The sequence below is a fragment of the Oncorhynchus gorbuscha genome, linkage group LG19, assembly GCF_021184085.1.
Source record: "Oncorhynchus gorbuscha isolate QuinsamMale2020 ecotype Even-year linkage group LG19, OgorEven_v1.0, whole genome shotgun sequence".
NCBI classification, from domain to species: Eukaryota; Metazoa; Chordata; class Actinopteri; order Salmoniformes; family Salmonidae; genus Oncorhynchus; species Oncorhynchus gorbuscha.
In genome coordinates this window covers 25,175,611-25,301,085 of record NC_060191.1, presented here as the reverse complement: position 1 = coordinate 25,301,085, position 125,475 = coordinate 25,175,611, and the positions used below count along the sequence as shown (strand labels likewise).

At 43.1% G+C, this 125,475-nt stretch overlaps 2 protein-coding genes and 1 long non-coding RNA gene across 3 annotated transcripts; all 3 read right to left on the bottom strand.

Annotated features, from left to right (window-relative positions):
- Positions 1–14,584: 14,584 nt before the first annotated feature.
- LOC124006164 (CD2-associated protein-like) lies at positions 14,585–37,442 on the bottom strand. The gene is made up of 16 exons (XM_046315985.1): positions 37,329–37,442; positions 36,059–36,216; positions 35,723–35,780; positions 35,068–35,177; positions 34,034–34,124; positions 33,876–33,937; positions 33,718–33,763; positions 32,478–32,572; positions 25,324–25,425; positions 24,556–24,607; positions 19,614–19,658; positions 19,281–19,404; positions 18,050–18,215; positions 16,666–16,874; positions 16,142–16,205; positions 14,585–15,825 (listed from the first exon to the last, which is right to left on the bottom strand). The coding sequence occupies exons 1-16, from the start codon at positions 37,330–37,332 to the stop codon at positions 15,790–15,792; spliced, it is 1,422 nt and encodes a 473-aa protein (XP_046171941.1). The 5' UTR covers positions 37,333–37,442; the 3' UTR covers positions 14,585–15,789.
- On the bottom strand, positions 19,670–20,501 carry LOC124006165. The gene is made up of 3 exons (XR_006833738.1): positions 20,437–20,501; positions 19,910–19,985; positions 19,670–19,804 (listed from the first exon to the last, which is right to left on the bottom strand). It is a non-coding gene; the product is annotated as an uncharacterized LOC124006165 (long non-coding RNA).
- Positions 37,443–45,809: 8,367 nt separating the features above from the next.
- On the bottom strand, positions 45,810–124,705 carry LOC124004866 (thyroid hormone receptor-associated protein 3-like). Its single transcript, XM_046313694.1, has 11 exons — positions 124,677–124,705; positions 66,091–66,252; positions 54,723–55,661; positions 53,236–53,880; positions 52,701–52,873; positions 52,061–52,172; positions 51,577–51,661; positions 47,465–47,646; positions 46,873–47,053; positions 46,434–46,583; positions 45,810–46,219 (listed from the first exon to the last, which is right to left on the bottom strand). The coding sequence occupies exons 1-11, from the start codon at positions 124,688–124,690 to the stop codon at positions 45,944–45,946; spliced, it is 2,919 nt and encodes a 972-aa protein (XP_046169650.1). The 5' UTR covers positions 124,691–124,705; the 3' UTR covers positions 45,810–45,943.
- Between the last annotated feature and the right edge of the window lie 770 nt (positions 124,706–125,475).

Genomic DNA, 125,475 nt, shown 5'->3' with positions numbered 1-125,475 from the left:
TGACCAACCGGGCACGATGGGCACGTCCCCAGGTGCCCTGACGTCCAGAGGGCCCACATTGTTTTTGTTAGTAACTCTCACTCAGATAACATATTAATGGCTGGATTCAATCAGTATCGCAGAAGTATCGCAGAAAATCGGCATTAAAATGTTAAGGTAATTTCCATCTGAGCTGACCAATTGAGCTCTCCACAACCGAGGGAACATTGTCTTTAATTGTCAATTGCGCTATAAAGCGGATCTTCAGCGCTACGGACTGAATAGAGCCCTAACATGGCATAAGTCATTAGTCCGGCTGATACCTAACTCTGGAAAGGCTCTTTTGATATTGTCAGCACGATGCGTCAATAATGAAGGGGGCTGTGCTTCTGTACTGATTGGTGCCCCTCTGTGTCTTTCTCACTCATACACCCACTTGGAATGCCACTGAGGGCCGCCCTCTTCTAATACAACTGTTGGGTTTTGAAATCCAAACAACGTGAGGTCTCAACTGAAACAACATATAAAGCTTAGCCAGAAATAAGTACAACTCTGTGTGAATACTGCATATACAACGGCCTTCTGTCCAGACCAGTGTCAGCTCTCCCTCGCTGACCACGCGAGTCGCGTCAGCCGGGCTAATAAATCATGGCAAAATGTGTAGAATTGCAGGAAATTAGCTTTAAAACTGGAATAATGTCTCCACACCCCACAGACCTCACTAAAACGCAGACCCTGGCTATGGCCCTGGGAAGGGACTGCAGAGATTTTGGAGATAAATGTTTTCTATCTTCCCTTGTTTCCAGATGAGAGGACAAGATTCTAAAGACAGGTAGGCCTAAATTGCATTTCAAATAGGTAAACTGCTTAGCCTAAATCGAATTTGAATTAGGTCTGTCTTCAATAAACTTTCCATTTAAATTTACAATAAATGTTTATTAAGATATTATGTTGATGATGATGATGATTATATAGCCATAATTTACATTGTGGGACAGCACTTCTAAATGATAACACTGACCTGGAGTCGGAGGAGTCTCTAATGTCCATTTGGGCATGCTGATTGGTTGAAATACCTTTTTTAGGATGATGATGATGATGAAGTTGTTGATGATGATAATGATGATGATGGTGGTGGGGGAGGTGGGGATGATTAAGATTATGGATTAAGAATGTGATGGTGATGTCGTGATGATGATTAGGACTATGCATTGCACTGTAAACAAAATATATGATTATTTTCAGTTACGTGGTGGGCTATTCCTCAGCGTTGTGATCGCATCCCTGTGATCACCACTCCTGCCGTGAGTGCATGGATTAGATCATAGACGATGGCTTCCGCGACATCGAGGGGCTTTGCTCAAGTCCCAGTCCACAGTGTAAATCAGTTATACTAAATGTGTAATCATGACTGCATATTTGTGCCTTTTTCTGAGTTTTTGTAACCTTTTCACTTCCAATTCCATTTTTTGGGAAAATCATTGTTGGATAGCTTACTGTGTAGTAGGCCTAGAGGTCACAATCAATAAAATTAATATATCTTAATATAACAACTCAGCTGAACTCCATTCAATACAAACAACTACTTCAGAATACTAACAAACAGGGCTTAAGCTATATGATGGACTGTCCCAAAGGTCAGTGTCAAAAGTAACAGTCAGTATCTGGTGTGGCCACCAGCTGCATTAAGTACTGCAGTGCATCTTCTCCTCATGGACTGCACCAGATTTGCCAGTTCTTGCTGGGAGATGTTACCCCACTGTTCCAACAAGGCACCTGCAAGTTCCCAGACATTTCTGGGGGGAATGGCCCTAGTCCTCACCGTCTGATCCAACAGGTCCCAGATGTGATCAATGGGATTGAGATCAGGGCTCTTTGCTGGCCATGGCAGAACACCGACATTCCTGTCTTGCAGGAAATCATGCACAGAACGAGCAGTATGGCTGGTGGCATTGTCATGCTGGAGGGTCATGTCAGGATGAGCCTGCAGGAAGGGTACCACATGAGGGGAAAGGACGCACAGCGTTGAGATTGCCAGCAATGACAACAAGCTCAGTCCGATGATGCTGTGACACACCGCCCCAGACCATGACGAACCCTCCACCTCCAAATCGATCCCTCTCCAGAGTACAGGCCTCGGTGTAATGCTAATTTCTTCGATGATATACGCAAATCCAATCCTCACCCCTTGTGAGACAAAACCACAACTCGTCAGTGAAGAGCACTTTTTGCCAGTCCTGTCTGGTCTAGCGATGTTGGGTTTGTACCCATAGGCGACATTGTTGCCGGTGATTTCTGGTGAGAACCTGCCTTACAACAGGCCTACAAGCCCTGTCCAGCCTCTCTCAGCCTATTGCGGACAGTCCGAGCACTGATGGAGGGATTGTGCAATCCTGGTGTAACTTGGGCAGTTGTTGTTGCCATCCTGTACCTGTCCCACAGGTGTGATGTTCGGATGTACCGATCCTGTGCAGGTGTTGTTACACATGATCTGCCACTGCAATGACAATCAGCTGTCCGTCCTGTCTCCCTGTAGCGCTGTCTTAGGCATCTCACAGTACGGACATTGCAATTTATTGCCCTGGCCACATCTGCTGTCCTCATGCCTCCTTGCAACATGCCTAAGTCACGTTCATGCAGATGAGCAGGGACCCTGGGGCATCTTTCTTTTGGTGTTTTTCAGAGTCAATAGAAAGGCCTCTTTAGTTTCCTAAGTTTTCATAAATGTGACCTTAATTGCTTACCATCTGTAAGCTGTTAGTGACTTAACGACCGTTCCACAGGTGCATGTTCATTAATTGTTTATGGTTCATTGAACAAGCATGGGAAACAGTTTAAACCCTTTACAATGAAGACCTGTGAAGTTATTTGGATTTTTATGAATTATCTTTGAAAGACAGAGTCCTGAATAGGGATGTTTCTTTTTTTGCTGAGTTTATATAGAGAAACAATCACAGACAAAATGGCCACCTTTCAACCTCTTTATTGGTGAAATTTCTGCATAATGTCAAGAGAAGGAGTTAGATGGACATGACACAGGTGAAACAGACAGAGGGGAATCCCCCCCCCCCCCTCTTCTATGGTCTGAATCCAAGCGAGGAGGATGTTATGTTAGCTTTACTGGGGGGGAGGAGAGCCTTGGCCTTGGAAGAGCTGCTCCATCTGGTCCTGGAAGTAATCGGCCAGAGGCTTGAACTGGGCCTGCATCTTGTTGACCAGGGCCATTAACTGGGCCTGCAGGTTGTCAGAACTGAACTGGGTCTGGATGTTGTCAGTCATGGGGTGGAAGTGGACCTGCTTCTCGATTTCACTGACGAAGGGCTTCTTCTGCTCATGGATCTTCTCAGCATGCTCCTGGATCTTGTCGGTCAGATGCTTGACCTGAGTCTTACCCTCCTCCATGTAACCCATATGGGGAGAGTGACACACTTAGTGAGCCATTTTCCAAACGCTGTAGGCCCATGGAGAAAGCTAGCTTTATAGTGGACTCTATGGTACTGATGTGAAAACTGACATGTTGATGAAAATGTAATATCCCTGACGAGTACAATGTTATGAATACATAAAATGAATAGCATTATAATTTGAATGTGTAATCTATTGAGAATGACTTGACATCTTAGTGTGGCTGATACCAGTAAACTGAAATTCCAATTCAATAATTGAAAAAGGGAATCTATTGTCAATGAGTTGACAAACTGAAAAGGATATGCTATTTATGTCAAATGTTTTTTTTGGCATTTTGGGATATTAAATTCTAATCACTTCTTGAATTCGTTGAGTTTAATTTGAATTGACCCCAACCCTGGTGTAAACCCTCTTCTAAAGAACTAGTGCTCTATGAGTCCGCAATAGAAAGGTAAAGGTAATTTTCGATTTAGCCAAAATATGCAGCGTTTATCATGAATGTAGTCTCTGGTAAAGCGGGAACATTGCCTCTAAATTTCAATTACGCTGTAAAGCTGAACTTCCGCAATGCGGATTGAATAGAGCCCCTAGTCTTTATTACACAGCCATTGAACACTCATTTCTTAGAAAAAGACTGATAGTAACACAATGAACAACGCCTTTTCTACTTTTCAGGCCGGACTTTAGAACGGTAAGGGAGAGTGGGGTAAGTTGAGCCAAAGGGGTAAGTTGAGCCAAAGGGGTAAGTTGAGCCAAAGCGGTAAGTTGAGCCAAAGGGGTAAGTTGAGCCAAAGGGGTAAGTTGAGCCAAAGGGGTAAGTTGAGCCAAAGGGGTAAGTTGAGCCAAAGGGGTAAGTTGAGCCAAAGGGGTAAGTTGAGCCAAAGGGGTAAGTTGAGCCACCTTTGTTTCTAGGAAACCATACACAAAATGTATAATTTGACCAAACATTTAGGAACAGGTCATCATTTCATGGAATCTGTGAAGGAAGAAACCACATGGAAAAAGTGGTAAGCAAGTTAGGTCCCATAAATGTATTTTTTACCAACTCAAATGAATTTATCGTGTTTGTCAGGCCGTGATCTGTTTCTCCTGTCCTTGTGCTTGTCTCCACCCTCCTCCAGGTGTAGCCCATCTTAACCATTATCCACTGGGTACTTATACCTGTGTTTTCTGTCTGTCTGTGAGTTTGTTTTGTTCCTCAAACCTACCACTGGGTTTCCCCTTGTGCATGCCATGTCTGTTTTCCCGGTTTTGTCCTTTCTGCTTGCCCGCCGACCTGTACCTTTGCCCTCTACTCTGGATTACTTACCTCTGCCTGACCCTGAGCCTGCCTGCCGTCCGGTACCTTTGCCCCACTACTCTGGATTACCGACCTCTGCCTGACCCTGAGCCTGCCTGCCACCCGGTACCTTTGCCCTCTACTCTGGATTACTTACCTCTGCCTGACCTTGAGCCTGCCTGCCGTCCGGTACCTTTGCCCCACTACTCTGGATTACCGACCTCTGCCTGACCCTGAGCCTGCCTGCCACCCGGTACCTTTGCCCCACTACTCTGGATTACCGACCTCTGCCTGACCTGACCTTGAGCCTGCCTGCCGTCCTGCACAGCTTGGACTATGATTGCTATAGACAACTCGTAAGTCTCAGAAGCCTCAACCTTTTACTGCAGTGGGCTAAATCAGGTACCGTGGTCTTAAACAAATCTACTTTGAAACAAAAGTATACACCTCACACACATGGTTATGGGCTTAAATCAAAAGAAGATATGTGTTCCATGTCAGATATAGCGTTGAAACATATTCAATTTTGAGTTTGCATCGCAATATTACAGTTTATATACATCACAGAAGACTGAAATATAACAAAACTGTTAACATAGAAACACTGGATTTTCAGGCGTTTAAAAACAATTCATGTTTAGTAATTATGAAATTGCAAACATATAACATTCCACCCATGAGGCCACGAGGTCATTTGACTGCAGGAACGGGCTACTTAATAGTCGCATAACGGTTATCTTAGAAGAAATGGGCATTGCATTGTTTTAAGGTTGTAGTGGTGATGACCTTTCAGGTGTCAGACATTGTTGTTGAATTTGCAATGTTTCTCAACATTTTTTTGTTCAATGATGTTGACTAGCGTTTACTGTAACTACAATTCAATGAGAGGGTATGTCAGTACATTAGAGAACATTCAATTAGATGAAATCGTATGGCAATTCATCTGGAAATATGTGAATGCTGTTCAGTACAGCGTTCACGGTCCAATGTCGATCATTGGTGACACGGAAGTATTTGTTTTCATTTAATAAGGCCTTAAATACTTCACAAATAATGTATAAACGAATGTCATACCATATAAGGGCTGGCAAAAAGGGTCATGCCACAATTCTCAAAGTACCAATTAGATCATCACCTTTATATATATATATATATATATATATATATATATATATATATTTGTTTGTAAATGCTTTGTGAAGCATCTACGTAGTGCTTATGAAAGCTTCTTTAAGCTGTATAGTGTGACTAAATGTGAGTAAATTGCGTTTGTTTTCCATCGGACATGTTATCAATCTCAGTAGTAGTAATTGAGTTGAGTTGAAAATAGAGGATCTTCACAGCAAATCTTCCCAGCTGACAATTTCCGGTTACCTTCTTATTACCAGAACATTAGCAGGGGAGTTTGAGAATGTTAAAATGGCAACTGTCACACCCTGACCTTAGTATTTTTGGATTTCCTTGTTATTTTGGTTAGGTCGGGGTGTGACATGGGTGATATATGTTTTTAGCTTGTCTAGGGGTTTTGTATGTTTATGGGGCTGTTTCCTGTCTAGGTATATTGTATGTCTATGGTTGCCTAGATTGGTTCTCAATTAGAGGCAGCTGTCTATCGTTGTCTCTGATTGGGAACCATATTTAAGGAGCCATATTCTTCAGAGGAAGAGGAGGAAATCAGCTGTGACAGCAACATTTGATAGAGGTTCCCAGGGATGTTCCATGACATAGCTATAACGTTTTCTCCATTAATGTACCTAACATTGTAGCAACGTTAACTGTTTGCTGGGTTTGACTAATACTGATTATTCCACTGGTGAAGAAAAACACATGAAAGAAAAAAAATCAATGAATGAGACAAAGATTAGTTTCAAAATGTTAAGATGAGGAAACTCCAATTAGGATGGGCCACACAGAGAACCACAACACTGAGTGGGAAAGGTGTCTGACTCGCCCACTGAAAGGATCTGAAAATTGTAGAATGGGTTAACTGTAATTTGTGGTTCAGTGACTGATTTGGGAAAACACCACTTCAAAAAGAATTAACGCGACAGCAGCACACACGCTCTATACCTCCCCAATGTAACTGGTTAACCCCTTCATGTTGTTCACCAACCCACATATGATTCTATAGACTAGCATAATAGGCACATTTGCAATTGAGAATCAAATCAAAATGTCACAAACCATACATCTCTGGAGTTCAATTGTTCAATCATTGGAAAAACAAACCATGGCCCTGTTTGAATCATTTTGGAATGCATCCTTCCTTCCTCATTTCCTGGAGGTAAGCACAGATTTATAAGTGATTGGATAGGTGGAAGCAAGGTTACCGCCCTATTAATTTCACCAATGCCACCAAGTCAGATCTGTGATTACTTCAAGGAAGATAGGACGGAAGTGTTGTAGCTTCCACCAATATAATTGTCTGCATCATTTCCTATCCCCCATATATAGTGTATAGAGCCCTTGACCTTTTTCACATTTTGTTGCGTTACAGCCTTATTCTAAAGAACCCTCAGCAATCTACACACAATACCCCATAATGACGAAGCAAAAACAAGTTGTTTTTTTTTGCAAATGTATTAAAAAAGAATATTTAAAAAACTTATTTACATAAGTATTCAGACCCTTTGCTATGAGACTCGAAATTGAGCTCAGGTGCATCCTGTTTCCATTGATCATCCTTGAGATGTTTCTACAATTTGATTGGAGTCCACCTGTGATAAATTAAATTGATTGAACATGATTTGGAAAGGCACACACCTGTCTATGGAAGGTCACACAGTTGACAGTGCATGTTAGAAAAAAACCAAGCAACGAGGTCGAAGGAATTGTCCGTAGAGCTCCGAGACAGGATTGTGTCGAGACACAGATCTGGGGAAGGGTACCAAAAATATCTGAAGCATTGAAGGTCCCCAAGAACATAATGGCCTCCATCATTGTTAAATGGAAGAAGTTAGGAACCACCAAGACTCTTCCTAGAGCTGGATGCCTGGCCAAACTGATCAATTGAGGGAGCAGGGCCATAGTTAGGGAGGTGAAAAAGAACCCGATGGTCACTCTGACAGGGCTCCAGAGTTCCTCTGTGGAGATGGGAAAAACTTCCAGAAGGACAACCATCTCTGCAGCACCCCAACAATCAGGTCTTTACGGTAGAGTGGCCAGAAGTGGTCTGATGAAACCAAGATTGAACTCTTTGACCTGAATACCAAGCATCACATCTGGAGGAAACCTGGCACCATCCCTACATGGTGGTGGCAGCATCATGCTGTGGGGATGTTTTTCAGCGGCAGGGACTAAGAGACTAGTCAGGGTCGAGGCAAAGAGCAAAGTACAGAGAGCTCCTTGATGACAATCTGCTCCAGAGTGCTCAGGACCTCAGAGTGGGGGCGAAGGCTCACCTTCCAACAGGACAATGATCCTAAGCACACAGCCAAGACAACACTTAAGGACAAGTCTCTGAATGTCCTTGAGTGGCCCAGCCAGAGCCTGGACTCCGATCGAACATCTCTGGAGAGACCTGAAAATAGCTGTGCAGCAACGCTCCCCATCCAACCAGACGGAGATGAGAGGATCTGCAGAGAAGAATGGGAGAAACTCCCCAAATATAGGTGTGCCAAGCTTGTAGCGCCATAGCGAAGAAGACTCAAGGCTGTAATTGCTGCCAAAAGGTGCTTCAACAAAGAACTGAGTAAAGGGTCTGAATACTTATATAAATGTGATATTTCTACTTTTTAATTAGCAAACATTTCTAAAAACCTGTTTTTGCTTTGCCATTATGGAGTGTTGAGTGTAGTTTGATGAGGGAAAAAATGTTTTAATAAAAAATGTAATACGTTTTAGAATAAAGCTGTAACCTAGAAAAATTTGGAAAAAGTCAAGGGATCTGAATACTGTACATACCCCACATATACATACAGTGCCATGCGAAAGTATTCAGCCCCCTTGAACTTTGCGACCGTTTGCCACATTTCAGGCTTCAAACATAAAGATATAAAACTGTATTTTTTTGTGAAGAATCAACAACAAGTGGGACACAATCATGAAGTGGAATGACATTTATTGGATATTTCAAACTTTTTTAACAAATCAAAAACTGAAAAATTGGGCGTGCAAAATTATTCAGCCCCTTTACTTTCAGTGCAGCAAACTCTCTCCAGAAGTTCAGTGAGGATCTCTGAATGATCCAATGTTGACCTAAATGACTAATGATGATAAATACAATCCACCTGTGTGTAATCAAGTCTCCGTATAAATGCACCTGCACTGTGACAGTCTCAGAGGTCCGTTAAAAGCGCAGAGAGCATCATGAAGAACAAGGATCACACCAGGCAGGTCCGAGATACTGTTGTGAAGAAGTTTAAAGCTGGATTTGGATACAAAAAAGATTTCCCAAGCTTTAAACATCCCAAGGAGCACTGTGCAAGCGATACTATTGAAATGGAAGGAGTATCAGACCACTGAAAATCTACCAAGACCTGGCCGTCCCTCTAGACTTTCAGCTCATACAAGGAAAAGACTGATCACAGATGCAGCCAAGAGGCCCATGATCACTCTGGATGAACTGCAGAGATCTACAGCTGAGGTGGGAGACTCTGTCCATAGGACAACAATCAGTCATATATTGCACAAATCTGGCCTTTATGGAAGAGTGGCAAGAAGAAAGCCATTTCTTAAAGATATCCATAAAAAGTGTCGTTTAAAGTTTGCCACAAGCCACCTGGGAGACACACCAAACATGTGGAAGAAGGTGCTCTGGTCAGATGAAACCAAATTTTAACTTTTTGTCAGCAATGCAAAACATTATGTTTGGCGTAAAAGCAACACAGCTCATCACACTGAACACACCATCCCCACTGTCAAACATGGTGATGGCAGCATCATGGTTTGCGCCTGCTTTTCTTCAGCAGGGACAGGGAAGATGGTTAAAATTGATGGGAAGATGGAGCCAAATACAGGACCATTCTGGAAGAAAACCTGATGGAGTCTGCAAAAGACCTGAGCCTGGGACGGAGATGTCTTCCAACAAGACAATGATCCAAAACATAAAGCAAAATATACAATGGAATGGTTCAAAAATAAACATATCCAGGTGTTAGAATGGCCAAGTCAAAGTCCAGACCTGAATCCAATCGAGAATCTGTGGAAAGAACTGAAAACTGCTGTTCACAATTGCTCTCCATCCAACCTCACTGAGCTCGAGCTGTTTTGCAAGGAGGAATGGGAAAAAATCTCTCGATGTGCAAAACTGATAGAGACATACCCCAAGCAACTTACAGATGTAATCACAGCAAAAGGTGGCGCTACAAAGTATTAACTTAAGGGGGCTGAATAATTTTGCACGCCCAATTTTTCAGTTTTTGTTTTGTTAAAAAAGTTTGAAATATCCAATAAATGTCGTTCCACTTCATGATTGTGTCCCACTTATTGTTGATTCTTTACAAAAAAATACAGTTTTATATCTTTATGTTTGAAGCCTGAAATGTGTCAAAAGGTCGCAAAGTTCAAGGGGGCCGAATACTTTCGCAAGGCACTGTATATATATATATATATTACTCTACACCCATCCAGCATCACTACTCTGGACGGTTCGGACTTAGAATATGTGGACAACTACAAATATCTAGGTGCCTGGCTAGACTGTAAACTCCCCTCCAGACTCACATTAAACATCTCCAATCCAAAATGAAATCTAGAATCTGCTTCCTATTTCACAACAAAGCATCCTTCACTCATGCTGCCAAACATACCCTCGTAAAACTGACCATCTTACCGATCCTCGACTTTGACGATGTCATTTACAAAATAGCCTCCAACACTCAACAAATTGGATGCAGTCTATCACAGTGCCATCCATTCTGTCACCAACTCCCCATATACTACCCACCACTGGGACCTGTACGCTTTCGTTGGCTGGCTCTCGCCTCATACTCGTCGCCAAACCCACTGGCTCCAGGTCATCTACAAGTCTCTGCTAGGTAAAACCCCGCCATATCTCAGCTCACTGGTCACCATAGCAGCACCCACCCGTATCACGCGCTCCAGCAGGTATATCTCACTGGTCACCCCAAGGCCAGTTCTTCCTTTGGCCGCCTCTCCTTCCAGTTCTCTGCTGCCAATGACTGGAACGAACTGCAAAAATCACTAAAGCTGGAGACTCTTACCTCCCTCACTAGCTTTAAGCACCAGCTGTCATATCAGCTCACAGATCACTGCACCTGTACATAGCTCATCTGTAAACTAGCCCATCCAATCTACCTCACCCCCATACTATATTTATTTATTTATCTTGCTCCTTTGCATCCCAGTATCTCTACCATTCCAGTGTTTAATTGCTATATTTAAATTACTTTGCCACCGTGGTCTATTTATTGCCTTACCTCTCTTATCCTACCTCATTTGCACATGCTGTATATAGATTTTTCTACTGTATTATTGATTGTATGTTTGTTTATTCCATGGATAACTCTGTTGTTGTATGTGTCGAACTGCTTTGCTTTATCTTGGCCAAGTCGCCAACCTACCAGCCTACCTGGTTAAATAAAGGTGAAATAAAAATAAATAAAATACTACCAGTTTGGGGTGTCAGGTAACCTAGTGGTTAGAGCATTGGGCCAGTAACCGAAAGGTTGCTAGATCAAATCCCCGATCTGACAAGGTAAAATCTGCCGTTCTGCCCCTGAACAAAGCAGTTAACCCACAATTTCTTATTAAATAAGAATTTGTTCTTAACTGACTTGCCTAGTTAAATAAAATAAAAAATTACATTTGGACACAGATACTCATTCAAGGGTCATCAAGGCAAAGGGTGCCTGCTTTGAAGAATCTGAAATATAAAATATATTTTGATTTGTTTAACACTATTTTGGTTACTTCATGATTCCATTTGTGTTATTTCATAGTTTTGATATCTTCACTATCATTCTACATGTAGGAAATTGTTTTTTTTTTAAAGAAATACCCTTGAATTAGTATGTCCAAACGTACATATATACTATATAGATACAGCATACACATATTTATAAAATGTATTTTCCTGTATTATTTTTTGCTAACCCTACCACCCTTCCCCTAATTGGAGTAAACTAATGGACAGCGACACTTAGGCTTCTACTTCCAGCTTATGCATACTACATACATTATACATACATTTTAGGACACAATCTATTTTACAATACTTATATTTTGTTTGTTTTTAGTCCTGTTCTACTTCAACCCTCAACCTCTCCCATCTATTTCTGATGTACATCCAGTTTGTTTTCTGTTTGACATACAGTTGAAGTCAGAAGTTTACATACACTTAGGTTGGAGTCATTAAAACTCGTTTTTCAACCACTCCACAAATTTATTGTTAACAAACTATAGTTTCGTCAAGTTGGTTAAGACATCTACTTCATAACCTGAAAGGCCGCTCAGCAAGAAAGAGGCCACTGCTCCAAAACCGCCATAAAAAAAAGCCAGACTACGGTTTGCAACTGCACCTGGGGACATAGATCATACTTTTTGGAGAAATGTCCTCTGGTCTGATGAAACAAAAATAGAACTGTTTGGCCATAATGACCATCATTATGTTTGGAGGAAAAAGGGGGGTGCTTGCAAGCCGAAGAACACCATCCCAACCGTGAAGCACGGGGGTGGCAGCATCATGTTGTGGGGGTGCTTTGCTGCAGGAGGGACTGGTGCACTTCACAAAATAGATGGCATCATGCGGATAGAGGAAAATTATGTGGATATATTGAAGCAACATCTCAAGACATCAGTCAGGAAGTTAAAGCTTGGTCGCAAGTGGGTCATTCCAAATGGACTTAAGGATGGCTTAAGGACAACAAAGTCAAGGTATTGGAGTGGACATCACAAAGCCCTGACCTCAAGCCTATAGAACATTTGTGGGCAGAACTGAAAAAGCATGTGCGTGCAAGGAGGCCTACAAACATGACTCAGTTACACCAGCTCTGTCAGGATGAATGGGCCAAAATTCACCCAACTTAATTTGTGAAGCTTGTGGAAGGCTACCTGAAATGTTTGACCCAAGTTAAACAACTCAAAGGCAATGCTACCAAATACTAATTGAGTGTATGTAAACTTCTGACCCACTGGGAATGTGATGAAAGAAATTAAAGCTGAAATAAATCATTCTCTCTACTATTATTCTGACATTTCACATTCTTAAAATAAAGTGGGGATCTTAACTGACCTAAGACAGGGAATTTTTACTAGGATTAAATGTCAGAAATTGTGAAAAACTGAGCTTAAATGTATTTGTCTAAGGAGTATGTAATCTTCCGACTTCAACTGTAAGCTTTTTGTGTGTTTGGAACATTTCAGGGATCTTTTATTTCTGATTATGAATCATGGGTCCAACACATTACATGTTGCTTTTATATTTTTGTTCAGTATAGATGTGACATGCTAATAACAATGTCTTTTTTTTCTTTTTTTTACAATGTATCATTCTATGAAATAATAACATCTTAGGTTATGTGTGTTCACATTTCCATCCACTATTGTAGATTTCAACTGTATATTTTTAACTGTGCTGTTTCACTAAAGCTTTGAACCTACAGTATATGAGGAAGGAATGATTGATAAAGGCATTCAAAATGGGCCCATGTCTTTTGAATGATATGTCAGTCACCAGTGACAACTGTACTGTTTGTGACTTGTGTCTCCTTATGAACACATTGACACATTTAAAAAATGGGCTTTGTTGTCATTTCCTGGAGGTTAACCCGCTTGAGCTCGTGCCCTCTACTCATCCATTATTTCCCTTTCACAGAAATGAGGTAAAACTGTTCTCTTTCTGTCCGTATCAGACTCTTTTTTTATTAAGGCTAATTTTAGTTTACCTTTGAATCTCCTCCGTATCTTATTTCTGGCTCCGTGCCTCTTGCAGATACCATTTCTCTTCTCTCAAATCCCTCCTCTTTTACAGCAACTGTTTCCCTCTAAAAAAAGATTGCTCTGGACTAATGAAAAGGCTGTCTATTGTCTCTTTGGTTGATTTATGGAGTTTCATGAAGTTGCAAAATTGATGTGTTTCATGGAAATGCCTGTGCTGTTAACAGTTATGATTAATGACCTATCAAATGTGTTTTATGAAGTACCGTTTTCAGTTGTCTTTGCAGGTTCATACGGGTGAAGGATCACTTTCAATAGGCCTTATGTGAAATACATTATGAAAATACTGCCGTACCAACAAACCCTATTTATTTACTATAGTTTATTTCACGTTACACTAGCCGTTTTAGCCCGTGAGGGAATATGCACTCCATCAGGCGTATTCAATGCCATTTTTAAAAATAGTTTGTTCCCATGGTAGTTTCAGAAGCCCACTCTCTGTAATGTGTTCCAGATGCTCTCCAGATGTGCTTTCCAGCTCACAGACTTCCCGGGCCATGCCAGAAGCATGTCGCCAATGCTGAGTTGGAAACAGATCTATAGGGCTCCTAAAGCTCTAAACAACAAATACTGATCATCAAATATCATCAAATATCCGACAGTAAATCTCTCGTTGTTTTTCTTCCTTCATCCTCTATTTTTTTGTTAATTGTGATAAGTCAACTTGTTTTCACTTTCAGTGTGCTGTAAGTTAATGTTCTGGTGTGACTGACGCAGCCACTTTTATCCAGCTGCAAAAGTATAATACCGACATGCTTCACTGCGGATCACTTCATTTCAGTGTGTTTGTATTTTCAAGGTTTTAATTGGATTCACTTTTGCACCTATTCTCAAAGACATATCCAAAAATGAGAAAAGGGTTCATTTATACAGAATTAACAAATATAGTTTTGTTTTTGTGGACTGAAAGTCAACTACAATGCAGCACTGAATTAACAACAGTAATACAAAAGTGCCTCCCAATGGACTCATGCATTATTGCAGAATAGTTGCAAAATATTGCTGGCTAAATTACTGGAGTATTTTGGACAAGTAATATTTAATATAAAAAAGGCATAAAATAGTTACACTTATATACAATGGCAGTTCGCATAAAAGATACAAGTAGTTTGTTCAGTTGACTCATGTTCCCCAAACACTATGCTTCAAAATATTCCCAAACATACCCCAAAAAATAAGAAATATGCTTTCAGAGAAAAATAAGCACTGAGAAACATAGCCCGCATTCAATGTATAAAACCAGTCCTCTGTATTGTTGGGTGATGTTGTTCTTTCAATGAAATGTACAATATCATCAATATAAAATAAAACACATTTTCTACCCAAAGGACGGGATTCAATGCAAGGCATGTTAAAGCACGCCGCACTATAACATATTTTTAAAAGTGATTTAGGCTTGGTCCAACATCTGCAGCATTTACCATGTAAACGTTGGGGAAAAGTCCCTTAAAAGAGACATTGTCCGTTGTATTGTGCACTACGCTATAACCCACCTTGAGTTGAATCCTGTATTTTGGTCGACGTATACAAAGCATTTTGGTCGATTCACTTGGTCCCTTGCCAATCAAGTCCAGAATGCCCTCAAACAAAATGGCTGACCACAATCTAGGGCTGGATTCAATCGTTATCGCAAAAGTATCGCGGAAGGTCTGTGTTAAAATGTGAAGTTAAACTTCGTGATTTTGACAATGAAGACCTTTGTGTATTTCCCCAGAGTCAGATAAACTCAAGGATAGAGGTAGTTTTTGTGAGCCAATGCAAACTATGCTAACTAGCAATGGCTGGAAGTCTATGGTGTCTACTAGCATGGTAGTAGATACTTCAGGTCATTGCACCAATGCTAGTTAGAAAAATCCTTCTGACTGCACGCAGGGACATGAAAATGGTATCCACGAGTTCATCTGAATCCGGGGAAGTAGACTTTCCAAAATCCCAAAGTATCCCTTTGAAGGTAATTTCCAATGCAGTGTTTACCGTAAATGCAAATGCGGGAACATTGCCTTCAAATGTTTTTATCAAGCTATAAAGGGGATCTTCCACGATACTTCAGGGATACGGATTGATTCCAGGTCTTAATGTGGCCTCAGCTGGTATGTCTGCAGATATGCATCCTTTCCATCCCCTCTTGCACTCCAACGTCAGGAACATTTGAATTCCCTTTCAAGTTTGTGTTCAAGGGAATGACATAGCAGAGCCTTACTGAGATGTACTGCCCGGTCATGGTGTCAGTTAGGATTAGTCCTAAGACCATGTACTTCCTCCTGCACAGGGGAAACATTGTGTTAATATTCAGCTAAATCAAAAGCTTGTGTTTATGCTCCAAACATTGTATGTTCCACTGCATGCTCAAAACAAGACATGCTAGCCTCTCACTGTTTATTTCAATAACAGGGGAGGTTAGCATGTTCTGGGGGTATACTATTTGTGAGATATTTGTGCAATATTTGACAGTTTGCATTTTAACCTCATAGTCATGGTATTGTTTCAAATTTAAATTGCTGGAGTACAGAGCCAAAACAACTAAAAATGTGTCACTGTCCCAATACTTTTGGAGCTCACTGTAAATATTCCACGTACCTGCAGAGCCACACGTTTGTTTCTCTCGTCTCTCAGTCCCTCTTTCAGTTCCTGTATGTCTTGTCTAGAAGGAAAGAACATATATATATATATATATATATATATATATATATATATATATATATATATATATATATATATATATATATCAATAGATGCACTAAGAGGTCAAAGAAGAGTCAGAAAATGAAGGAATGGTTTACATTTTTGGCAGGAGAAATGTAGCCTGGTTAACACATACTGAAGTGTTTCAACAATGGTGAGTCCAGCATTCAGTCTGGTTTAACCAAGCTAGGAGAGATCTGACTGGATGTGTGCAGGGACTTTTTCCTGTCTTTCTAGTTTTACATTTAGCCTCCAGCACCTTCACTAATCGTTTTTGAGTGTGCGGTAGATTCTGCCTTTTATCAAAATAGTTGAAAATAGCTTGGTGGATCAACTGAACAAATGGGTTAATGTACCTGATTCCTCTAGTTTTTCTCCTGGTTATCTAGAAGTCTGAATCAATGGGTAATACTACTTACTTGTGTCTGTTTTGCAGCAGCTCCAGAGCAATCTTCAGTGCCCTGACCTCAGCTTGTAGGCTGTCAAGACAAAGCTTCTCCTCCTGGGCTGCCCTAGCCTCCACTATAGCCTTGGGCAGCGCTAGCCTGGAGATTACCGGATTACCGGAGACTACCGGATTCTTGGGAGTATGTTCAGGCTTGGGTGGTGGTGAATGACTTTCTGCAACCTGCAATGTTTAGGCAAGGTATCTCAATGTTTTATCAAGGATTGACAGGTCCAGGATTCAAACACTTTTGTATTAAATCTTTTCAAACTCAGTAATCTTATTTAAAGTCAGTTGTTACTTTGTGGCTAATTGATACTTTGAGAGAGATACATTGACGTTATGTTAATTTTGTGTTCTACGTACTTGCCAACAAGGCCTAACATGATGATAGAGTATTCATGAATATGGAATCAAAGTAAATTTTGCAAACCTTCAGCAGTTTAGGCAATTTTTCTGCATCTGTCTGGTCCCTGCCACTCAGAGACTAGGGTTAGAATAACCATGACCTTAATGACGATTCCTTTTTAAGAGTCATTCCTCACATCATGGCCTCACTAACCCTTCATGGCATGCAACTTGTCAAGCCACTTATGAACAGGCCATCTCTCTCTCTCTCTGGGCGGGTGAGTAAAGACTTAGTGGGCCAGATGGGCCACGTCACACGAACAAACAGTCTTCAGGGAAACTCTGGAGGAATGAAATCTAACAAGGGCCACTATTCTCCACTGATATGCCCCTATGACTGTGTTGACAGTGATTCCTCTAGGCAGATATGTACTTGTGGCGTGACATTAGAATATGACATCAGACTAACCCGAGAATGTATCATCATCTTTATGTTAACCTGGGGTTGTCGGTTCATAATGTCGCTGCATGATGAGTGTTGGGCCACACTGCCCCCCTGTGGTTTCAGAGGGGAGGTGGAGTACAACGTGCACCTTTGGGCAGATATAGACTGGTGGCGTCATGACACTAGACAATTCAGGATTGTATCATCATCGCTATGATAACCTAGGGGTTGTGGGTCTACTGTCATGTGATGTGTCATGTGTCATGTGTCATTGTCTCCCTGTGGTCTCAGAAGGAAACATAACTGTGTGGTTTGTCCACACATATGACAACGATACTAACTCAAAGTGACTCCATGGATGTGTGACTCTGTCCTAATATGCGATCTGTCCTAAATCAAATCAAATACAATTTTATTGGTCGCATACACATATTTAGTCAATATTATTGTGGGTTTAGCTAAACGCTTCTGTTCCTAGTATGTCATAATATGTACACTGTACAGAGGTGCATTCTGTACCATAATAATATTGATAATAATACAGTATGGTATATTGTTGCCATACCTGTGGACCGATGACGAGGGCAGATGGGGGTCGTCTCTGTGGGGGTTTGGCTCTGTTGGCTGTGGGGTGACTCAGTTTCTCAGGGGACACCTCCACTCCGTCAAACTGGTCCGAGTTGCTCTCCTCTGTACATTTTGGTGAAAGGGGAGGGAGATCGCCATTGGCTCTAATGGGAGAAAAAATCATTTCAGAGAAGTTAAACATTAATTCTTTCAGGCCTACACTGGTTGATTCATAAGGTTAACTTGACCCAAATTGCTCTGATGTAGAGAGAGAATTGAAAGAGATGCTTCATTTTCTACGGTTGAGATTATCAATGGATGACAATTGCTGTGGTAAAGTGTGGAAAAAGTGGTATCCTGTTTCCTCTTGCAAGGTCTTAGAGGCAGGTTGCTGATGCACTGCATATTGAAACCTCAGTGAGTTTATGTTTAGCCAAGCATTAAGACTTCTCCTTTCATCGTCCACACCCTCACTAGAACAAACCAAAAGACGTCCATAGCTTTTAATAAAATATACAAACTTGTTTGACCTTTGCAAGTATAATCTCAAATTAATTTGACAAATAAGCAATATGCTTTTAGACAAGGCCACACTGTCATCGCATTGCCTCCAACATGTGACAGTTTATTTAGAAAGAACAATCCCAAAGTCTTTTTATTTGTCAATTTCCCCTTGGTAAAGACGTCCCTTTTTGTTTTCCCAGTCGTGTGTGTTTGTTCAGGAAGAAGGAAATGGGCTGCTCTCGTCTGTTTAGGCCCACACGGACTCATCCCAGAGTTTCCAGTGCAACGTTCAAGGTTTGGGAAACCTGGCAATTCAGCGTCAAGACATGAAGACTATGTGCTATAGTAACCTAGGCACCAACCAAAACTCTCCTCCACACTCTCCTTCCTTGCCAGTTTAAAGAGAACAAACAGTTCCTGTCTTGACAGAGACCTTTTGCTTTCTTATCATTTGGCTTTTGAAAATATATAACTACTAAGGCTTCCATATGAGTGCCCTATTTGTCCATTCTGATCCGTAGAAAAGTCTGAAAGCGATGCTTCATGAAGAAATCCTTATTTTACAAGTCTCACTATTAACGTTCATACTTGATACTATGGAGTGATATTAGTGTCAACATTGGATTAAGATTGCATTTATGTTGGCACTAATATACCTCCGTACTCTACCCAAATGGTTGGTGTTGACTGAGACAAAAAAAAATGGATGTTCTAGAGTCACTCACTTGCTACAACCAAACTTCTGAGGCTTGTGCTTCACTGGAGGTGGTAGTGCAGGTCTACTTGGAGCAGGGAGCTTGACTTTGGTTGGAGGGTTGCATCGCAGGTCTTTAGTCTCTGGTTTCTCATCTGTATGCACATGTGCACATTTAAGCATTGCTGGTAGTAAGCAAACGGTACTCGTAAGTACTTATTAACAACACACACCTCTTTGCAATTGTGAAGCATCATCTCCTCTGTATTTTGAAGTATAATGTAATAAAACATCTGGTTAAATGAGACTGCAGATACAGTAAAACTGCACTTTAATTGAACAGTATCAACATGCTGTATCTTACCTTTTGCAAGGCTGCTCTTCTCCATCGCTGAACCCTCTGCCTTGACTAGAAGACCATAAGAGCACAGAATTCACACCATATTATACACGGCCAAAGCTATCTATCTTGCCACTGGTGTGTTGTTCTCTTTGCCATGAGAACGGTGAGTGTACAACAGCATCAAGACCCAGACCTCCGGGGTTAATCATTCTCTGCAAAAATGAATTTAACATAATTTAATTGAAATGCAAATTCATATTCATGTAGGGCAGAAACGTTGTTAATTGTCTTCCATTTGAGTTTGAAGAAATTCCAACCAGTATAGTGGCATGGGAAGCCAAGATGCTGCATGTCACAGGAGCAGGCTAGGTCACAGCTGTGTCCAATAGAATCCTACAGAATCCAAAATACTGTAGTTAATGTTCCCAAGAGTCTCCCTTGAGAAGGCCTTGGCTTGGGGGTGGAAATAACTTATTTATCATAAAGGAGATCCCTCAAGTGTGAACAGCTACAGTATGTATAATAGACTTATGGGATTGTCTTTTGACAAAGCACAATATTCTGCCTCTCAATTACCATTAAGAGTTAACCAAGCAATGATAGTGTTTAATAAAAACGAGAAATGATCAACTAGAGTGCAGTTAAGGGAACTGACCACAAAACAGCTAAGTCAATAACAACATGAATCTGCATTATAGCTTTTAGCACATCTCTCAAGATACAGAGGAAGAACATGCTGAGTGTCATGCTGACATGTAAGACAATAAACCACCAAAAGTGACTGGTGATGATGAATTCCACAGACTAAGAGTACCAATAGCAAATCAATGAGAATAGAGCCTACCTTCTTCAAAATACACGTAAAACTCCCTGACCAAGCCCTTCCACCAATGTGAGGCACTAGAGTTGTTGCAGAGTTGGCTGCTTGGGCCACTTGTGAAAAGCCACTGTGACAGACAGAGCTCTCTACGGTCCAACCAGTATAGTGGCCAGGTCATGTGACGTACTGTATTACACCCCCCTCTCCATCATGGTGTAGGACTTCCTGTGACATTTCTGCAACCCCCCAGTGACACTAGACGCCAATGGAGTAGTGGGAGCGATGGGGTGGGGTGCAGGGACTCAAGTGCAAAGGCTTGACTCTGGCGGAGATTGTTTTGAGTTGGGATGATATTATCTCCAAATGACTGTTAGGCCTCTTAATGTTTGAACACAAACTCATGCACACAAGATATGAACGTTTGTGAATGTTTAGCGAGAGTGAGCGCCTCAAAATGTCAAAGGGGCCATGTAAGCAATAACAAGCTTCCTTTGAGTATTTGTGCACTGATTGTATCATTAAAAATAAATGACGTGATTGAAATATTGCATCTTAATGTTGTGTGCCCTTCGTAATTCAATTAAAAAGGCTTCATTTATTTAAAGCTGGGAAGAAACATCCCGCCTAACAGCTAACTAACAGTTAGCGTCTTAAACACAATGTGCACCTTCAGCAGAAGTGTGTGTTTGAAACAAGATCTCGTGCCCTCAGATAAAACCAGCCTGTACACCACATCCTGCTATGTGTGGTACTGACAGTCTCAAGATTGGACTCTCACATCCTCTTTACTGTTTAAGGCAAAACATGTGTTACATGCTGTCTGTCCCTCCCCACTGGGAACTAACTGGTTGAATCAATGTTGTTTCAATCTCATTTGTCAGCGTATTGTGACATGGAATCTACATGGAAACGACATTGGATTTGAAAAAAGTCATCCTCGTAAACTGTTGTTTTGAGGGTGAAATTACAACCACAGGATTTTGTCATCACCAAATCTCAACATAAAATAAGTTGAATTTGTCACTTTAAAACAATGCCAGATCATCATTTTCTTTATTTGTACTATTTTCTACATTGTATAATAATACTGAAGACATCAAAACTATGAAATAACACATATGTAATCATGTAGTAACCAAAAAATATATTTTCGATTTTAGATTCTTCGAAGTAGCCACCCTTGATGACAGCTTTGCACACTCTTGGCATTCTCTCAAACAGCTTAATGAGGTATGCTTTTCTAACAGTCTTGAAGGAGTTCCCACATATTCTGAGCACTTGTTGACTGCTTTTCCTTCACTCTGCGGTCCAACTCATCCCAAACCATCTGAACTTGGTTGAGGTTGGGTGATTGTGGAGGCTAGGTCATCTGATGCAGCACTCCATCACTCTCCTTGGTTAAATAGTCCACACACAACCTGGAGGTGTGTGTTGGGTCACTGTCCCGTTGATAAACAAATGATAGCCCCACTAAGTGCAAACCAGATGGGATGGTGTATCGCTGCAGAATGTTGTGGTAGACATGCTGGTTAAGTGCACCTTGAATTCTAAATAAATCACAGACAGTGTCACCAGCAAAGCACCCCCACAGCATCACACTTCCTCCTCCATGCTTCACGGTGGGAACCACACATGCGGAGATCATCCGTTCACCTACTCTGCGTTTAACAAAGACACGGCGGTTGGAACCAAAAATCGCACATTTTGACTCATCAGACTAAAGGACAGATTTCCACCGGTCTAATTTCCATTGATCGTGTTTTTTGGCCCAAGCAAGTCTCTTCTTATTATTGGTGTCCTTTAGTAGTGGATTCTTTGCAGCAATTCAACCATGAAGGCCTGATTCACACCTTCTACTATGAACAGTTGATGTTGAGATGTTTCTGTTGCTTGAACTCTGTGAAGCATTTATTTGGGCTGCAATCTGAGGCTGGTAACTCTAATCAACATATCCTCTGCAGCAGAGGTAACTCTGGGTCTTCCTTTCCTGTGGCGGTCCTCGTGAGAGCCAGTTTCATCATAGCGCTTGATGGTTTTTTCGACTGCACTTGAAGAAATGTTCAAAGTTCTTGAAATGTTATGGATTGACTGACCTTCATGTCTTAAAGTAATGATGGACTGTCGTTTCTTTGTGCTTATTTGAGCAGTTCTTGCCATGATATGGACTTGGTCTTTTACCAAATAGGGCTATCTTCTGTATACCACCCCTACTTTATCACAACACAATTGATTGGCTCAAACACATTAAGAAGGAAAGAAATTCCACAAATGAACTTTTAACAAGTCACAGCTGTTAATGAAATGCATTCCAAGTGACTACCTCATGAAGCTAGTCACGCCAAGAGTGAGCAAAGCTGTTATCAAGGCAAAGGGTGGCTTCTTTGAAGAATCTCAAATATAAAATATATTTTGATTTGTTGAACACTTTTTGGGTTACTACATGATTCTATGTGTTATTTCATAGTTTTGATGTCTCCACTATTATTCTACAATGCAGTGGTGGAAAAAGTACTAAATTGTCATTCATGAGTAAAGGTACCTTAATAGAAAATGACTCAAGTAAAAGTGAAAGTCACCCAGTAAAATACTACTTGAGTAAAAGTCTAAAAGTATCTGGTTTTGAATGTAACTTTCAGTGGTGGAAAAAGTATTCAATTGTCATATTTGAGTAAAAGTACAAAATAAAAGTAAATGCTCGACATCAAATTCCTTATTTTAAGCAAACCAGACGGCACAATTCTCTCTTTATATCAACCAAGCACAATTCAATATTACCTTTTGTAATACAGTAAAAGTTAAGTCTATCTTACAAACTAATGTAACATTCATCCTTAAAACGATTAACACAACCATGGTTGGTCGCTGTGAGCTTACTGAAACTGTACATTTCTTCTTATGTTATAGATAGCATGCATGCATAGGTTGTCGCAGGTCTGTGGGGATCCTCACAATTGCTGTAATAATCTATTCCTAATTTTGAACGGCACTGACAACATATTATCCACATTGAAATGACGTGGTGTGCCCAGTGGGTCTATTCCTTCATTGAACAACATACAGTCATAAAAACTCAAAAGGGAACTGTGTCTTCGAGATACACCACATAGATAGCAGGTCAAGAGAGGTCAAATTGAAACAGCTTGAGAAACTTCAACAATGAACAATCATTTATGCAACCCAACTTCATTGTATGATGCATAGCTATAGATAATTGAGAGGCAATAAAAATGAGCATCTGAAATAGGGATGATTGGGAGCTTCCATTTACATCATACAAACTACAAACTACATCTAACCTGTTACCAGGGACAGCCGTTAATATAGCTGTGGTTGTGTGAATTTGACTGAGTATTCTGGGGCTTTCCTGTGTTATATTGCTCTTTAGGTAGATTTTCACTTACATAAGATTTGCCTATGTAGCCTGGACTGAGGAAATGTGAGTGTGTCTGTGGCCTGGTTTGCTAATAAAAACCTAATTGTAGTTCAGTTACAGACAGCCGACAGACAGACAGGCAGAGTGGATGTGACGTTGTCACTCAATTTTAAAAGCTAATTTGACCCTTAGGGTCGCCATACTCACTCATGCTGAGTATTACATTTATTTTGTGACTTGCCTATGTTAATGTCTGTTTTCCATCCACAAGAACAGTATCTGTAAAATGCAAAGACCTTGATTTTGAAATATTCAGGAAGCAATTTGGACCACACAAAATCTCATATTCAGCTGCTAAAGCAACAACCTCACACACCCTAAAACATGAACACCGTGCCAGACTGAACACGCACAACCGTATATGAAAACAGTAGCAACCGTAGCCATTTCCTCGTGTGAGAATTCTCTAATTCAGCTCTCATTCGCATCTCTAAATCACAAGACAATCTATGTTGTCATATCGGTGTGTCACAGATTGGTGTCACCATAGAATTAGGAATTAAAATACTAACACACTAATACTAATAGGATCTCTTTGGGTGTCACAGTATATTTTGTTGCACCTTATTATGTTACACCATAAGCTCCATCGTCAGCATCTAAATCACAAGACATTCTGTACTGTCATATTGGTGTCATGGACTAACTGGTGTAACAGTATATGCTGTGGCACTGGTCTCTCTGTTGAAACAGGAAGTTGCTGTATTTACCTGAGCGTCTTTCCGTGCCATGGCGCGCAGGTGGTTGGCTGGTGCTTCCAGACTGGAGGAAAAGGGACGGAAAACACAACAGGTTGGCTCAGTCTCTCTTTGCTGCCTATTTGCTGCAACACACACCCACTGATTAGAGCACCCATTGACGCGAGCGGCCATTCATATAGTCTTTTATTGTTTTATTTAAATATATATATATATAAAAGTAATACAACTCAAAATAAACTCACACTCTTTTTCCACAGACGGAAATGTGAAGTCAGTGACTCCTAAACTGCAGATGTTGAAGAGATCTTTGAGTCAGAAACCTTTATGAGTTAGTTAAGTAAAGGTTGACAAGTAGCCTAGTGGATAGAGCATTTGGCCAGTAACCGCAAGGTGGCTAGATGAATCCCTGAGCCGACAAGGTCAAAATCTGTTGTTCTGCCCCTGAACAAGGCAGTTAACCTGCTGTCATTGTAAATAAGAATTTGTTCTTAACTGACTTGTCTAGTTAAACAAAGGTTATATAAAAAAAATATAAGAAAAACTTGACTGAGAATGTATTTTTTTGTCAGCCAACTGTAGAAAAAGGGATTTGTTTTTATTGACCTGTTGCGGTCTAATAAATAGGTCATGTTCATTACTGGTTGGTGTCATAACTGCTTAGGTCAGTGTAATGTAATGGCTAAACCCCCCTGGAATGTGTGGGGGGAAATTCCCATTCAAAGGGCTACAGCGAGACTATCCCTGGGAATGTTTCCCTCATTCCCTGCTCTAACTCACTTGGAGACCGTCTATCGTGGGTATCACCATGACGAAATTGTCCGGGAAAAAACCTCTGCGTCCGTTCATCTCTCCCTCCCACCAGCCCTCGTCCTCTGTTTCCTTCAGAAGAAGAGATTGTGTAAAGAGCAACTCAAATAACTACACACAGATCATAAAACGACAAGCAATCTGAACATCTGAGAGATTAACAGAGGGTCAGGGGAAGCATGGTCATTGCCCACAGTAGACACTATTATTTGATCTTCAAAGTAATCATAAACATCCCTTTTCCACTTATAATTTAGCAAGCAGTGGAAAAAAGTACTCAAATATCATACTTGAGGAAAAGTAAAGATACCTTAATATAAAATGACTCAAGTAACAGTAAAGGTCACCCTACTTGAGTAAAATACTACTTGAGTAAAAGTATAAAAGTATTTGGTTTTGAATATACTTAAGTACAGTGGTGGAAGAAATATTAAATTGTCATATTTGAGTCAAAATAAAAATTAAAATTCCTTGTTTTAAGCCAACCAGACGGCACAATTCTCTCTTTTATATTATTATTATTATTATTATATTATTATATAAACAGTGCCAGTCAAAAGGTTGGACACACCTACTCATTCAATGATTTTTTTTTAAACTATTTTCTACAATGTAGAATAATAGTGATGACATCAAAACTATGAAATAACACATATGGACTCATGTAGGAACCAAAAAAGTGTAATGATGGACTGTCGTTTCTCCTTGCCGTAATATGTAGGCTATCTTCTGTTTACCACCCCTACCTTGTCACAACACAACTGATTGGCTCAAACACATTAAGAAGGAAAGATATTCCACAAATGAACTTTTAACAAGGCACACCTGTTAATTGAAATTCATTCCAGGTAACTACCTCATGAAGCTGGTTGAGAGAATGCCAAGAGTGTGCAAAGCTGTCATCAAGGCGAACTGTCATGTTTGTCATTTATTATCATGTCTTGTCCCTGTGCTCCCCATTCTATTCGTTTCCCTCTGCTGGTCTTATTTGGTTCTTTCCCTCCTTCTATCCCTCTCTCTCCCCCTCCCTCTCTCACTCTCTCGCTCTCTCTTCTCTCTATCGTTCCGTTCCTGCTCCCAGCTGTTCCTATTCCCCTAATCATCATTTAGTCTTCCCACACCTGTTCCCGATCCTTTCCCCTGATTGGAGTCCCTATTTATTCCTTTGTGTTCCGTTCCTGTCCCGTCGGTTCCTTGTTTTGTATTCACCATGCTGTGATTGTGTTTCGCCCTGTCCTGTCGTGTTTTTGCCTTCATCAGATGCTGCGTGTGAGCAGGTGTCTCTGTCTACTACGGCCTGCGCCTACCCGAAGCGACCTGCAGTCTGTGGCCGCTTCTCTTGTTATTCCCCTCTACAGACTAGAGGATTTCTGTTATTCCCTGTTTGGACTTGAATAAACTCTGTTTCTGTTAAGTCGCTTTTGGGTCCTCTATCACCTGCATGACAGAAGGAACCGACCAAGGAATGGACCCAGCGACTTCAGACGCTCGTTACACTGCCGTCGAGATCCAAGGAGCCATGCTCGGCAGACACGAGCAGGAATTGTCTGCTGCTCGCCATGCCGTGGAGAACCTGGCCGCTCAGGTTTCCGACCTCTCTGGACAGTTCCAGAGTCTACGTCTCGTGCCACCTGTTACTTCCTGGCCTGCCGAGCCTCCAGAACCTAGGGTTAATAACCCACCTTGCTACTCCGGGCAGCCCACTGAGTGCCGCTCCTTTCTCACGCAGTGTGAGATTGTGTTCTCTCTCCAACCCAACACATACTCTAGAGAGAGAGCTCGGGTTGCTTACGTCATTTCACTCCTTACTGGCCGGGCTCGAGAATGGGGCACAGCTATCTGGGAGGCAAGGGCTGATTGCTCTAACAAGTTCCAGAACTTTAAAGAGGAGATGATTCGGGTTTTTGACCGTTCAGTTTTTGGTAGGAGGCTTCTAGGGCCCTGGCTTCCTTATGCCAAGGTGAACGGTCCATAACGGATTATTCTATTGAGTTTCGCACTCTTGCTGCCTCTAGTGAGTGGAACGAGCCGGCGCTGCTCGCTCGTTTTCTGGAGGGACTCCACGCAGTGGTTAAGGATGAGATTCTCTCCCGGGAGGTTCCATCAGATGTGGACTCTTTGATTGCTCTCGCCATCCGCATAGAACGACGGGTAGATCTTCGTCACCGGGCTCGTGGAAGAGAGCTCGCATCAACGGTGTTTCCCTGCTCCGCATCGCAACCATCTCCCTCCTCTGGCTTTGAGACTGAGCCCATGCAGCTGGGAGGGATTCGCATCTCGACTAAGGAGAGGAACGGAGGATCACCAACCGCCTGTGCCTCTATTGCGGAGTTGCTGGACATTTTGTTAATTCATGTCCAGTAAGAGGCCAGAGCCCATCAGTAAGCGGAGGGCTACTGGTGAGCGCTACTACTCAGGTCCCTTCATCTAGATCTTGTACTACTATGTCGGTCCATCTACGCTGGACCGGTTCGGGTGCTACATGCAGTGCCTTGATTGACTCTGGGGCTGAGGGTTGTTTCATGGACGAAGCATGGGTTCGGAAACATAACATTCCTTTCAGACCGTTAGACAGGCCTACGCCCATGTTTGCCTTAGATGGTAGTCATCTTCCCAGTATCAAATTTGAGACACTACCTTTAACTCTCACAGTATCTGGTAACCACAGTGAGACTATTTCTTTTTGATTTTCCGTTCACCGTTTACACCTGTTGTTTTGGGTCATCCCTGGCTAGTATGTCATAATCCTTCTATTAATTGGTCTAGTAATTCTATCCTATCCTGGAACGTTTCTTGTCATGTGAAGTGTTTAATGTCTGCCATCCCTCCCGTTTCTTCTGTCCCTACTTCTCAGGAGGAACCTGGCGTTTTGACAGGAGTGCCGGAGGAATATCATGATCTGCGCACGGTCTTCAGTCGGTCCCGAGCCAACTCCCTTCCTCCTCACCGGTCGTATGATTGTAGTATTGATCTCCTTCCGGGGACCACTCCTCCTCGAGGTAGACTATACTCTCTGTCGGCTCCCGAACGTAAGGCTCTCGAGGATTATTTGTCTGTGTCTCTTGACGCCGGTACCATAGTGCCTTCTTCTTCTCCGGCCGGGCGGGGTTCTTTTTGTTAAGAAGAAGGACGGTACTCTGCGCCCCTGCGTGGATTATCGAGGCTGAATGACATAACGGTTAAGAATCGTTATCCGCTTCCCCTTATGTCATCAGCCTTCGAGATTCTGCAGGGAGCCAGGTGCTTTACTAAGTTGGACCTTCGTAACGCTTACCATCTCGTGCGCATCAGAGAGGGGGACGAGTGGAAAACGGCGTTTAACACTCCGTTAGGGCATTTTGAGTACCGGGTTCTGCCGTTCGGTCTCGCCAATGCGCCAGCTGTTTTTCAGGCATTAGTTAATGATGTTCTGAGAGACATGCTGAACATCTTTGTTTTTGTCTATCTTGACGATATCCTGATTTTTCTCCGTCACTCGAGATTCATGTTCAGCACGTTCGACGTGTTCTACAGCGCCTTTTAGAGAATTGTCTCTACGTAAAGGCTGAGAAGTGCTCTTTTCATGTCTCCTCCGTTACTTTTCTCGGTTCCGTTATTTCCGCTGAAGGCATTCAGATGGATTCCGCTAAGGTCCAAGCTGTCAGTGATTGGCCCGTTCCAAGGTCACGTGTCGAGTTGCAGCGCTTTTTAGGTTTCGCTAATTTCTATCGGCGTTTCATTCGTAATTTCGGTCAAGTTGCTGCCCCTCTCACAGCTCTTACTTCTGTCAAGACGTGTTTTAAGTGGTCCGGTTCCGCCCAGGGAGCTTTTGATCTTCTTAAAGAACGTTTTACGTCCGCTCCTATCCTCGTTACTCCTGACGTCACTAGACAATTCATTGTCGAGGTTGACGCTTCAGAGGTAGGCGTGGGAGCCATTCTATCCCAGCGCTTCCAGTCTGACGATAAGGTTCATCCTTGCGCTTATTTTCTCATCGCCTGTCGCCATCTGAGCGCAACTATGATGTGGGTAACCGTGAACTGCTCGCCATCCGCTTAGCCCTAGGCGAATGGCGACAGTGGTTGGAGGGGGCGACCGTTCCTTTTGTCGTTTGGACAGACCATAAGAACCTTGAGTACATCCGTTCTGCCAAACGACTTAATGCCCGTCAAGCTCGTTGGGCGTTGTTTTTCGCTCGTTTCGAGTTTGTGATTTCTTACCGTCCGGGTAGCAAGAACACCAAGCCTGATGCCTTATCCCGTCTGTTTAGTTCTTCTGTGGCTTCTACTGATCCCGAGGGGATTCTTCCTTATGGGCGTGTTGTCGGGTTAACAGTCTGGGGAATTGAAAGACAGGTTAAGCAAGCACTCACGCACACTGCGTCGCCGCGCGCTTGTCCTAGTAACCTCCTTTTCGTTCCTGTTTCCACTCGTCTGGCTGTTCTTCAGTGGGCTCACTCTGCCAAGTTAGCTGGTCATCCCGGTGTTCGAGGCACTCTTGCGTCTATTCGCCAGCGCTTTTGGTGGCCGACTCAGGAGCGTGACACGCGCCGTTTCGTGGCTGCTTGTTCGGACTGCGCGCAGACTAAGTCGGGTAACTCTCCTCCTGCCGGTCGTCTCAGACCGCTCCCCATTCCTTCTCGACCATGGTCTCACATTGCCTTAGACTTCATTACCGGTCTGCCTTTGTCTGCGGGGAAGACTGTGATTCTGACGGTTGTCGATAGGTTCTCTAAGGCGGCACATTTCATTCCCCTCGCTAAACTTCCTTCCGCTAAGGAGACGGCACAAATCATTATTGAGAATGTATTCAGAATTCATGGCCTCCCGTTAGACGCCGTTTCAGACAGAGGCCCGCAATTCACGTCACAGTTTTGGAGGGAGTTCTGTCGTTTGATTGGTGCGTCCGTCAGTCTCTCTTCCGGGTTTCATCCCCAGTCTAACGGTCAAGCAGAGAGGGCCAATCAGACGATTGGTCGCATACTACGCAGCCTTTCTTTCAGAAACCCTGCGTCTTGGGCAGAACAGCTCCCCTGGGCAGAATACGCTCACAATTCGCTTCCTTCGTCTGCTACCGGGTTATCTCCGTTTCAGAGTAGTCTGGGTTACCAGCCTCCTCTGTTCTCATCCCAGCTTGCCGAGTCCAGCGTTCCCTCCGCTCAAGCGTTTGTCCAACGTTGTGAGCGCACCTGGAGGAGGGTGAGGTCTGCACTTTGCCGTTACAGGGCACAGACGGTGAGAGCCGCCAATAAACGCAGGATTAAGAGTCCAAGGTATTGTTGCGGCCAGAGAGTGTGGCTTTCCACTCGCAACCTTCCTCTTACGACAGCTTCTCGTAAGTTGACTCCATGGTTCATTGGTCCGTTCCGTGTCTCCCAGGTCGTCAATCCTGTCGCTGTGCGACTGCTTCTTCCGCGACATCTTCGTCGCGTCCATCCTGTCTTCCATGTCTCCTGTGTTAAGCCCTTTCTTCGCACCCCGTTCGTCTTCCCTCCCCCTCCCGTCCTTGTCGAGAGCGCACCTATTTACAAGGTACATAAGATCATGGACATGCGTTCTCGGGGACGGGGTCACCAATACTTAGTGGATTGGGAGGGTTACGGTCCTGAGGAGAGGAGTTGGGTTCCGTCTCGGGACGTGCTGGACCGTTCACTCATCGATGATTTCCTCCGTTGCCGCCAGGATTCCTCCTCGAGTGCGCCAGGAGGCGCTCGGTGAGTGGGGGGTACTGTCATGTTTGTCATTTATTATCATGTCTTGTCCCTGTGCTCCCCATTCTATTCGTTTTCCTCTGCTGGTCTTATTTGGTTCTTTCCCTCCTTCTATCCCTCTCTCTCCCCCTCCCTCTCTCACTCTCTCGCTCTCTCTTCTCTCTATCGTTCCGTTCCTGCTCCCAGCTGTTCCTATTCCCTAATCATCATTTAGTCTTCCCACACCTGTTCCCGATCCTTTCCCTGATTGGAGTCCCTATTTATTCCTTTGTGTTCCGTTCCTGTCCCGTCGGTTCCTTGTTTTGTATTCACCATGCTGTGATTGTGTTTCGCCCTGTCCTGTCGTGTTTTTTGCCTTCATCAGATGCTGCGTGTGAGCAGGTGTCTCTGTCTACTACGGCCTGCGCCTACCCGAAGCGACCTGCAGTCTGTGGCCGCTTCTCTTGTTATTCCCCTCTACAGACTAGAGGATTTCTGTTATTCCCTGTTTGGACTTGAATAAACTCTGTTTCTGTTAAGTCGCTTTTGGGTCCTCTATCACCTGCATGACACGAACGGTGGCTACTTTGAATAATCTCAAATATAACATATATTTTAATTTGTCTAACACTTTTTTGGCTACTACATTATTCTATATGTGTTATTTCATAGTTTTGATGTCTTCACTACTATTCTACAATGTAGAAAATAGTAAAAAATAAAGAAAAACCCTTGAATGAGTATGCGTGTTCAAACTTTTGACTGGTACTGTGTATATATATAATTATTGTTTTTATAGAGCGCTAAATGGCACACTCCAACAGTCAGACATAATTAACAAGCAAAGTATTTTTTTTGTGTGAGTCCGCTACATCAGAGGCAGTAGATATGACAACACATTATATTGATACTGAAGATGCGTAAATTGGACTACATTGTTGTCCTACCTGAGCATTTGAAATGTAACAAGTACTTTTGGGTGTCAATGAAAATATATGGGTGTATAAAGTACATATTTTCTTTAGGAATGTAGTGGAGTAAAAGTAATAGTTGTTAAAAATATAAATAGTAAAGTAAAGTACAGATACCCCAAAGAAACACTTAAGTAGTACTTCAAATTATTTGTACTTAATGTAGTTACTTTACACCACTGTAATTTGGAATATAATTTATACCATCAGATTTTGGGATGGTTTCCCTACTTATGTAATTGTGCATGCTTTGTCATCTAGTGTAATGTGGCACATATTTTCACGGAATTACTCACAAGTCACATAACAGGCTTGTCTGGTTGAAGAGGAGAACAAAATATTGATGAAATTGTATAACCAGATTTATTCTAGTCCAAAACTGGAGCATTATATTCTTGATTTTGGCCCAAAGGGCATAAAGTCATGAAGGTACAGTATATTGTATTGGGGATCATGAATGACAACATTAGTACAAAGACCCAAACCTTGGTGATGATTGTAACAATGTCTCCTTTCTTTAGATTCAACTCGTCCTCGGTCAAGGCTGCGTAGTCGAACATGACTTGACAACATTCTTTCACTGAGTAGAAATAATAGAGAGGGGAGCGTTATAAAGAGAACCTAAGCAATGCTTGGCTGGAATAGGTTGGTTTTAAAATTATGTCGTAAAAGTATGTATACCTAAAAAAGAAAGTTACTCAAGTAAATGTGAAAGTCTCCAAGTAAAATACTACTTGAGTAAAAGTCTAAAAGTACTTGGTTCTAAATATACTTAAGTATCAAAAGTAAAAGTATAAATAATTTCAAATTCCTTATATAAAACAAACTCCACGGCACCATTGTCTTGTTTTTAAAATGTACCTCCGTTTTTAAAATAGCCAGGGTACACTCTAACAGACATCATTTACAAACAATGCATTTGTGTTTAGTGAGTTTGCCAGATCAGATGCAGTAGGGATGACCACTTGTTCTCTTGATAAGTGCGTGAATTGGACCATTTTCCTGTCCTACTGAGCATTCAACATATAGCGAGTACTTTTGGTTGTCAGGGAAAATGTATGGAGTAAAAATTACATTATTTTCTTTAGGAATGCAGTGAAGTAAAAGTTGTCAAAAATATAAATAGTAAAGTACAGATACCCCCAAAAACGACTTAAATAGTACTTTAAAGTATTTTTGCTGAAGTACTTTACACCACTGATCATGACTAACCAATCAAAGAAGAATATCAGTCCATACATCCATATATTTTTCTGAGAAGGATATGAACTGTGAAGCATTGACTTGAACCTATTTGAACCATTAATCTCTTTCCACGTTAAACGGTGACACCAAGCCAGTGTTACTGTCAGAGTTTCTGTGGGCCCACACCCACATAGCCTATTTAGTAAACTGCGGGAATTACTGACTGTCACATGCCAATGATGTGGCTGTCTGTTCTTTGTGGACACCTGCCTAAGTGGTAGTTTGGTCCAAAAATAGAACACTTGTCACAAGCAGAGGTCTCACTGTTGTTGTAGTACATCAGAACATTTCTATATTCAGTGGAGACATTGCTTTGCAGTTTCCTTCAATGTATCAAAAAGTATCTCCCACAAGGATGATGAATTTGATGAGTGGTACAAGGATGGGCCTTTTATTTGACAATTTAAAATGTATTTCAGAATGCAGTCCACTCATTTATACGACCTACATGAAGTAGGAATTAGAACTATAGAAACTTACCATTTTTTGGTTTGTTCCTCACACTCGTCCTCTGAGGTAGCTTTGTCTTAACAAAAAAGACAAATGTATTCAATTAATCAGTGGCATCTCACAACTAGTTTTTCGGGAGAGAAAAAGTCCCATATTTATTGTATTTTGATTTATATTGCATTCCATACCTCTTTACTGAACATTGTGTCTGAGAGTTTGGGTCTGGTTTTGCTCTCGTTATGCTTAACATCTGAAAAAGATTGAGAAGGAAGTTCTATAAGGACATATTGATTCAAGTCCACTCTCAGAACAAAAAAAGGCCATGTGAAAAATGTGCCCATCCCACCTTTTGGAGAGACAAATATCTCTTTGGTGAAGTTTGATGGAAACGCTCCCACTTTACCACTTTTCATTCCCATCCACCACCCATCTTCAATCTGTCAAGTGTTACAAGAGAGAGGTAAAAGAGAGAGAAGTCAAAAGAAAGAGAAACGGAAATGTAAGAATAGTACAGTGTAGCAGAGCATATTTCACCAATCATCCACATGCATAGGAATTCTCACAACAGGTTTGGTCAGCATAATGTCTACAGATGTAGAATCTTCAATTGATCATCCGGTTGCAGGAGAACTCAGAGTGTATTTGAGGTTTAAAAAGGTTTCAGAAGTTTGTAAATTCCCCTATGAAATGTCCATGAATAATAATCCACATCAGTGGAGGCTATATGAGGGGAGGATGGCTCATAATAATGTCTGGAACGGTGAAACCATTACCACGAGCCCGTGCTCCCCAATTAAGGTGCATTATGTGTGATCCACATAATATCTATCATTTCCTGTTACTGTTGCAGGATTATTTTCCTGCTGTAGCAAACTGGCTCAAATTAAGATCCCTCCTCTGTACACACCTCAAAGTGAAGTTGGAATGTGTGCGGGAAATGTGATTTCTCAGGATAACCTTGGGGAAACATCACAATGAATATGCATTGCTGAAATGTCTGTGCGACAATTTGGTTATCTGAGCTTTTGGAGGGGTGATATTTTAGTATCATATCTAGCTAGGCAAACAAGATAAATGATTTGTGGTTGCTCATGCATTTGCCATTAGAGATATGATACAAAGAAAGTAAATATGATATGACACTCCAATTATGAAGCAAAAACATAAACATATCTTTCGAAATAGAGCAGCTAATGTTCTCTCCAAGAACCTACAACTCATTTACACTGATACTCTATAGCAGGGGTCTCAAACTAATTTGGGTCTAGGGCCTTGTTAAATTGTCTTGTGGGATATTTGTTTGAGATTCCTTCTCTAGTATGTTTGCAAGTGTTTTCCCATCTATTGATAATGTCAGTAATGATGAAAGCAACACCGTACCTCTCTGAGGATCTCAATGGTCTCCCCGACAACCAGCTCCAGCTCATCCTCATTCAAGGGACTGTAGGCAAAGGCCACCTCACACTTCCTTGTTTGCTTAATCATCCTTGCTGCATGAGCAAAGCATTGTACCAGCCACATCATTAGTCAAGACTGCTCTTATTATTGTAAAATGATAGTTAAAACTAATGATGAATAGAAATTCAGTAGAGAAATTCAGAAGTAAACAAATACAGAAGTCTCAATATGATAACTTGTAGACTCCAGACTCAGAGCATGACTGGAATAATCAAAGCTTCTTTGTGTTGTAACTAATTGAATCCCTCAAAGGGACTGTGCTGTAACAGTAGACTGTGGTTTTGATCTGTTCCTTCCTTGTAGATTATATTTAAGCTTGGTGCTAGCAGGCGAGTCTGTATATCTACACAAGGCCTTTAATTACTTGTTTGAGCCTGTCGTGCTGACAAAGTGTGCGTGTATCTCGATGAGCACGAACCAAAACACTTCCACATTTCAGTACATAACAGGGTTCGTGTTTGACAGACTGGGAAACATATATGGATACAGTTTAAGCTACAGATCCAAGTTATGGGACACACAATAAGCAGAGCGTTATGGTAGTGGAGGTTTAAAGCCATTGGAGAGTGACACATACATTTCCGTAGGCTTCTTGGTTCCCTCTGGCTGTCACCTATCAAATACACTGGCACCTCCTGTGTGGGAAATAAAATATACAAACACACACAAGGAAAAAGCTAATGAGTCAAGTATTAGACAATGGATTGCACATGAGAAATGCACAAACAATAGGCTGGTCAGAGTCGGGGTCAAATTGATTTCAAATCAGTCAAGGAAGGATGTAAACTGAAATAATGGAATTTCAGTTCCTTGACAGAATATGATTTAATTTGACTTCCTTCGTTGACTGAATTGAGATGATATTCATCCTAATCCTGGGACTGAAGGCAAACTCTTGATGGACATACTGTACCTTGACGAAGTTAGCGGGGAAGATGCCCCTCTTGCCCCTCAGTTCTCCCTCCAGCCAGCCCTCCTCGCTGGGCTTGGTGACACTCGTCACCACGTCTCCCACCTGCACCGTCATCTCATCTCCCATCATGCCCTCAAAGTCCATCAGCACCAGCACCTCTGAGACACGCAAATGGAGGAGGAGGGAGAAGAGAATATGGTGTCGCAAGTTTCATTCTCTTTTCAAACAGACCTAACAATATCGCTTGAGGAACTGCAGTTATTTAGAGTCATTTAACACGTAATGTGGCTCAACATCTAGAAGGTTACCACCATAGTCTAGTAACTCAAAAACATTAGGAGGGGAAGAGAGATAACGTGTACACTTTTCATACTATTGTGCTGATCCAAACTGTACTGTGCTGGCATGGATATGGTCTTGCACATTGTTCTCTCTAGCATGTTTTATGGCAACTATGGTAAATAACTAGCTTGTTTGACTCGGCTTGGCTGCATAGTGTGAGAAGGGTAACATCAAGATTATTGTGTTTGAAACATGCAGTAAATCACAGGGGGGGGGGAGCTATTGGTATGTTGATTTCAGCTTGACTTTTTCTGAATAAACACCAAGGCCTTTGTAAGCCAAACCAGTCTCCTGTAGCATATTTGTGTTTGAACGACACATACGTAAAGCAAGGTTACAGTACAGCACCGGGGCAGCACAATGGATACCAAAAATTACAGTTTGGAATTTGCCCTGGCATAGTGAAAAGGTTTATGTTCAAGTAGTTTTTAGGCAAGGACTATACAAAACAAAATGTCAGTACCACACACACCCATTGCCTACAACCAACCTGCAAGTAAGAAAATAATGAAAAATGTACCTTAGCCACTGCTAGTACTAGTGCTAACGTGTTTACCTGGCTTTAGGCATTTATGTCAATGGTAGCTATGAAGAAACACTGCAACACCAAATACAAAAGTATCGTGGACACCCAGAGACTTACTACCTCTTTGCTTTCTGGATAATAAAGAAGCAAGATCATTATCTCTGTTATCTCTTTTCTGAAAAAGAGGGTATATAATCTACAAACATGAACAAGCCTACATATCTGGTATACTAAAATCCCCTCCAATAGCAATTAGTATTTGGGATTACAAAATTACCACACAGTTTTGAAGCTAGAGTTCCTGTCAATTGCACTGAATGTAACTAATTGACAGACATTGTAAACATTCCCCAAACCCTTCTAAACACTACTGAATGGACAACACAGTTGCAATGCACTTACCCATGACTTCTTAGGAAAGCTTTATTCTCTCTTCTAGACTTTTAGGTAATTCCTCCTCAGAGGACAGACAGACACCTCATATGCTACAGGAGGAGAACTGAAAGAAAGTGAGTGCATTGCCCAAGAAGCAAAGCTATATATGGCTAGCCAGGGCCCTCCTTCCCTCTAGTCAAACATTAACATCTACTTCAGGCTAGTCATGACAAGCCACCAGCCAGGAGGAGGACGGGTCAGAGAGAGCAAGCGAGAGAGTAAGAGAAGGAGAGAGAGAGAGAACAGGTGGGACAGGTTTCTAATTGAAGGAGAGAGATGATAGGCAAGGGTGAAAAAGAATATAACCACATATTGTCAGCTGTACAAGTAACTGTCACACATTGTATGGGGAAAAATACAAGACAGTCAAATACATCAGTGTGATGTAATTGTGTGTGTGTGTGTGTGTGTGTGTGTGTGTGTGTGTGTGTGTGTGTGTGTGTGTGTGTGTGTGTGTGTGTGTGTGTGTGTGTGTGTGTGTGTGTGTGTGTGTGTGTGTGTGTGTGTGTGTGTGTGTGTGTGTGTGTGTGTGTGTGTGTGTGTGTGTGTGTGTGTGTGTGTGTGTGTGTGTGTGTGTGTGTGTGTGCAATCCGCCCTGGCATGCTGTCAATTAACTTCTGGGCCACATCCTTACTGATGGCAGCCCATTCTAGCATAATCCATGCTTGAAGTTTGTCAGAATTGTGGGTTTTTGTTTGTCCACCCGCCTCTTGAGGATTGACCACAAGTTCTCAATGGGATTAAGGTCTGGGGAGTTTCCTGGCCATGGACCCAAAATATTGATGTTTTGTTCCCCAAGCCACTTATTATCACTTTTGCCTTATGGCAAGGTTCTTAGTTATGCTGGAAATGGCATCACCAAACTGTTCCTGGATGGTTGGGGGAAGATGCTCTCGGACGATGTGTTGGTACCATTCTTTATTCATGGCTGTGTTCTTAGGCAAAATTGTGAGTGAGTCCACTCTCTTGGCTGAGAAGCAACCCCACACATGACTGGTCTCAGGATGCTTTACTGTTGGCATGACACAGGATGGTAGCGCTCACCTTGTCTTCTCCAGACAAGCTTTTTTCCGGATGCCCCGAAGAATCTGAAAAAGGGGATTCGTCAGAGAAAATGACTTTACCCCAGTCCTCAGCAGTCCAATCCCTGTACTTTTTGCGGAATATCAGTCTGTCCCTGATGTTTTTCCTGGAGAGAAGTGGCTTCTTTGCTGCCCTTCTTGACACCAGGCCATCCTCCAAAAGTCTTCGCCTCACTGTGTGCGTGCAGATGCACTCACACCTGCCTGCTGCCATTCCTGCAAGCTGAATCAACTTTAGGAAACGTTCCTGGCGCTTGCTGGACTTTCTTGGGCGCCCTGAAGCCTTCTTCACAACAATTGAACCGCTTTCCCTGAAGTTCTTGATGATCCGATAAATGGTTGTTTTTAGGTGAAATTCTTACTGGCAGAAATATCCTTGCCTGTGAAGCCCTTTTTGTTCAAAGCAATGATGACGGCACGTGTTTCCTTGCAGGTAACCATGGTTGACAGAGGAAGAACGATGATTCCAAGCACCAGCCTCCTTTTGAAGCTTCCAGTCTGTTATTCGACTCAATAAGCATGACAGAGTGATCTTCAGTCCTCATCAACACTCACACCTGTGTTAACGAGAGAATCACTGACATGATGTCAGCTGGTCCAAGGCTGAAATGCAGTGGAAATGTTTTTGGGGGATTCAGATCATTTGCATGGCAAAGAGGGACTTTGCAATAAATTGCAATTCATCTGATCACCCCTCATGACAATCTGGAGTATATGCAAATTGCCATCATACAAACTGAGGCAGCAGACTTTGTGAAAATTAATATTTGTGTCATTCTCAAAACATTTGGCCACAACTGTACATAAATGTGCAACACTGTTAAAGACGTCCTAACAGCGATTTTGAACTTTTACAATTGAAGACTAGTCATTCAACTGAGACTGCTCTCCTCTGTATCACGGAGGCGCTCCGCACTACTAAGGCTAACTCTCTCTCCTCTGCTCTCATCCTTCTAGATCTATCGGCTGCCTTCGATACTGTGAACCATCAGATCCTCCTCTCCACCCTCTCCGAGTTGGGCATCTCCGGCGCAGCCCATGCTTGGATTGCGTCCTACCTGACAGGTCGCTCCTACCAGGTGGCGTGGCGAGAATCTGTCTCCTCACCATGCGCTCTCACCACTGGTGTCCCCCAGGGCTCTGTTCTAGGCCCTCTCCTATTCTCGCTATACACCAAGTCACTTGGCTCTGTCATAACCTCACATGGTCTCTCCTATCATTGCTATGCAGACGACACACAATTAATCTTCTCCTTTCCCCCTTCTGATGACCAGGTGGTGAATCGCATCTCTGCATGTCTGGCAGACATATCAGTGTGGATGACGGATCACCACCTCAAGCTGAACCTCGGCAAGACGGAGCTGCTCTTCCTCCCGGGGAAGGACTGCCCGTTCCATGATCTCGCCATCACGGTTGACAACTCCATTGTGTCCTCCTCCCAGAGCGCTAAGAACCTTGGCGTGATCCTGGACAACACCCTGTCGTTCTCAACCAACATCAAGGCGGTGGCCCGTTCCTGTAGGTTCATGCTCTACAACATCCGCAAAGTACGACCCTGCCTCACACAGGAAGCGGCTCAGGTCCTAATCCAGGCACTTGTCATTTCCCGTCTGGATTACTGCAACTCGCTGTTGGCTGGGCTCCCTGCCTGTGCCATTAAACCCCTTCAACTCATCCAGAACGCCACAGCCCGTCTGGTGTTCAACCTTCCCAAGTTCTCTCACGTCACCCCACTCCTCCGTTCTCTCCACTGGCTTCCAGTTGAAGCTCGCATCCGCTACAAGACCATGGTGCTTGCCTACGGAGCTGTGAGGGGAACGGCACCTCAGTACCTCCAGGCTCTGATCAGGCCCTACACCCAAACAAGGGCACTGCGTTCATCCACCTCTGGCCTGCTCGCCTCCCTACCACTGAGGAAGTACAGCTCCCGCTCAGCCCAGTCAAAACTGTTCGCTGCTCTGGCCCCCCAATGGTGGAACAAACTCCCTCACGACGCCAGGACAGCGGAGTCAATCACCACCTTCCGGAGACACCTGAAACCCCACCTCTTTAAGGAATACCTAGGATAGGATAAGTAATCCCTCTCACCCCCCCCTTTAAGATTTAGATGCACTATTGTAAAGTGACTGTTCCACTGGATGTCATAAGGTGAATGCACCAATTTGTAAGTCGCTCTGGATAAGAGCGTCCGCTAAATGACTTAAATGTAAATGTAAATGTAAGAGCGATATCCCAACAGCAAATACAGTGAAGTAGACACACTATAGGCTAAAAAATTATATATTTTTACACAACCGCAAACTTCAAGGAGAAGAGCATTCAATGAGTTGGTGTGATGTGAATCTGTGATGTCAACAGCCACCTGAGGAATAATAGAGGAGCAATAGAGAGCAAAAGGGGAAAGGCCCACAACCTCACTTGTGCCATGTCATGAAAATCAGGTGCTAAATGAGGTGAAAATGAAACTGGAGTGCCAACCGTGTTTTAGAGTGTAGTTTCAGTGAATTTATGTTAAAAAAATAAATTTCACATTTAACCAGGTAAGCGAGTTGAGAACAAGTTCTCATTTACAGCTGCGACCTGGCCAAGATAAGGTAAGGCAGTGCGACAAAAACAACAACACATTTTCACATGGGATAAACAAACGCAGTCAGTAACACAATAGAAAAATCTATGCACAGTGCGTGCAAATGTAGTGTGAAATGTAGAGGTGTAATAATTACAATATAGCATTAACACTGGAGTGATAGATGTGCAGATGATGATGTGCAAGTAGGGATATAGGGGTGCAAAAGAGCAAAAAATATATATAAATAAATAAATAACAATGTGGGGATGAGGTAGTTGGGTATAGGTACAGTGATCGGTAAGCTTCTCTGACAGCTGATGCATAAAGTTAGAGAGGAAGATTTAAGTCTCCAGCTTCAGTGATTTTTGCAATTTGTTCCATTCATTGGCGGCAGAGAACTGGAAGGAAAGGCGGCCAAAGGAGGTGTTGGCTTTGGGGATGACCAGAGAAATATACCTGCTGGAGAGCATGCTACTGATAGAGATAAGGCTCGGTTTTACCTAGCATAGACTCATAGATGACCTGGAGCCAGTGGGTTTGGCAACGAATATTTAGCGAGGGCCAGCCAACGAGAGCATACAGGTCGCAGTGGTGGGTAGAATATGGGGCTTTGGTGAGAAAACAGATGTCACACCCTGACCATAGTTTGCTTTGTATGTTTCTATGTTTTGTTTGGTCAGGGTGTGATCTGAGTGGGAATTCTATGTTGTGTGTCTAGTTTGTCTGTTTCTGTGTTTGGCCTGATATGGTTCTCAATCAGAGGCAGGTGTTAGTCATTGTGTCTGATTGGGAACCATATTTAGGTAGCCTGTTTGGTGTTGGGGTTTGTGGGTGATTGTTCCTGTCTTTGTGTTTGTTACACCAGATAGGGCTGTTTTGGTTTTTCACGGTTTCTTGTTTTTTGTTCTGTTTTCATCTTTATTAAAGATGTATCACAATAACCACGCTGCGTTTTGGTCCACCACTCATTCAACAGAAGAATCCCGTTACAACAGATGACACTGTGATAGACTACATCCAATTTGCTGAGTAGTGTTGGAGGCTATTTTGTAAATGACATCGCCGAAGTCAAGGATCGGTAGGATAGTCAGTTTTACGAGGGTATGTTTGGCAGCATGAGTGAAGGAGGCTTTGTTGCGAAATAGGAATACGATTCTAGATTTAATTTTGGATTGGAGATGCTTAATGTGAGTCTGGAAGGAGAGTTTACAGTCTATCCAGACACCTAGGTATTTGTAGTTGTCCACATATTCTAGAGGTGGATCAGAGAATCACCAGCAGCATGAGCGACATCATTGATATATACAGAGAAAAGAGTCGGCCCGAGAATTAAACACTGTGGCACCCCCATAGAGACTGCCAGAGGTCCTGACAACAGGCCCTCCAATTTGACACATTGAACTCTGAGAAGTAGTTGGTGAACCAGGCGAGGCAGTCATTTGAGAAACCATGGCTATGGAGTCTGCGACGGCTGCACAGTACTGTCTTTTATCGATGGCGGTTATGATATTGTTTAGGACCTTGAGCGTGGCTGAGGTGCACCCATGACCAGCTCGGGAAACCAGATTGCATAGTGGAGAAGTACGGTGGGATTCAAAATGGGCGGTGGTCTGTTAACTTGTCTTTCGAAGATTTTAGAAAGGCAGGTCAGGATGGATATAGGTCTATAACGGTTTAGGTCTAGATTGTCTCCCCCTTTGAAGAGGGCGATGACCGTGGCAGCTTTCCAATCTTTAGGGATCTCAGACGACACGAAAGAGAGGTTGAACAGGCTAGTAAATAGGGGTTTGCAACCATTTTGGCGGATAATTTTAGAACGAGAGTCTCCAGGTTGTCTAGCCCTGCTGCTTTGTATTGATCCAGATTTTGCAGCTCTTTCAGAACATCAGCTATCTGGATTTGTGTGAAGGAGAAGCGAGGGGGACTTGGGCAGGTTTCTGCGGGGGGTGCAGAGCTTTTTGCCCAGGGTAGGAGTAGCCAGGTGGAAAGCATGGCTAGCATGGCCATTTGACCGTGATGTGGGGTGGTTGTTTGAAGACCGCTAGCAGTGGCTTACTGCCTACTAGTTAGTTAACTGGCTAGCTGCTGATGGGGGTTCCGGTTCTAAAATATAAAATTAGCAGATCCGTACCACATTGGGTGAGGTGGGTTGCAGGAAAGTATATTCAGTCCTTAGATGGAAAGAATGATTAAAATATATATACAAAATATATATGGAAATAACGAGGAAGACAAAACACAAGACAAGAGAAAACACAATGCTACGCCATCTTGGAATAAGGATGAAGCTCATCTGCATTTCCTGTAGTGCAGTAAAATTCTCAACAAAAGAGTGATCCAATTAAGATCCTACATCTGTAAATCAAAGCATTCACCACTTCTCTTCCCTATACACAGAATACAGTACTGACAGTCAGTATAAGACTTATAAATCTCTGCTCTTTCGTTGTATAGTGCATGTACTGTGTGGTCTATGCTCTGGCTCTTACAACCTCACCTTTCCAGTACAGTATAGACAGGTGTCAATAATGTAAATGTTAGATTTTCAACTCCTTATTGAATAAAGATATGAAAAATAAGCAACACAGAAGTAAATTTAACAGATGTTAAATTAACCAAAGTTCTTTTTAATTTACATCTGAAAAACATTGGCTACAGGAACCATTTAAAAAAGTTATTGCCCCAACCACATAAAATTGAACATGAAAGTGTCAACCACAACATTTATCATGTACATTAAAGAGTAGTGCCTCCCACAGCAAGACATACAAATCCAAGTAGTGCAACAGTCTACTTTTTCTAGAATTTTTTATCAACTATATTTTATTGAACAGCACAAATAATTTGGGATCAAATTCAAATACCTTAGAAGTTATTTGATTTTATATTCAACCAAAGTTTACTGTGTTGCACCCCACACATACTACTCAGCAATCAACACTTAACAGACGTTGCACAAGGGGGAAAAGACCCCATTCAATGAGAAAACCACATCAAAGCATTGTGTGCCATGATCTAATCAATGCCGTGATAGAATCAATCACCATTTTTTTCTTCATATACAAAGGAAGCATTAATTGCTACAAATAATTATAAATTGAGCCATTAATAAGTAGTACACACACCCAACCCAAGACCAAGTTAACAGTTTTGAAATGTACAAGATATAACAATCCAATAGAGGATTCTCAACAAACTAGACAAGATAAACATCCAGGTAGCCCACTGTGACTTTGCAGACAGGGTATGCCATTTTATTTAACAGCCTCTGTTTCCCAGTGGTGTAAAGTACTTAAATACTTTAAAGTACCACCTGAGTAGTTTTTTGGGGGGAGTATCTGTACTTTACTTTAATGTTTATAATTTTGACTTCACTATATTCCTAAAGAAAATAATGTACTTTTCACTCCGCACATTTTCCCTGAAACTCAAAAGTACTCTTTACATTTTGAATGCTTAGCCCGGGGCAGTAAAATTCACGCACTTATCAAGAGAACGCCCCTGGTCAACCCTACTGCCTCTGATCTGGCGGACTCATAGAACACATGCTTTGTTTGTTAATTATATAATGTCTGAGTGTTGGAGTGTGCCCTTGGCTCTCCATACATTTAAAAAACTAAAAAAGGGTGCTGTCTGGTTTGATTAATATAAGGAATTTAAAATTATTTATCCTTTTACTTCTGACACTTAAGTATATATTTTTTTAAAGTAAATTTTGTTACTTAAGTATATTTAAAATCAAATAGTTTTAGACTTTTACTCAAGTAGAATTTTTCAACTTTTACTCGAGTCATTTTCTTTTAAGGGATGACGATTGGGTAATTTTCCCACCACTGCTGTTTGCTCTTCTAGGGGACTGTGAGCATCTTGTTTCACTCCACAGTGCAGGTCTGTAGAATATAACCTTTGACCCAATTTGGTCCCATTGTCAGAGGGGTCACTTGCAAGATGCTGGACTAGCAAGACCACTATAAACCATACGGTCTAAACCATATAGACCATTAGACACTGGCCCAGTTGTCATATAAAAAGGGGATTCGATTGCCTCTAGCTGTACTTTAGCCTGGTAGAATCCAGAAACATGCTGCAAAGTTGCATGTTACGTAGTTGAATGTTACGTATTTGAATCCGTAGGTTACGTATTTGAATCCTAAAACTTGCTAAAGTCAACAGCATACTGTATTTTCTGCAGTTGATGGCTAAACTGGTCTAAAAATATATCTACTGTGTAATAGTGTACGATTTATCACTACTGTATAATAAATAAATAAAATGTTTATCTTCTAGTATAGTATTAATCTGTTTGGCCTCAAATGTCATATAATTATTTAAATATGTGTCCGACATATTTTATTAAGTCTAAGGCACAAAAAGATCCTCTTGTCATGCTCTATAAAAATGTGACTTTTTTGCGTCAAGATATAAAAATGTTTTTAAAAAGTGTTATGCAATGTTGCATCAGCCCTGTACTAAGAGGCATAACACCCCACAATGCACTGTTCATCGCGCTAACCTATCAAGTGCAGAGGTTGGTTACGTAGATTTCCTATTCCAACACAGCAGTTCACTGTCTAACAGTGTTTCTACTATAAGCAGATAAAACACAAGTTAGCTATACCCTGACAAATGTATAACATAATGTTAAGTAAAGATAGCGAGTCCTGATTGATTCCTAATGTGTGTATTTGTGCATGGGCAAAGCTCTCCCATGTCCATCCATTGTGATGGATATAGGCTGTGAGCAGGGTCTTTTCTAATTGGACAAGTCCAGGTAGTTTTGTTATTGGACAGTGTTTGTTATTGGACAAGTCCAGGTAGTCCTTTCCTCCCGTTTCAGTCCGTTTTCATCCATTTCAACACGACCCAGATGACTTGAGACAGTAGAACATTTCCACTGTGCTGGTACAATGTTTCTCTCTCCCTGAGCTCCCTCACTGCTCAGCGTTTTCCATGTCTTCAGACTTCTCCTGGTCTTTGTGGTCCTGCTCTGTGTCCTCCTCCTGGGGCTTGCCCTCCTCCTTCCCCCCGTTGACCTGGAACTTGTCATGTGTCCACTTGGGGCTGCGGTTGTTGTTGGCATGGTTTTTGGGTAAGCCAACGCTGGCCTTCCGGATAATGAAATGGCCCCTGCTGCCACGCAGGAAGTTCCCCCGTCCTCCACGTCCTCGGTTGTCCACCCACTTCCTCTCACCCTCCCTGTCATCATGCTGAAGGAGAAATGGAAAGACAGGAAAAGAGAGAAACAGTTCATATCTTGAAGTGAGCTTGAAGGTAATACCATTGTTAGCAAGTTCAAAGGAGTTGCGAATTTGGTGAATTCACCGATTTGACTTGAGGAATTAATTAATTTGAGGATGGAATGTTATATATAGGCAAGAGGAAACAAATATATAATTTATAATGGCATGGGTACAAACCTACCAAGTAGTATTTTCGGCTCTTGGGGGTGTACTCTGGGTCCCAGTCCTCATTCTTGGGGTGAACTGGTATGCAAATGTTAGCGGTATTACTGTTGGAATTGTTTCCCTGGTCATTTTCCCTGTTCCAGCCCCTTCCTCTTATTCTAAATTGCTGCAATATGAGTCAGACACAGAGAACCCAGATCATAAAAACAAGAAGACAATTATTATTACACAAATTAAAATAACTATCCTTGAGTTTGATTTCCGGTAGAAATCTGTCCAATTGTAACGTCAAAGAAGAAAACAAACATGCCATCATGACATATTTTTCTATTTTAAATGTTTTGTTTCAGGTTAGTTGTGGTTGTACTTTGTCTTGTTCTCTTGACGCTTATATTCTTTATTAGACCCTTTACTTTCTAAAATGAATACGAGCGCACGTCCATGAGCAGACTTACAAAGCCTCCGCGTCCTCGTCCCCTCTCCGTGGGACCGCCATAGTCCCCCCGAGGCCCCAGCCTGGCCTTGTTAAATCCTTCGTCTTTGGGCTCAGGCTCCTCGTGGGGATAGTCTCCTCCCCTGTGAGATTCGGCAGAAGAAGAGGAAGAGGAGGAGCGAGATGGCTTCTTCTTGTTTTTCCTGGAGGAAGAGGTGAAGGTTGAGGGACCAAAACCCCCTTTAAAAGTCAGTTTATTGTTATTGACATTTGACTCCATTGCTTGTCTTGTACAACCCTGGCTAGTTTTAGATATGAACAGGACTTGTAAAGTAAACATAGTAAATAGAATGTAGTAAAGTAAAGTAATTGTGATGCTTGTGATAGAGCAGTGGTTCTAAAAAAAACTCTCATCAGAGACCCTCAGACCTTTCACAATTTTGTTGTAGCTCTGAACTGGCTCACCTGATTCACCTCGTCAAAGGCCTGATGATTAGTTGACAAGTTGAATCAGGTGTGCTAGCTATGCAATAAATCAAATACGTGGAACAGCTGGGGGCCCCGGGGAGAAGTTTGAGAACCACTGTTATAGAGTGCGAGTTGGTTGAACATACTTGGACTTCTTGTGGTGCTTGGAGGATTTCTCAGCGGACCTCTCCCTGCTAGCCTCTGGGGAGTCTCCTGAATCTCTCCCCCTATCCTGTTTATAATCACTCTCCCGGGTGGAATATTTTTTACGGAGCTCAATATCCAGACGAAGGTCCATTGAGTCACCCTTCATTTTTTTACCTTTGTCCTGTGCAGGTAAAAAGAAAAAGAACACAAGGATGTGGACATGATATGGGTTAGCGTGGAGAAGTGGTCAGTCTGCAGTCATTCTTGTTTGCACACTGCATGCGAGGGGCCGGGAGAACTGTTACAAGACCATAAATAACCAACAAATTCTGGGAACTGCCCGTTTAACGGCTGCTGTGTTACAGTTGACCGGCATAAGTGAAAACAGACCATTCTGGAACTACACTGAACAAAAATATAAACGCAAAATTTAAAGTGTTGGTCCCATGTTTCATGAGCCGAAATAAAATATCCCAGAAATATTGCATACGCACAAAAACGTATCTCTCAAATATTGTGCACGCATTTGTTTACATCCATGGTAGTGAGCATTTCTCCATTGCTGAGATACTCCATCCACCTCACAGGTGTGGCATATCAAGAAGCTGATGAAACAGCATGATCATTACACAGGTGCACCTTGTGTCTGTGCTGGGGACAATAAAAGGCCACTCTAAAATGTCACACAACACAATACCACAGATGTCTCAAGTTTTGAAGGAGCGTGCCATTAGCAGGCTATTGCCAGAGAGTTCATTTCTCTACCATAAGCCACAACTTCGTTTTAGAGAATTTGGCAGTACATCCGACCTGCCTCACAACCGCAGACCACGTGTAACCACGCCAGCACAGGACCTCCACATCCGGCTTCTTCACCTGCGAGACCAGTCACCTGGACAGCTGATGAAACTGTTGGTTTGCACAACCAAAGAATTTCTGTACAAACTGTCAGAAACCATCTCAGGGACGCTCATCTGCGTGCTCGTTGTCCTCACCAAGTACTTGACCTGACTGCAGTTCGGCGTCGTAACTGACTTCAGTGGGCAAATGCTCACCTTCGATGGCCACTGGCACGTTGGAGAATTGTGCTCTTCACGGAATAATCCCGGGTTTCTTCTCCACCGGGCAGATGGCAGAAGGCATGAATGGCGTCATGTGGACGAGTGGTTTGCTGATGTCAACGTTGTGAACAGAGTGCCCCATGGTGACGGTGGGGTTATAGTATGGGCAGGCATAAGCTATGGACAAAGAACACAACTGCATTTTATTGATGGCAATTTGAATGTACAGAGATACCTTGACGAGATCCTGAGGCCCATTGTCGTACAATTCATCCGCCACCATCACCTCATTTTTACCATATTAATGCACAGCCCCCTGTCGCAAGCATCTGTTCACAATTCCTGGAAGCTGAAAATGTCTTCCCTGGAAACCCATTCATGAAGCTCATGACAAAACAGTTATTGTGCTGACATTGCTTACAGAGGCAGTTTGGAACTCGGGAGTGAGTGTTGCAACTGAGGACGGACAGTTTTTACGGGCTGCTTCAGCACTCGGCGGTCCCGTTCTGTGAGCTTGTGTGGCCTACCACTTCGCAGCTGAGCCGTTGTTGCTAATAGATGTTTCCATTTCACAATAACAGTACTTACAGTTGACCGGGGCAGCTCTAGCAGGGCAGAAATTTGACAAACACTTTTTGGAAAGCTGTCATCCTAAGACGGTGCCATGTTGAAAGTCACTGAGCTCTACATTAAGGCCATTATATTGCCAATGTTTGTCTATGTTGATTGCATGGCTGTGTGCTTGATTTTATATACCGGTCAGCAACTGGTGTGGCTGAAATAGCAGAATCAGCTAATTTGAAGTGGTGTCCACATACTTTTGTATATACAGCACTGGACAAAAATTAAGATACCACTGGTTTTGACTATTTATAGGTATGTTTTTAGGAAAAATTTTCATTTTTGTTTTATTCTATTAACTACTGACAACATTTCTCTTAAATTCCAAATAAAAAATATTGTCATTTAGAGCATTTATTTGCAGTAAATGACAACTGGTCAAAATAACAAAAAAGATGCCGTGTTGTCAAACCTCAAATAATGCAAAGAAAACAAGTTCATATTCATTGTTAAACAACACAATACTAATGTTTTAACTTAGGAAGAGTTCAGAAATCTATATTTGGTGGAATATCTCAGATTTTTAATCACAGCTTTCATGCGTCTTGGCCTGCTCTCCACCAGTCTTTCACATTGATGTTGGGTGACTTTATGCCACTCCTGGCGCAAAAACTTCCTCTTGATCACATTCCAGAGGTTTTCAATGGGGTTCAGGTCTAGATATTGGGCTGGCCCTGACAGGGTCTTGACCTGGTGGTCCTCCATCCACACCTTGATTGACCTGGCTGTGTGGCATGGAGCATTGTCCTGCTGGAAAAACCAATCCTCAGAGTTGGGGAACATTGTCAGAGCAGAAGGAAGTTTTCCTCCAGGACAACCTTGTATGTGGCTTGATTCATATGTCCTTCACAAAGACACATCTGCCCGATTCCAGCCTAGCTGAAGCACCCGCAGATCATCACTAATCTTCCACCAAATTTCATAGTGGGTGCGAGACACTGTAGCTTGTAGGCCTCTCCAGGTCTCACACCCACTGTGAAATTTGGTGTAGGACCGGTGATGATCTGGGGGTGCTTCAGCAAGGCTGGAATCGGGCAGATGTGTCTTTGTGATGGACCCTGTCATGGCCAGTCCATTCTCCAGACCTGAACCCCATTGAAAACCTCTGGAAAGTGATCAAGAGGAAGATGGATGGTCACAAGCCATAAAACAAAGCTGAGCTGCTTGCATTTTTGTGCCAGGAGAGGCATAAAGTCACCCACATTCCAGAGGTTTTCAATGGGGTTCACGTCTGGAGATTGGGCTGGCGATGACAAATCTTGAGGACTACAAGCCACAGTGTCTCGCACCCACTGTGAAATTTGGTGGAGGATCGGTGATGATTTTCTGAACTCTTCCTAAGTTAAAACATTAGTATTGTGTTGTTTAAAAATGAATATGAACTTATTTTCTTTGCATTATTCAAGGTCTGACAACACTGCATCTTGTTGTCATTTTCTGCAAATAAATGCTCTAAATTACAATGTTTTTATTTGGAATTTGAGAGAAATGTTGTCAGTAGTTAGTGGAATAAAACAAAAATGTTAATTTTACCCAAACACATACCTATAAATAGTCAAACCTGAGAAACTGATAATATTGCAGTGGTCTTTAAAAATATATTTTTTTCCAGAGAAGTATAGTGTATCTGTGAACAACAGATGCATATCTGTATTCCCAGTCATGTGAAATTCATAGATTTTAGTCTCTAATACATCCATTTCAATTGACTTATTTCCTTATATGAACTGTAACTCAGTAAAATCTTCTAAATTGTTGCATGTTGCGTTCATATTTTTGTTCAGTGTACTTTCCCAGGTTTGCACAACACAATGTTGAACCTCTGCGATACAACCGGACATAATGAGGTTTCAAACTCCTGAAGGTTGAGTTCATTGACTTTCACGCCGTTTCATTCCCCTAAAATGTTTCCGTTTTGAAGAAAGTTCAACTTTCAAAGTTCAACCGGAAAATGGTCTCATTCCGATTTCATCAAACAACCGAAGTTATAAGTAGGCCTAGAGACTGTATAAGCACTCTATACGTACAACAGGTTTTGCTTTTGACTATATTTCCCCTTATTTGTTGAAGAATAATACTTACTATGACATTTGTTTAGAGTCCTTTGAATGGCTTGGACACAGGAGCAATTGGCCGTTTCCATTTCTGACCCCTCATGTTTTTCGACTCAATGGTCTCATGGGGGGCTTGTACCCACAGTATAACCAAATCATCATACGTGGAGGGGGAGTATATAACACACAACAAATTCAATGTGCCTCGTTTTGCATTTGCATTTGCTTTTTAGACGTTATGCATCTCCCTTCAAAGACAAGCACAGGCTTAGACGGAGAACGCAGTCTAAAAGGGGGATGGCTGGCTCACTCGCTCGCTTGCTGTTGTTTTGTCAGTTTTCCAAAATACTTCATATTTCAAAAATGTTCAGTCACCTTGTAACTGCCATCCCCGGAGCTTTTCATCCCCTCAAACAGGTGAGAGTGTTTCTTAAAAGCACTGGGAGAAACATCAATTCTCCTGCAAGAGAGAAATACACACGGTCTTAACTTTTCCACGGCTCAGGTTGCAAACATAACATGAGGAAGGGATTACTCTAAAACATTTTAGGTCAGTGCTGTTAAGATGAGGACTGCAATGAATTACTCTTAGTTCCAAGTCTGTGCTGCTCAGGCGAGGACTGAAATGACTGCAATGAATTATTCTTATTTTCAGTGATGATCCGATGAGGACCAAAATGAATAAGTCTACGAGCGATGTACAGATGTAACTCCAGGATGTCACATAGCAAACACGACCACCATTGTACCTGCACTGAATGACAAAAGGGAAGATAAATACCTGTGCAAGCTTTGATAAAACTAGAGGTGGTGCCTCAGCACACTGAAGGTGAGATGGTCACTCAGAAGGAGACTCTACCTGTGTATCTCTGGGCTCTTTCTTGGCTTCATAATTTCTTTTTGCGCAGCTCTTCTTTGGTACATGGCAAATCGCTCATTTAGAGTAATTCCGTTGGATGGAAAGTGCTGTGCTGTAATCAACAGGAACCAGAACTTGTGTTACACAACAAATATGACCGTACGTTCAGTGCCAATGCACTTTCCCATTACTTTAAATTCAGTTAGAGTTACATTTTCAGCTACAGCATTAACAATTATATATATATGTATATATATATTTAAATGTGATTTTATTAGCCATGTAGGGTCACAAAAGGTATAATAACTATGCAAATGTGTCATAGCAATGAAAACCATTTTTGGAAAGGTTCTCGAAACCAAATGAAATTACATAACATTTGTGCCTGAAAAACGACTCCATGTTTTTTCGGTGTACAGCAATATTTTTCCATAATCATTCCCACACAGGATTGCATTGCACAGCTAGATTCACAAGCACTTGGCAACCCTTTTCAGTTTGAACTGTCAACTGATATACTGTATAGGCTATATAAACCTTTTGATATTGCAATTGCACCTTCACTTGCACCTGTGTAAATGCACAGCTAGCAGAGAGACTGGTCAGTTGCAAAGGAGCAGAGGTGAGAGAGGTCGGTCACCTTTAATGTAGTGGACAATGGTGACAATGTGCTGTGCAAACAGCTCCGAGGGACTCCTTTGTAACCGTGTGGCCTGAATGTGCTGGAAGATAGAGCGAAACTCCTGCTCCTTTTTAGTAGGATGCACAAGATCCCGTGATAACCGTCGCTCACCAACCATAACACCAGAGGAGCTGGGGAAAGAGACGAAACAACAAAAACATTTAATTTGATGTTTCACCTTTGCCCTTTTTAGCAAAAATAAACAGAAAACAAAGAATGGGATCTTTCTCATGAGACTTTTATAAACAACACCTGAAAGATTTAATTGGGAGAGGTAATTTCATTATCTCAACACATCTTAATTCATTTTCATAAAGCTCATGGTTTCATAGAACTATGACTCAAAGAGGCTGTAAAACATGGTCCAAGCCTGAGACAAAGAGTGCGTCTCATGAATCATAGCTTCCTGCTAATGGAGATTGAAACCTATCTAAGGCGATAAGGCATCGGAGTCTCTATGTGAATCTATGTGATGATGGTGCATTCTGCTTACCTTGCCACGTCATCTCTGAGGGAATCCATTCTGACGCTGAACTCTGCTCCTCTTTTCTCAGAGCCCCTTGGGGGAGAGTCCTCCCCCCTGACCATGAACATCTCCCGGTCAGAGTTCCTCCGTGGTGCGGGTATGGGGGACAGGCTGGAGGCAGCTTTCTCCATCCTCCTGTCTTTGCTGACGTTCTCCGGGGAGAAGCCTCTGAGCATGCCCGCTATGGCCTCTCTCTTGGCCAAGGCCGCAGCTATGGCCATGGCCTTCTCCTGCTTCTGGCTGCGGTAAATCTCCTCCGCCATGGCATCAAGATCATCGTCTTTGGCAGCCGCCTGCAAGTAGGCCAGGTCCTCCCACTTGCCGAAGCGCTCCTCAAATAGCTCCCTGGCCGAGAGGGTGACTTTGCTCTTGGGCTTGGGCGACCCGTCGTCCTCCCGGGCACGCTCTTTGCGGAGCACCTTGGGACGTGACTTGGGTATCGTCTCCTCATCCTCTTCCTCGCCATCGCAGGAAAAGAAAGGGGAGGCTTTCAAGAAGCTGTTCAACGACACGTTCCGGTCATCGTCAAAGTCTTCCATGTACTTGTACTTCTCGTTCTCCCCTTTGTCGGGCTCTCTGTCAAAGATGCCCCCAGAGGCCTTCATGCCATTCCTTTCTCTCGCTCAACATCCCCATCATTGGTTTCCATCTCTCTGCCATTCTCCCAAGCAGACTGCTTTTTCTTATGATTGTGCTCTTCCAAGAACCTAGAAAATGGCGGAGAGAAAGAGAAACAACAGTGTTAAAATGCATCTCGGACAACTGTTCCGGTGAGTGCCCTGCAACTTAATTGCAAAACAATGTGAAAGAAATAAGGACGCTTGTCAATGGTGTAGGTAAAAATCCCATTGATTGTGGAGGACATAGGGTAATGGATGATACAGTTATAAACATAGAATATGACGGCCAGCAAAAGATCTCCCCTCTTCAAAGGCCCAAGCCATGAGGGATTTGTCATGGTTAGTGCAGCGTTGACTGGCCAAGAAAACACACACGTCTCAAAACTCCCAAGGGTCCGTAATGCCTTCTCAACTTACAAACTCCTGTTTCAGCTTGCTATGACGACCACCACTTCCCTAAGGGCTTAGGTCCAAGGAAAAATACCAGGGACAAATAATTCTGTGGTGCATGACTCATTGGGAAAGAACCATGAATTCTAAATACAAATAAAAGACTCAGAGAAAGAGTCCTAGATTCATACAATTGGCACGTTACAACTATCCACTAACCACACTAAATAAAAGGTTTCAAAAAAATATGACAGGTATGTCCTAGCATTGAAAAAGGTCTTTGACCAAAATGTTGACAATAATCGTGTGCTACAATGTGTGCTTTGGGGCAGTAAATTCCTCCACCAAAAAATGAGAAAAACATGGTAGTGTGTGTGTTAGCCTTTCATTTCTAAAGATATTTCATAAGTGGCAAAGAGAAAAGGAGAAAAATATTTGTATTACCTTTTGAACACTGAGGAGATAGCTGCTTTATCTCCTGCCAGGTTGTCATCTTTAGAGAAGAAGCCAAAGCCAGAGAACACAGGTGTGGGGCTTTTCTGAGAAGGGCTTTTGGTGGAAGGTGAACTGCCCACTGTCTGAATCTGCCATGAGGGGGCACCATTGGAATTGGAGCCATTAGCATTAGTGCTTTTAGGAGAGGGACTAGACTGGGTCGAAGCTGGGGCGCCCTGACCAATGATAACAGCTGAGCGCACCTGAGGACTTGACCCCCTGGGGCTGGTGCTGTTGCTATGATCTGTCACACACTGCCAGTTAGCCTTGGGCTTGTCCCCACCAGCGCTCCCATCAGGCCCTGCAGACACCCCTGTGATCTCCACGGGCTCGCCATCTCCTTCTCCTCCTCCTTTCTTCTGGACCTCCTTGGAGTCAGAGCGCTCCTCCTTGACATCCTTAGAGTTCTGCGTGGCTGACCCAGAGCCCGACCTGCGTGTGGGAGAGGAGGAATGTGAGGTAGAGGAGTGGCGGGAATGCCGGGATCGGGGCGAGGAAGAGCGGTCCGAGACCTTGGAGTGGCTGTGGGAACGAGGGCTACCCGAGCGCTTTTTAGGGGTACGGGATCGTCCCCGTCTCGGGCTGTGGGAGTGTTGTTGCTGCTGTTGTTGTTGCTGCTGCTGCTGTTGTTGTTGGGGGTGCTGCCTGTAGTTCTGCCAGTTATTGGGGCGGTAGTTGTTGTTGTAGCCACCTCCCCCACCCCTCTGGAAGCGCCCCCGTGGGAAGTAACCACGCCCTCGGCCTCTGAAGTAGTAGGGCCTCCGGAAGCCTCGGTGGTAGCCCCGGAACTCGCGGTTATTATTCTGGTACTCCCTTGGGTAGTTCCGCTCTCGGTTATTGTGGGATGGAGAATGAGATCTGGAGCGGGAGCGAGTGCGGGACCTAGAGCTTTTGAAAGTGGGAGAAAGAGAGCAGGCAGAAGGGATGAAAGGGAGGGAAGACGAAGAGAAGATGACTGATTACAGCTTCCATTATATATCTCATTAGAAAAAAGTGCTTTGAGGAAAAATGTGTGAAATGCTGTTTTTCTCAAGACTATAAACAACCTTATATTATGAGCAATTAATTTGTTTGTGTTGCGTATGAAAGTGATGCTGATCTCCTTCCAAAACCTTTTGAAACAATTAGGCCAACACATTTTGTTTTCAAGTTCACATTTCCATGAGAAATGTAATGGGTCTACAGCTTAAATTCAAGTGATTTCTGGTTACAGGGGAGAGAAAAAAGGAAAAAAGTGATGTGTGCATCTGACAAATATATTAACAGAGGTAGCAAACCACATCTTAACATTTAACTGCTGGGAAGTGGAAATACATGGGTGTACAATGGAGCAATGGAGAGAAACTCGATTCGTCTAGAGAGACATGGCTGTGAGGTTTACCCAGTCCACATGGTGGCTCCCTAGCACCATGGATGCTAAAGGGGTAGCCTTCAGTACCACTAGACAAGTTTCTCCGGTTTCTAAAACAATCTTATCGCCTCCGTAAGTATTAAGATTTAGTTGACACATATGGTCCATCTTAGCTACAGTAAAGAAAACAAATCTCATTTTATAGAGGATACATCTCTGAAACTTCTCATATATCAGCACGATCCAACAATAAATAACCTAGTATATAATCAGAATCCTTTGATGATAACATGCGAGTTAAGTCATTCAAATCTCAACCTGCTCCGCAGCTATGCACTGCAGTCAATTCCCCTGTGCAGGCAAAGATGGAGAACTTTCACAAATAACAATGAGAAATCCAAACTACAGTCAGCGTTACAGAAAAATACCTAAAGTGGCATCGCTTAAGACTAAAAGCACACAAAATCAAAACAGAAAACCACCATTGACAGAACCATCTAGTATTTCTAAATAAGACCCATCTGGAAACTTTAGAAGTAAATAGCAAAGCCCCGCGGCGCTACTCACCCCGTGTGTTTTTTCATTGGAATAAAGAGTAAGCAGAGAAAGTAGTGCACCGAGCAGCATTGCACACTCACATTGAGAGCAAGACAATCTGCATCTCTTATGCTGAGCACTAGTGGAAAGAGGCGGTCACATGGGCCATATGGGAAAAATGTCTACTCTAATCCTTCAAAGCGAAAGGAGGGGGCTAGGCTTGCCAATTACCCTGGCTGGCCAGCCTGCCCAGAAACCTAGGCTTAAAATGAGCAATTCAGTCAGCCAGCAACTATATACAGGGATTTAGGACAGCTAAAATCACAGTTTTATGAATGAAATGGTCTAATATTACATAATACAGCATCTTCAAACCAAACCATGTAGGCTATCTTTGCAATGGATTTAAATGTCACTTGAAATGCTAAAGATTTGTGTCTACATGGAGTACTTTTGATGAAGGAACATTTCATGGAATGCTTACAACTAAAATAAGTCATGTTTGTGCGTGTGTGCCGTCTTGTATTGCGAGAGGGTTACATTTCACACACCGTCAACAGTGATAGGCCAATCCAGGTTCAGCATGCACTTTCAGGTTCAAGCCGTCTCTTTTCTGAACTCAAGACCATGGCTTAATAGTGCCATGCCGTGTAGTGTCACTCCCCGGAAAAGAGCTGCCATGCACTCCATTTTAATAGACACAAAATAATTCTGCCAGCAGCAAGAGTGGCCGGTGGAGTCTCACTCAAACCGCAGTTTCCCTTGCAAATTAACAACATTGCAGCCGACTGACAGATAACCCACACCCCTGCCAAAGAATTTCCATTTAGAACTACAAAGCAACATAGTAAAAACACTAGGTAGATGTTGAACATGTAGCCTACTAAGGAATGCCAATATCGTAGTAAGGGAAAGGGAATACCTAGTTAGTTGTACTGAATGCATTCAACTGAAATGTGACTTCCTCATTTTCCCCCTCTGAATCAGAGAGGTGTGGGTGATGCAAATCATTCTGAAATGTTTCTGGTGCAAGTCAAATCTCCGTGTAGTAGTGGTAGAGCTCATCACAATAGCCAAGTAGCCAAGTCTCACTGAGGCAAGTGTGCCATCACAGCACCAAAGCTCCTTCCCACACACACATAAAATTACTTGTATAAAGTGCACCAGACCCTGAGTAAGGCCCATAATAGAAAGCTGTCGTCGCTCTGCAGTTAATATGAGCGCCAACTCACCATAAAACACAGGAGGTGCATGGGTTGAGACAGAAAATCAAAAGGTGTATTCTTCAGCACCACTGCAACCCCTTCCAAGCACACTCATATATTACACCATGGACATCTGCAGAACGAACAGGGTGTCAGCTATGACATGACACCTCGACTTTGAGCAAAAATCTATTTTGGTTATTGAACTACAGTAAGCAAAGTGGATTTACACTCATTAACAGAATTGCGTTTGCATTTCATTTACCTTTGACTATTGGATATTCTTATAGGCACTTTAGTATTGCCAGTGTAACAGTATAGCTTCCATCCCTCTCCTCGCCCCTACCTGGGCTTGAACCAGGAACACATCGACAACAGCCACCCTCGAAGCATCGTTACCCATCGCTCCACAAAAGCCGCGGCCCTTGCAGAGCAAGGGGAACAACTACTCCAAGTCTCAGAGCGAGTGACGTTTGAAATGCTACTGGCGCGCACCCCGCTAACTAGCTAGCCATTTCACATCGGTTACACCAGCCTAATTTCCGGAGTTGATAGGCTTGAAGTCATAAACAGCTCAATGCTTGAAGCATTGCGAAGAGCTGCTGGCAAAATGTACGAAAGTGCTGTTTGAATGAATGCGTAGGAGCCTGCTGCTGCCTACCATCGCGCAGTCAGACTGCTCTATGAAATATTAAATCAAATTGTATTTGTCACATACACATGGTTAGCAATTGTTAATGTGAGTGTAGCGAAATGCTTGTGCATTTCATAGATGTAATTATAACATAATAACACACAGAAATACGAGCCTTTGGTCATTAATATGGTTGAATCCGGAAACTATCATTTCGAAAACAAAATGTTTATTCTGTCAGTGAAATACGGAACGTTCCGTATTTTATCTAACGGGTGGCATCCCTAAGTCTAAATATTGCTGTTACATTGTACAACCTTCAATGTTATGTTATAATTACGTAAAATTCGGGAAAATTAGTTTGCAACGAGCCAGGCGGCCCAAACTGCTGCATATACCCTAACTCTGCGTGCAATGAACGCAAGAGAATTGACACAATTTCACCTGGTTAATATTGCCTGCTAACCTGGATTGCTTTTTAGCTAAATATGCAGATTTAAAAATATATACTCTGTGTATTGATTTTAAGAAAGGTATTGATGTTTATGGTTAGGTACACGTTGGAACAACGACAGTCCTTTACGAATGCGCACGCATCGATTATATGCAACGCAGGACACGCTAGATAAACTAGTAATATCATCAACCATGTGTAGTTAACTAGTGATTATGATTGATTGATTGTTTTTTATAACATAAGTTTAATGCTAGCTAGCAACTTACCTTGGCTTCTTACTGCATTCGCGTAACAGGCAGGCTCCTCGTGGAGTGCAATGTAAGGCAGGTGGTTAGAGCGTTGGACTAGTTAACCGTAAGGTTGCAAGATTGAATCCCCGAGCTGACAAGATAAAAATATGTCGCTCTGCCCCTGGCAGTTAACCCACCGTTCCTAGGCCGTAATTGAAAATAAGAATGTGTTCTTAACTGACTTGCCTAGTTAAATAAAGGTGTAAAAAAAATATTAAAAAACGGACAACTCGGGTGTCCAAAAATACAGATTTCCGATTGTTATGAAAACTTGAAATCGGCCCTAATTAATCAGCCATTCCAATTAATCGTCCGACCTCTAGTTTGGACATCAAAGTACAGCAGAGTAGAGCATAGTAGAGTACAGTAAAGAACAGCACAGCACAATAGAGTAGGATTCAGTGAAGTACAATAGAGTTCAGTACAGTAGAGTATATTAAAGTAGAATAGAATTCAGCACAATACAGTAGAATTCAGTTCCGTACCGTATTCAGAACTGTACAGTTCAGTACATTATAGTGTTCTCAACTCTAGTATAGTCTACTGTGTACTGTACTGAATGCTACTCCACTCTAATCTAGAGTACAGAACTATACACGGCTTTTCTTTACTTTACTGTACTCCACTGTGCTCTACTGTACTGTAATGTACTGTGCTTTCCACATTTTAGAAACATAGATATCTATGTTTGGTTCAGATTTGGTCCGGTCTGGGCCAAATGTAGGCCGGTCCTGACATTTGTAGACGTTGAAATCAAGGCTAGGGCGGACTGACCAAATGTCAACTAACTTTCACCATCCATGGACGTCCGGTATCGGTCTGTGCTCAGTGGATGAGGATGCTGCTGGTTACAGTAAATGGAAAGAGAGGGGGCTCATGGGTAGGTGTCAGTAAGAGCCGTGAGAGGTAACATTAATTGGAGGTAGGGAAGGAGAGAGAGGGAGGATTGTCCGACTCTTCACACTCTTGCTTTGTCCACCAGACGACAGAAATAGAAAGGAAACAGTTATCAGCTTAACATAAACATATTCCAGTGGAAGGGAGGACAGTAGCAGATGACCCACTTGTGGTTTGTGACTACTATGATTTCCCATTTTAGCCTATTAAAATAGCAGAAATCCCATTACAGATCTTTATGAAATGTTGTTACCGATTTGTATTCACTTAATAATTCATAAACAAAATGTATATTAGTAAAACACTATAAATAATTGGTAGGTCTACCTTTACTTGCAACTTCTGTGAACTTTCATTATCCTCTCTCCTCATGAGGGTCAGAAATGAGAAAATATCTTAAAGATATGTGGGATTTTGGTAACAGAATTTCAAGGCACAAGACAATGTTTCTTAAACTTACAGAAGGCCGAAAAAAATGGTTAAGTGTGACACTATTTGGCAGGGGTCTTTAATTCAACATTATTGTGATTTTATATAAGAATAAATAAAAGCTTTAGCTTACTTTAAATGACATGCAGCTTATAAAGGCTTCAGAAACCCTTCATAAACACTACATAAATGTGTAACAAATCATCTAAGGGAAAGGGGGGTACCTAGTCAGTTGTTCAACTGAATGCCTTCAATTGAAATGTGTCTTCCGCATTTAACCCAACCCCTCTGAATCAGAAAGGTGCGGGGGGCTTCCATAATCGACATCCACGTCGTCATCGCCCGGGAACAGTGGGTTAACTGCCTTGTTCAGGGGTAGAACAACAGATTTTTACCTTGTCAGCTCGGGGATTCGAACCAGCAATCTTTCGATTACTGGCCCAATGCTCTAACCACTAGGCTACCTGCTGATCTATAACTATATGTCATGCTTTAAAAAGGGTTCATAAAGGTGGCATAACTGTGTGACAACCACCAATGTGAAATGTGACATAAACCTGTGCTTTATAAAAGGTGGCATAAGCACAGCTTAATAAAGGCCTTATATACCATATTAAATTGAGGCTTCACACAGCATTTATAACCATATCAAGCATCTTGGTAGAGCACTGCAATGCCAGGATAGTGGTTTCGATTCCCAGGGCCAGCCATTCACGTATTTTCATTTTAATCATCTGCAAAATTTGATATATTACATTTTTCTAAAACATTTCTAGGATGGCCCAACTTCTTAACAAAATGCAGTCAGTCACAGCAAAAAAACATTGGTGGCCAATTAAAATCAGTTAGATTTATTTGCCGAATTCCATTTTCTCAGTTTAGTCTTTCCAGGTTTCGGATTTTCCCAATATCTTCAGGTTCTCTTAGTTGTTCACACATTTGAACAAAAAAAAAACAACATTTTCTGTGTCCACAACAATGCTCAAACCAAATCAGGGGATGAGTTTTGAGGTCTGTTAGAAATCTAAGCAACTTTTATTTGTTTTGTGTAGTTGCCCTTTAATTCAGCTCTCATTCACTGCACTGTTGTTTGGTTAGAGAGTTTTCTGTAGTGCAGTAACACATGTGATGATTATGTTTTCCATATACAGCGATTTGCATTGTGACCGCCAATGGAATGGGTGGAGGAAGAGGCCAGCAACACATGGACGTTCAAACGTTTGGACACACCTACTCATTCAAGGGTTTTTCTTTATCTTTTACTATTTTCTATGTTGTAGAATAATAGTGAAGACATAAAAACTATGAAATAGCATCATGTAGTAACACAAAAAAAAGTGTTAATTAAAGAAATCAAAATATATTTTGAGATTCTTCAATTTAGCCACTCTTTTCCTTGATGACAGCTTCGCACACTCTTGGCAATCTCTCAACCAGTTTCATGAGGAATGCTTTTGCAACAGTCTTGAAGCTGGTTGAGAGAATGCCAAGCATGTGCACAGCTGTCGTCAAGGCTATTTGAAGAATATAAAATATATTTTGATTTGTTAAACACTTTTTGGTCAGTACATGATTCCATATGTGTTATTTCAGTTTTGATCTCTTCAGTATTATTATACAATGTAGAAAATAGTACAAATAAAGAAAAACCCTTGAATGAATAAGGTGTTCTAAATCTTTTGACCGGTACTGTATGTATTAGGAATGACCAAAGGTGTCTGACTTTATAGTAAGTACAGCGTCATATTTACGCATATGTTATACATTTCAAAATGTTTCTAACTTTAAATTAAGTAAAGAACCATGTGATATAGTCTTTATGGATGTGTTATGAATGACCAATGATGTCTCACTTCAAACTAAGTATTACAGGACACTACATAAACTGTCAATAGATAGGTTATTACAGTTCTGCTGATTTATGAAGGTTCTCTCATGATCCGTAGGGTGTGAAGTATTTAAATGGGTTGATGGACCTGCAACGCGTTTGTGTGTGTCAAAGCCAAGATGACTTGGAGTAGTCCAACCTGAGACCACCACAACAGGTATTCCTCTTCTGTTCCCATGCTGGAGACCAGGGCTTGATTACAACCTGCTACAATGGTGGCAACATTTTGTAGCTGATCTTTCAGCGGGGGAGTGGGTGAATGTGTCAAAGACCTGATGGACCCAGCACTGCCCGGTATGGCTCGTTTACATTGTTGTGTGGGTTTGTGCACTGAGGAACATTTAACTTGGTTGCAGAAGAAAGCCACTTTCAATTTCTTTAAGTTGGGGGCTTTCATCAAGGTAAGTGTTTCGTGGAGTAACGTCGTCTCCAGGCTACTGCACACACAGCACATATAAGCCTGGGATATCAACCATTCAAAGTTGGCCTTAGTGGGAGTGACCATATAATTCTAAAGGAGTGACCTTACTGAATAAAGTATTTGTCATTGTCACTAGTTAACACTGTCACACCCTGACCATTGTTTGCTTTGTATGTTTCTATGTTTTGTTTGGTCAGGGTGTGATCTGAGTGGGCATTCTTTGTCTATTTCTATGTCTGGCCTGATATGGTTCTCAATCAGAGGCAGGTGTTAGTCATTGGCTCTGATTGGGAACCATATTTAGGTAGGCTGTTTGGTGTTGGGTTTTGTGGGTGATTGTTCCCATCTCTGTGTTTGCACCAGATAGGGCTGTTTTAGGTTTTCACGTTTCTTGTTTTGTTAGTCTGTTCATGTGTAGAGTCTTTATTAAAGAACCATGAATAGAAACCACGCTGCGTTTTGGTCCGCCTCTCCTCCAACTCAAGAAAACCGTTACAAACACAGTAAAAAAGTAATAATTATGGCCAATCCCTGCCCACTTCCACAATTTATCTTCTTACAATTTGACTTGAAATCTAACCCTAACTAATAGTTGGTTATGTCACATTTGACATTGGTGATTATGTCACATAGTTATGCGACATTTATGACCCTCTATAAAGCATCATATATGGCTATAGGTACTTTGTAACACATTTATGACTGAGCTTTCATTTGACATGCTCCTATGAACTTCACAAGTTGGTGATGTCAAATTAAGCACGTCATGCACTGTGGCCCAAACATGGCATGTATAGTCCACACAACTGTTGGAGATCAGCAACCAATCAGGAGCATTTAAAAACTTTGACTAATCGACATAGCAACAACCTTTGTTGGGTCAAAGCATTTCTTACAGTCTATGTGTAGCATATCTGTCAAGACGCAACTCTTATCTCATTTCGATTTGTCACTCTTGTTGTTTTCCATATAGACAGAAAGACGGAAAAAAAAAAACTCTTCGAAAAAAAGTTTCTTGTTTCTGTTTCAAAATCTTCTTCAGGCTCTCTACCCATGTAATGACCTTATACAAAAAATATATATACGTATAAGTCCTTATAAGGTGGACTATGAAGCCCCAAGAATCCCCAAAATTGCCCTCGCTGGAAGCCTGTGTTTCAGACATAAGGAAGTGTATGGCTGCAAACTTTCTACTTTTAAACTCGGACAAAGCAGAGATGCTTGTTCTAGGTCCCAAGAAACAAAGAGATCTTCTGTTGAATCTGACAATTAATCTTGATGGTTTTACAGTCGTCTCAAATAAAACTGAAGGACCTCGGCGTTACTCTGGACCCTGATCTCTCTTTTGATGAACATCAAGACTGTTTGAAGGACAGCTTTTTTCCATCCACATGTATGTAACTTTGCAAAGATCTGAAATTTTCTGTCCAAAAATGAAGCAGAAAAATGGATCCATGCCTTTGTCGCTTGCAGAGCAAGGAGAACTACTACTTCAAGGTCTCAGAGCAAGTTACGTCACCGATTGAAACACTATTTAGCGCGCACCACCGCTAACTAAGCTAGCGTTTCACATCCGTTACAAAAGCACTAAATAAGCTTCAGTTAGTGCTAAATACAGCTGCTAGAATCCTGACTAGAACCCCAAAAAATGTATCATATTACTCCAGTGCTAGCCTCCATACACTGGCTTACTGTTAAGGCAAGGGCTGATTTCAAGGTTTTACTGCTAACCTACAAAGCATTACAAGGGTTCGCTCCTACCCATCTTTCCGATTTGGTCCTGTCGTTCATACGTACAAGGCGCAGGCCTCCTAATTGTCCCTAGAATTTCTAAGCAAACAGCCGGAGGCAGGGCTTTCTCATATAGCGCTCCATTTTTATGGAATGATCTGCCTACCCATGTGAGAGACGCAGACTCGGTCTCAACTTTTAAGTCTTTATTGAAGACTCATCTCTTCAGTGGGTCCTATGATTGAGTGTAGTCTGGCCCAGGAGTGTGAGGGTGAACGGAAAGGCACTGGAGCAACAAACCACCCTTGCTGTCTCTGCCTGGCCGGTTCCCCTCTCTCCACCGGGATTCTCTGCCTCTAAGCCTATTACAGGGGCTGAGTCACTGGCTTACTGGTGCTCTTCCATGCCGTCCCTAGGAGGGGTGCGTCACTTGAGTGGGTTGAGTCACTGACGTGATCTTCCTGTCTCGGGTTGGCGCCCCCCTTGGGTTGAGCCGTGGCGGAGATCTTTGTGGGCTATACTCGGCCTTGTCTCAGGATGGTAAGTTGGTGGTTGAAGGTATCCCTCTTGTGGTGTGGGGGGCTGTGCTTTGGCAAAGTGGGTGGGGTTATATCCTGCCTGTTTGGCCCTGTCAGGGGGTATCATCGAATGGTGCCACAGTGTCTCCTGACCCCTCCTGTCTCAGACTCCAGTATTTATGCTGCAGTAGTTTACGTATCGGGGGGCTAGGGAGAGTCTGTTATATCTGGGGTATTTCTCCTGTCTTATCTGGTGTCCTGTGTTAATTTAAGTATGCTCTCTCCAATTCTCTCTCTGAGGACCTGAGCCCCAGGACCATGCCTCAGGACTACCTGGCATGATGACTCATTGCTGTCCCCAGTCCACCTGGTTGTGCTACTGCTCCAGTTTCAACTGTTCTGCCTGCGGCTATGGAACCCTGACCTGTTCACCGGACGTGCTACCTGTCCCAGACCTGCTGTTTTCAACTCTCTAGAGACAACAGGAGTGGTAGAGATACTCTCAATGATCAAAAAGTCAACTGACATTTACTCCTGGGGTGCTGACCTGTTGCACCCTCGACAACTACTGTGATTATTATTATTTGACCATGTTGATCATTTATGAACATTTGAACATCTTGGCCATGTTCTGCTATAATCTCCACCCGGCACAGCCAGAAGAGCACTGGCCACCCCACATAGCCTTGTTCCTCTCTAGGTTTCTTCCTAGGGAGTTTTTCCTAGCCACCGTGCTTCTACAACTGCATTGCTTGCTGTTTGGGGTTTTAGGCTGGGTTTCTGTACAGCACTTTGTGGCATCAGCTGATGTAAGAAGGGCTATATAAATACATTTGATTTGATTTGAATATGTTGGTTCATCCCTCTTAAGCTGCTTAAAGACAATTTATAGACAAAATAACATGAATTCATAATGTCCTAGTTTGAGGTGGGCCGTAATATGTAAGTAAGTAAGTTACGTTGTTAGCCACCTGTAGCGACGTTTCCTAGATCTGGACCGTGAGCTGCTTCTGGAGCGGGAGACAGAGCGAGATCTGGACCAGGACCCAGAGTGGGACCGAGACTTGGATGCTGACTTCGTTGCCTTGGACATCACCGCAGGCAACCTCTGAGACGACAGCCTGTCAGACAAACAGAGGGGAGTCATGAGTGATCATGGGCATCTATTCAATTTCAACATTTCACCCACATGTTTCATATGCCCACATAGGCAACATTGAATAAGTAGAACAAGGAAAATGTGCTGATCATAGGATAACAATAATAACAATAATTGACTATTATTTAATTTTTGTCATCTGAAACCATTGCGTACAAAAACTGATATTCTTCAAAGAGGCCTACTACATAGGAGATACCCACAATGTAATACAAATTAACAAAATATAGGATTCTTCACATATTTGAAGATGTAGAGCAAAATGACTGTCAAGTAGTACAAGTGGGCGAATCTGTCAATCACTGTGACCAAAGTGTCAGGTGGCAAACTACAACCAGACGGCTAGGCCGCTGAATGATTATCTACAGTCACTGCAGAAACAGAGGGATTAAGATAAAGAGCTGTGACTCGAGAAAACCATGACAACAACACCTCCAAGAGATATAAAGCATTCAAGAGATGCCATACCTCAGAAAAGCGTCTGTGCAAAAATGTGCACTGAAGAAGCTTTAAAAGAAGTGCAAAAAAGCTACTACCGTACACTAACTATTGCTGCCAAAAAAACTGTTGGAGAACAGTGTGGATACTGCAGCTGCAAGTAACATAACCGGTTTCATGTAGTCAGTCAAACCAGTTTCATGTAGTCAGTCATTTGCATTAAGGAATCAGTTTCATTCCAGTGATGGGACTGAACTTTTGACTTGTATTGGTCCCAAGAAAAGATGAGGAACCTTACACTAAGTCTGCGTAAGTATAGACCTTCCCTATAATGGGATAGATGCATTCTAGGCTCGAGCCTCTATACACACTTTATACAGTATATCCAGTAACAAATGGAACAATCATCTTAAATTCCACCAGCCTTTCACATTGTCCCTAATTATTGTGATAGTCTAAGAATGGTGGATGGGAATGTTTGTTTTCTCAAGAGAGAAATCCTTATAGCCAGCTGTTCAAAATTAGACTAATGGCAGCTTTCAGCAAAGGTAAATGAGGAAAGAGCAGGGGTTGTTTCACTACTTACCAAACACCCATCAGTCTCATTGTTAGGGCAGCATTCTATGTTATTTACCTGGCACAGAAAGTCATACTGAAAACTCATTAATCATGCCAATATTTAATAGTATTACAGCCCTGTTTTTGTTCCTGTGTAGATTATTTTAGAACCAGTTTACGTGCAAAGGTGGAAAAGAAAGAGAGAAGGAGCATGAGGAGTGACAGCGACGGCTTTATGAACACGATGGACCAATGAAGGAATAATAAAATACATGGCTGATGTTTATAACACATTTATAACTTTTCAAATCAGCCTCAGCGCTAAATGGAATGTAATAGAAAATGACAGGCAACATTTACAGGTCAGGGGCTTTACTATATCATCATTATACAGGACAGTACAAGATGGTGCCGACAGACACGGTCGCCATGTTTCTAACTCCTAGACAACATTGCAGTGTTTTTGTTGTTTTTGTGTTATTATTTGCTCAGAGCGTTTGTTGTAGTATTATCTAGAGCTGAAAAAAATACTTTTGGACATTAGATCAGCGGTCACTGATCATACATTTCAGCAGAAATTTGGCTTCCCTGACCTGGATCCTTTCTTTGAACTTTCCGAGGCAGCTCTATTCATCCTGGGGGCTGCACCGAAATTCCGACATCAGAGAAGAGGAAGAAGTCCAGAGAAGTGGAAGAAGAAGTGGGGCCCTAGCCAGACTCAAGCGGCGTGAAAACCATCCACTGCTTCTGAGTATATTACTCGCTAACGTTCAGTCCCTGAATAAAGTAAACAAGTTCAGGGCGAGGATCTCCTTCCAGAGAGACATCAGTGACTGTAACACTCTGTTTTACGGAATCATGACTCTCTCCGGATATATTGTCCCCATCCATTCAGCCAGTGGGGTTCTCCATCCATCGTGCAGACAGGAAGAAAAACTCAGGGAAAAAGAAATGTGGAGGTATTGGTTTCATGATTAACAACTCATGGTGTGATTATGGTAACATACTGTACATGAACTCAAGTCCTTTTGTTCTCCTGATCTGGAATACCTCCCCATCAAATGCAGACCACATTACCTCCCAAGATAATTTTATTCGGTCATCATAACTGCAGTGTATATTCAACAGTACAGGGACAAAGTGGAGTTGCAATTCAATGGCTTAGACAAGACGTGTGGAAGGGACTCCAGACAATCACGGATTATAAAGGGAAATCTAGCCATGTCACAAACACACCGTATCACTCCCGGATAAGCTAAACACCTAAGCCTGCTTGGAGAAAAACAACTTTGAAACACCAACACAGACCCCCTCCACTCATGAGAACTGTGTGCTCTCGCTCTCCGTGGCCAACGTGATTAAGTAATTTAAGAGTGATAACCCTCACAAGGCTGCCGGCCCAGGTAGCATCCCAAGCCTCGTAGTCAGAGCATGTGCAGACCAGCTGGCTGGAGTGTTCACAGACATATTCAATCTCTCCAATTCTCAGTCAGTTGTCTTGATGAAAGTGGGGTGTCCGCCATTGTTCCTGTACCCAATAAAGCAAAGGTAACTGAACTAAATTACTATCGCCCCGTAGCACTCACTTCTGTCATCATGAAGTGCATTGAGGCTAGTTAAGGACCATATCACCTCCACCTTACCCAACAATCTAGACCCACTACAATTCGCATACTGCCCCAACAGATCCACGGCTGACAAAATCGCCATTACACTGCACACTGCCCTATCCCACCTGGACAAGAGAAATACCTATGTAAGGAATGCTGTAGACAACAGCTCAGCCTTCAACTCTATGGTTCCCTCCAAGCTCATCACTAAGGTCAGGGCCCTGGGTCTGAACCCATCCCTGTTCAACTGGGACCTGGACTTTATGACGGGCCAAACATGTCTATATACTCAATTATATATACAGTTTATTAGGTACACCCATCTAGTATAAGGTTGGACCCCCCTTCCCTCCAGAACAGCCTGAATTATTTGGTGCATGGAAACTTTCCTCTGGTATCAAGGGGCCTAATCTATGCCAGGAAAAAAATATGAAGATGTGGCTCCAATGGGCCCCCAATCACCAACACTGGACAATTGAGGAGTGGAAAAACATTTCCTGGTCCAAGGAATCACGATTTCTGTTGTATCATGCTGATGGCAGAGTCAGGATTTGGCGTAAGCAGCATGAGTCCATGGACGCATCCTGCCTGGTACAAGCTGGTGGCAGTGGTGTACTGGCACACTTTAGGTCCCTAGACATCAATTGAGCAACGAACGTTTCCGACACCTTGTAGAACCAATTCCCCCAAAGAATTCAGTCTGTTCTGGAGTCAAAAAGGGATCCGACCCGGTACTCGATGGGCGTATCCAATAACTCTGACATTGCTCGTTCTGATATTTTGGATATTTTTTTATTTTACTTTTGATGGATTGATGGCAGCATTCGCGTGAAACTGAAAGCGCGAACCACTGCTTTTAACCAGGGCAAGGTGACCGGAAACATGACCGAATACAAACAGCGTAGCTATTCCCTTCGCAAGGTAATTAAACAAGCTAAACATCAGTATAGAGACAAAGTAGTCACAATTCAACAGCGCAGATACAAGAGATATGTGGCAGGGTCTACAGTCAATCATGGATTACAAAAAGAAAACCAGCCCCGTCATGGACCTGGATGTCTTGCTCCCATGCAGACTAAATAACTTTTTTGCCCGCTTTGAGGACAATACAGTGCCACTGACACGGCCCGCAACCAAAACATGCGGACTCTCCTTCACTGCAGCCGACGTGAGTAAAACATTTAAATGTGTTAACCCTCGCAAGGCTGCAGGCCCAGACGGCATCCCCAGCCACGTCCTCGGAGCATGCACAGACCAGCTGGCTGGTGTGTTTACGGACATTTTCAATCAATCCTTGTCCCAGTCGGCTGTTCCCACATGCTTCAAGAGGGCCACCATTGTTCCTGTTCCCAAGAAAGCTAAGGTAACTGAGCTAAACGACTACCGCCCCATAGCACTCACTTCCGTCATCATGAAGTGCTTTGAGAGACTAGTCAAGGACCATATCACCTCCACCCTACCTGACACCCTAGACCCACTCCAATTTGCTTAACACCCAAATAGGTCCACAGACGATGCAATCTCAACCACACTGCACACTGCCCTAACCCATCTGGACAAGAGGAATACCTATGTGAGAATGCTGTTCATCGACTACAGCTCAGCATTTAACACCATAGTACACTCCAAACTCGTTATCAAGCTCGAGACCCTGGGTCTCAACCCCCCCTGTGCAACTGGGTACTGGACTTCCTGACGGGCTGCTCCCAGGTGGTGAGGGTAGGTAACAACATCTCCACCCCGCTGATCCTCAACACTGGGGCCCCACAAGGGTGCGTTCTGAGCCCTCTCCTGTACTCCCTGTTCACCCACGACTGTGTGGCCATGCACGCCTCCAACTCAATCATCAAGTTTGCGGACGACACTACAGTGGTAGGCTTGATTATCAACAACGACAAGACGGCCTACAGGGAGGAGGTGAGGGCCCTCGGAGTGTGGTGTCAGGAAAATAACCTCACACTCAACGTCAACAAAACTAAGGAGATGATTGTGGACTTCAGGAAACAGCAGAGGGAACACCCCCCTATCCACATCGATGGAACAGTAGTGGAGAGGGTAGCAAGTTTTAAGTTCCTCGGCATCACAGACAAACTGAATTGGTCCACCCACACAGACAGCATCGTGAAGAAGGCCCAGTAGCGCCTCTTCAACCACAGGAGGCTGAAGAAATTTGGATTGTCACCGAAAGCACTCACAAACTTCTACAGATGCACAATCGAGAGCATCCTGTCGGGCTGTATCACCGCCTGGTATGGCAACTGCTCCACCCACAACCGTAAGGCTCTCCAGAGGGTAGAGAGGTCTGCACAACGCATCACCGGGGGCAAACTACCTGCCCTCCAGGACACCTAGACCCCCCGATGTCACAGGAAGGCCATAAAGATCATCAAGGACAACAACCACCCGAGCCACTGCCTGTTCACCCCGCTATCATCCAGAAGGCGAGGTCAGTACAGGTGCATCAAAGCAGGGACCGCGAGACTGAAAAACAGCTTCTATCTCAAGGCCATCAGACTGTTAAACAGCCACCACTAACATTGAGTGGCTGCTGCCAACACACTGACTCAACTCCAGCCACTTTAATAATGGGAATTGATGTAAAATATATCACTAGCCACATTAAACAATGCTACTTAATATAATGTTTACATACCCTACATTACTCATCTCATATGTACAGTATATGTATATACTGTACTCTATATCATCTACTGCATCTTTATGTAATACATGTATCGCTAGCCACTTTAAACTATGCCGCTTTGTTTACATACCCTACATTACTCATCTCATATCTATATACACTGTACTCGATACCTTCTACTGCATCTTGCCTATGCCGTTCTGTACCATCACTCATTCATATATCTTTATGTACATATTCTTTAACCCTTTACACTTGTGTGTGTGTATAAGGTAGTAGTTGTGGAATTGTTAGCTAGATTACTCGTTGGTTATTACGGCATTGTCGGAAGTAGAAGCACAAGCATTTCGCTACACTCGCATTAACATCTGCTAACCATGTGTATGTGACAAATAAATTTGATTCGATTTTCGGATTATGTGCGTATAGTTTCATATTGCTAGGTATTATTACATGCAATGTTGGTGCTGCACCTGCGATAACATCTGCAAATATGTGTACGTGACCAATAAACTTTGATTTGATTATACAAAGTTACAAGACATGACTGGAGAGCTGTATAAGATTCACAGACTGAACAACTAGGCTGCCAATAAAGAAGAGGTCACTCTGGCTCACCTTGAATGTCAACAATGTGTGAAAAACACTCTTCGAAATAAACTAATTGAAAGGATAACGTCATATGGTGCCAGACCAGCAAGTGGATTGGCTCATGAGAGTTGAGAAGATTATCTGATTATTGGGCCTTAAGCAACTACCAATCAGTGGCCAGAGAATGTCCATTCTTCAATAGCACAATCAGTGCCAAACATGTTCCTTACCCCTGTGGAGGGTAAAGACAATTCCTTAATAAGGGGATTCTGGCTATATTCTGAGACTAACCTCATCTGCGGGATCATATGAATCATTCAGTCTATGGACACTCACCATGGCATATGATCTTCGGTCTAAGCGAGCAGGGATCAAAACATTTATTTTTCATTTTGAATGCCGTGAGGAGGAAATTGCAGACTAAACATTGGGAGGACTTCATAAACAGTGCACCAGCATCTAGCAGCACATGCTAGTCATAGAGTATATCCCTGCTACTATTTTAGTGAGTATTGAAATGGATCCCTCCTCCTGCTACTCCTCTATGGTGCTCCTTCCCTCGTTTTTCTTCATTGCAGGCTGCACTTGTTATTTTTGGCTTCCGGGGCTAATTTCCTGAATGCACTGGAATATACTTTTTTGCCTCCCGGGCACATTTCATGACTGGCATTTCAGAGCGTGCTCCCTAAACCCTGGTCAACAGATGGTATGGCATATTATGAAATTAGACATTTTTGCTAAGTACTCTCTGCAGAAGACCTTTATCACCTAGTCACAGTTGATTTATTAGCTGTAGACTATAGCTGTGTAGCTGTGTAACTGCATATACTGTAATACCAAGAATCTGTTTAAAACTCATTAAAGAAACAAGAAAAACATCTGTTTTTCTCGGGACTGGTTTCATATGGCTGAGAATAAACCTTTCTGAAAGCTCTCAAACGCTTGTGAAATGAAACTAAACAGGATGAGGGCCATAACTTTTGCATTCATCCACTAGGTAACTAGAGTATAATCACTTCCTTCACTTCATTTTGTGTGACTGGTTTATCTTACTGGTAAAACCGTGTAGCGAATTGCAGGGGCTAAAACTGGGCAAACTGGGCATTCACTAGGTAACTATTAAATCATGTATCATCATATTTAACTTAAATAGATGCTCCCCTGAATTGTGTGTGACTGGTTTATTCTACTGGTAAAACGGCAAGGACATTTGTAGCCCATTCCAGGTGTAGTTAACTGTAACTTAATAAGTAATTAGTGTCTGTAAAGTGTGATGAATCGTGGGTCCATTTCAGTCAGAGAACAGTGACCCACTTCCAACTGATAACCAGGGGCAGCTGCCTGTCTCTTCCTAACAGAGTGTGCTCCCCAGCCTAATCACTAGGATTTAAACTTCCAAAAGGCTGTGACAAGCATCTACACTAATTATGTACCCTCTACTGACAGACACACAAACACACCCACAGGGCGCCTCGTGCAAAGAGTGACAGTTGCTCAAGCCCGGTCACCTGTTCATTTAAGGGCAAAAGTTGTTCCCGAACAATGGTTGGGCAACTCGATACAGCAGCAAGAGTATAAACAGACACACTCCACTCAATCAACTACACTATCATTAAGACCCGGATGCCTCAGAAGCAGCTGGAATCACATTTGGCATCTATATGGACCACTGAGATGACACTCGCCACAGCAACTGTCACTGATGTTGTCTTTGGTAACCAAAATGGACCAGAAATGTGGGCATCATTGTCAGGGTGTCAGAGTTTTCCCTCAAGACTTGGTTTTATAGAGGCAGTTCATGGATTGCCAAGCGGACTCTGCTGCTAGAGTCCAGATCAGAGGATAATTATTATGTTTCTTAAAGTTGCCTTATTACCAAATAAGCCCATTGTGACTTGATTTAGGCCTATTAACAATGGCACTCTCAGATAAGAATGAATTCAACCACGGCCGCTTCATTGTGATTTTCTGCAGCAAACTCAGCACCGAACAAAGTTGACAAACCAACGATGAATCGGACAATGCAACAACAATCACTAAAACCATACCAAAAAAAGACTCACCCGGTAACTGAAAGGCTGAGAAAAGTAATGTGCTTTGTTTTCTCAGAGTGAGAAAATACAGCGCCCCCATAGCAGTGTGGTCTCACTAAAAGTTCAGTGTCTGTCTACGTGAGACAGTCTCTCTGTTGGGTACAACCGCCACAGCGAGTTCACATCCACTCACACCAACGGAGTAGGATTCATGTGTGGTACATATAAATCACTCTTTGTTGCTACTTGAGACTTCTTTTTTAAAAACTCCTCAGTCAGCACTATAATCAGTATGTTTATTTCTTGGGCTGCTGTAAATAGGCGAAAACGTTAATGTGTAGCTATGTGAGCTTTTGATTTACACAACTGTTGTCCTGAAAATACATAGTAGAAAATTACTGAGGCATCCTCAAATCGTGAGGATATGCGTCTTAACTTGTTGCTATCAAGATGGAACTCAACAGCTTAAAGGTCCTCTCTATTTTGGTCCGTTGTGAACAGCATGGCAAATGGCAAACTATCATTCCTTATTTTAGCAATGTGGTGAGATTATGTATATGTTAGGTCTTGCCTATTGACAGATATTTTCATTCAAATGTAGGCTAAAGCTGTAGATATCCTGTGCATTTGGTCAACTTTCAGTGTTAGCCATTCTACCGGGGCCAAAGTTATGACAGTCACACACAAGTGACATTACCCCAGAGTTGGCCGTGTCAAAAACTCCATATCAAATTGTCGACTTCTCCTGTGAACATTTTGGACTGTCTGAAAAGAAATGACACGTAAATTGTGAATCCTGTGAAGAGGCAGGTGTTGATACAACACCCTTGTCGATTCAACACCCCGACACTGGAGTGCCAGTTACAGGGGTATCCTCAAATGTACACCATACAGAATTCACAGCATCAACTGTAGGCTAGTCAACAACACAGCATACATACTGTGAAAGATCACAAGGCCGATTACTGTAAATCCCATTGCTTTACAATGATCCCCGTGAATAAGCAAATAGAAAAGTTATTGTTACTAAAACATTTTTTTTTTGAAAAGTGACAGTACAGCACAGCTTCTTTGTTATAAGGACCTGTGCCGGGATACCGGTGGGGATGTGGTTACGCCTTTCTCCTGTGTACATTTGAACAAGATATTATTTGCTCTAAGGGAACAATATAAGGCAGGATCCTAGAGCACACTGCAACAGGATATATGATATGATGTAGTGATTACTTCTGCCAAGGGTGGCACAATCAACCCTGTCCCATTCTTTTCTTTTTTTTTGCTCATAAATCATTTGAAATTATATTTGAGGGGTGAACAATGAATTGAGTTTGCACTATGCAACTGATGCATTCATGGGAGAAAAAAAGCTGAACACTTCACTGGCTGACTGAACTGAAGCTCTAGCGTTGCTGATCGATCAATCCATCGACAACAAGGAATGCAATTTAGAGTGACATCGAGCTGTCGACTTTCTGTAGCTTAAGAAATGGTGTCAAAGAAATCCCAGAGAAATGCAAACATAACATTGCTACCGAGACGTTCGTCTATATAATAGTAACGACACTATCGTGCCATGAGAATAACCTCACATGTGATACATTATATCATGTATAGTAGCTGGCGGGGATACAAGGACACACTAGAGCAAGGACAGACAGGCTATAGCTTACCTCCGATGTTTCTGTTTTTTTCACGCTCCTCTGGCGGGTCCGGGTCGTATAGCTTCTTGGGTGACAGCAGGCGGAGGACCCGTTGCTGTCACAATATCAACCAAATAATTTTAGATGATAGGTTGCAATCCGAATAAACAGGCCAGATAAGCTAACTTTGACTACTGCGTGTCAATCATCGTATTGACCGAAAAATGTGCGGGGTAGACGTTTATCAGCTCGTTCAACAAGCCTTTCATCAGATCGGTTTCGTATTCATGTCACATTAAATAGCTAGAGCAGTTGTAATGCGACACTGCACTGTGCGCTCACGAGGAATGAATTCAAAAGTGGAGAAATTCTCCGAGAACGCATACAATATGAAGCAATAGTACTGGCTACAGTAGAGCCTTCCTTCGCAGCGCAGCAGGGGGTGTGACTAGTGCTCGGTGCACGCACACAGGTCAAATTTCCTTCCTGGTATCCCCCGGTCAAACGTACACAGAACAAAAATGTAAATACGTCATGTAAAAGTGTTGGTCCCATGTTGCATGAGCTGAAATAAAATATTACAGAAATGCTCCATATGCAAAACAAAAAGAGAGGTTATTTTCTCTCAAATATTGTGCACAAATTTGTTTACATCCCTGTTAGGGAGCATTTCTCCTTTGCCAAAATAATCCATCCACTTGACAGGTGTGGCATATCAAGAAGATGATTAAACAGCGTGATCATCACACAAGTGTACTTCTTGCCGGGGACACAATGCCACAGATGTCTCAAGTTTTGAGGGAGTGTGCAATTGGTATGCTGACTGCAGGAATGTCCACCAGAGCCGTTGCCAGATAATGTAATGGTAATTTCTCTACCATAAGACGCCTCCAACGTTGTTTTAGAGAATTTGGCCGTACATCCAACCGGTCTCACAACCGCAGACCACGTGTATGGCGTTGTGTGGGCGAGCGGTTTGCTTTGTTTACAGAGTGCCCCATGGTGGCTGGTGTGGTTATGGTATGGGCAGGCATAAGCTATGGACAATGAACACAAGTGCATTTTATCGAGGGCAATTTTAATGCACAGAGATACCGTGACAAGATCCTGAGGCCCATTGTCATGCCATTCATCCACCGCCATCACCTCATGTTTCAGCATAATAATGCACGCCCCCATGTCGTAAGGATCAGTACACAAATGTCCGTTCTTCCATGGCCTGCATACTCACCAGTCATGTCACCCATTGAACACGTTAGGGATGCTCTGGATCAACGCGTACGACAGCATGTTCCAATTCCCGCCAATATCCATCAACTTCGCACGTCCATTGAAAAGGAAAGGGACAACATTCCACAGACCACAATTAACAGCCTGATCTACTCTATGCGAAGGAGATGTGTTGTGCTGAATGAGGCAAATGGTGGTCACACCCGATACTGACTGGTTTTCTAATCCATGCCCCTACCTTTAAAAAAATATATATATGTGACCAACAGATGCATATCTGTCACGTTCTGACCTTTGTTTCCTTTGTTTTGTATTTATTTAGTATGGTCAGGGCGTGAGTTGGGGTGGGCAGTCTATGTTTGTTTTTCTATGATTTGGGGATTTGTATGTTTCCGCGAGTGTGGTTCTCAATCAGAGGCAGGTGTCATTAGTTGTCTCTGATTGAGAATCATACTTAGGTAGCCTGGGTTGCACGGTTTGTTTGTCTATGTTAGTTGCTTGTGTCAGCACAGGTCTCATTTATAGCTTCACGGTCGTTTTTGTGTTCAGTGCTTTCTTTAATTAAATACTCATCATGAACACATACCACGCCGCATTTTGGTCCTCCGATCCGATCTGTGTTCTCTGTCATTTGAAATCCATAGATTAGAGCTTAATGAATTTATTTAAATTGACTGATTTCCTTACATGAACTGTAAAATCTTTGAAATTGCTACATGTTGCGTTTATATTCTTGTTCAGTATAGTTACACTAGCAAAATGTTTTCTACTTCTTCCGCAACTGCGTGTTACACAGTAACAAAGTCCACCAAACTCCACTACAGCGCTTCTACAGAAATGTCATTGGTCATGTACGCTGCATACGCAGTATAAGAAAGAATCTAAGGCAGGCGAGAGGTCTTATAGACATGTTCCATAATTTGTCGCTATACTACAGCAAGTTATTTCTGTCCTGGCATAAATTGGACAGGAGGATGATGATGAAGACTGAAATGATGACGGTGGCATGAAACCTTGCACAAATCTTTCAATATCTACCGTACGTGATCGACATATTAATTCATCAACAGACCTGAGTGTTTGGACCAAATGGATGCACTGACAGTTCAGGTCCTGGGGTTACAGTGACATTGCCTTGAGCTGTGTAATTGCATGGCAAATTTTGGCACGTATGTTAGGATGTATCAAGCTAACACAGTCTCGAAAAGACAGCGAACTAACAAGCCCTTAGGCAAAGTTCTGTTGAGTAGTATTGAGCCCATTCAAATCGCAAGAACCACAAGCCCAACTATTGACGTATATTTACATTTACATTTAAGTCATTTAGCAGACGCTCTTATCCAGAGCGACTTACAAATTGGTGCATTCACCTTATGACATCCAGTGGAACAGTCACTTTACAATAGTGCATCTAAATCTTAAAGGGGGGGGGGTGAGAGGAATTACTTATCCTATCCTAGGTATTCCTTAAAGAGGTGGGGTTTCAGGTGTCTCCGGAAGGTGGTGATTGACTCCGCTGTCCTGGCGTCGTGAGGGAGTTTGTTCCACCATTGGGGGGCCAGAGCAGCGAACAGTTTTGACTGGGCTGAGCGGGAGCTGTACTTCCTCAGTGGTAGGGAGGCGAGCAGGCCAGAGGTGGATGAACGCAGTGCCCTTGTTTGGGTGTAGGGCCTGATCAGAGCCTGGAGGTACTGAGGTGCCGTTCCCCTCACAGCTCTGTAGGCAAGCACCATGGTCTTGTAGCGGACGCGAGCTTCAACTGGAAGCCAGTGGAGAGAACGGAGGAGCGGGGTGACGTGAGAGAACTTGGGAAGGTTGAACACCAGACGGGCTGCGGCGTTCTGGATGAGTTGAAGGGGTTTAATGGCACAGGCAGGGAGCCCAGCCAACAGCGAGTTGCAGTAATCCAGACGGGAGATGACAAGTGCCTGGATTAGGACCTGCTCCGCTTCCTGTGTGAGGCAGGGTCGTACTCTGCGGATGTTGTAGAGCATGAACCTACAGGAACAGGCCACCGCCTTGATGTTGGTTGAGAACGACAGGGTGTTGTCCAGGATCACGCCAAGGTTCTTAGCGCTCTGGGAGGAGGACACAATGGAGTTGTCAACCGTGATGGCGAGATCATGGAACGGGCAGTCCTTCCCCGGGAGGAAGAGCAGCTCCGTCTTGCCGAGGTTCAGCTTGAGGTGGTGATCCGTCATCCACACTGATATGTCTGCCAGACATGCAGAGATGCGATTCGCCACCTGGTCATCAGAAGGGGGAAAGGAGAAGATTAGTTGTGTGTCGTCTGCATAGCAATGATAGGAGAGACCATGTGAGGTTATGACAGAGCCAAGTGACTTGGTGTATAGCGAGAATAGGAGAGGGCCTAGAACAGAGCCCTGGGGGACACCAGTGGTGAGAGCGCGTGGTGAGGAGACAGATTCTCGCCACGCCACCTGGTAGGAGCGACCTGTCAGGTAGGACGCAATCCAAGCGTGGGCCGCGCCAGAGATGCCCAACTCGGAGAGGGTGGAGAGGAGGATCTGATGGTTCACAGTATCGAAGGCAGCCGATAGATCGAGAAGGATGAGAGCAGAGGAGAGAGAGTTAGCTTTAGCAGTGCGGAGCGCCTCCGTGATACAGAGGAGAGCAGTCTCAGTTGAATGACTAGTCTTGAAACCTGACTGATTTGGATCAAGAAGGTCATTCAGAGAGAGATAGCGGGAGAGCTGGCCAAGGACGGCACGTTCAAGAGTTTTGGAGAGAAAAGAAAGAAGGGATACTGGTCTGTAATTGTTGACATCGGAGGGATCGAGTGTAGGTTTTTTCAGAAGGGGTGCAACTCTCGCTCTCTTGAAGACGGAAGGGACGTAGCCAGCGGTCAGGGATGAGTTGATGAGCGAGGTGAGGTAAGGGAGAAGGTCTCCGGGGGACACATCCTTTTAATCTTTGCTTTGTATCTTGACGTGGACCAGATAGAATAGAACATAGATAGATAGAATGTACATAGTAATAATTTTTCCCATGCCATGTAGGCCTACAGCTTTCCAGAGGTAAGCCTACAAGTGACCCACAAGTAACCTAAAAATAAACCCTCGCATAGACACAACTAGAATACCCAAATATGAACTAGCCAGTGGTGGAATAATTACCCAATTGTCATACCTGAGCAAAAGTAAAGATACATTAATAGTTTAAAAAATGACTAAAGTAAAAGTGAATATCACCCAGTAAAATACTACTTGAGTAAAAGTAAAACAATATAAGGTTTTAAAGATAAGTCTAAAAACTACATTGAATTGCTCAAATATACTTAAGTATCATAAGCAAAAGTTTATGCTATATTAAACAAACCAGACAGCACAGTGTTGTCACGACTTTCACCGAAGTCGGCTCCTCTCCTTGTTCGGGCGGCGATCGACGTCACCGGCTTTCGAGCCATCGCCGCTCCATTTCTCATATTCCATTGGTTTTGTCTTGTTCCATTACACACCTGGTTTTCATTCCATAATTACTGCATGTATTTAGTCTTCTGTTCCCCTCAATTGTCTTTGTTTGTAATTGTTTGTTTGTTATGTGGATTATTGTCAGGCGCTTTACTTTTGCAATGTTCTGTGTTTTTGGCACGTTATTGTTTTTATGTGCTGAAATTTTTGGAACTGAAATAAAGTGCGCCTGTTCACTACACTCTGCTCTCAAGCACCCGACTTCGCCTCCCATACACACCCTTGACAAGTGTTCTTGTTTTTTTTAATTGATGGATAGCCAGGGGCACACTCCAACACTCAGACATCATTTACAAATAAAGTATTTGTGTTATTGAGATTGCCAGATCAGAGGCAGTCACACAGTCCACATGTCACATGTCAACCGGAGGGTGGCAGAGACCGTGCTCGAGAGATTAACGACACTCAGGTGTCCTATTTACTTATTATTATTTCTCTGTTAAAATAAGTGTGTTTTCGGTTGTCCTTTGCTGAAGCATGAAATATGTGCCGTGTGCGATTGACTTCTGAGTGAGTTTTCGATACTTAATGTTTGTTGTTTTACCAGTGATACTGTGATCCTTCCGTTACCGTTTCTCAGTAAAGTGTTGTGTTTATCCTTAACCGCTGATTCCTTGTATGGTCTCTTCTCTGAACCTGGGTCCAGATGCAGAGGAAACAGATACAAAAGTATCTATCTCCACAGTAAAACGAGTCATATATCGACATAACCTGACAGGCCGCTCAGCAAGGAAGAAGCCACTGTTCCAAAACCGCCATAAAAAATCCTACGGTTTGCAACTGGACATGGGGACAATGATTGTACTTTTTGGAGAAATGTCCTCTCGTCTGGTGAAACAAAAATAGAACTGTTTGCCATAATGGCCATCGTTATGTTAGGAAGAAAAAGGGGGAGGCTTGCAAGCTGAAGAACACCATCCCAACCTTGAAGTACAGGGGTGGCAGCATCATGTTGTGGGGGTGATTTTCTGCAGGTGGGACTGGTGCACTTCACAAAATAGATGGCATCATGAGCCCTGACCTCAATCCTATAGAAAATTTGTGGGCACAACTGAAAAAGCATGTGCGAGCAAGGAGGCCTACAAACCTGACTCAGTTACACCAGCTCTGTCAGGAGGAATGGGCCAAAATGTACCCAACTCATAGTGGGAAGCTTGTGGAATGGTTACTTTTTAAAAATGGTATAGAATCATCTTGATCCCCTCTGCTTGGACCTTCGTTTTTATATTTTCAGTGATACTGTTAACAAACACGCCCCCAATAAAGAAAATGATCATTAAAAACAGGTTCAGCCCCTGGTTCGACAATGATCTCGCAGAGTTACTCCACCTCAAGAATTGCATTTGGCAAAAGCCTCGGCACACGCAGAATCAGGCTGAGTGGCTATTGTTTAGGCACATGAGAAATAAGTGCACTCAGGCTATCCGGAAGGCCAATGTTAGTTACTTTAAGGAGCAGTTCTCTCCCTGTGGGTCTAAGCCCAAGACGTTCTGGAAAATAGTTAAATACCTAGAGAATAAACCCTACTCCTCACAGCTGCCCATGTACCTTAATGTTGATGATGTGGTTGTTTCTGACAAGAAGCACATGGCTGAGCTCTTTAATCACCACCTCATTAAGTCAGGATTCCTATTTGACTCAGCCATGCCTCCTTTCCCGTCCAACATTTCCTCATCTCCCATTCCTTCTAATGCGACTATCCCCGATACTTCTCCCTCTTTTTCTCCTGCCCCGCTACAATGTTTCTCCCTGCAGGCAGTAAGTCCGAGGTACTAAAGGAGCTCCTTAAACTTGACCTCAAATAACCATCTGGGTCAGATGGGTTAGACCCTTTCTTCTTTAAGTTTGCTTCCCCCTATCATTGCCAAGCCCATCTCCAACCTTTTTAACTTGTCTCTCCTTTCTGGGGAGGTTCCCATTGCTTGGAAGGCAGCCACAGTTCATCCTTTTTTAAAGGGGGAGATCAAGCTGATCCAAACTGTTGTATGCCTATTTCTATTTTGTCCTGTTTATTAAAAGTGTTGGAAAAACTTGTCAATAATCAACTGACTGGCATTCTTGATGTCTATACTATTCTCTTGGGTATGCAATCTGGTTTCCCCTCAGGTTATGGATGTGTCACTGCAACCTTAAAGGTCCTCAATGATGTCACCATTGCCCTTGATTCTAAGCAATATTGTGCTGCTATGTATATTGACTTAGCCAAAGCTTTTGATACAGTGGACCATTCCATACTTGTGGGCCTGCTAAGCAGTATTGGTGTCTCTGAGGGGTCTTTGGCCTGGTTTGCTAACCACCTCCCTCAAAGAGTGCAGTGTATAAAGTCAGAAAATGTGCTGTCTCAGCCACTGCCTGTCACCAAGGTAGTACCCCAAGGATTGATCCTTGGCCCCCGCTCTTCTATATTTACATCTACAACATAGCTCAAGCAGTAGGAAGCTCTCTCATTCATTTATATGCAGATGATAAAGTCTTATACTCAGCTTGACCCTCCCCGGATTTGGTGCTAAATGCTCTACAACAGTGTTAAATGCTCTACAACAAAGCTGTCTTAGTGTCCAACAAGCTTTCTCTGTCCTTAACCTTGTTCCGAACACATCCAAAACAAAGGTCATGTGGTTTGGTAAGAAGAACCCACAGGTGTTATTACTACCAAGTACTTGGGAGTATGGCTAGTTGATAAACTGTCCTTCTCTAAGCACATATCAAAGCTAAATCTATAGTTAAATCTATACTTGGTTTCCTCTATCATAATCGCTCCTCTTTCACCCCGGCTGCCAAACTAACCCTGATTCAGATGACCATCCTACCCATGCTAGACTACGGAGACGTAATTTATAGATCGGCATGTAAGGGTGCTCTCGAGCGGCTAGATGTTCTTTACCATTTGGCCATCAGATTTGCTACCAAAGCTCCTTATAGGACACATCACTGCACTCAATACTCCTCTCTAAACTCGTCATCTATGTATACCCGTCGCAAGACTCACTGGTTGATGCTTATTTATTAAACCCTCTTACCCCTCACTCCCCCCTATCTGAGATATCTACTGCAGCCCTCATCCTCCACATACAACACCTGTTCTGCCAGTCACATTCTGTTAAAGGTCCCCAAAGCACACACATTCCTGGGTCGCTCCTCTTTCCAGCTTGCGGCAGCTAGCGACTGGAACGAGCTACAACAAACACTCAAACTGGACAGTTTTGTCTCAATCTCTTCATCCAAAGACTCAATCATGGACACTCTTACTGACAGTTGTGGCTGCTTTGTGTGATGCATTGTTGTCTCTACCGTCTTGCCCTTTGTGCTGTTGTCTGTGCCCAATAATGTTTGTACCATGTTTTGTGTTGCTACCATGTTGTGTTGCTACCATGTTGTTGTTATGTTGTGTTGCTACCATGCTGTGTTGTCATGTGTTGCTGCCTTGCTATGTTGTTGTCTTAGGTCTCTATGTAGTGTTGCGTTGTCTCTCTTGTTGTGATGTGTGTTTTGTTCTATATTTTTTATGTTTTTATTTTAAATGTTTAATCCCAGGCCTCTGTCCCTTTTGGTAGGCCGTCATTGTAAATAGGAATTTGTTCTGAACTGACTTGTCTAGTTAAATAAAGGTTAATAAAATGAAATAAAAATCTTTACACCACTGTAACTAGCAAAGGGAAGTTAGACTTTTCCACCCGTAGCGATAGCTTTGTTCTCAAGACGCAGCACAGCCTATAACAGTGCCTGCTGGCAAATCACCTAAAGACAGCTCTTGCGTTTGTCTTTAAGTCCTGTTTTCTCCTGTGTAACACTTGTTCTGTCAAGTAGGAAAACTCATTGTGGGACAACCCATTGAGTGAAAGAGAAAAACGTATCTGACGACAAAATGACACGAAGCTCCTTGTGAAGCTCAGTGTAGCGTTCCTGGCATGTGTGGCATGTCGTCATCAATATTTAAGGAGTAGGGGGCCTGTATTCATGAATCCTCTCAGAGTGGTAGTGCAGATCTAGGTTCAGATCCATGTAATGTTACTCATTGTGATTTTGAATGTAAAATTCATCCTACATCAGCACTCCTACTCTGAGATGCTTTGGGAATATGGGCCCTGGTCCCAAAATCCTCATGAAAGATAAAAAGAAAAGTAGAGGCCTTTGAAGGTTTAAACCTTGAAACAGCCTTCCACTTGTGCCAGAAACTTGGACAGCGATGATGAACCTATTTTGCATGGTAAAGACAAATTTCTATAACCAAATGTGTGGCACAAATCCATCTCAAAACAAATAGTGCTATCTGAGAGCTTATTTGATTAATTTAAAGCAGGAAGCCAAAAGCAAACGCCTACAGTACATTGTTGACCTCATGAGTAGATGTGAGAGCAGGCAAAGTAGGGGTCAGTGGTTGTATTAAAGTATCAAAGAGAATTGTCTCTCCATCAAGCAGGGGTTGTTTTGCGGTGTTTGTGAAGTTCGCATTGCAAGGGGTCACCAAAATGCCTCAGTATCGTACTCTTTATCCACAGAAATAATTTAGCTGCAATACTTTTATCGAATACACTGTACCTCTGTAAGAATATATATATTTTTTTTTAAATGGGGGGGGTGTTAAGGTGTTCAACTGTTGTTTAACACTTCTGTTTAACCATCATGAGTTTTGTGCACTCATATCTCAACAAATATCCTACATGATTTACTACTGTCCAATTGACAGAATTTATATGCATGTGTTCAGAGCACAGTCTATGGTTCAGGGCTGCTGTGAAGTATTTTACGAGTTCTTCACATTTGAAGACATAAATAGAGAAAGATTTGTCTTTATTGTGAATGAATTAATAGTTATCCAGTGATATATATCGATTCCAATGATATTTGGGTTCTCTTCGACTGAATAGCCCATTCCAAACACAGGCCACATTGTCGGTGTGTGTTTGTGTGTATGTCTGTGAACTAAAGAGTGGTTTTGCATTAACACTTACAGTTGAATAGTTGTCCCCTGAGTCACGCCCCTCATGGACTTCCCCACCTACCCTATTAGCCCTGGACTGTGACCCACAGAATTGGTATAACCCACGAGTGTACAGACAGCAGGGAGATTTATTTTTGGCCGACCCATCTGACACCACTTTCTCCATCTGTGCCTGGATAAACGAGGCCTCACTCCCCCACATACTGCCCACCTGTTGGAGCCGTTTTCTCCCAAACTGACAGGTCAGGACACACAGGTCTTTACAATATCCAATCTAACTTCCAGAAAACCGCCCTCATCTGCAGGGGTCCACAGACAGTGTAGTTTCATAGTAAAGAATAACATAAGATACTGAAGCAGGAGATGCTTATCGACGACAAGCACAGACTCAACCAACACCTAATGTGAACCTCAAAGAGAAACAAAATCTAAACTCTACTGATTGAGACCAATGAATAACCAATACCTTACTAGGGATCAAGGACACACTTGAAATAGAAAGTGACGTGTTTGGCAGGCTGTGTGATTTCCCAACATCGCTGTGTGAGCACAAATATCACAAATGGTCATGCAGTCTGAAACAGACATGTTTTCTCAGAAGCACTTTTGAACTTGACTATTTTCTGTGTCTCCGTGCCAGTGGCTTTGCATGATATTGTTATAAAGCCTTTTGACCATCTGTTAATGGTTACCACAGTGTGGAGGGATCTACAGTTTAACACTACAGCTGGTCATGTGTCGATTATTGAACTACGAAGCTTTGTGATGACATGAAGGCATTGTAGATTTATTTATTGAATTTATTTAAACAACATTTTCAAGATTCAGATCAAAATCTCTGTAATGCTCAGACTATGTATGTGATGCACAGAGCAGTGATACATAGAGCACGTAGTGGTGCACACTTTCGCCGTTTCCTGCCCGGTAACATCGGTGCGGGGAGACGGGGTTGGTTGGAGCCAAGACGCCATGCTATCGTCATATCCCACGTCAACTCCCAAATCCAGCCTCTACTCACTTTCCTACTCCACGCTGACACAACCATGGCACCTGTTCCACGCTCTACAAAGCACTGCTATTCAATTACAGGCCTTTTTTATGTGAGCCTCTTCCAACTACCCAGCTACAAAGGATCCCAGAAAGGTCAGCTTCAAAGAAGAGGCCTGTGAATTTAGATTGGATTTAAAGGATTTGAGTTGAGGATGCAAAAAGGTCTAATTTTTCACCTAAGTACAGAGGCCTTTAACCTTTCTAACCAAGGTTAGACGAATTGAAGGAGTTTATTGATTGTCCTGATTTAGGTGGGGAAATCCATAGATTTCGCAATGTCCCATAAAAATTATTAAGAGAAAACAAATAAATGAAACAACAGTTCAATGTCCATTACCCTCTGTTGACTGTCAATACTATTCAGCCCCCAAACTGCATTTGATTATGCTTGTCCGATCTGTTGTTGTTTGCGATGCATTAAAGGATGCCACAGGGCTAGAATTAGCGACTTCAAGAATATAAAATGTGAGTGTGTAGGAAAGTACATTTCACCATTTCAGTTGAAAATCCCTAAAGCCACAGACCGCCATCAAATGTGTTAACAATCTTTATATTTCAGGATGGTAGTGTTAGTTAGATGTCACATTTATTCATAATGAGTCCAGTAAATTGATATGCGATGTCTCTACCATCTGGCCAGTCCTATCGTAGTCCACAATCAGTCTGGACATCTCACACTTTACCAAGTCGGGCTCCATGTCTCTCTCAGTCTCTTCGTCCCCTCTTATTTGAAAGACAGGCCGGGGCTGACCTGAGGTTGGGTTGAGAGGATGAAACCGTTTGTGGGGGGCAGCTGCCCGTGACTCCAGACTGACTCCAGAGGGGCTGTCACCCAGCTGTTCGGAACCTCTTATCACCTTCTAGATGTTTCCAGGGACCTGAGGGCTCGGGCCTCCTCAGACCACACCGCTCCGTGTCAGTGCTCAAAGGAGACAAGGGTCGGAACCCAAGAAGGTGCCATCTGATCTAAGATTTTATCGACCGCGTCATTAAAATCAACAGTCCAAATTTACTGAGCAGACATATGACACGTAAAGTTGACACACAGATTTACGATCATCTTAATTGATGCAGTTCGTTGCCATTACATATCAAGAAATGTAGCACAGAAATGAAACCTAGACCCTGGTAATGCTCCCAAACTGTTAGTTTAATCAGAAAACAATTTAGACCGCAACTGGGTCTGCACTAGCATAAACCATCATCAAAGTGCATAATTATTTAAAACAGTACATTACATACAGAGCATTCGGAAAGTATTCAGACCCCTCAATTTTTCCACATGTATTTTGTCCCTCATCAATCTACGCACAATCTACACCCATAATGACAAAGCAAAAACAGGTTTTTAGAAATGTGTTTGCAAATTTATTAAAAACAAATAACATAAATACCTTATTTACATACGTATTCAAACCCTTTGCTATGAGACTCAAAATTGAGCTCAGGTGCTTCCTGTTTCCATTGATCATCTTTCAGATGTTTCTACAATTTGTTGTTCCATTGCTGGCATTGCTATGGTTCAGATTCCCAAAACTGCCCAAATTTCATACATCTGGATTCAATTTGCAGAGCACAAGATTCAATCACCACCTTCCGGAGACACCTGAAACCCCACCTCTTCAAGGAATACCTAGGATAGGATAAGTATCCCTCTCACCCCCCCCCCCCCCCCTTTAAGATTTAGATGCACTATTGTAAAGTGACTGTTCCACTGGATGTCATAAGGTGAATGCACCAATTTGTAAGTCGCTCTGGATAAGAGCGTCTGCTAAATGACTTAAATGTAAAATGTAAATGTAAAGATTAAATATGAGTCTCCATTAACATGGCTAGCCTTTTCCTGAAAGCTAATTTAGGAGTCCACAGGTGAATGTAATGTTTTTATTTTATTTAATTAGACAAGTCAGCTAAAAACAAATTCTTATTTACAATGACAGCCTACCCTGACCAAACCCGGGCCAATTGTGCACTGCCCTAGGGGACTCCCAATCAGAGCTGGATGTGATACAGCCTGGATTTGATCCAGGGACTGTAGTGATGCCTTTTGCATAGAGATGCACTGCCTTAAACCGCTGCGCCACTCGGCTGCCAAATGGCTTACATTTTTACTGTGCTACACTTGTCAAACTACTCTGAATTGTTTTTGCTGAATCTGTGTCCTGACAGACATAATCGTGTTACAATAGAATTGTTCCAATTTCATACATTCAAGGTGTACAGTAAGATGAGTAAAACTCAGCTATAATGGCATATGAATGATAACAAGTCTGCTAATTGTGTAAATGGTTATATGCAGTAGAAACAAAACATAAAGGTATAGTACTGTCTGTATGTACAGTTGTGAGGCAGTTTTGGCCAGTCATTAGATGGATGGACTGCCTGAGGATAATTTCATTCAGAGACTAGGTGTACTTTAGAGCCTTGTCACAAACAGGATGCATTTTTTAAATTGTATATATTTTGATTATGTAGCTTCATTCTTGTCCTTATGTCAATTAGGTTAATATTGTGGAGTAACTACAATGTTGTTGGTCTATCCTCAGTTTTCTCCTATCACAGCCATTAAAACTCTGTAACTGTTTTAACGTCATCATTGGCCTTGTGGTGAAATCTCTGATCAGTTTCCTTCCTCTCCGGCAACTGTATCTTTGTAGTGACTGGGTGTATTAATACACCATCCAAAGTGTAGTTAAGAACTCCTTTGCCATAACAAAGGAGTTGAATACTTATTTACTCAAAACATTTCAGCTTTTCATTTGTAATTAATTTGTAAAAAAATATATATATATATATGGAAAAACATAATACGACTTTGACATTTGCAGGCCAATGACAAAACACTCTAAATTTAATCGATTTTAAATTCAGGCTGTAACACAACAAAAAAACTGAAGTGGTTTGACAAATGTGATAGAAGCTGTCAGCAGAAACGAAAACAAAGGACGCGACTGTATTTAACTGGGCCAAGGACAGTGGATACAGGATTAGCACTGGTTTCACTATTTATTCCCTCATGAGAATAATTAACTAACATACCAAGCATTTCTGGTCTTTAGAACTCTGGTGGAACAAACAGAAATGAATTATGTTTCTGTCTTGTATTATGACAGGGATGAATAGGGCTAATACAGTGTAAGTAAACAACGTCATTAGAAAAATAAGAAGAAGTCCACACAAGGAAGCTAATGTTTTTTCCAAAATAGGCCCTTTGTGTTGGAAACACGTATTTATGGGAAAGATGTTTGAAAAGGGAATTTTGTTCTTAAATGATATTGTAAATGGTAATGGTAGAGTTATGTCCTTCATGGAGTTATCAGAATTGTACAGGAAGGTCTGCTCAATCCAAGAGTACAACCAATTGATTACAGCATTGCCCCAAAAATGGAGGAGGCGGGTGGCAGCGAGAGGAGGTAGGGAACAGGTCTGTCTGCCCAATATAAAGGATCAAAACTGGTGGAGGGTTTCTGGTATCAGGTTCAGGAATGACTGAAAATGCATAGCATTGATCTAAAATTGACCCTGGAAATAGTACTGTTAGGAGATCTGGAGAGACCGGGTCAGTCAATTACTAATATACTAATACTCTTAGTAAAAGCATTTATCTTCAACACGCAATCTGCATGTCCCCAGGCACCCTCATTTGTTGACTTCTGTGATCGGAAAAGCCTTAGTTTCATGCATGTCAACATCAGAAGCCTCCTCCCTAAGTTTGTTTTACTCACTGCTTTAGCACACTCTGCTAACCCTGATGTCCTTGCTGTGTCTGAATCCTGGCTCAGGAAGGGCACCAAAAATTCTGAGATTTCCATACCCAACTATAACATCTTCCGTCAAGATAGAACTGCCAACGGGGGAGGGGTTGCAGTCTACTGCAGAGATAGCCTGCAAAGTAATGTCATACTTTCCAGGTCCATACCCAAACAGTTCGAACTACTAATTTTGAAAATTACTCTCTCCAGAAATAAGTCTCTCACTGTTGCCGCCTGCTACCGACCCCCCTCAGCTCCCAGCTGTGCCCTGGACACCATTTGTGAATTGATCGCCCCCCATCTAGCTTCAGAGTTTGTTCTGTTAGGTGACCTAAACTGGGATATGCTTAACACCCCGGCAGTCCTACAATCTAAGCTAGATGCCCTCAATCTCACACAAATCATCAAGGAACCCATCAGGTACAACCCTAACTCTGTAAACAAGGGCACCCTCATAGACGTCATCCTGACCAACTGGCCCTCCAAATACACCTCCGCTGTCTTCAACCAGGATCTCAGCAATCACTGCCTCATTGCCTGTATCCGCTACAGAGCCGCAGTCAAACGACCACCCCTCATCACTGTCAAACGCTCCCTGAAACACTTCTGTGAGCAGGCCTTTCTAATCGATCTGGCCCGGTTATCCTGGAAGGACATTTGACCTCATCCCGTCAGTTGAGGATGCCTGGTCATTCTTTAAAAGTAACTTCCTCACCATTTTAGATAAGCATGCTCCATTCAAAAAATGCAGAGCTAAGAACAGATACAGCCCTTGGTTCACTCCAGACCTGACTGCCCTCGACCAGCACAAAAACATCCTGTGGCGGACTGCAATAGCATCGAATAGTCCCCGCGATATGCAACTGTTCAGGGAAGTCAGGAACCAATACACGCAGTCAGTCAGGAAAGCTAAGGCCAGCTTCTTCAGGCAAAAGTTTGCATTCTGTAGCTCCAACTCCAAAAAGTTCTGGGACACTGTGAAGTCCATGGAGAACAAGAGCACCTCCTCCCAGCTGCCCACTGCACTGAGGCTAGGTAACACGGTCACCACTGATAAATCCATGATTATCGAAAACTTCAACAAGCATTTCTCAATGGCTGGCCATGCCTTCCGCCTGGCTACTCCAACCTCGGCCAACAGTTCCGCCCCCCACAGCTACTCGCCCAAGCCTCTCCAGGTTCTCCATTACCCAAATCCAGATAGCAGATGTTCTGAAAGAGCTACAAAACATGGACCCGTACAAATCAGCTAGGCTTGACAATCTGGACCCTCTATTTCTGAAACTATCCGCCGCCATTGTCGCAACCCCTATTACCAGCCTGTTCAACCTCTCTTTCATATCGTCTGAGATCCCCAAAGATTGGAAAGCTGCCGCAGTCATCCCCCTCTTCAAAGGGGGAGACACCCTGGACCCAAACTGTTACAGAACTATATCCATCCTGCCCTGCCTATCTAAGGTCTTCGAAAGCACAGTCAACAAACAGGTCACTGACCATCTCGAATCCCACCGTACCTTCTCCGCTGTGCAATCTGGTTTCCGAGCCGGTCACGGGTGCACCTCAGCCACACTCAAGGTACTAAACGATATCATAACCGCCATCGATAAAAGACAGTACTGTGCAGCTGTCTTCATCGACCTTGCCAAGGCTTTCGACTCTGACAATCACCATATTCTTATCGGCAGACTCAGTAGCCTCGGTTTTTCGGATGACTGCCTTGCCTGGTTCACCAATTACTTTGCAGACAGAGTTCAGTGTGTCAAATCGGAGGGCATGCTGTCCGGTCCTCTGGCAGTCTCTATGGGGGTGCCACAGGGTTCAATTCTTGGGCCGACTCTTTTCTCTGTATATATCAATGATGTTGCTCTTGCTGCGGGCGATTCCCTGATCCACCTCTACGCAGACGACACCATTCTATATACTTCCGGCCCGTCCTTGGACACTGTGCTATCTAACCTCCAAACGAGCTACAATGCCATACAACACTCCTTCCGTGGCCTCCAACTGCTCTTAAACGCTAGTAAAACCAAATGCATGCTTTTCAACCGATCGCTGCCTGCACCCGCATGCCCGACTAGCATCACCACCCTGGATGATTCCGACCTTGAATATGTGGACATCTATAAGTACCTAGGTGTCTGGCTAGACTGTAAACTCTCCTTCCAGACTCATATCAAACATCTCCAATCGAAAATCAAATCAAGAGTCGGCTTTCTATTCCGCAACAAAGCCTCCTTCACTCACGCCGCCAAACTTACCCTAGTAAAACTGACTATCCTACCGATCCTCGACTTCGGCGATGTCATCTACAAAATTGCTTCCAACACTCTACTCAGCAAACTGGGTGCAGTTTATCACAGTGCCATCCGTTTTGTCACTAAAGCACCTTATACCACCCACCACTGCGACTTGTATGCTCTAGTCGGCTGGCCCTCGCTACATATTCGTCGCCAGACCCACTGGCTCCAGGTCATCTACAAGTCCATGCTAGGTAAAGCTCCGCCTTATCTCAGTTCACTGGTCACGATGGCAACACCCATCCGTAGCACGCGCTCCAGCAGGTGTATCTCACTGATCATCCCTAAAGCCAACACCTCATTTGGCCGCCTTTCGTTCCAGTACTCTGCTGCCTGTGACTGGAACGAATTGCAAAAATCGCTGAAGTTGGAGACTTTTATCTCCCTCACCAACTTCAAACATCTGCAATCTGAGCAGCTAACCGATCGCTGCAGCTGTACAAAGTCTATTGGTAAATAGCCACCCATTTTCACCTACCTCATCCCCATACTGTTTTTATTTATTTACTTTTCTGCTCTTTTGCACACCAATATCTCTACCTGTACATGACCATCTGATCATTTATCACTCCAGTGTTAATCTGCAAAATTGTAATTATTCGCCTACCTCCTCATGCCTTTTGCACACAATATATATATTTTTCTACTGTGTTATTGACTTGTTAATTGTTTACTCCATGTGTAACTCTGTGTTGTCTGTTCACACTGCTATGCTTTATCTTGGCCAGGTCTCAGTTGCAAATGAGAACTTGTTCTCAACTAGCCTACCTGGTTAAATAAAGGTGAAATAAATTCGATTCGATTAGATAGATTGAAATTGTACGTTAAACATCATAGCATAGTTGAAAGATATGTGTACGTAGAAACACAAAGTGGGTGGCCAGCAAAGATAGATGGGATGGGCTGAGGGAAGCTGAGGGTTGGTATGTGGAATTGGAGACAAGTGGGAGTGGAGTTGCTGTGTGAGAGGGAGAATGATGGTCAAAAGATAAAGGGGAAAAAAAGTCTAAATAAAGCATAATAAAAGTTCATTTGAATGACACTAAGTGGCAGTGTTTTTACAACTAATGCCGGTTTCCCTGAGGCTGATGCCGTGCAGGTGTTTGTACACATGCATATTCACACACTCTCATTCAAATAAACACATACAAGAACACACCCATACATGTAATAGTGCAAGACATGCACATAAACACATACAGTTGACATTGCTGTTATGATTTCAGTAGTTCTTGACGTCCTTTGTTTTAAATGTATTATTTTGCTAAAAAAGATTGCATTGTTGTTTGCTGTTTTCTTCTGTCTTTTCCTTGTTTCTCTTCAGTTCAATATCTTGGCTGTTGGTGCATTGGGGGGTTCTTGGGGGTGGGGAATATAATTAATTGTATTTTTTTCTCTTCCTGGGGGAGAGGGGGGAGACGACGACTGTGGAAGGGGTCTCAAATGGTTGAGGGACAGCTATTGGGGAACTGTGGGGGGATCTTGGAGGGTTCGAGTTTCACAAGATTGTGACCATGAAAAAGGAAACTGTGACATATATTTTATATCACTATCATGCACGTGCACCGTCAAACATAAGGATGACTCTTGACATTTTGCAAATGGATTGAAAATGTAATATCTAATTTACAAAAGTATTCACATCCCTGAGTCAATACTTTTGTAGAAGTACCTTTGGCAGCGAATACAGCCGTGAGTCTCTCTGGGTACATTTTTTAAGAGCTTTCCACACCTGAATTGTGCAACATTTGCCCATTATTCTTTAGAAAATTCTTCAAGCTCTGTCAAATTCATTGTTGATTATTGCTAGAAAACCATTTTCAAGTAGATTTTAGTCAAAACTGTAACTCGGCCACTCCGGAACATTCAGTCCATAACGATTACAAGAATACCCATAACATGATGCAGCCACCACTATGCTTGAAAAGATGAAGTGTGATACTCAGTAATGTGTTGTATTGGATTTGTCCCAAATATAACCGTTTGTAATAAGGACAAAAAGTAAATTGCTTTACCACATTTTTTGCAGTAATTTGTGAAAAAATAAATAAGGAAAAACATAATACGACTTTGACATTTGCAGGCCAATGACAAAAAACTCTAAATGTAATCGATTTTAAATTCAGGCTGTAACACAACAAAAAAACTGAAGTGGTTTGACAAATGTGATAGAAGCTGTCAGCAGAAACGAAAACAAAGGACGCGACTGTATTTAACTGGGCCAAGGACAGTGGATACAGGTGAACACAGTATCAGTAGGTTTGTGGATTAGCACTGGTTTCACTATTTATTCCCTCATGAGAATAATTAACCAACATACCAAGCATTTCTGGCCTTTAGAACTCTGGTGGAACAAACATAAATGAATGATGTTTCTGTCTCGTATTATGACAGGGATGAATAGGGCTAATACAGTGTAAGTAAACAGCGTCATTAGAAAAATAAGAAGAAGTCCACACAAGGAAGTTAATGTGTTTTCCAAGATACACCCTTTGCGTTGGAAACACGTGGGAGAAAATTAAAAACTAATAATGTTTTTGAAGAGAACAGGCCAACGCATTTAAGAACCGCATAAGACAGTATTTCATTTCCTCTGTAGACGAGACCCACACAGTTTGGATTTCAGACTTAGAAAAGAGACTTTGTCATGTTGAACCTGCCTTCAGAAAGTATTCATACCCCTTGACTTCTTCCACATTTTGTTTTGTTACAGCCTGAATTCAAAGTGTATTAAATTTGTTTTGTTTTTTTCACCCATCTACACACAATACCCCATAACGACAAAGTGAAAACATGTTTTTAGACATTTTTGCAAATCTATTCAAAATGTAATAACTAATTTACAAAAGTTTTCACATTGTCACGCCAAACAAAATGTTAACACTCTAGAGACCAATTTGACTGGTTAACTTCTCCCATTGCTCCAATTGCTCTGGGGCCTCACATGGGCTCTATCGTGGCTCTTTATTGCAGAATGTAGAACAATACTTGACATGGCAGCATCAGAGAGCTCTGTAACATGACTCAGCCACATTCCAGGAGGTGGCTTTGACACAGCTGAAATAGGCCTTTGAGACCACTTCTTCAAGTCTGCTGGTATAAAGCTTCATTACTTGTATGAGCTTTCATAACCGCTTCATAATGGCTTCATAATTGCCTTATACTTGAAGGTTTCGGTAAAGTGTTATCGGGCCTTTTTGTACATAGAGTCAATGGCTTGAGAAGGCTTAGCAACAGAGGAGATTCTCTCTCTCTCCTGGCCCAGGCCTCTTTCCTCATCTAAGTTTGGTTCTTAAGCCCCTACTTAGAGGTCACTGCCAAGAGCCCAGACCTAAATAGACTTCCCCTGTTATAATGCACTGCGGTGCACTCATAAAATAGGAACTCTCCCCGCGTGTGGCTCACACACACAGCAGCTGGGTCAGTTGGAGTTACTGCTAAAGAGCAGTCTTTACGTCAAGCAGGGGAGGAGGGGAGTGGTGGTATTTAGGGGTACAACCATTTTCCACCTGGGGGACTTAAGAGGGAAAGCCTTGAGCTAAAATTGAATGGCAAAATATTTGACCTATATGAACCCCCCCTGGGTGGAAAGGCCTGTGGGCGGGTTGGGGGGAACAAGCGGGAAGCGGATTTTGCCCTAATATGATTAGATTTATGTTGTTTATGGCTTTGTCCATAGCTGTAGTCGTAACTCATCTCAGCGGAAAGGAACCGGCATCTGGCAAAGCCATTCAAACCTCTCCACCGACGACCAATACATGCTCAGAAAGTGAACTCAGAGGGGTCCAGGGCCACATGACACCTCTTGTGGTGGATTCTCCCTAAAGTAATTAATGAGATGTGAAATGAAAACCTGCTGTCAGGTTGCCCAACCTGCCTTTCATTGCCTTTGCAATGGAGCTCCTCCAATGTGATAGATCCTCGACCATGGAATACCAGACAGAGTAGCGTCACCCCATGATCAACTGGAATGTTCATCTTCAGACCCAAAATTCATGGGAGCACTTTGGCATGTTCCCGGTCCTTCTTCCATGTAAGGACCAGGTAATGTGGCACAGATGTGAAGCATGATATCACACAAGTAGCAGCTGACACATGACATTTCCATCTACTATGTGCTGATAAAAGACATTTTCTTCATTGCATTCACTGGGGTTTATATAAAACCCAGCTGATCCATATTAAACTCAGATCAGACTAAATGGAACGGGATTGGACATACTTCTGTAATTGACGGAATGCTTCTGCAACAGCCTCCTTCAACAACTAATGAGGCTTCAGCTTCTTCATAGCCAATATCTAAGTTTCTGTTGAACATTGCAGAGCTAGTCCTGGAGAGTTTGTGTGTAGAGAGAAAGGGAACAACGCACACATCCGGCATGGAGCCGACATTATGCAAATGGTTTGTGAAGCTCATTTCTCTGAGGACTGTGATAGTGTTGTAAACAATACAGGTGGTGCCACACAAAAGACATAGTGCTCTGGTAGGCAGGTGGTGTGTACGTGTGTGCGTGCATGCACGCGAGTGTGTGTGTTTGTAAGGAAGCATGGTACAGTACAAACCAGCTGCCTTCCCAAACTCTTAGGAAGAGCTAGAGACCCTAGGCCAGAGGGATGTCCAGAGGAGCAGATTTTATTGGGTAAGGGGGGTTAGCTGAGACCTTGATTCTACGAGGGTTAACAAACTGAACCGTTTGCTCCATAGCGATAGGCTCAATCCCATGGTGGGAAGGTTGTGATCTGTTATTTCAATAAAGAAGAATACAAGCAGGCTCTATGGTCTGATGCTGTAAACAGGTTTCTCTTCGCTTGAGGTGAAACATCACAAACACGTCCCTGATGGAACCCCATCTGCCTACACATTCCACATGCACACGCACACACACGCACACATGCACATGCACGCAAACACTCCACACAGACCCTTACCACAGGTGCACCCCAATTCCCCATCCCGCCACCACCCATGCACGATTGGGTAAAATGAGTGCCCGCGCAAATCCTACCATACCTCGGACACCCCATCTCCCAGGCCTGTCTGTCAACATTGCAGGCTATTAACGATCTCCCTTACCGTTAGCCTTACAGAGTATCACTGGTAACCGGAGATCGTGGGTGAGGGATGGGGCGACAGTGAACGCTCCTACAGTTTCCATCATAAAACGTTCATATGGCCTTTGCTGACACCCGAGAGTCCAGTTTGCTTTTTTTTCCTGGGAGGCTTGAGAATCATATAGCACATTGCTAATGCATCTCTAACACACACAGAAAGAGGTTCAAGGGGAGTTCATTTAAACTTAGTTTGATAATCATTTGGCCTGTGAATCTACTCCCACACCCCAAGTCATTTTGTTTTCTCTTTGGGTCCCCTCTGCCCTTTAGAAGTGCCCAGAAACCAATCAATCAATCTCTCTCTCTCTCTCTCTCTCTCTCTCTCTCTCTCTCTCTCTCTCTCTCTCTCTCTCTCTCTCTCTCTCTCTCTCTCTCTCTCTCTCTCTCTTTCAACAGAAAACATTCTGCTCTTTTCTTGTAACGGTGAAACTGATTCGGTGGGGTGGGCATGCAATTAATCATGTTTATTTGTTGGTCTTTTCCCTCTCTCATTTACTAGACGGGATATTTTCAAAAGGCCATCTCCTTTGCCGTAACTTAATCGCAGCAATCAATGGCTGACATACAGTACTTTATTTATGCCAGTCTCTAGGAGCTGAGGGCCTAGGCCCCAAGGTCCTTAGTCATGGCCTGGCAAGCTCCACACCAGCACATAGACAGAGCCTCACAATCTCAGGGAACGCCACAGTAATAACCTAACACCTCAACTGCCGCGAAACGCATCAAACACAACACGTATTAAGCTCCACTATTGCTGAAAGTTACAAAGGCATTGAAAGGGACCTAAAAAACTCAGTCCCTATAAGAAATATGTTCTGCTGTGTGTGAAGACATTAGCTGCTCTGCTACTCTAGCAGACCCGCCTTGGAGATGTGATCAGTCTGAAGAAGCAACCAAATACATGACAGCCACATTTTGACATATGCAGTCTTAGAAAAAAAGGTGCTAAATAGAACCATATAGGGATTCTTTGGTTTGTCCCCATAGGGGAACCTTTTTTGAACCCTCTGTAAATGGTTCTACCCGGAACCCTATTAATGGTTTGCACCTGACGTCATAAACAGTGGTGCCTGCCGTGGTGCCCTCAATACTGCTGCCCAACTTCCATTAAAATCAGTTGCGAAGCATTAGCATTAACACTATTTTCCTCAATAGATTTATCTATATCGCTGAATTAGCCAACAGGCCTGTAATATGTTGTGCTGTCGAGTGTAACAATTGCACCGTAATGGAAAGGGTTATCTTCCATCGTATCCCAACCGATTTAGACCATCAGCAATGGTGACTTGCTGCCTTACGGATGGATGAATGGACCCCACAAAGCACTCTCAGCTGTGCAGTGCACTTTTCATGTCTGGTACGTCTTGTCACAGTTTGCGACCTAGCTATGTTTTCTGTTGTAAATCATCAACTTCATTAAATTCAACTTGTTCAGCATTGTTACTGTCATCAGTTAGCCACAATTGCTTTCTGATCACCTACCTAACATTAGCCAGCGAGCCATCTTTACATGACGACGGACACCTGAGGAAAGCATGAGGGAAAGACGACAAAACTGGCTACAGCCAAAATGAGGGCCATCCATATGTTTTTATCTACTATATATTTGTATTTTAATGAAATAACCTGCTAATCTATCTCTATTTTAAGAGTGGAGATTGGAGTTGATCTTTTGTTTTCACTGCTAGCCTGCTAGCTACAGCAGTCTTGCAACTATTAAACTTACTCTGAACTAATTGCTATAAGAATAACAGGAAGCAGACTACATTTAGCTGATGCCAACTTCTGAATATTTTCACAAGGAAAAGTGATAGTCCACTGAGCCCAGACTACTTGCCATCTGTCTTTGCCCACCTTACATCCCATTAGAAAAACAGACAGGAGATGAAGAGGAAAACGAAAAGGGTAAAGGCTCCACTAGAGGCAGAGAAGGAGGCAGATGTCACAGGAGATCGACGTGGAGGCGGGTGTCACAACAATGCCCATGGATTTGGGTACACGGGGAGCTTGGAGGAAGAGGTTGTTAAATCCCAAACCTCGAGCAAAACTACTCCAATTACAAACATCACAACACAGGGAAGTACCTCATCTCTATCACCCCACTGGGAGTAATCTCTTTTGTTTCCAGAGGTGGAGTGGAAGGACCAGCGCCTAACAAATAACTGAGAACTCTGGGTTTATTGACAAACTGTCCCCAGAAGATGTTGTGCTGGCAGACAAAAGGCTTCACTGTGAGGGAGTCAGTGGGTTTGGTAAATGCCCATCTAAAGTCACAACTGTTTCCTGCAGAAGTGGAATTCACCAGGGTGTCTTGCTGCTGTTAGAATACATGCGGAGAGAGTGATAGGACTTGTGAGGAACAAGTACACAATCCTCCAAGGAACGACGGCAATTTTAACCTGGACAAGATTGTTCAGGTGTGTTTAAATCAAATTGTATTGGTCGCGTACACAGTTTAGCAGGTGTTACGGCGGGTGAAGAGAATTGCTTATGTTCCTTGTTCCTATCAATCAATGCACTAAATGTCAACAAGCATATAATAATCCAATATTTTAGTACAGAATAGATATACTGAGTGCACAAAACATTAAAAGCCTCAATTAGTCAGGGCGTGGACTCTACAAGGTGTTGAAAGCGTTCCACAGGGATGCTGGCCCATGTTGACTCCAATTGATTTATTTATTTTTTACCTTTATTTAACTAGGCGAGTCACTTAAGAACAAATTCTTATTTACAATGACTGCCTACCAAAAGGCAAAAGGCCTCCTGCAGGGACGGGAGCTTGTATTTTTTGTTTTAAAGAACAAAAATCAAATATAGGACAAAACATTCATCATGACAAGAGAAACATCAGAACACTACATAAAAAGAGACCTAAAGCAACAACACAACATGACAACAACATGGTAGAAACACAACGTGGTAGCAGCACACCATGGTAGCAGGACAAAACACCATACACAAAACATTATTGGGCAGCACAAAGGGCAAGAAGGTGGAGACAACAATACATCATGCAAAGCAGCCACAACTCTCAGTAAGGGTCTATAATTGAGTCTTTGAATGAAGAGATTGAGATAAAACTGTCCAGTTTGAGTGTTTGTTGCAGGTCGTTCCAGTTGCTAGCTGCAGTGAACTGAAAGAGGGGCAACCCAGGGATGTGTGTGCTTTAGGGACTTTTAACAGAATGTGACTGGCAGAACAGGTGTTGTATGTGGAGGATGAGGGCTGCAGTAAATATCTCAGATAGGGGGGAGTGAGGCCTAAGAGGGTTTTATAAATAAGCATCAACCAGTGGTTCTTGCGACGCGTATACAGAGATGACGAGTTTAGAGAGGAGTATAGAGTGCAGTGATATGTCCTATAAGGAGCATTGGTGGCAAATCTGATGGCCGAAAGGTAAAGAACATCTAGCCGCTTGAAAGCACCCTCACCTGCCGATCTATGAATTACGTCTCCGTAATCTAGCATGGGTAGGATGGTCATCTGAATCAGGGTTAGTTTGGCAGCTGGGGGGAAAGAGGAGCGATAATGACAGAGGATACCAAGTCTAGATTTAACCTTAGCTTGCAGCTTTGATATGTGCTGAGAGAAGGACAGTGTACCATCTAGCCATTCTCCCAAGGACTTGTATGAGGTGACTACCTCAAGCTCTAAACCCTTAGAGGTAGGAATCACACCAGTGGGGAGAGGGGAATTATTCTTACCAAACCACATGACCTTTGTTTTGGAGGTGTTGAGAACAAGGTTAATAAGGGCAGAGAAAGCATTTAACACCAAATCCAGGGAGGGGCCAGTTGAGTATAAGACTGTATCAGCTGCATATAAATGGATCAGAGGTCTTCCTACTGCCTGAGCTATGTTGAGCATACTGAGCGATACTGAGCTATGTTGCTGATGTAAATTGAGAAGAGCGTGGGGCCTAGGATTGAGCCTTGGGGTACACTGCACTCTTTGAGAGAGGTAGTTAGCGTAACCAGGCCAAAGACCCCGCAGGGATACCAATACTCCTTAGCCGGCCCACAAGAATGGAATGGTCTACCGTATCAAAAGCTTTGGCCAAGTCAATAAAAATAGCAGCACAACATTGCTTAGAATCAAGGGCAATGGTGACATCACTGAGGACCTTTAAGGTTGCAGTGACACATCCATAACCTGAGCCGAAAACCAGATTGCATACCAGAGAGAATACTATAGACATCAAGAAAGCCAGTCAGTTGATCATTGACAAATTTTACCAACACTTTTGATTAACAGGGCAAAATAAAAATTTGCCTACAAGTTAGGATCAGCTTGATCTCCCCATTTAAATAACGGATGAGCTGTGGCTGCCTTCCAAGCAATGGGAACCTCACCAGAGAGGAGAGACAGGTTAAAAAGGTGAGAGATATGCTTGGCGATGACAAGGGGCAGTAAACATAAAGAAGAAAGGGTCAAGTTTAAGGAGCTCCATTATTACCTCGGACTCAGTGAACGACCTACACTCATCACTGTCAAACGCTCCCTGAAACACTTCAGTGAGCAGGCCTTTCTAATCGACCTGGCCAGGGTATCCTGGAAGAATATTGATCTCATCCCATCAGTAGAGGATGCCTGGTTATTTTTTTAAATGCCTTCCTAACAATCTTAAATAAGCATGCCCCATTCAAGAAATTTAGAACCAGGAACAGATATAGCCCTTGGTTCTCCCCAGACCTGACTGCCCTTAACCAACACAAAAACATCCTATGGCGTTCTGCATGAGCATCGAACAGCCCCTGTGATATGCAGCTGTTCAGGGAAGCTAGAAACCATTATACACAGGCAGTTAGAAAAGCCAAGGCTATCTTTTTCAAGCAGAAATTTGCTTCCTGAACCACTAACTCAAAAAAGTTCTGGGACACTGTAAAGTCCATGGAGAATAATAACACCTCCTCCCAGCTGCCCACTGCACTGAAGATAGGAAACACTGTCACCACTGATAAATCCACTATAATAGAGAATTTCAATAAGCATTTTTCTACGGCTGGCCATGCTTTCCACCTGGCTACTCCTACCCCGGTCAACAGCACTGCACCCCACACAGTAACTCACCCAAGCCTTCCCCATTTCTCCTTCTCCCAAATCCAGTCAGCTGATGTTCTGAAAGAGCTGCAAAATCTGGACCCCTACAAATCAGCCGGGCTAGACAATCTGGACCCTTTCTTTCTAAAAAATGATCTGCAGAAATTGTTGCCACCCCTATTACTAGCCTGTTCAACCTTTCTTTCGTGTCGTCTGAGATTCCCAAAGATTGGAAAACAGCTGCGATCATCCCCCTCTTCAAAGGGGGGGACAATCTTGACCCAAACTGCTACAGACCTGTATCTATCCTACCCTGCCTTTATAAGGTCTTCGAAAGCTAAGTCAACAAACAGATTACCGACCATTTCAAATCTCATCATACCTTCTCTGCTATGCAATCTGGTTTCAGAGCTGGTCATGGGTGCACCTCAGCCACACTCAAGGTCCTAAACGATATCTTAACCGCCATTGATAAGAAACATTACTGTGCAGCCGTATTCATTGATCTGGCCAAGGCCTTCAACTCTGTCAATCACCACATCCTCATCGGCAGACTCGACAGCCTTGGTTTCTCAAATGATTGCTTCGCCTGGTTCACCAACTACTTCGCTGATAGAGTTCAGTGTGTCAAATCGGAGGGTCTGCTGTCTGGACCTCTGGCAGTCTCTATGGGGGTGCCACAGGGTTAAATTCTTGGACAGACTCTTCTCTGTATACATCAATCTTGCTGCTGGTGAGTCTCTGATCCACCTCTACGCAGACGACACCATTCTGTATACTTCTGGCCCTTCTTTGGACACTGTGTTAACAACCCTCCAGGCAAGCTTCAATGCCATACAACTCTCCTTCCGTGGCCTCCAATTGCTCTTAAATACAAGTAAAACTAAATGCATGCTCTTCAACCGATCACTGCCTGCACCTGCCCGCCTATCCAACATCACTACTCTGTACGGCTCTGACTTAGAATACGTGAACAACTACAAATACCTAGATGTCTGGTTAGACTGTAAACTCTCCTTCCAGACCCACATCAAACGGCTCCAATCCAAAGTTAAATCTAGAATTGGCTTCCTATTTCGCAACAAAGCATCTTTCACTCATGCTGCCAAACATACCCTTGTAAAACTGACCATCCTACCAATCCTCGACTTCGGCGATGTCATTTACAAAATAGCCTCCAATACCCTACTCAACAAACTGGATGCAGTCTATCACAGTGCAATCCGTTTTGTCACCAAAGCCCCATATACTACCCACCATTGCGACCTGTACGCTCTCGTTGGCTGTACCTCACTTCATACTCATCGCCAAACCCACTAGCTCCATGTCATCTACAAGACCCTGCTAGGTAAAGTCCCCCCTTATATCAGTTCGCTGGTCACCATAGCATCACCCACCTGTAGCACGCGCTCCAGCAGGTATATCTCTCTGGTCACCCCCAAAACCAATTCTTTCTTTGGCCGCCTCTCCTTCCAGTTCTCTGCTGCCAATGACTGGAAGAAACTACAAAAATCTCTGAAACTGGAATCACTTATCTCCCTCACTAGCTTTAAGCACCAACTGTCAGAGCAGCTCACAGATTACTGCACCTGTACATAGCCCACCTATAATTTAGCCCAAACAACCACCTCTTTCCCTACTTCCCTACTTATTTTATTTATTTATTTAGTTTGCTCCTTTGCACCCCATTATTTTTATTTCTACTTCGCACATTCTTCCACTGCAAATCTACCATTCCAGTGTTTTACTTGCTATATTGTATTTACTTTGCCACCATGGCCTTTTTTTGCCTTTACCTCCCTTATTTCACCTCATTTGCTCACATCGTATATAGACTTGTTTATACTGTATTATTGACTGTATGTTTGTTTTACTCCATGTGTAACTCTGTGTCGTTGTATGTGTCAAACTGCTTTGCTTTATCTTGGCCAGGTCGCAATTGTAAATGAGAACTTGTTCTCAACTTGCCTACCTGGTTAAATAAAGGTGAAATAAAATAAAAATATACACCTGCAGGGAGAAACTTTGTAGCGGGTGCAGGGGAAAAAGAGGGAGGAGCATTGGTGCTAGTCGCATTAGAAGTGGTGGGAGATGAGGTAATGTTGGACAGGCAAGGAGGCATGGCTGAGTCAAATAGGAATCCTGACTTAATGAAGTGTTGATTAAAGAGCTCAGCCATGTGCTTCTTGACAGTAACAACCAAATCATCAACATTAATTAAGGGACATGGGCAGCTGTGAAGAGGGGGGTTTATTTTCCAGGTCTTTAACCATTTCCAGAACTTCTTGGGGTTAGACCCACAGAGAGAGACCTGCTAGCCTTCCCGGATAGCCCGAGTGCACTTATTTCTCACTTGCCTGAACGAGAGGCTGCTGAGCCTTTTGCCAAATGCAATTCTTGAGGTGGAGTAACTCTGCAAGATCACGGTCCTGTTTTAAATTTTCTTTATGGGGGTGTGTTTGTTAACAATATCAAAAAAGAAAGCCCAAGCGTTTTCAACAGAGGGGATCAAGCTTAATCTATACCAATTTACAGATGCCATGTCATGAAGGAAGGCTTGCTCATTAAAGTTTTTTTAGCAATCATCTGTGACAAATCTGGACACGTCGTTTCACTGAGCAGCCATTACGAACACAGGCTGTAAAACAGTGATCACTAAGGTCATTACAGAAAACACCAGACAGATACCTACCAGGATTAATTCTGAGGATAACATCCAGAAGAGTATCCTTTTCTGGGTGTTTGGAGTCATACTTTGTGGGATTGGTAATAATCTGAGAAAGATTTATGGAGTCCCATTGCTTTAGGACTTTATCAGGTGGTTTAAGCATGCGCCAGTTAAGGTCACCTAGCAGGATATATTCATATTTAGTGTAATGAGAGAGGAGAGAGGCCAGGAGAGAGCTTAGGGCAGGTAGGGTACAAGCCGGTGCTGATGGAGGACGATAACACCCAGCAACAGTTAAAAAAGAGCCATTTGAAAGTTTAATGCTTATAACCAGCAAATCAAATTGTTTGGGGACGTACTTGGTGGAGACAACCAAGCACTGAAGGTGATCCTTGGTAAAGATTGCCACTTATACCCACCTTTGGAAGATCTGTCTTGCCGAAAAAGGTTATAACCAGAAAGGTTCAAATCAGTATTCAAAACACTCTTCCTTATCCACGTAATCTGTAATGACCAACACTCTGATTTGGAGCTGTGAACCCACACTTTCAATTGATCCATTTAAGGTAATACGCTTCTAGTGTTAATGTGCAGAAAAGCCAGGGTTTTTACGAGAGCACAAATCAGTGAAGCAGATATCAGAGCACAAGTCAGAGTTGGGGCTAGCAACAGTAGATGGGCCAGAGTGTACATGCACATTTCCAGATATCATCAGCATTAATACAATGAAGGCATGGCAGAGGACAGGGAGAGCTCAGCGCTCTTGATTTTTGACATTTGAATGTGCATTAGATGGCAATAAGATCATATTGTACAGCAATTTCATCAGGTAACAGGAATACAAAGCTGTGTGAAGTTGGCTGGATGTCCTTTGGGTGGTAGACTATTCATGACACACAGGAAATTGTTGACGTGAACAACCCAGCAGCATTGCAGTTCTTGACACAACCTGGTGACCCTGGCACGTACTACCATACCCGGTTTAAAGACACTTAAATATTTTGTCTTGCCCATTCACCTTCTGAATGTTACACATAACAATCCATGTCTCAATTGTTTCAAGGCTTGAAAATATTTCTTTAACCTGTCTCCTCCCCTTCATCTACACTGACTGAAGCAGACTTAACAAGTGACATAGCATTCACCTGCATTCACCTGGTCAGTCTATGTCATGGAAAAAGCAGGCGTTCATAATCTTTTGTACACTCAGGGTATAAATAGTATGTAAACAGTATTAAAGTAACCAGCGGCCAATAACTATGTACATTACGTAGGGCATCAGTCCCTAAGGACACATCACTGCACTCTATACTCCTCTGTAAACTGGTCATCTCTGTATACCCATCGCAAGACCCACTGGTTGATGCTTATTTATAAAACTCTCTTAGGCCTCACTCCCTCCTATCTGAGATATCTACTGCAGCACTCGTCCTCCACATACAACACCTGTTCTGCCAGTCACATTCTGTTAAAGGTCCCCAAAGCACACACATTCCTGGGTCGCTCCCCTTTTCAGTCCGCTGCAGCTAGGGACTGGAACGAGCTGCAACAAACATTCAAAATGGACAGTTTTATCTCAATCTCTTCATTCAAAGACTCAATCATGGACACTCTTACTGAAAGTTGTGGCTGTTTTGTGTGATGTATTGTTGTCTTCTTGACCTTCTTGTCCTTTGTGCTGTTACCATGTTGTGTTGCTACCATGTACTGTAATTAAGAATATTTATAAGTATAAATGAATTGTCTGTAAATAACTTTGTTGTATCTTTCCTATATATATATATACATATACTGTATATAAATAACTATTTGTAATATCTTATGTTGTTCTTGTCTATTACTGTCCTGTACTTTGTCATGTATTTTTACGTTTTATGTGTACTAATAAACTAACCTAAACTAAACTTGGCAGATGGCAGGGTACTGGGCAGAGGCCATCTGGTGGTGGCTGTTTAACAGTCTGAATCCCTGGGAATAGAAGCTGTTTATCAGTCTTTCGGTTTGCGGATGGTGCAATTGATGTACCAGGCAGTGATACAGCCCAACAGGATGCTCTCAATGGTACATCTGTAGTTCGTGAGGGTCTTAGGGTCTTAGGTGCCAAGACAAATTTCTTCAGCTTCCTGAGGCTGAGCTTCTTCGTTTTGTTGACGTTGAGGGAGAGGTTATTTTCCTGGCACCACTCTGCCAAGGCACTCACGTCCTCCCTGTGGGCTGTCTGTTGGAGATGTGCGTTGCCACACAGTCATGGTTGAACAGGGAGTACAGGAGGGTGCTGAGCAAGCACCCCCGTGTTGAGGATCAGAGTGGCAGAGGTGTTGGTGCCTACCTTCAACACCTGTGGTCAGCCCGTCAGGAATACCAGGACCCAGTTGCACAGGGAGGGGTTCAGACCCTGAGCCCTGAGCTTAGGGATGAGCTTGGAGGGCACTATGGTGTTGACGGCTGAGCTGTAGGCGATGAACAGCATTCTTACATAGGTATTCCTCTTGTCCAGGTGGGATAGGGCAGTGTGCAGTGCAATGGCGATTGCGTCGTCTGTGGATCTGTTGGGGCTATATGCAAATTGTAGTGGGTCTAGGGCAGTGGTTCCCAAACGTTTTATTGTCCCGTACTCCTTCAAACATTCAACCTCCAGCTGCGTACCCCCTCTAGCACTTGGGTCAGCACACTCTCAAATGTTTTTTTTTTTTACAATACATTTATTTAACATAAGAATGAGTTTTTGTCTCAACCCGCCGCGTGGGAAGTGACAAAGAGCTCTTATAGGACCAGGGCACAAATAATAATAGAATAATAATTTTGCTCTTTATTTAGCCATCTTACATATAAAACCTTATTTGTTCATCAAAAAAATGTGCATAACTCACCCCAGGCTAACGAGGAGGGTGTGTTTGAAAGGATGCACATAGCTCTGCAATGTTGGGTTGTATTGGAGAGAGTCTCAGTCTTAAATAATTTTCCACACACAGTCTGTGCCTGTATTTAGTTTTCATGCTAGTGAGGGCCGAGAATCCACTCTTACATAGATACGTGGCTGCAAAGGGCATCAGTGTCTTATCAGCTCGATTTTCCAAGGCAGGATACTCTGAGTGCAGCCCAATCCAGAAATCTGGCAGTGGCTTCTGATTAAATAAACATTTCACAGAACCGCTTCTTGCAATTTCGATGAGGCTCTCTTGTTCAGATATTGGTAAGTGGACTGGAGGCAGGGCATGAAAGGGATAACAAATCCAGTTGTTTGTGTCATACGTTTCGGGAAAGTACCTGGTAATTGCGCACCCAGCTCACTCAGGTGCTTCTCTATATCCCATTTGACATTGTCCGTAAGCTTGAGTTCAATTGCACACAAAAAATCATACAATGATGGAAAGACCTGTGTGTTGTCCTTGTTGACAGAGAAGAGCTCCAACTTCTTAATCATAGCCTCAATTTTGTCCCGCACATTGAATATAGTTGCGGAGAGTCCCTGTAGTCCTAGATTCAGATCAGGCAAGAAAAAACATCACCCAGATAGGCCAGTCGTGTGAGAAACGTGTCATCATACAAACGGTCAGACAAGTGAAAATTATGGTCAGCAAAGAAAACTTTAAGGTCGTCTCTCAATTTCAAAAAACTTGTTAATGCTTTGCCCCTTGATAACCAGCGCACTTCTGTATTTTGTAAAAGCGTTAAATGGTTGCTGCCAATATCATTGCATACAGTAATGCAGAAAATACACGTGAGTTCAGCGGCCTTGCTTTCACAAAGTTAACCATTTTCACTGTAGTGTCCAAACCGTCTTTCAAGCTGTCAGGCATTCCCTTGGCAGCAAAAGCCACTCGGTGGATGCTGCAGTTTACCGGGAGCATCTGCTTACACACGCGTTACCACTCCACTATGTCTTCCTGTCATGGCTTTTGCACCATCATTGCACCATCAGTACAGATCGCTTTGATGTTACAAAGCTGTCAAGTACTTAAGTACTCTCCTGTTGTCCTGGTTTCCAATGGTTTGCAGAAGAGGATGTCTTCCTTAATTGACCCCCCGTAAACGTAACGGACATATACCAGGAGCTGTGCCAGGCCCGCCACGTCTGTTGATTCATCCAGCTGTAACAATTTTCACTGTAGTGTCCATACCTTCTTTCAAGCTGTCAGGCATTCCCTTGGCAGCAAGAGCCACTCGGTGGAATTCACTTCCTTGTATGCGAATCAGTAATTGTTTCAAAACATCTCCTGCCATGTTACTGATGCGTCGTGAAACAGTGTTGGTTGATGAAGGCATTGTCTGTTTAGCTTTTTGGGCCTTTCCCCCCAGCATTGTCCCAGCCATATCCGCGGCAGCAGGAAGAATTAAGCTCACCATATAAGACTCTTCTAGCCCCTTCTCATTAATGGCATCTGTTGCTTTTATACATGTCTTACTACTCGAAGTCATCTTAGTTCTCGTTCCAAAAACACATTCTTCTAATTGTAATGTTTTATTTATAAATGTCTGCACAAGAGTGAAGGTTTCCCGCAAGAGAGTAACGGTTAATGTGATTGGATTTTAATGTTGGATGTTGTTATTTCACTGAACACTAGATGGTAAAATGTTATTTTTGGCAGTGAAACGAGGCTAAACAGGTGAGGAAAAAAACATCACCCAAATGTATAGCGCCATTGTAAAATTGAAATGGAATGTTTGAAAATGTGTAGCACATTTTTATTTGGCGTACCTCCGACGGTATTGCGCGTACCCCTGTTTGGGGATAGCTGGTCTATGGTATGGAGTTGGTATGGTATAGCTGGGAATTGGTATAGCCTCTCAAAGCACTTTATGATTAGTAATTTAGTTCAGTTACCTTGCTTTAATTCGGGGCCGGCAGCTTTGCGAGGTTTATCGAGCTTAAATGTCTTATTCACGCCGGCCATGGAGATCGGGAGCACGCTGTCGTCATAAGCGGAGGGGGCCCACATCAGTGGCTCTGTGTCATTTTCCTCAAACCAGATTCTGTGCGGACGAATTACTTACAGTAATAAATTGTTGTAACAAAATCATCTACCTGTGTGTTACATAATTTTTTATGCCATGTTCACATTTTTGTTATTTAGCACGCGTTCTTACCAGAGTGACTCGGGTTAAGTGCCTTGCTCAAGGGAACATTGGCAGATGTTGTCACCTAGTGGACTTGAACCAGCAACCTTTCAGTTACTAGCACAACGCTGTTGACCGCTAGACTACCTGCCACCCTTGTCTTGTGCTAACAGATTTCATGCTGTAGGCTTCCTAATTTACAATCATAAATCCGAAAATGTAAGAAATATGGCTGATTAACCTTTATTTGCGGAAATATTCCCATTATTTCGAATTAATCGAGTAGAAAGAGAACGTTTTAGTCAAATGCCAACTCTGGAAAGGCAGCATTGATCTGTTTGTCCAGAAACACCACATCAAACATGAAAAGGCATCTGGAGGTTGTGCACAAAGGCACAAAGCTAGTTGCCAAAAGCTAGTTCCCAAATCCATGAAAGAGTAGAAATATATACACATTTGTGACAATAAACAGAAGCATCAATAATATTTCCAAATGTAATTAAAAATGGCAATAATTCACATACTCTGAGTGTTCAAAGCACTAGGAACACCTGTGAAAGGTATGATCCCTTATTGATGTCACTTGTTACATCCACTTCAATCAGTGTAGTTGAAGTGGAGGAGACAGGTTAAAGAATGTTAAGCCTTGAGACAATTGAGACTGGGTTTTTCATGCTCATTGGTGCCCCCTGTGTATCTAGAACGGTCCACCACCCAACTTTCAACACCTTGTCGAGTCCATGCCCCGATCAATTAAGGGCTAAAGGGGGAGGGGGGTGCAACTTGGTATTAGGAAGGTGTTCCTAATAGTTGGTATAGTCAGTGTGTGTGTGCCATTCAGAGGGTGAATGGGCAAGACAAAATATTTAAGTGCCTTTGAACGGGGTATGGTAGTAGGCGCCAGGCGCACCAGTTTGAATGTGTCAAAAACAGCAACGTTGCTGGGTTTTCACGCTTAACAGTTTCCCATATCAAGAATGGTCCACCACCCTAAAGGACATCCAGCCAACTTGATACAACTGTGGGAAGTATTGAAGTCGACATGGGCCAGCATCCCCGTGGTAGGCTTTCGACACCTTGCACAGTTCATTCCCCAACAAGTTGAGGCTGTTCTGAGGGCAAACTCAATATTATGAAAGTGTTCCTAATGTTTTGTACACTCAGTGTATATTGCTATGAATGTGAGTAGGGTGACTCCCCTAGCAGCTACTGAACCCAGACCACCACATCGAGGCCACCAGAATCTTTAGCTGACTCCATCAAGATGATTTAGTAATATGCAAGAGACTATGGTTGAATTACAGGAATTGGAAGGTCAAGAAATGTCTGAGAATGGAATTCTAAATGCAGGTGTATTTAATTAATATTATAAAAGGTATGTATTCACATACAATACATAAAGCTTAGGTTACAAAGCATTAACACGCATTACAAGGCATTATTTAATGCATGATCAGAGATGGAAAGAGAGAAAAATAACCTATGGCGCCCAAAGCGTTGGGGGAGAGAGAGAAAGAAAGTGAAAGAGAGAGAGAGTGACCACACCAGGTCAGGAACAATAAGAGAGTGAGAGACAATCAACCCTTGTATATCCATTTGACCAGGTTTAGATTCTAGATCTGAGCTGTTGCATTACTGTTCACTTCCAATCAGACATCAGACCTACGGGATGTTATCACAACAGAGATAGCACAGAAAGAATTCCTGAGATGACAATTAAACCTCTTGCATAGAGTGTTGATAAGAGTCACTTCCAACATTAGACAACTATACAGATAGCCCTTACATAGCCCTTACATTACAATAAGTCAATAAAATCAATGATGAGAGAATAGTCAGATTAACTAATGCCTGACATGGATATGGTTACGGTCACGTAGCAGGAAGATCGGAGTACCGCGAACTAAGAAGTCGTGAGTTCAAATCCCAGGGGGAGACATGTTGATTAATAATTACTGAATAAATGAACATGCACAATGTAGTCAAGGTGTGTCAAATATGTAAAGTAAGTTGAAATCACTGTGTGTGTGAGTATTTCTAATCTTGCCAACAGACAAAGAGCTATCAATGGTTCACCAATCAGGGCCTTTATTGGCTTGGCAACAGTAACAACACTTGATGTGTAAAGTTGTTTTTACACATAAATGTTCTTGCAACGTTCCAATGAAACATGTCTTGAACATTTTATGTTCTGTGTATGGACAGATTGGACAGATTAATGTTTTTGCCATGTTCCCATGAAACATGTCTAGAACATTAATATCTTATATTCAGAGAACATGGTAACCACGCTCTGGGTAAATTCTATTTGAAATTAGTGAACGGTCTCTTGGAGACATGCCCTACACATCACAGGAACATTCCTATGAAAACGTTAGTTAATGACCTAATGAGAATCTTAAGGGAACGTTCTCTAAAGTTGTGGGAACGTTTGTTGTTAACTGGGGAGAGAGCCGTAAAGAAACTTTGTCTCATGAAGACGATACAGCTGCCCACTGGGTTCTATCACACCGCTTAACCACTTAACAACAGGAGACAAACAGAATAAAGGATCAAATAAAATAGCAAAGCTCACAAACAAACAACCAAAACACAGAGAAATAAATATTCCAAAAACAAAAAATCAGATTCAGCTGTGTTTAACAATCGTTGGCATTAAACATACACTGGTTGATATATGCCTACCGCATTGAGAAATAGCTTTTATGATATCCAAAACCTTGCTTCAGTGGTTTTCCTCTCTCGAAAGTGTGTGGCTTTTGGAGGAAAACAAAATGGCCACTCCCTCCAGGAGACATAGGGTCAGAGAGGAATGCTCTTCGGAAACCACAATGTGAGTCCCTTCTAGAATGCTCCAGGGCTGAATCTCATTTTCAAAGAGAGAAAGAGAGACAGAGAAACAACAAAATGTAAAAGATGTTTGGTTCCGATTATGCCACGCTCCCGGTCCCATTCTTGCAGGTCACGGGATGGGATTTAGAGGTGGGCATGCACAGAAATTAAACATTGGCGTCAGTCACGGCTCTGGAAATAGCATCCGGAGGATGGCCAGACCATTCCAGTATCTGCTGGTGTGGATCCATTTAGGCTTTAGCCGGTGGTCAAACTTGTGGGAAGAACACAATGGCTTTTGGTTTCAAGTTCAACATTGAAGTCATGCCATGTTTCCTCCAATGATGGATAAACAATATTTGTATATCTATGGTTTTCTCTGTTAAGGCACCCAATGGCTCTCTTGGGCCTCACAGTGGCTGATAAATCAAATCAAATCAAATCAAATGTTATTTGTCACATGCGCCAAATACAACAGGTGTAGTAGACCTTACGTGAAATGCTGATTGAGTCTTTAATACCAACATGTTTCAAGCAGACCACCATAGTCCCTGTACCCAATAACACAAAGGCAACCTGCCTAAATGACTGCCAACCTGTAGCACTCACGTCTGTAGCCATGAAGTGCTTTAAAAGGCTGGTAATGGCTCACATCAACACCATTGTCCGAGAAACCCAAGACCCACTCCAATTTGCATACCGCCCAAACAGATCCACAGATGATGCAATCTCTATTGCACTCCACACTGCCCTTTCCCACCTGGACAAGAGGAACACTTATGTGAGAATGCTATTCATTGAGTACAGCTCAGCGTTCAACACCATAGTACCCACAAAGCTCATCACTAAACCTTGGATCCTAGGATAAAACACCTCCCTCTGCAACTGGATCCTGGACTTCCAGGGCCGCCCCCAGGTGGTGAGGGTAGGTAGCAACACATCTGCCACGCTGATCCTCAACACTGGAGCCCCCCAGGGGTACGTGCTCAGTCCCCTCCTGTACTCCCTGTTCACCCATGACTGCATGGCCAGGCACGACTCCAACACCATCATTAAGTTTGACACAACAGTGGTAGGCCTGATCACCGACAGCGACAAGACAGCCTATAGGAAGGAGGTCAGAGACCTGGCCAGGTGGCGGCAGAATAACAACCTGTCCCTCAATGTATCCAAGACTAAGGAGATTAATGTGGATTACAGGAAAAGGAGGACCGTGCACGCCCCCATTCTCATCGACGGGGCTGTAGTGGAGCAGGTTGAGAGCTTAAATTTCCTTGGTGTCCATATCACCAACATACTAGAATGGTCCAAACACACTAAAACAGTCGTGAAGATGGCACGACAAAGCCTATTCCTCCTCAGGAAACTAAAAGGATTTGGCATGGGTCCTGAGATCCTCAAAAGGTTCTACAGTTCCAACATCGAGAGCATCCTGACTGGTTGCATCACTGCCTGGAACGGCAATTGCTCGACCTCCGACAGCAAGGCACTACAGAGGGTAGTGCGTACGGCCCATTACATGACTGGGGCTAAGCTGACTACCACCCAGGACCTCTATACCAGGCGGTGTCAGAGGAAGGCCCTAAAAATTGTCAAAGACCCCAGCCACCCCAGTCATAGACTTTTCTCTCTACTACCGCATGGCAAGCGGTACCGGAGTGCCAAGTCTAGGACAAAAAGGCTTCTCAACAGTTTTTACCCACAAGCCATAATACTCCTGAACAGGTAATCAAATGGCTTCCCGGACTATTTGCATTGTGTGCCTCCCCAAACCCCTCTTTTACACTGCTGCTACTCTCTGTTTAGCATATATTCATAGTCACTTTAACTATACATTCATGTACATATGTACATACTACCTCAATTGGCCCGACCAACCAGTCGTCCAACCAGTGAGGCACGGCATTCGCCCTAAGGAGCGTGTCCTCAGTTTAATGCCACCTGAGTCAGCTCTCCGTACTCGTCCTGAGGAGCGTGCTAGCCGTCTGGTGAAGACTGTACCAGCTCCATGCACCAGGTCTCCAGTACGCCTCCCCAGCCCTGCACGTCCTGTGCCAGCTCTCCGCACTCGCTTTGAGGAGCGTGTTATCGTTCCGGTACAATGTGTGCCGGTTCTAAGTACCGTGTCTCCAGTGTGCCTCCACAGCCCGGTACGTCCTGTGCCAGCTCCCCACACTTGCCATGCGGAGGTTGTCATCTGTCCAGGACACGTTGTGCCCTTTCCACGCACCAGGCCTCCTGTGCGTCTCCCCAGCCCGGTACGTCCTTTGCCGGCTCCACGCTCCAGGCCTCCTGTGCGTCTCCCCAGCCCGGTACGTCCTGTGCCGGATCCCTGCATCCGGCCTCCAGTGCATCTCCTCAGCCCAGTACGCCCTGTGTCGGCTCCATGCTCCAGGCCTCCTGTGCGTCTCCCCAGCCCGGTACGTCCTGTGCCGGATCCCTGCAACCGGCCTCCAGTGCATCTCCTCAGCCCAGTACGCCCTGTGTCGGCTCCATGCTCCAGGCCTCCTGTGCGTCTCCCCAGCCCGGTACGTCCTGTGCCAGCTCCACGCACCAGGCCTCCAGCAACGGTCTGCAGGCCAGAGCCTCCAGCGACAGTCTGCGGCCCGAGCCTCCAGTGATGATCTATGTCCCGAAGCCTCCAGTGATGATCCATGGCCCGAAGCCTCCAGTGATGATACATGGCCCGAAGCCTCCAGTGATGATCCATGGCCCGAAGCCTCCAATGATCCATGGCCCGGCGACGATCTACGGTCCGGAGTCCCCGGTGACGATCTACGGTCCTGAGTCCCCGTCAACGATCTACGGTCCAGTTCCTACGGCGACGATCCACGGTCCGGAATCCCCGGCGACAATACATGGTCCGGTTCCTCCGGCTACGATCCCCGCACCAGAGGCACTACCGAAGCTGGCAGATCCGTGAGCGGAGCGCGGTCTACGTCCCGCACCGGAGCCGCCACGGAGGCTAGATGCCCACCCGGACCCTCCCCATTGAGTCAGGTTTTGCGGCCGGAGTCCGCAGATTTGGGGGGGTACTGTCACGCCCTGACCTTCGAGAACCTTTTATTTCTCTAGTTTTGGTTAGGTCAGGGTGCGACTAGGGTGGGTAGTCTAGTTTTTTATTTTCTATGTTGGCCTGGTATTGTTCCCAATCAGAGGCAGCTGTCTATCGTTGTCTCTGATTGGGGATCATATTTAGGCAGCCTTTTCCCACCTGTTGTTTGTGGGATCTTGATTTTGTATGGTTGCTTCTTAGTGTCATGTTTTGTCATATATTGTCTTGTCCTTGTGCTTAGGCGAATGGCGACAGTGGTTGGAGGGGGCGACCGTTCCTTTTGTCGTTTGGACTGACCATAAGAACCTTGAGTACATCCGTTCTGCCAAACGACTTAATGCACGTCAAGCTCGTTGGGCGTTGTTTTTCGCTCGTTTCGAGTTTGTGATTTCTTATCGCCCGGGTAATAAGAACACCAAGCCTGATGCCTTATCCCGTCTCTTTAGTTCTTCTGTGGCTTCTACCGATCCCGAGGGGATTCTTCCTTATGGGCGTGTTGTCGGGTTGACAGTCTGGGGAATTGAGAGACAGGTTAAGCAAGCACTCACTCACACTGCGTCGCCGCACTCTTGTCCTAGTAACCTTCTTTTCGTTCCTGTTTCTACTCGTCTGGCTGTTTTTCAGTGGGCTCACTCTGCCAAGTTAGCTGGCCATCCCGGCGTTCGAGGTACACTTGCTTCTATTCGCCAGCGCTTTTGGTGGCCTACTCAGGAGCGTGACACGCGCCGTTTCGTGGCTGCTTGTTCGGACTGCGCGCAGACTAAGTCAGGTAACTCTCCTCCTGCCGGTCGTCTCAGACCGCTTCCCATTCCTTCTCGACCATGGTCTCACATCGCCTTAGACTTCATTACCGGTCTGCCTTCGTCTGCGGGGAAGACTGTGATTCTTACGGTTGTCGATAGGTTCTCTAAGGCGGCACATTTCATTCCCCTCGCTAAGCTTCCTTCCGCTAAGGAGACGGCACAAATCATCATCGAGAATGTGTTCAGAATTCATGGCCTCCCGTTAGACGCCGTTTCAGACAGAGGTCCGCAATTCACGTCACAGTTTTGGAGGGAGTTCTGTCGTTTGATTGGTGCTTCCGTCAGTCTCTCTTCCGGTTTTCATCCCCAGTCTAACGGTCAAGCAGAAAGGGCCAATCAGACGATTGGTCGCATACTACGCAGCCTTTCTTTTAGAAACCCTGCGTCTTGGGCAGAACAGCTCCCCTGGGCAGAATACGCTCACAACTCGCTTCCTTCGTCTGCTACCGGGCTATCTCCGTTTCAGAGTAGTCTGGGTTACCAGCCTCCTCTGTTCTCGTCCCAGCTCGCCGAGTCCAGCGTTCCCTCCGCTCAGGCGTTTGTCCAACGTTGTGAGCGCACCTGGAGGAGGGTGAGGTCTGCACTTTGCCGTTACAGGGCGCAGACTGTGAGAGCCGCCAATAAACGTAGGATTAAGAGTCCTAGGTATTGTCGCGGCCAGAGAGTGTGGCTTTCCACTCGCAACCTTCCCCTTCCGACAGCTTCTCGTAAGTTGACTCCGCGGTTCATTGGTCCGTTCCGTGTCTCCCAGGTCGTCAATTCTGTCGCTGTGCGACTGCTTCTTCCGCGACATCTTCGTCGCGTCCATCCTGTCTTCCATGTCTCCTGTGTCAAGCCCTTTCTTCGCACCCCCGTTCGTCTCCCCCCCCCCGTCCTTGTCGAGGGCGCACCTATTTACAAGGTACGTAGGATCATGGACATGCGTTCTCGGGGACGTGGTCACCAGTACTTAGTGGATTGGGAGGGTTACGGTCCTGAGGAGAGGAGTTGGGTTCCATCTCGGGACGTGCTGGACCGTTCGCTGATTGATGATTTCCTCCGTTGCCGCCAGGATTCCTCCTCGAGTGCGCCAGGAGGCGCTCGGTGAGTGGGGGGGTACTGTCATGTTTTGTCATATATTGTCTTGTCCTTGTGCTTTCCCTTCTGTTCGTTTCCCCCTGCTGGTCTTATTAGGTTCGTTCCCTTTTTCTATCCCTCTCTCTCCCCCTCCCTCTCTCTCTTCTCTCTATCGTTCCGTTCCTGCTCCCAGCTGTTCCTCATTCTCCTAACTCACTCATTTAGTCTTTTCACACCTGTCCCCTATTTTGCCCTCTGATTAGTGCCACTATTTCTCCCTCTGTTTTCCGCTTCTGTCCTTGTCGGATCCTTGTATGATGTTCGCTGTGCTGTGTCCTTGTCTCGCCCTGTCGTGTCTTGTCTCCTTCAGATGCTGCGTGTGAGCAGGTGTCTTAGTCTGCTACGGTCGGTGCCTTCCCGAAGCAACCTGCAGTCAATGGTCGAGTCTCCAGTCTGTCCTCGTTACTACGAGTGGATTTAAGTTTTTTCCTGTTTTGTTTTCCTCTTGAGTGTTCCAGAATTATTACTTTTGCCTTTTACTGGAATAAAGACTCTGTTTTCGCTAAGTCGCTTTTGGGTCCTCATTCACCTGCATAACACTTAGCCCTACAGAGCTGTACGTTTCGTTTACTACTCTTTCTTGTTTTGTGCCGGTTATCATAAATAAAAAATTATTAACCTACCCCATGCTGCATCTTGGTCCGACCATCCTTCCAACAGCGATCGTGACACAATGTGTGGGGGCACCAGTGTCGAGGTAATTGAGGTAATATGTACATGTAGGTAGAGGTATTAAAATGACTATGCAGATAATAGTCAGATAATAACAGAGAATAGCAGCAGCATAGAAGGAGGGGGGGTTAATGCAAATAGTCTGGGTAGCCATTTGATTATCTGTTGAAGACTAGTATGGCTTGGGGGTAGAAGCTGTTTAGAAGCATCTTGGACCTAGACTTGGCACTCCAGTACCACTTGCTGTGTCATAGCAGAGAGAACAGTCCATGAATAGGGTGGCTGGAGTCTTTGACAATTTTTAGGGCCTTCCTCTGACACCACCTGGTATAGAGGTCCTGGATGGCAGGAAGCTTGGCACCAGTGATGCACTGGGCCGTATGCCCTACCCTCTGTAGTGCCTTGAGGTGGAAGGCCGAACAGTTGCCATACCAGGCAGTGATGCAACCCGTCAGGATGCTCTTGATGGTGCAGCTGTAAAACCTTTTGAGGATCTGAGGACCTATGCCAAATATTCCCTTTGTAGTCTGTAATAGTTTGCAAGCCCTGCCACATCTGAAGAGCGTCGGAGCTATGGTAGTACCATTCGATCTTAGTCCTGTACTGACGCTTTGCCTGATTGATGGTTCGTTGTTGTGTAGACCCCAGATGTGTAGGGCTCTGAGCCTATTCTAACCAAACCAAATCATTCTGAATCTGATCATTGCTAAATTAGTCCAATTGGAGAGCGGGAAAATGGTGGATGAAAGAGGCCAAAGCCAGAGACCACAACCTTAATGAGGAGGGAGGAGGTCACATTTCTGGGTCTCGAGTGAACATGATAAGAAATTGGAGGAAGATAAATCATCCTAAAAAATTTGATGAAAGATGAATCTTCCTTCAACTATTATAAACCTCAGTTCACAGTGATATAATATTGCAGTAAAATGTTGCTTTTCCTCTGATAATCCAAAGTCTATTTCCCATCCTAATGTTAGGTCTTATAAAATGTTGTAAAAGTGACACCTCTTCAATTCACACTCTATAAAGATAACTAAATAGATCAATTGACACTACTGTATGGTCCTGTAGTTTACGTTGCTGGAGTGGCGCTCGACCTGCAACTGTAACCAAGGAGACATTAGTTTCAGCTGACTGGAGTTGTTTACAGTAGTTGCCCCAGGCCTTTCCATGGCACTAAGTGGAAACTGTCGTCCTTGAAGTGAGACACATCTCTTTCTTGCCTGAGGCAACCGAGGTGCACCCCCTGAAGACTTCTTCAGCATTTGATAGGTCACATTTTCCTAACTGAACTACAGGGTATTAACAAAATACAGATGCCTATTTGAGAGAGGAAGAGTGTAAGGCCAAAAGATCATGACACTGCAGAACATTTTCCAAAGTGCTTTCAGTTGGTATGAAAAAAATAGAAGATCTGTTATGAATGAGGATGTTGGACTAGGTAGACCAATTGTGTTCCCATTTCATTTTGAATGCAACTTGCTGTAACGTGATGACTGAATCAAAATGTGCTGCGTTGTTTAATGTGGTAATTGAAATCTGTAAGACAAAAAGCTATTGTGTAAGTGTGAATTTGTTTACATCTGAAATACAGGCATTTTGCCTACAGTTAGCCTGCAAAACACTTGGCTGCAAAAGTACATTGTTTTTGTGATCCTTCTAGTATTGCACGCAGAGAATTAAAATTCAACACAACACCATGTAGCTTAGCAGAATAATGTGTACTATACACTCGCATTAAACACACTCAAAAAATACTTCAGCACACTATAATAATAATAATAATAATATATGCCATTTTGCAGACGCTTTTATCCAAAGCGACTTACAGTCATGTGTGCATACATTCAACGTATGGGTGGTCCCGGGAATCGAACCCACTACCCTGGCGTTACAAGCGCCATGCTCTACCAACTGAGCTACAGAAGGACCACACTCACACACAAGCCACTTCTGTTGGCTGGCGAAGAGAAAATAAACAGGATGGTTGTGGTTTGGAATTGTCAAGCAGCAAAACAATAGCATTAATAAACCTCATATTGCTGAGTGGGACAGGAAAGACAGAAAAGAATCAGCAGGGAGCAGCAGTGATTCATACACTCTGAAAGTACAAAAACGCACATTTACATCTGCTATTTCTACATTCATTTCAAGAGATTTGTCACGCCCTGACCTTAGAGATCCTTTTTATGTCTCTATTTTGGTTTGGTCAGGGCGTGAGTTGGGGTGGGCATTCTACGTTGTTTTTCTATGTTTTCTTTTCTATGCGTTTGGCCTGGTATGGTTCCCAATCAGAGGCAGCTGTCTATCGTTGTCTCTGATTGAGAACCAAACTTAGGTAGCCTTTTCCCACCTGGTGTTTGTGGGTAATTGTTTTCTGTTTTTGTGTCTGCGCCAGACAGAACTGTTTTGGTTTCATTTCGGTCTCTTTGTTGTTTTTGTCATACAGTGTTCTGTTCTATTAAATAATCATGGACACTTACCACGCTGCGTTTTGGTCAGATCCTTCCTACTCCTCATCCGATGAAGACAATTTTTTTTACAATATTCAAGATATAGTATACAAATTGATTATGGAAGAATATAACTTATAAATGCCTCAGGAGCTTAGTTCAACTGTCTTACCCCACCAGAATGCAAAATATAAGCTTGTAAACAAACTAATCGTTAACAAATCCTGCATAGCCTAAAAATATAGTTTAAACTATAATTTTGATCTTATGGATGGTCAGTCCTTGCATCCATAGCTCTGTCTATGAATTTGAGAGTGGTTACATTTCTCCAGCCCCATCCCTAAGCTATTTACCAGATGAGTGGTAGAGTAACTGCTTTGTTAATGTTGCAACTGTAGATTGCTTTAAATTTTGGCAAAAAAACAATTACATTGTGATTGTTGATGGCACTACAAGCTCTTGACCAGTATAGCTGATAAAGATAGCATTCTAGTCTGGGATTGATTAAAAAAACACTGTATATCTTTTCAGGTGCACAAGGGTCTTTAAGGACAGCAGGGTAGGGGAACGTAAAGTGAAAGAGAAATTCGCTTTGGTTAGGAATTCTCATGAACAATCACCGGACGCAAAGCCAGTTCCTGTCTAGGTAGCTGTCGATATGGAGCAGCTACCTCTAATCCTGGAGGTCGTCCGACCCTGTGCCGCGAGAGCCAAAGCAACCCATCTGGCTTTGATTCCGCACCACATTTGGTTACTTAAGACAAACATTATGAATAGGATCAGCAGATACACTCCTAACACCTGACGTGAGGTCAGTTTTGCATTTCCTCGCCCTAATTGTGAAGGTTAGAATTGTGGGAGTGTAAGCTGATCCTAGACCTCACTGGTGGCTACTTACTTCTATGGGACTTTCTGTCAGTATTCATCAGCCAACCATCTTAACTTCCATGAACAAATTCCTAATCCTCTAGACCAGGGATTCCCAAACACTCAGGCACCCCTTCCAGAAAAATGTGCAGGTTTAAAGCTTATTTCTTGCAAATCTACACATTTTGTCAATGGGTGCAGAGAAATTGTTGCTGTTTTAAAGCTCAATCTTGCAATGCCATGTCTTACACTTATGTATGTGACTCAAACATTACAACAAAATTGATGGGCAAAAAAATATAACAAAAAATTATACTATTACAACTTTCAATAGTAAGTCGAAAGCCGGACTGAGTTCCTAAAGTTTGCGAACCACTGCTTTAGACAGCTGAACCACAGCACACACAACTGTCCTGAAATGAAATCTAGCTGTGGGCCATCTGTTGAAAGTCTTTTCAGAGTAGTATTCATACTCAGAAGAGGCCATGCCGCTTACATACCCTCCAGTCTACACCATATCTCACATTGATGCATCACCATCGCTGTTTCCACTAAATCCCATTCAGTTATGCAAGAAATTTGGAGAAGGAACCAAAAGTATTCACTTTGGTGATCTATTCTTTTAATCCTGGAGGTCGTCCGAACCTGGGCCGCGAGCGCCAAAGCAACCCATCTGGCTTTGATTCCGCACCACATTTGGTTACTTAACTAAAGATAATCATATAATTATTTCCCACAGGCCTGCAGCTCAGAATAGAGCCTGTACTAAAAACCTAATGTAGCCATTCGCATCAGATTTTGTGTTATTAACATCCCCCAACCCCCCATCTGTCAGTCAAAGTGGTCCGGTCCAATTATCACCTCGTTTGGCAGTTGGTGCTGTGTAGGCCATAGAGCCTTGGCGTTCAGGGTTTGATGAGTGCATTCAAAATGTTCAGTTCTGAGTCTTAGCTACAGTGTGTACCGGTGCAGTTGTACCAAACAACCGCTGTTCCTCTACACATGGCCAGCGATAGGGAGGGAGGGATGGAGCAGAGGGATGGGGGTCAAAGGGGAATCAGACTCATAGGAAGGGATTTATTCTTCCACTCCGCTACCCAGATGAAAACAGTTCATGTTTCCTGCACTTCTGAAATGAAACAACCCAACGAGAAGCGAATAAGGCTCACGGTGCTATTTGCGTACAACCGAAAAAGAGACCAACATTTTTCTCTCTCTCTTGTCCTCATAGCTACGCCATTGCCGTGAGGCGAAACTGAACTGTAAGACACAATAACCACTGCTGTGCTGCTGTTTTGGAAAGGAAAATACTTTCGTTTCCATTTTTTTTCTCATTTTCGCTTGATGTTTTTTGACTGTGGAAAAAAAACGGTGGTCTCATTTTATACAATTTCCGAATACTGGCAGGAGAAATGCTTGGTTTGAATAGACCCACTGTTCTGCTCTGCTTGGCTCTGTTCTGTGCACAGTTTCACTCCCACTAGGAGTCTGTGATGCTGGCTCCATGAGCTCTACTCTTGTGGCTCTTGGGCACAGTCCAAAGTTAAGTTAAGCAGCATTACCCCCTTTCCTCACCTCTGCTCCATGGTGTAAACACATGTACTGTAAATGCACGCTCCGTGACACACATTCTGTATAGTGCAGACAGAAATGTTCACGTGCACACACACTCACTAACCCTACACGTACGTGCATACCCACACCCAAATGCGTGCACATGCAAGTAAGCGCGAATGCACACACAGACAGAGACAGATAGGCAGACAGACAGACACACATTACAGACACACATATCCAAGTTTACCCTCACTGTATACATTTGCATGTAAACTCACTTCCACACACTTAAAAACATAGTTTTGACAGCTCCAATCCTTAGACGGGCGACCATCCAGGAGCCAGATTAAGAGGGCAAGTTTTCTATCAACGAGACAGAGGGCTCAAAGACTCTTGGCCTTCATAAAGTAGCTGTGCCGACGTGACACTGTTGTAAACTCGCCAGGCACTCTTAAAATCTTCCCTCACATAAGTGGCTTTTAAGGTCTGAACGATGAAATAGTATACTCTACATCTGGTTCAATCTAAGGCCAGATATACAGTATTTTATCTCTTTTAATTTGTCTCTATCACATACTCATACGCTGGTGCACACACACACACACACACACACACACACACACACACACACACACACACACACACACACACACACACACACACACACACACACACACACACACACACACACACACACACACACACACACACACACACACACACACACACACACACACACACACACACACATACACACACACACACACATACACATACACATACACATACACATACACATACACATACACATACACATACACATACACATACACATACACACACACACACACACACACACACACACACTGCTTACCTTTTCAATCCCATATCTACATCCCATACCTTTGAGTCATCATGGCCATTGTATATTATATTAATTCCACCACACAGCCAAGCCTTGGTTCTTTATAGACTACCACACACAATCATGCACTGAACCACACACACAGTACTCTTTGTCAGCAACATCCCACACATGCAACTACCCACTAACAACATCTGCACTCCACAGCTGAGTCATATTGCTAGCTTAACCATCTGAGTAGAACTGAAAGATATGGCAACGAAGATGTTGAAGAACACAACACTACATGAATCTGCTCTTCCTCCAGTTTGCATAATGTTAGACTAATGTTACCCCAGTCCCTTGATCCTACTAAAATACAAGATGTTGCGCAAGTTGGACATCTCTCTGGTTTCACAATCATCTTTATGCAGGCTGATTCCTTACACTAATGATATGGAGAGTTTTACTACCATCATGTGCAAAGATGTTTGGCTTTGCATGGGTATGTTGTATGACAGATGTAGGATATTCATTTGATCACCCTTTGCAGGAGAACTTTCATGCGATGCAGGAAATGTAAAGCTTGTTTTGTAATTGATGTTTAAAAAGACTTCCAAAGTCTGTAATTTCCACTTTGAAATTTCAGACTTGATTTCCCCTTACGAAAAATGTATCAACCCATGCAAAAATGTCCATTAATTATAATCCACATAATAATTCACATCTCCAGCGGCTGCAGGATTATTTTCCTGCTGTTGCTAAAGGGCTCAAATTAAGATCCTACATCTGTATTATGTGACTGTCCTGGAGATACAGTAGGTGGACT

Bases quoted from the DNA above. Each gene is read 5' to 3' on its own strand.
- LOC124004866 (XM_046313694.1), bottom strand. The intron at 53,881-54,722 runs GTAATACAAATA...AGCGAGAGAAAG, and splicing joins ATCTCCTCAGTGTTCAAAAG to GAATGGCATGAAGGCCTCTG. The intron at 51,662-52,060 runs GTAGAGTCTCCT...TCTCTCTTGCAG, and splicing joins AAGAGCCCAGAGATACACAG to GAGAATTGATGTTTCTCCCA.
- LOC124006164 (XM_046315985.1), bottom strand. The intron at 34,125-35,067 runs GTACGGTGTTGC...AACACTTGACAG, and splicing joins CCATTGAGATCCTCAGAGAG to ATTGAAGATGGGTGGTGGAT. The intron at 33,938-34,033 runs GTGGGATGGGCA...AATCTTTTTCAG, and splicing joins GATATTTGTCTCTCCAAAAG to ATGTTAAGCATAACGAGAGC.